The 141,528-nt window shown below is 51.6% G+C and overlaps 2 protein-coding genes and 3 pseudogenes across 5 annotated transcripts; all 5 read left to right on the forward strand.

Annotated features, from left to right (window-relative positions):
- Positions 1–7,283: 7,283 nt before the first annotated feature.
- Positions 7,284–35,981, forward strand: LOC307053764 (death-inducer obliterator 1-like; the record flags this gene model as incomplete). Its single annotated transcript, XM_079705246.1, is given in 21 exon segments — positions 7,284–8,119; positions 8,783–9,104; positions 11,040–11,252; positions 12,041–12,254; positions 22,497–22,974; positions 23,222–23,381; positions 23,918–24,034; positions 24,194–24,298; positions 24,562–24,697; positions 24,922–25,450; positions 25,895–26,048; positions 26,774–26,863; positions 27,671–27,866; positions 32,971–34,146; positions 34,149–34,777; positions 34,779–35,041; positions 35,043–35,148; positions 35,150–35,404; positions 35,406–35,416; positions 35,418–35,464; positions 35,467–35,981. Coding segments are annotated over 21 exon segments (6,552 nt in total).
- Positions 35,982–47,296: 11,315 nt separating this feature from the next.
- On the forward strand, positions 47,297–51,656 carry LOC307053669 (transcription factor-like 5 protein; annotated as a pseudogene). Its single transcript has 4 exons — positions 47,297–47,944; positions 49,048–49,234; positions 49,519–49,681; positions 51,406–51,656. The product of its transcript is annotated as a transcription factor-like 5 protein (transcript).
- A 12,449-nt stretch (positions 51,657–64,105) lies between these two features.
- On the forward strand, positions 64,106–68,467 carry LOC307053341 (transcription factor-like 5 protein; annotated as a pseudogene). The gene is made up of 4 exons: positions 64,106–64,753; positions 65,857–66,043; positions 66,328–66,491; positions 68,217–68,467. The product of its transcript is annotated as a transcription factor-like 5 protein (transcript).
- A 19,436-nt stretch (positions 68,468–87,903) lies between these two features.
- LOC307053766 (death-inducer obliterator 1-like) lies at positions 87,904–116,601 on the forward strand (the record flags this gene model as incomplete). Its single annotated transcript, XM_079705249.1, is given in 21 exon segments — positions 87,904–88,739; positions 89,403–89,724; positions 91,660–91,872; positions 92,661–92,874; positions 103,117–103,594; positions 103,842–104,001; positions 104,538–104,654; positions 104,814–104,918; positions 105,182–105,317; positions 105,542–106,070; positions 106,515–106,668; positions 107,394–107,483; positions 108,291–108,486; positions 113,591–114,766; positions 114,769–115,397; positions 115,399–115,661; positions 115,663–115,768; positions 115,770–116,024; positions 116,026–116,036; positions 116,038–116,084; positions 116,087–116,601. Coding segments are annotated over 21 exon segments (6,552 nt in total).
- Positions 116,602–127,916: 11,315 nt separating this feature from the next.
- LOC307053988 (transcription factor-like 5 protein) lies at positions 127,917–132,276 on the forward strand (annotated as a pseudogene). The gene is made up of 4 exons: positions 127,917–128,564; positions 129,668–129,854; positions 130,139–130,301; positions 132,026–132,276. The product of its transcript is annotated as a transcription factor-like 5 protein (transcript).
- The last annotated feature ends 9,252 nt before the right edge of the window (positions 132,277–141,528 follow it).

Consider the following 141,528-nt stretch of genomic DNA (forward strand, 5'->3'; position numbering starts at 1 on the left):
CCATACTCAGACTGACCCCTTTACACCTAAAATTAACAAGGACCCCGAAGGGCTTTTGTTTATGTTGTGTCTATTGATATTTTCCATATTTGGCATTAAAAATGAGACATTTAAATATACTTAAAAATAATAACGTAAATAACACTTTATGGAAACTATGTTCCAAAAGAAAAACAATTTAATGAGAAAGGTAGTGTTGTCCTAGGGTTTTGCAGGTCTCCTGAACGTCTGGCTTAAGCGACAGTAGCCGGATTCTCTTGTCTCCTTCGTCCTATCTCTGTCATTTGGCTTCTGAGAAACCACCACGTCTGTGCCCTTAGTGTTGTGCAAATAGTTTGACCTTGGGGGGGCCCCTCCTGAAAGGCCCGGGGGCCACACTTTGAGAACCTCTGCTGTAGGTCATGGTTAGAAATGCTCTTGTTGTTGAGAAATGGGAATTTCAAAAGGCAGTTGACTCTGAACTTTAACACCTGGGGAAATGGGTTACTTTTAAGAAGATAGGCAATGTTTTCAGGGGGCCCTCAACCACGTTCTTGCTTTTTGGGAACAGCGTGGACTATCTGGCTAGTTTGTGGTCCCCAGTGAAGAGGGTTCAGTGCACACGTCCCCCTCAAAGTGGACCGCCGGGAACCAGAGCCCCAGAGTACAGCCGGGGTGCGCTGTGGGTGAGGAGGCCCCAGGGGTCTTTGGGCCTGAGGGAACGGTGGCATTTTGTCTTTATCGTAGGCTGTCCTCACCCACAGCCTCTCACCGGATCCTTACCAACAGCTCTTGCCGCAGCGAGACACGGTGCACCGGGCCTGCACTGGGTGCTACGGGTGACACGGGGATCTGGCAGCAGTGCCCCCGTGGGTGCTGGAAGGGAGTAGCCAGCCCGGGTGCACTCGGGGCCCAGACAGACCACTGCGGATGTGAAAGCGATAGGGTGGGTGGTTAGGGGGGTGGAGCTGGAGGATCAGGGTCCCTAGGAAGCAACCCCTGAGGTGCCCAGCAGGGCTGACTGTCCTGGGGAGCGACTTACTGTGCCCAGGTCCCTTCTGTGACCCTCCCTCCCCCCCACCTCACAGTCACACCCTCTGTCTTGGTTGGGGAAGGATGGGGGAGGCTCCCGTTTGGGGGCCCATCCCAGTGTTGTCCTGGGCATTTAGCCAGACCTGCCCCATCTTGCAGACTCGGTGAGGACAGGAGCCTGTGCAGTTCAGAGGGTCCCTAAGACCCTGGCGGGGGCCTTGTCTTATAAGCACCAACCCCCAGGGTGTAGGATTCAGAGAGTCCCTTGGCAGTGTTTGAAGCCATGTCTTCTTGTTCCTTGAGAGACAAGAGGGAGCTGCCTCAGTGCACTCGGGCTGCCGTGGCAAGGACCACAGACTAGGAGCTTTGACACAGTGGACTTGATTTCTTGCAGCTCTGAAGGCGGGAGGCCCGAGGTCAGGATGCCGGGGCAGTTGGGTCCCGGTGGCAGGGCCAGGTGGGGTCTGGGGCCTCTTTTCCAGGGCAGATATCCCATTCAGGAGGGCTCCGGGGGCACAAACGTGCAGACCCCAGGAGTAGTCCATCCAAGGTAGCAAGCGGTTCCGTAGAGGACAGGGAAAGCCTCGTTTCCTCCATCTTACCCTAGACGCATTCAGGTGGCTCTGCTGGTTGTTCCTGAAGCGCTTTTGGAGAGCTGCCCACCGACGTCACAAGCCTGTGTTTTCACTAGGAAGTGGATAGAGAGAAAGCAGAGTGCCCGCTGCCCGCCCGCCAAGGGGGAGCTGGGGTCCCGGCCTCACCAGAGCTTTGCCGAGGCACCAGTCGTGGCGAGCTTTTAAGCAACAAGTTTTACTTTTTGTCTGCACAGACCTGTGAAGCAAAAACACCTAAGAAATTTTGAACAGCAGGTGGTTCCTAGATTTCTCTCTGTAGTTACCGCTTGAGAAGCGTATCGTGCTGTGGGTCCTTTTGCTTCAGTGGAATTTGAATGACAGTGTTATTTGGCAAGCAGCAGACTTTGGATTGGCCATCTAAAGGACTGCAGTGCCACTAGGGCAGTCGAGTCAGGATGAGCATGGGGTCGCTGAGAGGGACCGCTGCCAGGTCGGCAGGATGTCGCATGTCCTCTCAAATTCCTGGGCGTGGCCTCGTTAGTGACTGTCCCATTAATAAAAACGGAATTGTGCAAGAGGCTTGTGAAATTGTGAAAGCTTGCTGTTTTCAGTACTTCATGGAACTTTCAGCACCTTCTCAATCCCTCCTCATCCCCAGCAAAGGATTCGTCATGAGACGGAAGACTCTTAACGTGAAATATCAGTAACTGTGAACTTTGGCCCAGCCTGTTAGAACCATAAGTTGAGTTAGCAGAGTCCGAAATAATGAGGTTACGTTGTAGCATTGGATATAATTTGTGAGCGAAATAATGAGGTTATGTTGTAGCACTGGATATAATTTGTGACCCGCAGGTTAGAATTGTTTCAAAATTAAAATTGTTAGCTTTGAATATTGTTTCGGGGTGTGAGATTCGGAGGACCACCTTGTTTTGCCGCTAGGTGGGCAGGGCAGGTGCACGCTTGTGTGTTATGTTTTTGAGAAGCCGCAACGGTTTTCTCGTGTTTGTTGTGCTGTGAAAATAGGAGCTTCATTGTGGTTATATACTACATTTTAAAGTATCTCAGAGAAATTAGTCTCCAGTGCATAGAACTAAGCATCTTCAGATGGGTAAGATGCGGTTACTTACCTGTGGCGAGCTTTGTAGTAGTGGAGCCTTCAGATTTACGTGCTTGTAGAGTCGGGCAGCACCCACGTTGTTTGTTTGGGGAGCGTATTTTGGGTTTTGCTTGAAAGAAAATCACTTCTGGCAGCTTAACGTTTTCCAAGGGTTGTATAGTCTGAAGGGAAAACGAAGTGGGGCTTTAGAACAGTTTTGTGGAAGCAAATGTTTCCTCTCCTCTGACACTGGAGTGCGGATTCGTGTGAGCGCTTGGCGTGTATCCAGAATGTTCTTGAGCTACCGGAAATGGTGTGTTTTGAAACCCTTTGGAGGCTAAGAGCTCAGAAGCCCTGTCCAGGGTCACAGTCGGCCTCGTGAGCCAGCCCTGCCGGGTCGGCGTTTGCACTGCTGGCACAGAGGTTCCTGGTAGTGCCCCTGAGGGGCCAGAGGCGCCCGCAGCCAGGGGCCGCAGAGCAGTGCCGATGGACTGCATTTTTCAGGTGGTGTGTGTCAGGCGTTTTCTCGAAGATGCACAGCGTGAGACTCGAGGAAATCAACTGCCTATATTTGTTACTGATGACAAAATTCCGGTGTTAAAGGAAAATTAGCATTTGGAAAAGCTTTTATCTGCCACCCTGAGCTTGATGGCTTCCCAGTAAAGAAAGACATTTCAGGAGATGGGCGCTCACATTAAGAGATGCGTTTCATGTCGTCTAATGAAATGTGCCAGCGTGTGGACTCTGCACGTGTCCAACTGGCCACCGTGCACATAGGCAAAAGCTGTTTTCAGAGTGCGTTACGACGCAGGAAGGTGTGGAGCATTCATGGCTGTGGTTGCAGATTCGTGTCCCAAGTAGTTTTCATGGAACTGCGGCCTGTCGAGGTTTGATGTGGTATCAGGGAACATCCACAATTCTGAAAGCCTTTCTCAGGTTTAATTTTGGAAATACTTATCCCACATGAGCAGCCGCTCTTTGGGGCCCTCAGTTTGTAAGGGTATAAAGGGACCTTGACAGCAAAACGTTGGAGAGCTGCCTGGGAGGTGGTGGGCTGCTTCCTGCCCTTGGGTGGCCTGGGGGAACCTAAGGTTTCGTGTTGGTATTCCTAGGTCTGCTTAGGAAGTGGAGCCGTTTTCAGCTGAGAGGACATTTGCACTTAGAAATGTAAAGATCTAAAAGTATCTCAGTGCATCATGTTCGCCTCCAGGTTTTCTTTTTCCCAGTTTCAGGGATGACCGCCCACCGTTCTTTTCCTCTGGGGAAAAGTTGTTACTAGTACGGTGTGACCACCGTTTGGTGACCTGCTGTTGTGTGTGGACCCACATTTTAAGTTGTGTTAGGAACAGAACACAATTTTTCTCTTAACTTTTGCCTTGATCATAGGGGTTTGTTTTTGTTTTGTGACCTGAAATTTTACCTTAGAATTTCTGGGAAGAAATTATGAAAGCGATCTTGCAAATGTAAAATGAAAAAAAAGAACCAAAATGAACCAGATGATCTAAAATGATATGATGTATTCTGAATAAAGTACTTCATTCCACTTAACAGAAATAGCTGGATTTTCCTTTTCTGATGATTCAGAAGTCAAATCCAGAGGCATGGGTTTTTTCTTGGGTGGGTGGTTGAGATTAACACAAACCTTAAAAACGTTTTAATTCCTGAGACCATCGTAATTTCTTTGCTTTTATACATGTTCACTGTTCTGAACAGTTTCTCCTGAGAAGTTTCTCATTTTGAGATGGGTTGACCATATGTGAGAGAGGTGGTGGCCATGGGGGGCCGGGGGTGACCAGAGTGAGATGGTCGCTATCTCTTTAAAAGGAGGTGGGACGGAATGTTTGCTCTGAGGTCACCCAAGGAGACCACAGTTAGAGGGGAGGCAGTTGGTGTGAGGTGAGGAAGAGGTGAGTTGCGGGCAGGGAGTCCTGGGTCTAGAAAGCAAAATGTGTTAAAATGTTAACACTGCGGACTTACCTAGAAACAGAGACACATTTGTGGAGCAAACTAGGTATCGTGATTGAATGAGGGCACAGGAGGAGAAACGTTCTTTCAATATGTAAATACACATAGATGAGCTGTACCCCGGTGATGTTCAATCATCATCACATTAGTCCTCTGAAATCTTCCTTAGATTTTTAACTAAAAGGATGACATAGGTATAGTGTTGTAGGGCTTCCCTGGTGGCACAGTGGTTAAGAATCCGCCTGCCGAGGCAGGGGACACGAGTTTGATCCCTGGTCAGGGAACTGAAGATCCCACATGCAGCAGAGCAACTAAGCCCGTGTGCGACAACTACTGAGCCTGTGCTCTAGAGCCCACGAGCCACAACTGCTGAGCCCGCGTGCCACAACTACTGAAGCCATGCGCCTAGAGCCCGTGCTCCACAACAAGAGCAGCCACCGCAATGAGAAGCCCACGCACCACAACGAAGAGTAGCCCCCGCTCACTGCAACTAGAGAAAACCCACGCACAGCAACAGAGACCAACACGGCCAAAACTTAAATAAATAGATTTAAAAAGAAAAGAATTTCTAAATAATGACTTTCATGTGTAATTTTTGTGTTCATCTTTTCATGTTTTGTTCCTTTCTCTCTGTCTCTGGGTTTTTACTGACCTGGGTCCATCTTAAAAGTACGATTGTAATTGGAAAGCAGCTGGTACCAATGATCAGTTTTGAAACCCTCCTTCCCACTGAGGCCTCTGCCCTCTGCCCACCAGCTTCCTCCCCACCAGTGCGCAAGCGGAGGCCTTTCCAGCCCCCTGCTTTGAGGTGTAGTCAAAGTATCTTCCCTTCTTTAAAAGTCCTTAAGGAAGCAGGGGACTTTGTTTTGTGGATATTGTTTGTCGACTCGCCCAGTGTCTTTGTGGGTCATGTAATGTACATTCAAATAAGAGATTGTTTGGAAAGCTTCATGCCTTTTTTTTCTTAAACATGATTTTAGTTATAGTTGCTTTAAATCTTTAAACTGTTTTGTTGTCTTCTTTTAGGAGCTTACTCCGTGGTGACAGTCTCGAGATAATCTGCATTGTAATCTGTGAATAGTGACCGGCAGCAGCAGGGTTTCGGGGCTTGGCGCTTCCCTTGGACCCCGCAGTTGCATCGGCCAGGTTTTCATTGTTCCTAGGAAGTCGGAAGAAGCGCCCAAGCTTCCGTGTGGGGCAGGTAACGTGGCAATAGTGTTAAACGCCAGCAACACAATTTTCAGTTTAGATGTCATGTTTTCTATTTCAAAAGCAGCATTATATGTAAAGAAACTGATGTGACATTAGTATTTGTTTGCAGTGGTTTAAGCTTTAGCCCAAGATTTCTTGAAGAGTGTCTAACTGTGTGTTAAGAATCTGATTCAGAGCACTACTTTATTTTTACATGGGTGATTTCTTTAGTGCATTTACGATGACGTTGTATGTTGTCTCTGGTGAGAACTGTGTTTTGTAGAGGAGAGTCCTTCCTGCAGAAAGACTTGGGTGACCAGGACAGTGGCGTGGTCCTTGGTGGCACAGGTGCTGATGCCACAGCTACTCCTGCAAGCTTCCAAGTGTCCTGGGAGAGTGTGGGCCCAGGCCCAGGGTGGGGGAGTTGCAGAGCTGGACATGGAAATGGGAGGTGACCATACTTAGTGGGAACGAAAAAGAGAGTTCAGTTACGTGTGATTTTTAATTTTGTGTGTTTTCTGTTTGAAGGTTTCCATTCTGTACTAGTCCTTCCCCTGGGATGGATCATGGCGTAAAACCTGAGTCATCGTTAGCATTTAAATGTAATTGAAGCCCGCGCAGCTTGGGAAAAAATTCTCAAGGTATATACTATCTTTTTCAGGCTTTTTCATTTTAAACAGGAGTGAAGTTTTCACAAACACGACCGTTTAAACAGTCTGTTAGAAAGAGGAGAGAAGAAATAAATACCACAGGTGCTGCGTGGGTCAGAATTTTCTCAGTGTCCTGATGGTCTGCTGCTGCAGACCCTGCGTGCAGAGCTGGATGGGCCCATCTTGTGTCAACACAGTCGTGGCTCGGGAATCTGGGCAGGGCTCAGCGGGGGCTGGGTGTGGGTGTTCAGGGTCCGAATCCCCCATCTCCACGTGATCCCTCCAGCAGCGTGGTCAGACGTCTCACACGCAGCTCGGGGCTTCCAAGCACTAGGCCCGGAGCCAGCATGGCATTCTGTCCACCGAGCTCTGCGGGCAGAGCCAGGTGGGCCCCGCGTCTCTGTGCGGGAGAGCCCGAGGCACCCGCCACCCTGTCCTGTCCTGGCAGCACTGCTGCTCGCTTCCTCTTTCCCCGCTACATCTTGTACAAATCCTGGTCCTCAGCAGTCGACAGATGCACAGATTTGGTTTGCTAGCTGTGTTTTTCTACTGAACATTAGCTCCGTAAGTGTTACACTTTTCTTCAGAGATCACCTTGAATCCTCTCAGCGCACTTTAGGAAAAGCCTTCGGTTTTTGTAGGTGGAGAATTGTTGCGATTCACTGTGTCTGGGTTTCCTCCGTGCGGGTGGTGCCCCTTCTGGTGCGCTGTCGTGGCTGGTGGGTGCCGGTCCTGGGCCTGGACCGCGGCCCTGGCTGACGCCTGGCGTGGTTTGGTTGCATTTCCCTGTTAGGTATGGACGAGGAGGATGACCCGAGTGGTGAGGACGCGCCCAAGGCCATCAAGCCCACCAGCAAAGTGTTCAGGAAGACGTGGAGGTTCCGGAGGACCACCATCGGCAAGCGCGAGGGCGCCAGGGATGCGGAGGTGGATTCCCTGGAGCCGCTGCCCGGGCAGCAGCAGAGCCCGTCGCTGCGTCGCAGCGGAAGGCAGCCGAAGCGTACGGAGCGGGTGGAGGAGTTCCTGACCACGGTTCGGCGCCGGGGCCGGAGGGGCACCTCCGTGTCCCTAGAGGCCTCAGTGGAGCCGGCATCCTGTCCAGTGACAGAAGCGGAGAGCGCCTCCGAGGGGAGCATGGAGAGCACCTCGGACGGGAATAGCGGTCCCAGGTCTGGCTGCACGGGTGCTAAGGAACGAACGGCCTCCTCGGCAAAGGCCAGAGGGCGTGGCGACGAGATTGACACCTCCAATAGCCACAGTGACGGTTTGACTTTGAAAGAACTCCAGAATGGCCTGCGGAGAAAGCGCGAGCAGGAGCCCACCGACAGGCCCCCAAAGGGCATCCAGAACCGCCTGAGGAAGAAGCATCGGGAGGAGGACCCGGTGGAGACCGTGGATGCTGAGGCAGGCGATGCGATGGAGGGTTCGCGGCCCGTCCCGCAGGAGCCGGAGGCCGACCTGGGGGCTGCGTCCCAGGCGGCGAAAATGGACAGAGAGAGCCAGCTGGAAGGGAGGGCGGCCCCAGGGGGGAATGCAGAGGAACCCGGAGACGCAGTCCGACACAAGCCCGCATGTGAAGTGTACGACCCCAATGCCCTGTACTGCCTGTGCCGCCAGCCTCACAACAACAGGTGGGTCGTGGGGGGATGAAGTGGCTGCCCAGGCTTCCGGGAGGGAATCCGAGGTGTGGAAATTGCCAGAGAGGGTTTTCCATTCGTCTTAGTTTAGAGAGTCCCAGGGTGGCCTGAATGAGGGACTTGTTCTCTTGGGAAAGACGAGCAAGTCATTGTCAAAAAACAAAAACAAATACGGCATGGGTGGGCACTGCCAAGAGCCACACCCTCCACCAAGGTGGGGGCTGGCGTGGGACATTGGCTGCCTCGGTCCCAACAGCCACAGACAGGGCGGCCTGGACCAGAGAGGATCTGCTGTCCCAGAGAGCTCGCTGGGTGACGCTGCTCCAGAGCGGCTGCGACTGGGCTGTGGTGTGGACGTTGGGGCAGCTCAGGGAGGGGGCGGGTAAAGGCATGGCTGCCCTCCTGTGGACAAGAACTGTGGTGTCCAGGGCAGAGTGCTCCCCTGAAAGAAAAGATGAAGCAAATTTGATTGAATGTTAGTAAAATTGAGAGGGGCACGTGGATGCTCTTTATTCTGTTCTGTCCACGTGTCTGTAATATTTTTGTTTTTTTCATAATAGAATGTTGAAATTTGATTTGTGTTTAAAATTGAGTTGGTCTCTCACTTTCCATTCGTAATACTAATAATAATCTCCATTCCTTATTTTATCATTCCAGGTTTATGATTCGCTGTGACCGATGTGAAGAATGGTTTCATGGCGACTGTGTGGGCATTTCTGAGGCTCGAGGGAGGCTCTTGGAAAGGAACGGGCAGGATTACATCTGCCCAAACTGCACCATCCTGCAAGTGCAGGACGAGCCCAGCTCCGAGACCACAGGCACGCAGGACTCGAGGTCGAGACCTGCAGATGCCGACGGCATGGACTGTACAAGTCTAGGAATCGTGGAGCAGAAATCGAATGAAGACCAAGGAATTAAGGTTAGAATTGAGAAAGCTGCAAACCCAAGTTGCAAGAAAAAACTCAAGATATTCCAGCCCGTAAGTACCTGTCTCCCAAGGTCAGCGGTAGAGGTGACTGTGGAGCCCTCAGCTGCCGTTGGCAGAAACATCAAGACAGAAGCGTTTGTTTCCTGAGATAAGTTAGCTTTTCCCAGGAGTGGCATTGGGCGCGGGGCTGGGCTCTGCGAGCTCCCAGGTCCATGCACCTGCTTAAGGCTGGCACGCCTGTCTATTCTTTCTCTATGTTTGTTAATCATATCTATCTCCTATGCTGTTATTACTGACTTAACATTTTCCATAAGTGGACTCACTTTTGTAAGTCTTCCCTTAAGTTTTCTCATGAATGGATCCGGAGTTTGACGTACATATGTGAACAAACAAAATTATTTTTGAGTCACGGGGGCACGTGTGCACCTATATTACCCGTCAGCGCCTTGAGAGAACCAGTGGTCTAGTCCCTGCCTCGCAGCAAGATGCCAAGGCCAGCAGTGGTGACCGCACAGGTCCCCAGGCTGACAAGACAGCTGCGGCTGGCACGCCCTCTGTTATGGTGTTCTCCCACTCACCAGTGCTTGTGCAGCTGTGTTTTCTCCTTTCCCAAGTCTGTTCACTCGTGTCTCCTGCCCAAGGGCCGTGATGCTTTGTCATGGATTCCGTGCATCTTGAGAGCTGTCTGAGGCTCTCATGATCGTCCTACTCAGAGCATGTTTTCACCCCAGGCCTTCCTTGAATTGGGGGCCCATGCCGCCCCCACAGCCCGTGCTCTAGCCAGTGTTGGGCATGCAGACGACCTTGCGGTGGCCGTGTCCTAGCTTCCCGCCGTCTCCCCCTTGCACTGAGGTAGCCTCGAGGGCTGGACCGTTTAAATTTTACCTGTCACGGGCGTATGAGGAGGCATCGAGTGGAAGTATGATGATAACTGGTAAGGAAGAGAATGAATGGAAATGGAAGTCAGTAGGAAACGTCCTGTGATTGCTGATGTGTTTGAGACTACCCAGAAACTTAAGTATTTCTCTGAGCAAAACTTGGATTCTGTGGAGGAAAAACAATTAAGTGCATAATTTGAGATTTAAGATTTTGCTCCAGTACATTGGAGGGGTATGTTCATGTATGTTATTAGTCTCGACCATCAGAACATGCTCTAGTGATGATGGACAGCTGTGTTCAGCCCTTGTAGTGAACCAGGTTCCTACTGCACGGCAGGCAACCACAGACTTGTTCAGCAGCTTAAACAACACACATTTATTAGCTCCGAAATCCAGGCCTGGCTTAGCTGGGCCCCCTCTGCTCTGGGTCTTACAAGACTGCCCTCCAGGTGTCTGTGGGGCCTGAGGTATCAGAGGCTCGGCTGGGGAAAGATCCACTTCCAAAAGCTCCGACTTGGTTTAGCATGAAAAATATATCCCGGGCAATTTTTGTGGCCTGATAATAGCAAAAAGTGATCTGTTGTTTCTGAGAGCCACGTTTAACTGGGTGTCCTGGGTGTCGTCTCCCAAGCTTGCCCGCCGAGCCTAGGCATGGGCGCCCTCTCAGCAGAGGCAGCAGTGGAATCCTCTATCTTCTGGAGGCTCAGTTCCTCTTTGAAGGGTTTTCAGTTGATGAAGTTGGACCCTTTGGACTAACTCAGAATCCTCTCACTTGGGATCTTAATGCGTTGGTAAAATCCCTGCCCATTTGCCCGATAAGGGAACCTACTTGTGGTGTGAAACCCCATTGTGTTCAGAAGTGCGCAGCGTGAGCGCCGGGTCCGCTTAGGGTTCCGCCCTTCTTGCGTGGCTGAAGGGCAGGTAAGAAGCCGAGGGCCTTCCTCAGGGGAGGTAGATGTGTGTGTTTTGAATAAACAAAGGTACATGTTTATTCACAGTTTTTCATACATGATTAAAAGCAGTCATCTCGGTACCATAAATAGTTCTGTTACAAAGTGCCGTACCCACCTGGTGGGTGAGTACACTGAAGCCACGTCTGATCCTGCAGGTCCTAGAGGCGCCTGGTGCCGCCAGATGCATTGGCCCCGGGTGCTCGAGCGTGGCGCAGCCCGACTCTGTCTACTGCAGCAGCGAGTGTATCCGGAAACACGCCGCGGCCACCATGCGCTTCCTGAGCGCAGGGAAAGAGCAGAAACCAAAACCTAAAAAGAAACCCAAGACAAGGCCGGAAAAAATCATTCTTCAGAAATGGAGCGTTCAGGTAAGTTGACTGAAACCAACCATTTGTGTAGTGCAAACCATGGGCGTCTGGAGGTTACAGGCTCGGTGGGTTGATTTGGGGAGTGTAGGGCACACAGGCCCGGACGGGATGCAGGCACCTTCACACTGCCCTCCGTCTTGCCCACCAGTGTTCTTGTCGAAATGACAAATAGGCACGTGTTCTCATGTTTTCCTTCTCCGCCTCCTGCCGAGGGATTAACTGATAGAAACGTGGGAACCGGCTGCTGCGTGGAATAGCTGTCCACCCACACGCCAGCCCCGCTGGGAGGAGAGTGGTCCCTGCTGGAGTCTGTGCGGGGAGTTGACACACAGCGGGGTGGCCAGTGGGTTCTGGGGGCACCGCACTGAGTGCCCAGTAGGGTACAGGGATGTCGTTTGTATGCCTGTCCTTTCTCCACGTGCTGTTGTGTCTGCAGCTCCTGCCTGTCAGTGCTGCTTGGGCGCGTTCTCACACGGGGCCCCGGTCTGCCGTGCTCTCCGCCTTGCTTCACTGCCTCACTCCACGGCCCCTCGGTTATCCTGGCGGCCTAGCGCCTCATGAGGATGCTAGGTTGACGGGTTGTTGTGTCAGGGACCTTGTCATCGTTCGGATGTTGATGCGGGCCTGCTGGATGTGGGGGAGTAGCCAAGCCCTCTGCTGAGCAGATGCAGTGTATTGGGCTTAGGATGGTCCAGGAGCTGATTGAGTCGTGACCCTCACTGCAGAGTGAAATGCGCAAAGGTTAATTTCTGACCTCATTCATGATTGGGGCTTTACTGATTATCCAGGCAGGCATTAAAATCTCTTCTGTGCACAAGAGACCGGCTCCAGACAAGAAGGAGAACACAGCGAGGAAGGTGGCGGTGGTGCCTCCAAGGAGTGAGGTCCTCGCTAAGGAGCCGCCCTGTGAGAGCAGCACGCCGTCGTGGGCCAGCGACCACAAGTACAATGCAGTAAAGCCAGAAAAGACTGCCGCCCCCTGGCCGCCACTGTTGTATAAATGTATGTATCACCCGGGGGGGAGCTCTGGACCCTTCCCGGTCTTTCTGGACGGCCGTGCACTCGGGCCTGTCCAGAGCTAGGAGTTCTAGCCGTGTTTTCTGCTGCACCTGCAGAGATCAAAGCCCTTGCCCAAGTCCAGGAGGCCACCTGAGCCCCGCGTGCCCATCCTTAGTCTGTCGGGACTTCCTGTCCGTGTTTCCAAAAAGCTATACCAGCCCCGTTGCTGAATGTCTCACCTCCGACGACTGATGTCTTTAATTGCTTTTCTTTATTATCAGGCTCTGGTAAGTATGTGTAGTATCTTCAGCAGAATCTGACAAGGGGGCGCGCTGCCCGGCACTCAGGGTCCGCTGTCATCCAGGTGTTCACCACTGCGCCGTCACCGCCGTGGGCTCTCCACGCGGGGGCCTTTCCACACGGTCTGCTCCCAGCACACGTGACCCTCACTTCTTTGTATATTGTGGGAACCTATTACTATTAGCACAGTAGTGTTGTAGCTGATTTTCAACTGAAGCATGATTTGCAGGAGTTATATTATTCTTGACCGAACCGGAATTTTTTTTATGTCCAATTCACATACTACACACAACATAAACACACATGCCAGTCTTGAAGGCTGTTTACCCTGCTTCCCGTGCTTGAAAGTAAGTGAGCACAATGTCTGTCCACTCTGAGCAGCACCCAGGCCAGGAGTCTTGGCGTGCACTGCTGGGTCATGCCACCCAGGCTTCAAGTTCAGACAGACCTTTGCAATCCCAGATGAGATCATGCAACTTGAATCTTTTCTCCTTCTTCTTTTTCTCAGCTCATTCTCCAAAATTAAATTTTAGAAATTTAAATTGCTCTGGGGCACATCTTATTCTTATTTTTCTATGATTAAGGTCATTTTGTGTTTTTATTTATGCTCTCTTTTATACTCTTGCAACTTTTTTTAAAAGCACAAGAGGTTAAATGGCCCTAAATTCCAGGATTATAGCCACGTGCTGCTTCCTCCTCTCAGCGGGCTGTTTAGGCCAGTGGCCTGAGGGAAGGCCTCGTGGATGTAGTGTGGTTAGAAGACTGCATAACTAGATGCATTTTGAGAATGTAAATGACCCAAGACCTAAGAAATGGAGTTGCAAGTAAACCGCCAAGCAATACTGTGTGTGTATATGTTTCTATACATATTTATTTGTGTATTTATTTTTGGATTTTTGGAGTGAGTGGTTAAATATAGAATTAACCAGTTGCTGTATTAAAATGAGTCTCAACACACCTCAGGTTGTTTGAAGCAAGAACTTCATGCTAACAACGTGTCGCAAACATCCATCAAGTTGTAGCACCTCTACACCGTAGTGCCTCTACAGGGGTTACGAGTGGACCTAAATATAAGCATCGCCCAGCTGTGAATGGGTGGGGAGCCGTCATGTTGGAATCCTGGGCTGAATGTTCTCATTTGGTTATAGGCACGTGACAGAATGAAAGGGAAACCGAGGTGTAGCCACAAAACCCTGGGTGATTGATTTCAATTCAGTTGATTTCCATGTCTGTGGACGAGAATCGGGAGACTGCCCCCAGGCTCGGAGTGTGGAGTCAGATGTAGGGCGCACAGTGAGAAAGGAAAGCTGGCGGGGTTTGGGGGAGGGGTGGGTGCTTACTTATCCCCAGTTCTGACTTCCCGGTTTTTGAGGGAAGATTGGGGTGGAGGGGCGGGGAGCCCGGCCTCAAGGAGGTGGTGGCTCTGCTCACAGGCCGGGTTTCTCTTCCCTCTGCCCCACCCCCCTCCTCTGCACATCACCTCCTCACTGACCACCTTCCCAGCGCATTTTTTTAAATTAGTTTCTGCTTTATAACAAAGCGAATCAGTTATACATATACGTCTGTTCCCATATCCCTTCCCTCTTGCGTCTCCCTCCCTCCCACCCTCCCTATCCCTCCCCTCTAGATGGTCACAGAGCACCGAGCTGATCTCCCTTTGCTATGTGGCTGCTTCCCAGTAGCTATCTACCTTACGTTTGGTAGTGTATATGTGTCCATGCCTCTCTCTCGCCTTGTCACAGCTTACCCTTCCCCCTCCCCATATCCTCAAGTCCATTCTCAAGTAGATCTGTGTCTTTATTCCTGTTTTACCCCTAGGTTCTTCATGACGTTTTGTTTTCTTAAATTCCATATATATGTGTTAGCAGACGGTATTTGTCTTTCTCTTTCTGACTGACTTCAGTCTGTATGACAGACTCTAGGTCCATCCACCTCCTGACAAATAGCTCAATTTCGTTTCTTTTTATGGCCGAGTAGTATTCCATTGTATATATGTGCCGCATCTTCTTTATCCATTCATTGGATGATGGACACTTAGGTTGTTTCCATCTCCGGGCTATTGTAAATAGAGCTGCAATGAACATTTTGGTACGTGACTCCTTTTGAATTATGGTTTTCTCAGGGTATATGCCCAGTAGTGGGATTGCTGGGTCATCTGGTAGTTCTATTTGTAGTTTTTTAAGGAACCTCCATACTGTTCTCCATAGTGGCTCTACCAGTTCACATTCCCACCAGCAGTGCAAGAGTGTTCCCTTTTCTCCACACCCTCTCCAGCATTTATTGTTTCTAGGTTTTTTGATGATGGCCATTCTGACTGGTGGGAGATGATATCTCATTGTAGTTTTGATGTGCATGTCTCTAATGATTAATGATGTTGAGCGTTCTTTCATGTGTTTGTTGGCAGTCTGTATATCTGCTTTGGAGAAATGTCTATTTAGGTCTTCTGCCCATTTTTGGATTGGGTTGTTTGTTTGTTTTTTGCTCTTGAGCTGCATAAGCTGCTTATAAATTTCGGAGATGAATCTTTTGTCAGTTGCTTCATTTGCAAATATTTTCTCCCATTCTGAGGGTTGTCTTTTGGTCTTGTTTATGGTTTCCTTTGCTGTGCAAAAGCTTTGAAGTTTCATTAGGTCCCATTTGTTTATTTTTGTTTTTATTTCCATTTCTGTAGGAGGTGGGTCCAAAAGGATCTTGCTGTGATTTATGTCATAGAGTGTTCTGCCTATGTTTTCCTCTAAGAGTTTGATAGTTTCTGGCCTTACATTTCTGTCTTTAGGCCATTTTGAGCTTATTTTTGTGTATGGTGTTAGGGAGTGATCTAATGTCATACTTTTACATGGACCTGTCCAGTTTTCCCAGCACCACTTACTGAAGAGGCTGTCCTTTCTCCACTGTACATTCCTGCCTCCTTTATCAAAGATAAGGTGACCATATGTGCGTGGGTTTATCTCTGGGCTTTCTATCGTGTTCCATTGATGTATCTTTCTGTTTTTGTGCCAGCACCACACTGTCTTGATGACTGTAGCACATTTACGTCTCAGAAGTACGTGGATGGATAGCCACAGCTTGTAGCCTGCATAAGGGACATGCTGTTGAGCTAGTTGCTTCTGATCATTTTCTGTTATCCCAGAAATGTCCTCTTCCCAAAAGATGATTGGGAGGAGTGTAAAAGGTCGAAGGTCAACACCCGACTTGAGCCTCGGTGAGTAGCAGCTGTGCCTCTGCCTCTTCCCCAAACCATTACTTGACAGTGGCAGTGGCTGTGGACCTTCCGCGGGTCCCCACACACAGGCACAATGGGAGGGGGCCCCCCGCACACACTCAGCAGAGCCCTGCACCCCCACCACGCCCCCAGCCGCCTCCCTGGCTGCAGAGCGTGATATGTTTCTGGGTGCAGGTGATGCCGGGACAGCTCTTCGGAGGGGGCGTTTTCCCTGTTGCCCTGGACTCGGGTCAGGTCTTGGGTGGATCCTTAGGCAGCCAGTGTGCGGCCCCTGGAGGTGCTCTGCCCCCACCCCACTTCTCCCAGGCCATTGGCACTGGCCTTGGGTTGTGGGTTCAGGGCAGCCTTTCCTGAGCATCGTGGGCAAGACCTTGCTACACAGAGGCTCTGACCTGCTTCTCTCGTGGGGCAGTCAGTAGATCTTAAGGTCCTCACAGTGATGGGATTAACACCCACTTGTTCTCTGATGAGTTTTTTAAATTGTTTTCCAGAGTTTCTGAAAACAAAAACAGTGTAACTTAGGGAAACAGTTGCCATTGTATTTCCCCCCAGGTCCCTGTGTCTCGTAGTCCTCCTCATGGTTTCTCTTCGTTTCCTCTTCATCGCCTCTCGTTACTGTCCAGGCACAGGCACGAAGAGGGCTGAAGATGTTCTTCTAAAGTGGCCCTGGTTGGTTAGGGTTTGGAAGTGGAATTGTGTTAGGCATAGGTACATGGTCCCATGTTGGGGGCTCCCTAAATGGCTCCGAGATGACTTGAAACTCTGGGGACCTGAATAAATTTTGACTGGGAAATCAGATTTCTGCAGTTCCATGTAGGTTTGAGAATTGAAATGGGGACCCCTGGCAGAACCTGTGCACCCAGGTCCAGTGATGTGTTAGCATCCTGCCCTGACGTAAGCGTTGCCCCGTGGTCTCCGTGTGCCACATGTCCGGTTCCTGTGCTGTGGCGAAGTGGATCTGGGGGCGCGGGTTTCACAGGGATCGGTGGTGTGAGTTCCGGGAGCACGCTTCACAGGTAGTAAGAGAAGACAGGTCCCCATGGTGACATAGATGGGGGGCGCTGCCTGGACCAAGGGGTGTTTGGTAGGAATGGAACGGTGGGAGAGGCATGTTTTATCAGCTACACGAGCTGTTTGTCTCTGTCTCTTCCAGATCTGCAGTGGCAAAAAAATGTGGGTGGGGACAAAGCAGCCTTGTACATCTCACCAATTTGCTCCCCCCATTTGGAGAGAGAACCAAAACTTGTCCTGATAAGGATTTACCTTGACAGCTGTTTTTAATGTTATCCAAATACCTGGAATTTTCTTGGTCATTGGCATTCTCTTGTATACAAGTGTTTCACTTTTTACAGGTTTTTTTTTTTTTTAATAGCCAACTGTTCAGAAAATTAGTGCAGGGAAGGTTTTGCATGTACATGTACTTTTTCTGACAGAGACCCTCAGATGTATCCTGGCTGCCCCCCTTAGTTCTTGTGCTTTAGCGGGGGGTCGGGGTAGAAGTTTCTAGCAGGATTGGTCCTGCTCACCTCACCTGCCCTTTGGCCTTCATGTGGCCTCTGGGGCTCTGCATCTCCTGTGGCACTGTTCACAGACGGTCCCGCGGCAGAGTCCCTTAGGTGGCATCGAGTCCCAAGGGATCTTTCTGAAGATGCAGCTGTAAACCCTCCCACACGGTGTAGGAGTCTCAGGTACACTTGAAGCTGTAAAGTAATGTTTTTGATTTTTTGCGTGTTGCACCTCACCGTGCACGTAGTCATAGTCTTACCTTCTGAAAGTTAAAGAAGTAAACCTGGAAGATCGAGAAGAAGGGTTTCCACTTTGATTTCTGTCAGCGAAGGTCGGGGCGTTGCCGTGCACCTGGAGGCGTCAGCAAGACGAGCACAAAGGTAACGGCCGCTAAACCCGCCGGGGTCAGCAGGTGCCGCGGGCTCTGTGCCCCAGAGTCTTATCACGCCCTCGACCCCATCATGTTGCTTGAAGTAGCAGATGGTGCAGGCACAGATAACAGTTAAAGTTGAACCTTGTCAAAGTGGTGAAGTGCCTGTTGGCGGGTTTTGGAGATGAGGGAAAGCAGCAGCTCTACTTGCAGCTGAGTGTCAGGTCTGGCGGCCAGTCCCCGCCAGTCCAGTTGGCGTAGACAGGAGAGTGGAACGCCTGCCTCACACACAGCCTCGGCCCCGTTTCCTTCTCGTGGTTCGTGCTGAAGGATGATGTGACCATTTTTTTCATATATTACCAGTCCAACGTGAATTGGCTTTTGGTTTTCAAAATCTGTGAAACTCTGAAAAGAAGGAAGGGTCCATTTGCCTCCGGAGGCGTACTTGGTTTTTTGCAAGCTTGTTACGGCCGGTTCTGTGCACCTCTCTTGAGGTGTAAGTCGCTCAAATACTGCACATCAGTAAGAAAAAGTCAATCTGGACAAGCTTTGTGTAGCCCCAGATCGTGGCAGTTTGGCTGTGGACCCACATACAGACCCCTAGCGATGGAGGGCAGCTGGCGTGAGGGCCCCAGAGATGGAGATCAGGCCTCCCAAGTCTTGGGTGGGGATTGTCTCTGTTTCTGTGTAAGCATAACTTCTACAGGAATAATTCACTGCAAACTATTTAAGCAAAGGCACAAAAGTAAAATGGTTCTCTCTTGCTACTTGAATTTTCACACTAAAGTCTTGACAGCCAAGAAACAAAGTTGTAATGAGAAGCGTCTTCGTACACGTGTCAGGCTGAGCTGAAATTAGAACCGATGTCACAGTGAGCAGAGTCCACTCCCCCCAACCCCTGCCGCTGGTCCACTGTGTCCTCTGAGCCCTGGCTGGTCCCGTTACGTTACCCGGGCCTTGTGGCGGTAGCTGCCTCGGCCTCACCACTGAGCCTGGGTGGATCTGGGGCCCTGTGGGAATGGCGGGGGGGAGGGGACGCTCCGACCTGCACCACGAGGGCTTGCTTGGCGCCTGGTCACATCAGAAGCTCTTCGCTTCCTTTGGCGTTTACAGCCAATCATTCTGAGTAGTGTCTCCCCCACTACCCCCCACCGTGTCAGTGTGACTGAAAGCCTCATATCTGGGGATTTTTAGGGTAACTTGGCACCTCTTTGGGGCAGGACAAAAGGTATAAAGCAGTGACCGTCCCTCAGGGTTTCTCAGTGGTCCCTGTGAGGGCCCACCCCGGCAACGGCTGTCACTGAGCTGTGAGTGGGCGCGGGCCGCGCGATGCTGTGCTGTGCGGTGCGACTCGGCTCTTGCCAGGCGCCGGTTCCTTGTGGTGCTGCACAGCACTGGCTGCTCCCAGTAACACAGCTTCCACTCCCTTTTCCTCCTGTCCCCTCGAAGGCCCACCAGTGCCACCCAGTGGCCAGCAATGCCATAGCAGCATGGCCCACCTTGCCGTGTGGCAAGGCCCCCAGTTTCATGCTTACTGGGAAGTTAGCCAGTTAGATTGTTGCTGGTCCCTGAGCGCACCGGCCTGCCTGGTTCCTGCCGGGCTTCACCACAAACAAGTCGTTTCCAGTAGAAACCAATGGCCAGACCCAGCAGAAACGACGTCATGTGGGGCGGTGGCCTGGCCACCGGCCAGCCTTTCCTCCTGTATCTGCTCCCCGAGACAGCACCTGGCCTGGAACTCGGGCCACTCTTTTCCCCATCGGCAGCCCCCGGGATGGCCCAGACTGGGTGTACGTTCCGAGGAGGCCGTCTCTGTCCGGCACGTGGGCAGGTGATCACCCTGCCTCGAGCTGGCAGCACTGGGGGCCCTGCCACTGCTGGAGCCACTCTGCCGGGGGTTGGTGGGCTGCTGTCCTGTTCTAGAACTGGCGCTTCGAGGTCGGTTGTTTACGCCTTGCTCTTCTGTGAATGTATACACATAATACAGTTAAAAGGGAATTTGGATGAAGAATTTGCAAATGTGATTTTAGCTCTACTCAGAAGTAATGCTTCTGTCGCTGTCAGACGCTTTGGCACTACATGGTGTCACTGCCATTCCAGCAGCAGCTAACCCGCATCCAGCTGACGGTGGGACCACATGCAACTGTTTTCTGTTTTGAGCATTTTTCCTCCAAGTAGAAGAGGGATAGAGCTGACTTGTTGGGGTCCACCAGTTTCCACATTTGACCAACTTTTTATTTCTGTAATCATACTTACATACGCTCTGAGACGCAGGTGAGGGATAATGAAAGTTGACTTTTAAAAGCCAGAAGCAGCTAATCTTCTAGAAGAGCCGCACAATGGTTAAGGAAAGCCATCCCCTGCTTTTTAAATAGAGTACGTTCATTTACCGTTACCACTCTTGGATAGCAGGTCACTTTAATCACCTGTACTGTGAATGTCCTAAAATTAAGCTCCTGGCTTCTGTTTTCCCTGAATGAGACAAAACACCGGTTAGACCAGTAGGAGCGTTGATCTTAGGGAGTGAATGTGTTCGGAGTTGACAGGAATTCTCACTTGAAACAATGTAAATGTCACATGATAAGATTTGTTTGAGGCCCCATCATGGGTGCCTCATTGAGAATTCTGGAAGCCCCTTAGGCCAGCTTTTTAGAGTTGCTTAAAAGTGTGCTACTAAAATAATCTCAGCAAAGTTCGTATAAAGTCAGTGAGTGAGCTGGTTTTAGGACTCGATTTTAATCCGGACGGGTTTGTTCCTTCTTCCCCTGCTGGCAGTCACAGCTGGCGCCGCGTCCTGCTCCACTCCACTCTCGTTCCTTCCCCCAAGAAGAGGGGCCTCTGTCCATTTCATTTAACTTAAGCTCTAGCAGTCTCTCCCCCCACCCCCCGCCTGGATTCGGTGCTGTGGACCCCGTTAGCCAAGGCTGAGCTGGTAAAGGTAAGTTTCCATGTACTGAGGTATGGTAGCGCCTTAGGAATATGGATTTGAGCTGATGAATAATATACGTAGAAACATAGTTCTTAGTTCCTATGACGTGGCCAGTTCGTCCTTTGTCAGACAGCTGTGACTTGCTGACGGGACGTGGGTGACAGCCAGCAGGGTGGATGTAGAGCACAAGCGTGCTGCTCAGCGGGGAGCAGGTGGTCTTGGGAAAGCCTGGACAGCATAGCCCGGGGGTGCCGGCACACGTGGGGCCAGTGATTGGGACACCGTGGACAAGGGGACATAAGGTTGGGGGGTTGCTCTGTGAGATGAAAATAGGAGATTTGCAGTCAGGATGGTTGCTTGATGACAATGAAGTACTTCTGACACGGTTCTAAGTTTTGGATGTGTGTAGCGCTGTTGCAACGTTTCTAAACATAGGTAATTTCACCTGTACTATGAAATGGAAAACTCTTGCGGTCCCTGGGCTTTTAACACCTGTGGCTGAACTGGCCTGACCAGTGCTGGAGGAAGGCAGTCCTGAGGGCAGCGCTCGGCCCTTGGCCAGGATGGTCACGCAGGGTGTAGGCTGTGAACGCCTTGGGGGCTCTTGTGGGGTCAGGCCTTATTTGTAGACAGGGTCTCACCTCTGTCCCCGGACTTCAGATTTTCTCCCTGCTTCACTAGGAGAGTTGCAAGAGGCACCGGCAGCCGACTGGCATTGGTGGGTGTTCAACCCCTGCGTAAAATCGGAAGGCTGCTAGAGCACCTCGAAGTCTCCTGTTTAGCATGTGGGGGCTCATTGCGCTGTGGGTAGTTTGAGAAAAGCCTGCGCCTGGGGAGGCGGCTTCTCCGTCGGTCCTGTGTGACGTGGCCCTAGGTGGTGTCCCTGTGCTCTCCTGGCTTGCTCCCTGGACCTGCCTGCCCCCCCCACCCCGTTCTGCCCTGGGTCCCAGACGTTCTGGGCGGTGGGCCTGAGCGGGGCCATCTGGGAACACGCCCCAGCTCTCCGTCACGGCTCCCCATGGACGTCTGCTGGGCCGCCCGCCCCTGAGACCGAGGGACTGGTCTTAGGATGAACCTCCTTGCTTGCCTCTGACTGTAATTCTGATGGTCTGATACAGGATTAAGTGGAATCAGTCCATGCGAAGTACTGGCATAAAGATTCTCATTTTGGCTTTGGGCTGTAATCCTTGTTTGCATTAAAAGTGCTAACCTACTGTCTTACCCAATAGCGAGCTGCTACTAGAGGGGTGTGAATGGGAACGTGAATGACAGCAGGTGGCGTTCCTGCCACCGAGCTCCTAGTGTAAAAGTAACTGGTCTCCCCCCATGTTGCAGTTCTCTGCCAACATTCTCTATATTTATTAACCGTGTCCAGTTGACTCTTGTCCAAGAGGACGATGAGCACCTGTGAGCCCCTAACCCCAGGGTGGACTCTCGCTAGTCCTTCCAGTGCCCCAAGGGCCCCCGAGGTGGGGCTTGGATATGCATTCAAAGAGAATGTGTCTGATCCACCCTGGAAAGAGTTTCTAAGCTCCTGTTCACCAAAAACTGCACTGGGACTCTCCATGCGAGTGGTCTTTGAAATCTATGCCTTCTCTTGATACAGCGAAATTTGGCCTTGGAGTTCCAAGCTAAGCTAACGGTTCAAATCAAGCCTTTGATAGCTTACTGGTTTATCGGTTGGAGTAAAAGTTTTAATACTAAAGCATTTCTCTCTGAAACAAAGTATATTCAGTATCGTAAATGTTGCTGGTAGCCCTGTTTACACTCCTTTTGTGAATTTAACAGTTACTTTAAAAATCCTCTTTAAATCTGTCTCACAGTGATGCCTGGTTATTAGCTTTGCTGGTTTCGGGTGCACATGCTGTGTGGGGTCCCCTGCACCCCTGCCTCACTAAGCAGCCCCTCTCCTTTCAGCCGTGAAGGAGGACAGACGCGCAGAGGCCAAGGCGGCGGTGGCGGCGGTGCCGAAGAAGGTGGCTCCTCCAGGCTCCTCGGGGGGCCTCAAGCAACCCTCGCCCAGAAGTCTCCTTCCAAAGAAGTCCCCTCCTTTTGTAAATGCGGCGGCAGCCAAACCGGCCATCAAAAAGTTGCCACCGGGGTTCAAGGGCACCATCCCCAAGAGGCCGTGGCTCTCGGCTGCCCCCTCCCCCTCGGGCAGCGCTCCCTCGGCCAAGCAGGCAAGGCTGGCACCTGTTGCTGCCACGTCTGCTTCCAGAAAGTTCCCCAGCTCCACTGCTTCGGTGGGCGCCATCAGGAAGCCTGGGACCACCTCGGTTCCCCTGGCCTCTCCAGCCCCGGGATGCCTGGGCCCCGCGCGCCCCGCCTCGTCACAGCCAAATTCTCAAATTTGGCAAAACATACGACGCTCCTTGAAGGAGATCTTGTGGAAAAGGTGGGCTGTTCCACTTTGTTTCTTATCTGTTAAAGTGGAAAGTTTTCCACGTAAAGGGTGGTTGTTTCACGATGGCCCTGCTGTTTATGAAAAATGTCCCATGTGGGACTTCCCTGGCGTCCAGTGGTTAAGACTCCACGCTTCCACTGCAGGGGGCACCGGGGTTCCATCCCTGGTTGGGGAGCTGAGATCCCATGTGGCATGGTAAGTGCAGCAGTTACCGTGGGGCTTTCTTCATTCCATCTAGAGTCACTGACGGCGATGACTTAATCATAACAGAAAATGAAGTAGGAAAAATTGCACTGCACCTCGAGAAGGAGATGTTTAACTTGTTCCGAGTCACAGACAGTCGGTACAAGAGCAAGTACCGCAGCCTCATGTTCAACCTCAAGGACCCCAACAACCAGGTGCGTGTCCGACCGTCAGGAGCGGGGGCAGTCCTGGCCAGGGGCTGCCCAGGCCTGGGTTAGGGCACTGGGTCCCCCTGCGGCTGCGGGTGAGTGGCATGCTGTTCCCGTGGGGCCAGGCGCTCGCCAGCTGAGGTTCTTGCCACCTGCGCGCCTGTGTGCCTGCCGGGGCCCACGCTGTCTGGATCGGCCTCTTGACCTCTTGCCTGTGTTTAGAAGCAGGGCACATACTCTTGACTTTCCATTTCGCCTTGTTAACCCCCTGGCAGAAGGGATTTCTTCTACCTTTGTCCCTAACACTGTACCTTCTTCAGTCAATTGTGTTTTCTGTGAAGTGGTCTTTGTAGCAGGGTTAGTGCGGTGGGATACTGGAGATGAGCTGCCCGAATTCAGGGCCCTTGTTCTCCAAGCATCGATGGGAGGCTCCGGGCCCTCGTCCTGCCGCGGGGCAGGGGCTTGCCTTGCTGCCCACCTCCACATCCTCTCTAGTATCTTAGAGGGTTTTGAACGAGTGAACAAGAGATGTTTGTTTACAGGGGCTCTTGCATCGTGTTCTGCGTGAAGAAATCTCTTTGGCAAAACTTGTGAGAATGAAGCCAGAAGAACTTGTCTCCAAAGGGCTTTCCATGTGGAAAGAGAGATCGTCCAATCCTGTGTGTGCCGACGGGAGAGGCGGCTGCGGATGCCAGAAGCCTGACACCAACGCCGCCCCCAACCCCACCCCAGAGTGAATTAATAGCCTGTTGGCGTGAGAGAGTCCCCTTGGGAAAGAAGGGCTAAGGGTTCACGTTTGTCTGTCTTTTTCATCTTAGGTGATGGAGTCCGGAACTAACTTGCATAATGAGAGTAAGAAGCCGACCGTTAAACCGGAAACTATTCCCGATATGGAAGATTCTCCGCCAGTATCAGATTGTGATGTAAGCGTTTAGGATTTCCAGTGCTCACGAGAATTGACAAAGATGATCCCGTTCCAGGCGTTGTTAGGTGCCTGAATTACTGGGCAAGACACTGAGCTGACACAAGTGTGTGTAGTTGTATTGCTTCTCGAGGACTTGTATTCAGTAGTCCTTTTCCTCTTTTTTCAGTGGTTCTTAATCACGTGAGATGTTTTTTCCATGGGTGCTGCTAATTTGGAGAGGGGCTGGAAAAGAAATGACCTCCTCTGCTTCTTGTGCTTTAGGGACAGCAAGAATCGGTGCGGGCGGCCCCCGAGAGGAGCGCGGTACCGCTGCTGGGCCTTGGCGGCGGCACGCTGCAGAACACGACCGGGCAGCACCGCACGCACCTCTTTGACCGGAACTGTAAGATCTGCACAGGTGAGCAGATCTGGGGGGAGACTGTGGAGACCCTTCTCAGGATGGCTGCATTCAAACCAAGTCACATAGTGGAAAGGCTAGAATCGTTTCTTCAAGCCTAGGAAGTGAGCCCCTACCTTTATAGTGTTGTTGTTTTAAAGCAGTGATCGTCTGTCTACCCATGGGAAGCCTTTGCTCTCGAATGTGTGGGACTTCATGATGAAGGCCTGCCTTCTGTTCTCCAGGTCAGGTTCCATCGTCGGAAGATGAGCCAGCTCCGCAAAGACAAAAGTGGTCAACTTGTGCCAAGAAGGAGGACTCAAAGTCCAAGCGTGACAGCTCTGCCTCTGAGCCTGCTCTCAGCTCAGCCGATGATGCGGCCCCAGAAACTCTGCCTGAAAACACCTTGGAGCCAGACCTGGAAAGCCCTGCTCGCGCCCATTTGGAGGGAAAGTCCCTCCCGGTGCCTCCAGGGGATGGCCACCCCGAGCCCTCCGCCCTGGAAGGCGCCCCCTGTCCGGCCCCTGGTGGCGGCGCAGTGCTCACCACAGTCACGGTGTCCGGCCGAGACCCCAGGACTGCACCAGGCAGGCCGAGCACGGGCACGGCTCCCTCGGCAGCCCGCCCAGGCAGCGCCCACCCAGCAGAGCCCCGACAGGATGTCCCAAAGCCTCTGCCGACTTCCGTGACGGTGCCCAAGTCCATCTTGGTCAAGCCGTCCACGTTGCCCGAGCCCAGATACCTGCTGTCGGTCCCGCCGTCGCCAAGCATCAGGTGCTGCCCCCGTGTGTGGTCTGAGCAGCTGAGCTGTGGCCTTTCTTTCAGATGAAGAGAAGGAGCAGTAATGAGTGATTCAGTCGTTCGGCTCAGAAATCCACCCAGATATACAACTCTCCTCAATTTTCTATTTTAGAAAGGCGTTTTTTTAAAGCTTCAGTTTTAGGATGACTAATTATCACCTTAGACATATAGTTGTTGAAAACTGGAATTTGAATTTACAGCCATCCAGTTTATTGCCTATATAGTTTATATTTCTTTGACCAGAATGTGTTCATATCATTATGATGAAGGTAATTAATTTGAAAAAGTAAGCTATCAAAACTTGCAGGAATTCACTTTGCTTTTATAAACACGTGAAATAAATAAATAAATAAATAAATCTTGGGGATTCTTTGGGCAGAGAAAGATTCACGTATTTTCTGTGGTTCTGTTTTACAGCATCTCGGAGTCCCAGTCCCCTCCAGAAGGAGATACCACCCTCTTTCTGTCTCAACTCAGCACCATATGGAAAGGATTCATTAACATGCAGAGTGTAGCGAAGTTTGTCACTAAGGCGTTTCCTGTCTCTGGATATTTTGATTATCTCAGTGAGGTTAGAACCAGGAGGGAGAGAAGTGTGTGTGTGTGCATGTGCGTGCACGCGCGCGTTTTCCAAAGGCACTCTGATCCGGCGCTGGAGTCAGGCGTGTGACCACCTTCCTGCTGAGTGTCTGGACGCACAAGCACCTCTGAAGGCAAAATAAGGGTTGCCGGGCCGAGTCAGCAGGTTACGCAGTTTGGACAGTGGCGAAAATTGAAATGAGAAATCAGACCCTCCCTCTTTTCTGAAAAAGCTGAAGCTTGTCTTCCTTCTCCCTCTGTTCCGCTAGAGCTTGTGCAAAAGCTGGGTGTGCATGTGCCCACTGCAGGTGTGGCCAGACACGCGTGACCTGCCCTGGTGTGGAGGGGCACACGTGACAGGTCTTTTATTTTTCAAAATTAACGAAACAGCACTAGCACTTCAGACTTAAGAAAGAGTGCTCAGTCTCTTCTGAGACATACCTGGATCTTTCCTGTATGTGTATGTTCCTAAAAGACAACAGTAACACACTTTGCTAAATGTCATCCTATTTAGCAGAAGCTTATCCTCCTACCACCCTTGGGTTTGGTCACTCATAATTCCGGATGTTAGTCAACTAAGCAACATTTGACACAGTTATTGCCGCTGTGTTTGGGATAGTTGCAGTTGTCTTAGTTGTGAATCTCGGGTAGTTTGGGGTCTGTCTCTGTGACGGCCACGGTTCCACCGGCCATTGAATCAGAGCTCATTTCACTTAGGACCTGCCCGACACAATTCACATCGGCGGACGGATTGCCCCGAAGACAGTCTGGGATTACGTCGGCAAACTCAGGTCTTCGGTGTCTAAGGTACCTGCCCACAGTCTGACCTCTGCACCCAAGGAAGAAGGGGTTTGTTTACCCACGGCTCTTTTTTGACGTCTCATCTTGCGCGTTAATACTTGAAATGTCTCTAGTTGGTGAGATGTTTGCAGGTGGACGTTGAAGTTGATAGCTGGCTAACCTGTGAAGGGGGGTCTGAGTAGCATGACGGTGGAAGCTTTGTGAAAGCGCATGTGTGGTTCAGAGTTAGAAATACAGATGCTGTGTCCCTTCTTGTCTGAGCTGATGGAGGAGAGGTCGGGGGAGGTGGCTGGGCTGGAGTCTGTGAACCGCTGAGATGCGGACGCAGCTGTGTGTCTGCGTGTGCAGTGCTCTTTGGGGGAGGGGCTCTGGTTTTCACTGGGGTCACAGAAGGGTTACGACCCTGGTCTAGTTCAGCCCTCCCGTTTCGGAGCTGCGGGCAGCTCATCGCACGCTTAGTGGTCACTTAGCTCTGTGTCAGACGCTGCCCCAGACTGGCCCTGCACACAGAGTACCCCATCAGTACGAGAGCCCCAGGAGGTGGGCTCTGTATTGAGGACGGTGGGGCTAAGTAGTTTTAAAGCAAGTCCTCCGAAACCAAGATCAAACCCAGCAGTCTTGAGACTCGGGCCTGTGTCCTCTTCAGCAGCTCATTGTTCTGATGTGTTGGGCAGCAGGGCTGTGACAGTCAGAATCAGGGCTGGTCGCTTCTCTCCTCGCTTCCCTCCTGCTTTTGGGGCTTAGGTGCAAGGAGAAGGGGCTGCCTTTCCGAGTGGCCGCAGGTCAATGCTCCCCGCCCTCTGTTTGTTGCAGGAGCTGTGTCTGATCCGCTTCCACCCCGCGACGGAGGAGGAGGAGGTGGCCTACATGTCTCTGTACTCCTATTTCAGTAGCCGCGGCCGCTTCGGCGTCGTGGTAAACAACAGCAGGCACGTCAAGGACTTCTACCTGATCCCGCTGAGCGCCGCCGACCCCGTCCCCTCCAAACTCCTGCCCTTTGAGGGACCAGGTAGGCCCCAGGCTTCCGCCCACACGTCCCCCCGACGCCCTGCGGAGTCCGTCCCAGCGAGCTGCGTGCCTCACCTAGACCCGGCCTTTGGCAGCGGAACTTGGGAACAGGGGTGAAGCAGCGGATAGTGGAGGGTGGCACGGGAGGTCCCCTGAGGAAGGTGTGCATTGTCTTAGAAAAGTCCTGTGAAGAGGGACAACCCCGTCCGGAGCCCGCCCGCCTGGCATGAGCAGGGTGTTGCTGGCAGGGGCTGGGCAGTGCCGGGAGGGCGGGGCCTGGGCCTGGCCTGCGGGCTTGGCTCCTTGCAGGCGTCAGGCAGAGCCTCTTGGCTGCAGGCATTCGTTTTGAGGAGAAACGAAAAATAGCGTTGAGAGACAGGAACTAGTTCTAGAAATAGTCACTTTGAAATCTGCTGCTCGAATGCGTGTCTTTGGCAGACCACGTTTTGGTCACTCATTCCTTAGAAAGTGCTGCTTCTAAAGAATTATTTCCAGGCTGACCAGGAAGAAAGTTCAGGCTTCTCAAGGGAGCTAAGGGTGATTCCAAGGGGGGCGTGGTCTCTGGGGACCCAACTCCCCTTCACCCTGAGAAGTTGACGGGACTTAAGTCTCGCCTAAATGGGAGTGTCTCCTTGTCCATGGCGCCCCCAAAACGGCTAAGCCTAAAAGATGCTGAGTGTAACCCGCGGTGAGGGCTCTTGAAGCACCTGCTTCTACAGGCAGTAGCTACGCCCGCGCCCGGCGCCTCCGTGTCCATGGCCAGCGCCCCTGCCGCGGCCAGGCACTTACGCGCCCCGGCAGGTCTGCGGCTTGGCCCAGCGTCCTGGTCGGTCCCCGTGACCGCAGGGCTCGTGTCCCCTGACACAACACACAGAACTGTCTCAGTGCCAAACACGTTAGAAGCCAAGCTCTCCGGGGGGCTGTCCCACTCCTCGCGCTAAAGCGGTGCCGCCTGACGGGCAGCAGGGAGGGCTGTGGCCGAGGTTCTTGGCGGGCAGCTCCCGGGGCGCCGGCCAGCTCCCTGGACGCCGTGTTCCCGAGGCAGCGGTGACGGTGGTGAAGCCGACTTCCCGATACCGTGAAGAGCCTCCGGTCAGTCACAAGGGCGGAAGCCCGTGCGGGGCCTAGTGTGAGCGTAGATCCTGTGACACGCACACTCTGCGCGTCTGTAGCAGCGGGACCTGGGAGGTGACGAAGCCCTGTTTCACCCGTGTTGGAGCCCCTCTCACGGCTCCACCTGCAGAGCCCGCGATGGGGTCTTGCCTGACACCGTCCCGGTGCACCTTGTCACACGAGCAGGGTGCTGCCAGGTTCGGGGCCACACACAGACCCTGAGGGGGGCAGAGGTGGACGAGGTCAGGCGTGGTGAGGAGGCAGGGGTGCGGGGGCCACCGAGGAAACCCCCGGTTGGAGCCGCGGCGGGAGCTGGTGCAGTGCTGGGTTGGGGCCCGGCTGGCAGAGGGAGGGGGCCGCGCTGGGTGTTCCGGGGTGACACGGGGACAAGGAAGGCTGGGCAGGGCGCCCACCTCATCTGCTAAGTGACCACACTTGATGACCAGCGGAGTGGACATCACTCCTCCACCTGCATTGCCAAGGCTGTCACTTCCTGAAGGGGATGCTCAAAAGCCTGCAGGTGTTCCTCCACAATAGAGAACGAATGTTTCATTAAAATAAAGTAGTAGGAGGGGTTTTGGAAACGTGATTGTACGGGAAATTTTACCATAAACTTTTAAAGACTTTGTTTTTCAATCGAAGGGCTTCTAAATCTCAGCTTGTTTAATTTAGTATATATGTTTTTAATTCTAAGGGCTTTATTCACGGAAGGAAGAGCAGTCAGATGGGACGCTGGGCCTAGGCCAGGGTGCCCGGCCCTCCCGAGGGGGTGGGGGGCGCCTGTCGAGGGCCCTCGGGCATCTAAGGTGTGGACCACCCTGAGCAGAGGACAGGGACCTGCCTTCCGAGGCACTGCCGGGAGAGGTCCATTCTCTTAGGCTGGCTCCATCCGTGGTGTCTGCCTTCTGTCCTCACTCTTAACTGCTTCCTGAACAGCAGACCGTTTCCGTGACTTGCAGTATTGTCAGATAAAAGCACGTCTTCAGTTTTTGCGTGTCTTCCTGCGTAGCTGTGTACAGATGTTGTAATCAAAGGCAAAATGGTGCTGAATGGAAAGTGCTTCTCTCTCCTTTGAAATCAATGAATATTTCATGGAAACTGGCCATTGTTTGTCTGAATTTGAACCATTTGGTAGCTCTTGGTGCCCATCCAGGTGCACTGTGAGGGAGGACTGTCTCCACCTTGCTTTGCCTCAGCCGACGCCAGTGTGCTTCTGGCTGTGCAGGCGGCGGTGCTGCGCTGGGGGCGCCTGGACACGGGCGGGCGGACGGACGGATGGACGACGCTCTCCTCACTGGGACGCGGAGCCCTGGCTTTGCTCAGGTCTTAGGGACCCAAGAGTGGGAGCGGGCGAAGTCTGCATGGGAGCCGAGTGTGGCGGGCGGGCAGCTGCTTCTCCCTGTATTTGCTGGGTCTCTGCCCAAGTCCTCTTTGAGGATGTTTGTTGCTAACTCTAGCACAGTTTCTGTTCCCGCAGGTGTGGACGTTTTGTCTTGTCGGACTCAGACCATAAAAAGGTGTTCACTGTAAATACTGAATAGTGGAGCATGCCAGGTTGATTTAGGGGTAAAAGCCTCATTTGATAGTTGGGCAGCTTTCAGCTGGTTTATTAATTAAAACTAAACCTCGTCTCCCACTGTGCCACGTCCAAGGTGCATGGGGGCTGCTTCCCCCGCGGCCCTGTTGCTGACACACCCGGACACAGATCCTGGTTTGGGTCTTGGCTCAGGAAATCCACACACACCTTTTCAGCTGTCCCTCGTCCCTGGGTTTGTCCACTTCTCTCTTTGTACGGGTGGTCTGGGGCTGACCCGTTCTTTCACCGTGAAGACTCGGGGACCTACATGCAGCTAGGAAGGCTCGTTTCAACCAGACGGTTCATTGTGGACACGTTTGCTCCCGCACTTCGGAGGGGGTCGGGCAGGGGTGCCGACACCCCGGTGCTCAGTCTGACCAGTACCCCTTGTCTGGAAATGATAGTTCAGTGGCCTCCCACCTAGTTCTCATCTACTTGATGAGTCATAAGCCTCACCACTACCCTCAAAGGGAGGTCGGTAAGTAAGCACCCCCCTTGTAACCATGGGACAGAGGCCCTGTGCGGAGCCGACGGGCGCCCCGGGCCCCCAGAGGGAGCCCTGTCTCTGCACGCAGCCAGCGTGCTCACTGCTGCTGCGCCGTCTCGGGGCGCCCTTTCCTCTCCAGGGGTCACACTCAACAGTGGGCGCGCCCACAGGGGCCCCAGGCAGAAAATGGGGCCTTCGGGGGAAAGCTGCCCCTGCCACCGCCCCAGTGGTAGTAGCCCTTTGACTGTGTCCAGCGTGCCCTTGCCAGGCGCCTGTCGTGAGGGTGCGGAGCGGGGTGGAGCCAGACGTGCCCTCACCTCCCTGAAGGTCACTGCCGAGACCCCGGTAGCACTGTGAATCATATTCTTCCACGAGTCAGTCATCTCCACGGTGCTAGTTACATTTCAAGTCTCCATGCAGCCATAACGTGCACAGGGGAAGTAGAGAAGGTTTGACTGCTTCAAAAACAGCCCAATTCAAATGTCAAATCCTGGGGAAGATTAGTGGGGAAATGCATAACTAACACTCCTCCAACTCTGGAGCTTTGTTAGCTCGCTTACGGGTGTGTGTAGATGAAGTAGTTGAGAGCTGAAAGCATTTAAAAATACTAGCTGCTTAGTTAGATGCTGGTCTCCAGGGAGTTTACTGTTTTCGAAACAAATGTAAATGTTAAGTAATTGAATCCTACCCTCAGCTGTGATGCCTGTGGCCCCAAAGGGTAGAGTCTAGAGAATTTTGCCAAGTCTGGGGTGTATCCTTTTTGTTAGGAGGCATATAAAGCTGTTGCCAGTTGTAGGGCTGGCACACCTCCCGAGGACAGGACCCCATCTCCCTGGATTTAACGCAGTGCCTTAGCCTCCTAAAATATGCTGTTGAAACAAAATTTTGGTGCCGTGTTTATCGTTTCTCCCTAACTTACTGATCTGTGACGTGGGCTTCTCTGTTCCCCTGTTGGTATTCCAGGTTTGTTATTACTGTGAGGGTGGCGGAGCCGTACAGAAACAGTAGCATTCCTGGTCCAGTGCACCACAATCCAGAATGTGTGGACCAAGAATTTGTTAAGAAATCATTATGTTTTAAGAACTGTGCAATGTTCTGAAATTCCCAGCGTGTTCTCCACGTGGTGTGTCCTCTGTTGCCCCTGTCCTGAACACCTTTGGGCTTTAAGCCGCACGTCCTGTGTTGACAGAGACCTGAGCGTTCGGTAGCTTTTGAGAAGTTACTGGTCATTGAATGTCTTTCTAAACCTGCAAGAACATTTGTTTTAGGCATTTTGGTCAGCATCACTTTTCCCATCAATTGTCATTTTGACACCAGTGACTCATGAACTTACCGAAGGGCGTGTGCTATATCGATCCGTATAATTTTGTTGATCATTATAATTGAGTTGTAGAATTGGTCCTTAATTGAACCTTTAATTTTAGTATGAATAGCTTAATTTACATATTGCAGCTCATAAGTTAAAGTCGAAAGGGGGTGCTGCCTTCCTGATTTGTAGCAAGAGGCAAATGAAGGTACACGGCTAAGAGTTTGTTTAGAAAACATCCTGGTACATACAGGCTTCACTCCCAGTAGGTGAACGGCCTGGAGTGTGTGCGTGCTGGCCTTCCCCACCTCCCCCAGCGCGCCTCTACCCTAGCGTTGTGTATAATTGAAAACCTGTAATAATTTTAGCACTGGGCGAATGCGCGTGTGCATTGGGCCCTTGGTTTTGTGGTCTGTGGGCCCGTCAGGCTGGGCAGGTGCGCGGTGCAGTCTGCGTCTTTTGCGGCCGGTCTTCGAACACTTGGTTCTATTTTGCCACAGAATTTCCCCCTCCTCCTCCCTCTGGAAACCATCCCCCCGCTGCCCTTCACACCCAGAGTTGACCCCTGAAGGACAAAAGCTACAATTCGATTCTAAAATTTGCACAACTGTTTTGCTTTTTAGGTCTTGAGTCACCGCGTCCAAACATAATACTGGGGTTAGTAATCTGCCAAAAAATACAGCGGCCTTCAAATGCTGGCGAATCAGACAAGACAGAGGAGAAGCGGCCCCGTATTCAGACACAAGAAGAAATGGATGCCGTCCACCCCAGAATGCCAGCAGCCCTGCTCCCTGAGAAGAAGCCCCGCAAGTACCCGCTGCGCCCAGGGAACGCGGCTGTCAGCACCACACCCCCGGGGTCTCCCCCACCCCCAGCCCCTCCTCCAGAAGCACCAGGTGCGCCGGCCTCATCTTCCAGGTTACAGATACCGTCGTCGCTCAAACCAGGAGCCACGAACACTGTCACAGCATCACCCGCGTCAGTGACGGTTGCGGTGGCCGCTTCCTCTGTCACTTCCTCTTCTTCACCCCTAGAATATATCCTGCAGACTCTCTTCGGGAAGAAGAAGGCGTTTGACACCCCCACCGAAGAGCCTGCCGAGTCGGCCCCAGCCCCCCACCAAGACTCGAGAGCCAAAGCCGGCGGCGGGGTGCCGTCGGCGCTTCTGCTGGACCCAATTGTCCAGCAGTTTGGTCAGCTCTCCAAAGACAGAGCTCTGGAGGAGGAGGAAGACGACAGGCCGTATGACCCCGAGGAAGAGTGCGGTCCTGAGAGAGCCTTGGACACTCAGCTCGGAGACCGCGGGAGACGCCAGGACGCGGACAAGGCCGCGGAGGCAGCTGAGCGGGAGGAGGTGGCCTATGACCCGGAGGACGAGACGATCCTAGAAGAAGCCAAAGTGACCGTGGACGACCTGCCCACCAGAATGTGTGTGGACGCGCACGGCGGGCCTGGCCTGCAGGCGCCCTCCCTGGCCGAGCGGCAGCAGATGATAGAGGAGCTCACCAAGCAGATCGAGGAGCAGCAGAAGCAGGTGGAGGAGCAGGAGGAGGCGCTCAGGCAGCAGAGGGCGGCCGTCGGGGCCTCCATGGCCCACTTCTCCGTGTCGGATGCGCTCATGTCGCCGCCGCCGCCCAAGCCCGCGCTGCTGCCTCAGGAGCCGCAGGCCGCGGCCAAGGCGGCCGCGCCCCCCGCTGGCAGCCAGGCCCCGGGCCCGAGCGCCGAGGCGCGGCTGAGCCGGGACCCGCGGCAGGCCCGGCGGCTGGCCACGGAGAGCAACGAGAGCGAGGCCGCGCCCCGAGGCCCCCGCCGGCCAGAGTAGCGCCCGGAGGGGCCGCTGCTCCCCCGGGGCCACTTCCAGCCCAGGAGGAGCCAGAGTCAGCCCCTCCACCGTGGGCTCCGGGCGAAGAGGCCCCACTGCCGGCCAAGCAGGACGGCCCCCTGCGCGAGCCCACAGAAAGCCCGGGGCCTGCGGGCGCGGAGGGCGCGGCCAGGCCTGCCCGGAAGGTGCTGCTGCCCACGCTGCAGGGCACCTCCTTCCAGCCCCTCTTCCCTTGGCAGCACGACGGCCAGACCTTCCACCCTCCCGGAAGAAGGGATTCTTTCTCGGGTCCAGTGTACGCCTGTCAGGAAAAACCTCTGGGCTCTTGCCAGTACGAGGATCAGAGAAATGCTCAGTTTCCCGAAAAACGTGACTCCCTGGCAGCTGAAACCGAAAGAGACAGAGAGCCACAGCCCAGGCCGGCTGAGGGGGCCGGCACGTTCCCCACCGCAGCAGAGAAAGGGGGGCCTCGGCCCCAGTTCCAAGGCCAGCGGGAGCCTGCACCGCGCGTTCTCGGGATGTCGGGCCTTCACGGCCCCAATTTCACAGGCCCACGGGGGCCAGTCCCTCCGATCTCGGAAGAGAATTCTAATAACGATGGGCCGAGGGGGGCCTCCACCAGGCAGATTCGGGCCCCCAAACGGGCCCATCCCTTCTTTGTTCTCAGGGCCACACGGGCCACCTCCCTACAGGGATGGGAGGGGCCCACCCGTCTCCCATGTGGGCGGGCCCAGGGGAGCAGGGCCGCCTCCATTTGGAGACCGCAAGGACCCCCACGGGGAGAAGAGGGAGTTCCCGGAGGCCCCGTACGGTGAGGCCTCGGGCCCCCCTGGCCAGAGCGAGGGGCCCGAGCAGGCCCCGTTCCTGGGAAACGGGCACCGCGCCTTTCCAGTTCGGGGGCCAGAGGAGGCCTGTGCTGTCACAGTTCAAAGGACCCCGAGGTGGCCCTCCTCCCCCTCAGTTCAGAGGTCAGAGAGGCCCCCACCGCGGGCCACTTTGTGGGCCCGAGGGGGCCACACCCTGGGCAGTTTGAAGGCCCAATGGGCCAAGCTCCTGGATTCGTGCCGGGACCCAGGGGGATGCAGCCTCAGCGGTTCGAAGAGCAGAGGGTCCACTCGCCGCCCAGGTTCACCGGCCAGAGGGCACCGGCGCCCTTGCCCTTTGGGGGGCCCCGGGGGGCCACTCCCTTCCCGGAGAAGAGCGAATCGGTGCTTCCACACTTCCACTGCCAGGGCCCGGCCACCCCAGAGCCAAACCGGCACCCCGGGCGCTGCTGGAGCTGCCCAGCCACCCACCGCGCCGGCCCCAGGCCCCGAGGCCGAATTCCGCGAGGGCAGGGGCCACGAGTACAGAGGCCCAGGCTGCAAGGGGCGGCCCCGGGACAAGGCCCCGGAGGAGCCCGAGGCCCCGCCGCCCGACAGCCGCCCGGGCCAGGCCTTCGAGGACCGGCGGCGCGAGCGGGAGCGTGGGAAGCCCTGGGAGCGGGAACGCGGCCGGACCTGGAGCCGCGAGCAGGACTGGGACCGAGGCCGAGAGTGGGACCAACCCCGCGACAAGGACACTGGCCGCGAGTGGGACCGCGGCCGCGAGCGCAACGCGGGCAGGGCCGAGCGGCGCGAGTGGCACTGGGCCCGAGGACGGAGCTGCCACCGCAACCGCAGACGTGAGCGGGAGAGGTCCTGCAGCAGGGACCACGAAGGCGACAAGGCCCGCAAGGAGGAGCACCGCAGGGACCGCAGTCGGAGCCCGGAGCGACCCCGGGACCCCAAGGCCGTGGCCCCGCGGGGCGCCGCCCTTGCCACCGAGACCTAGGGCCGTGAAGCCGCGCTCACGTGCTAAGCAGGTGGTCTTGGAAAGAGCTGGGAGCTGACGCACAGGACAGAACCTTCTGGACTTGAGAAATTACTGTAATTTTGTGTGTGATTATTTCTTACAAAATTTCACACCTTTACAATTCTGACGCTTTTTAAATAAAAACAAAAAACTAAGAAGTCTTTAACATGTCCATTTGAATGTACTGAAATGGGAAAGTATCTACAAGAGCATATTGCTTTTCAGAGTATAAAGTTATCTTTTCTCATAACTTGACTGTTGTAAATTTTAAGGGAGTTTAGTGGACCTCAGAGCCATACCTTTCCTGACATCTTCTCATCTGTGATACCTGTTTCCAGAAGCTAACTTCACAGGGTTCGGGGCAGGCGGCCGCGTGTTTCTGTGCATGGCTGTGTCAGCTCGTCTCTGGAATGTTGAGAAACACCAGACTTACAGGTGCATCTTTCTCTTGTCATGAAGAAATTTGAAATACAAATTTCAACCCGGAAACAAAAACACATTTCTTGGTTTTGCTCAGTGTTTAGGTATCGCCTTACATGTTCCCCCCAGCCCCAAACAGGATTAAAAGCAACATCTGAATAGAAATTGTGGAATTTTAAAGAACAATTTATTTTGAAAGGTGTAAATTTTACCAGCCTAAAGAAAGTGAGAAAAGAAAGCAATGAAGTGTACTTTAAAAGGCAGGGTGGGTGGAGGGAGTAGGTTTCTTTGATTTGGATAATCAGGAACGTTTTGTTTGTTGAACTTTACCATCTGAGCGGTTCGTTCTCTGTCCCTGGAAAGGTGCACGAGCTCTGCACTGTGGTACTTGTCAGGTGACAAATCTCAACGTTTGTCGTTGAAACGGAACAATATTTGTGTAAAGCCTGAGATGAAAATAGTGACACTAGCTTAAGAACTGCCAACTAGAAAGCTTTTCACTGTGAGACACAGTATACCGCTTCTCGTCATGTGTATTTTCCAAGTACTTCTGAAGTGCGAAAGAGAGAAAAAACGTGCTCATTTATTTGACTGTACAAAGAAACTTTGATAATTTTTTTATATTTTCATAAACTTACTTTTGCAAACATAAAATGAGAGAATTTCATTTTTTCTTTGGAGTCTGTTCCATTGAACATCACTACAGATTTTTCAGTTTCTAGCACAAACGTTTAAGTTATGAGAACATCGAGAACTTAGCAATTTGGAGTGATTGGTGTTAGAGACCCTGTCATTAGGTTACGTTAAAGTGGCGACGAGTTCCAACATCTAATGACATGTGAAGGCTTTTTTACGTGTAAAACAAAATTTTTCTAATTTACGTACAACAAATGTAAAAAATCAAGTGTGTTTGTTTAGGTTTACTTGATAGAAATTTCTGTAAATTGTATTTTATATTGCAAAGAATTATATCACTGTACATTAAAACATGGAGCTTCATAGCTTTGTTACTTGAAGTAGAATAAGCATCTACAGAAAGTTTTCTGTCTCGTGGGGCATGGCGTTGGAAAGTCGGGTCTGGAGAGGGATGCGTCAGCTCCCGCTTCTTGGCAGTCGGCGTGGTGTGGGCATCGGTGCCCTTTGGCCTGAAGACGCCTGCCGGATGCACCCCGTTCCCGGGATGGTTCCAGCACAGGACCCCATGTCGAGCAGGAAGCCCGAGGCCACCAAGGGAAGGACGGAGAAGCGCACGGTCAGGGGATGACAGAGACGTGGGCCCGGGTGGGGGTGGGGCTGGCGGTCGACAAAGGTACCGACGGGGTCGGCAGGCACCCAAAAGTCCCGGCCGCTGACTCGGGCCTTAAAAGAGCACTGGGCTGGTCACGAGCGTGTGGTGAGGCAGAGCTGGTGGCCCAGGCACCTTGCTGGGTGGAATAAGGGGCAGGGGCTGCACCAGCAGATGCGGTGCCTTCAGGTCAGGGAAGCGGCTGCCGCTGGGAGGAGAAGAGAAAGGTGTGGGCCTTGCCCTTGAACTTCAGGGCCACCGGTGACTGGCCCCAACGTGGTGGCCCTTGTGCCAGCATTTAGCTTCTCAACAAGTTTGTGCACCCAATGCCCACCGTGAGCCCAGACAGCCAGAAAACATCCCTCGGGCAGGACAGGCTCTACCCCTGTGGGCTGGAGAGTCAGGAACTTACGGTCTGATTTATTCGGCTGAGCGCACGACAAACCAGGGGAAAGTGCCGCAAAGCAGGGGTCCCGCGAGGGGACGCCGCCATCACTGCCGTCTCAGAAAGGCGTCGGGCCAGGCGAGGCCTGGAGGGTGGCCGCTCATCTACGGAGAACCCACCGCACTAGCCTGACCTTGGGGAAGACCGCCCTACGGCGACGTCCCGCCAAAGAGGAAATCCCGAATCCTGCAGGAGAGACGCCGAGCAGGGCTGGGCACGGTGCCTGGCTCCAAAACGCGTGAGTCCCTCCGGCCTGCAGGCTGATGTCCAAGCAGTTTTCCCAAAACGTCGGGGAAAATATGCCCAAGTTTTAAAATCCTCCGTCCCTGGAGTACAGCTGGGACATTTGCATCCTCCCCAATCCCTGCTTTATCTGCTGCAGAGAATATACTCCCACGGCGCCCGCAGCTCTGTCCTCACGCTGCCAGCTTCCCCTGCTCTCCTCCAGGACCAGCCCTGACGGCTCCAACTCGTGACCCTGTTTAGCCAAAGTCACTCACAAGCAATCAGGTGCGCCGTGCAGAGCTTGGCTCTCCGGAAACCTGGCATGAGGACTCCCTCCCGCTGGAGGCCTCGAGGGCCGCGGTGCCTGGCAGGGCCCCGTATCCCATCCAGCTCCGCAGAGGCAACCGTCGGGGAGGATGAAAGCAGCCTCCAAGGGAGGATCACACCCCAGGGGCCGGAACCTCCCCACCGCCGCACCAGCAGGGCCAGGGCCAGGGAGACAGCAGGGCGAGGGCACGGCGACGGGGACCAACTGGCTGTGCCCTTGAAGGGGCCTGAGCAAGGGTTGGGGGGGCCCCTCAGGGTGGGGATGGGAGCTCCTGGCTTGGGATGGCTCTGACGCCTGCTTCCCATCAGACATTTAGGACAGGGGAGGCCCTCCAACACCACCCACACTTTCCACCCAGCGGTCACCAAGGGCAGTCATCTGTCTCTTTTCCCTTAATCTTTTTTCCCCTCTCGTTTTCTTTTACAAAATTGGGATTCTATACATTCTTGTATCTTTTCTTCACTTCTTATAACCAGGGCAATTCCCAAAGTGATCAAGTATTCATCAAGAGCATCATTTAGGACTTCCTTCGTGTTTCAGTGGTTAAGAATCCCCCTGCCGGGCTTCCCTGGTGGCACAGTGGTTGAGAGTCCGCCTGCCGATGCAGGGGACATAGGTTCGTGCCCCGGTCTGGGATGATCCCATATGCCGTGGAGCGGCTGGGCCCGTGAGCTATGGCCGCTGAGCCTGCGCGTCCGGAGCCTGTGCTTCTCAGCGGGAGAGGCCACAACAGTGAGAGGCCCGCGTACCGCCAAAAAAAAAAAAAAAAAAAGTAAAAAGAAAAGAATCCACCTGCCAATGTAGGGAATACGGGTTCGAGCCCTGGTCCAGGAAGATCCCATGTGCCGCAGAGCAACGAAGCCCGCGAGCCACAACTACTGAGGCTGCGCTCTAGAGCCCTAGAGCCCGTGCTCCGCAACAAGAGGAGCCACCGCAATGAGAAGCCCGTGCACCGCGACGAAGAGTAGCCCCCACTCTCCGCAACTAGATAAAGCCCGCGCGCAGCAACGAAGACCCAACGCGGCCAAAAATAAAAATATGTAAATATATTTGTATATTAAAAAGGGCATCATTTACATTTCTCACATCGTTCAAAAGTTTCTAACTTCTACTTTCCAGAGAATGTGGGCTCCCTGGAGATTTGTGGGGTCCTGTGTGTTCCCAGAATGGGAAATGAAAGAGGTGTACCAAGAAAATCAAGATCTCCCAAATGCCGCCATCTGGAGACAACTGTTCTTAATGGTGTTTCTGGCCCACTTTTCCTGTACCCATGTTGCTGGTGTTCAGGTGAGGGGGTCACCAAGGAAGCACAGAGACTTTTTCCATCTTCGAGCTTCCCACGAGGGTGGGGCAGGCAGCCCTGGTGGCTGGAGCGGCTTGCAATGCCACTGAGGGTCCCCCGTGCTCTGCCAACCTCAGCTCATGACTCTTGTCCTCGTGTTTGCAAGGAGGCTGCCCCTGCAGCCATCACGTCATCACCTCACTGTTATAGGAGGAAGCCAGCAGGAGCGACAGAGCCTCTGTTCCCCTTTGAAATGTCTGGTTTGACCTCATTGGCCAGGTTGGCACACGGCCACCTCTGGCTACAAGGCAGCAAATCAGGGTATCGGGGTCTGCCAGAGAAAAAGAAGAGGAATACAGCCACTGTGGACCCCACCCCAGGGTGTCCCTTTACGTAAAGGGTCAGAAAACTGACTGTAGCAAGTGCTGGCGAGGATGCGGGGTGGCGTGGAGGGAAGGTGGCACCGCCCTGGGGAAGAGCTGCGGGTTTCCAATCAGTGACTTGTCATTAAATTCCACACAAGCCGGCCACCCCCCGCTAGACATTCACCCCAAAGCATGCATCATCAGTGAGGGCAATGTCACCCCAAGGGGCTGAGAACCCAAGTACTTAGAGTGATTTATTCACAGTTGCCTACACCAGGAAACCACCCAGGTGCCCTTCAGTCAACACGGGGGTGGATCGTGGCCCAGCCACGGGGAGGAGGGAAGTGCATCCAGTGAGAGAGGCCCCAGACCAAGGCCACTGGCCGCAGGACCCCCTGAGGGACATGCTGGAGGGGGCAGGTTGCAGAGAGGGTGGGGTGGCGGGGCCTCTAAGGGGCAGCACGAGGGAGGCATCTGGGGGACGGGGGCGTCCTGTCCGATGGCAGCGCTGCAGGCACAGCTGTTTGCACTTGTGACTTTGACCGTGAGCAACACCCAGACGCACAGGGAGACCAAGTGCTGGGCTGGCAGCTCGCAGGGATAAGCCCCAGCCCCCGCGCACACACATGCACACGGATACGCACACACGTGTGCACACACTGGCACACACACACACACACGTGTCAGGAACGGAAAGAAAGCAGCTCAAGTGTGGAAGGCGAACCGGCCGCGGTCACGCTTCTCTCCCTGGACGATGTGCACCTTTCATCTGTAGTGGCGCACTCTTGGTTTTCAGAAAAGATCCCCACCCGTGTAATCAAGTGGTAAAGGAAAGCTTTCCTTTTGTTTGGAAAACAAGGAGTGGGGAGGGAGGAGGAGGGCAGAGGGAAGGAGAGGAGCCCCGTGCAGCGGCCTCGGGTCCGTCTGCCGCTGCTTTTCTCAGTCACGCTATCACCCCCGTCAGGACGGCCCTGTGCATCCCTGGCTCTGGCGTCCTGCTGCATCGTGCCTTATTCTAGGCCAGTCCTGGAATCCCTCCACCCTGCTGGGCATTCGGACCCGATTCTCTCCAGCACTGGCTCCACCACTTGCTGCTCTTACTGTGTTGTGATTTTGCAGTTTTAACTGAAGACTCGACCCTTCCCTGCCTCTGCTGGCCTCTGACTCCTGCTGCCCTGCCCCTCGTCACTGGAGTGTTCATCTCTTGACCCCGCGAGCTCAAACTCACGTTAATTTCCTTTGAAGTTCAAAAGCAGTTGCTCAAACTTTCCTTTAGTTTGTCTTTCCTTCTGTGCGTTGCGTGTGCATGTGCGTGTGTGTTTGTGTGTGTGTGATTAATCAATACTTTATTAGCTGAGGAACTTTCGAGCAATCAGAAGGAAACTCGTATTTTGTTCAATGTCCTATTTCTCAGTCCTATAAATCTATTAAACAATACTTTTAGAGATATTTAAACACAATATCGAACACTTAAACACCAAATTAAATACTGAACAATTTTTCCAAATATTTAGAAATAGGTCACAAAGGTATTTAATCGAATTCTCCTAAGCCGCTGATTGAAATCACATCTCTAACAAAGGTTTCTCCGATTCTTTTACTCCTTAAGGAGCGAACAAAACTCACAAATCACAGCAATAACACGATGCGCAGCAAATGGTTTACAGACGCCGGTGCCGTGGGTTTCACCGTCTCTTCGTTATCTGGATCAGAGAGAGACAGAGAGAAGAGAGGGAGGGAGAGAAGAGGAAGACAGGGATGGGGGGACGCATCAGGGCTTGGTCTGCAGGCTTAGCCCCAGCTGTGGGAGCTGCTGCGGCCAGAGCTGGACGGGAAGGACGGGCAGAGGGGAGGGCGTGGAGGGCGAGGTGAGGCCAGGCCGGGCCCCACGAGGATGGACTAGCCCCTCTCACGTGTTTCTCTCTACCTCCAGCCTGGACGGTGCGGACAGCCGGCCTGAGAAGCTGGCACACTTTGTCATAGAGGTTACAGGCACACCTGGCCCGAGGGAGGCTGAGCGGGCCCGGGAGGTGGCGTGGCCAGTGGGGACACTGCCCCCAACAAGGCGAATGCTACGCGTGTGACCCCAGGTCGACCGTCCGAGTTGAAATATCGGTGTGGCTGTTGCTTCCCTTCTGGTCTCCAGATCTCGTGCAAAACTGTCTCTGCTGATCCCCTCAACCGCGAACACGCAGCAGAGGGGCTTCTAAGAAAAGGGGCCCGGTTAGCCGCCCCGCGCACATCATCTCAGCCCCCGCACGCCTGCATGCCTTGCTTACAGCCGCCCTTTGAGCCGAATTCCCAAAGGAAGACAGGCACAAAGTCACCTCCCACCCAACGCGACGCCCCCATCGCCACTGTCCCCGCCCCCAGAAGAGGGGACCGGACCTCCCGTCACTTCTGGGTGGGCTGCCCGGTCCTGCAGACCATGGGAATAAGGCCGGCCATTCTCGTCGCATCCTACGCGACCAGGGACAAGCAAGGAGGAGAAAACAAAAGCGTGCGGAGGATAAACACGCAGGCATGTTTCCATCAGAAGGAGGACGAGGGGCGGCTGTCACAGCCGTCACTCCTGGTGGCAGCCGCGGCGCTGGTACCGACACCGACCCTCCTCCATGAACCCGTCCACGCTCCCTGGGGCCCCGAGCAGCTGCTGGGGGTTCGTGGCCTGGTGGGTGACCCAAACCTTTGCTTCTAACGGGTCTGAGCCTCAGCCGTCGGGCCCGAGTGCATCGCTGTGGCTGTCCACCGGCCTGGAGGATGAAGAGGACCTGGGTTCTCCGGCTCCTCACCCTGCTGAGTCAGGCCCTGCTACCCCTGCTTTGGGCCTGAAGAGTCCCAAGTGTCCAGGCCACAGCCTCCACCCACGGCCCCAGGAAGCCTCACTGCGTCCCCGCAAGGAAGCTCTCTTCCCCTTGGGACTGAGCCCTCTAGAACCGAGAGTCACAGGACAGGAAGCACAGATTCTTCGGGGCATCAGGAGAGGTAATAGGGAAAGGGGCCACCCCATTCGCACCCCTTGATTCCAGATCCAGCAATCCTGGAGCAAGAGCACCACTGGTCGCGGAGCCCAGACCGTGTCCTGGGAGACATCGCCCCCGCCCTGCCCCGCACGGGGTTGCCACCTAGCCGGCACAGTAACCGAGTCTTCAAAAGGCCGTCAAGCACACCTCGTAGACTGCCCAAAGCATGCAACGCTGACAACACCAAATGGGGCTGGGGATGTGGAATGACAGGAGCTCTCGTTCACGCCAGTGGGAATTCAGAATGGTGCAGTCTCTTTGGAAGATGGTTTGATTACTTCTTACAAAACTAAGCATCCGCTAATCATACGCTCCAGGAGCACACTCCCTGGTACCTACCCAAAGGAGCTGAAACCCATGTCCACACAAAAGCCTGCACACGGATGTTTACAGCAGCTGTATTCATAGTTGCCAAAACTTGGAAGCAACCAAGATGTCCTTCAGCAGGTGACGGATAAATAAACGGTGTCCCACACAGACAATGGCATATGATTCAGCACTAAGTGAAATCAGCTATCAAACCACGAAAAGACACAGAGGAACCTGAAATGCATTTAACTAAGTGAAAGAAGCCAATCAGAAAAGGCCTCATGATGCCACCTCTATGACACTCTGGAAAAGGCATAACTATGGAGACAGTAAGAGGATCGGTAGCTGCCAGGGGGCAAAGGGGCAGAGGGATGGGTAGGCAGAGCACAGGGGATATTTAGGGCAGTGAAAGCACCCCGTATGCTATTCAACATGCGTGTCCTATACGTATTCTGTTACACTCACACCTCGGTGTGCGCTTGAGTGATGGTAGGTGCTACTGTACTTTAATTGCAGGGTCTGCATGTCCACCGCTATTGTATAGGAACATGACTGGTATTAGGATGTTGTTATGTTCTCCGACCTCGCTGAACTCACTGGCTTTTCTGTAGGTTCTGTAGGAGTTTCTCCCTAGGTCATCGTGCTGCCTAGGGAGACAGTTGACAGTTCCACTTCTGGTCCTCCCACCTGCATGCTCTTCTTTCTCTTGCCCTGTCACGCCGAGTAGACCCTCCAGCACAATGCTGAATAGAAGTGGCGACAGTGGGTATCTTTCCTCTTTCCTCATCGAGAGGGAAAACATTCCGTCTTTTGCCATTTAAGTATGATGTGAAGTGTGGTAATTTCATGTACGCCCTTTATCAGGTTGAGGAACTTGCCCTCCATGCTTGGTTTGCCGAATTTTTATTGGGAATGGATGTTAGATTTGCCAGCCACTTTTTTGTTTTGCATTTTTGAGGTAATCATATGGTTTTCTACTTTGCTCTATGAATATAGTAATTTACATTGGTTGATTTTCAAATGTAAACAAAACTTGCATCCCTGGAATAAACACCACTTGGTTACGATGAGTTATTCCTTTTAAGAAATCTTGTTGGATTCAATTTGCTATGCTTTTGTTAAGAATGTGTGCCTATCTGTTCATGTCCAATATTGCCTGTAGTTTTAATTTCCTGTAATGTCTCTATTCTCTATCTGGTTTTGCTATCCAGCCCTGCTGGTTCCACCGAATCCATATATTTGTACAGCGGTGTCATGTCCGACGCTTGCCCGCATTCCTTGAGGCTCACATGGATGCTGTGCTTGGGTCTCTGGCCGTTAGTCCGGAGCCACTAAACTGCCTTTGCCACCCACTGGGGGTCTCCCCCTGCACGATGGCCTGTCCACAGAGCAGCTCCTCCTGTTCTCGAAAGCCAGCCCTTCGCATCGGTCCATGATGCTGTTTACTTATTCATTTATTGATTTTTTTGCATGTTTAGTTCTTAGCTCAGGGGAGCCCAGGTGGGGCCTTTCTCCCGCCCTGACCTGCTCCGCCGGGCTCTGCCTGACCCTACAGCCAGGGTCCTCAGCTAAGGAGGGCTACCCCTGGAGGGCTACACCAGAACCACTTGGAGCCACGTTTAGAGTTTGAAAAAGACATGTTTTATATTTTCTTCACATTTTATTTATCAAATAAGTCCCACTAAAGCCAGATCATTCTCATGTTTCATGTCTAAATAAAAGAGGGCTCAAAAACTGTTATCTGCAAGGAATCCGCCCAAATCAAGAAACACAGAAGACAATGTAGGTGCCAAAGGTCTTTATTTCCAATAAGCGAAAAACCAAGTCGCATATAATCTTGATTTTATTTTCTTTTTTAAACATTGTAAATTTCACCATACTGCGTGATTTTGCCGCTCAAAGTGGGGTCAACTGATCAGCTGCACACACGTCAGCTGGGGCCTCCTTAGAAAGGTGGCATTCCGGGTCCCACCTAGGCCTGCTGAATTAGAATCTGCTTTTAAACAAGATCCCCAGGGCGAGCCTGTGCACATTACGGTCTGTGTTGATGTCACGCTGAGAATCTTCTCAAAGATTTTATCGATATCATCCTATACATATAGGAGTTGTATAATTTTCTTTTTAAATGTAGGTATTTCGATGATCTGAAACTAATTTTTATGTTAGGTGTGAGAAAAAGTGCTCTTTTTTTCCCCCCCACACCTGATACCTTTTCTTGAGTAAGTGGTCCATCATTATCCTACTGGGGACATATTAAGTCGACAAAAAGAAAAGCAAATTTATATATATTTTGTCTTTTTACTTTTTTTTTTTTGAAAGTTTTTTGGTTGTGCCACGTGGCATGTGAGATCTTCGTTCCCCTACCAGGGATTGAACCTGCACCCCCTGCAGTGGAAGCACGGAGCCTTAACCACTGGTCCTCCAGGGAAGTGCAGGATGATCTTACCTTGTTCAAAGAAAAGAGACTGCAGAAGAAATGAATAGCACTCCATAGGTGTCTGAGCTCTGACAGAATGAGCGATTCAGAGCCTAATGGAAGAAAACTGTGCCTAAATGACAGGCCTTTCTTTAAACCACGTGGTTCCCATACAGAAAACAGCCACTGGTTGAGATGGGGGTAAGGGTGAGAGGTGGGTACAGTCATCATTTTGAGCCTGCAAAACTAATTCTTCTAAAGACCACGTATTCTATGATACCATTTATAGGACGTACCCAGGGTCGGCAAACCCATAGGGACAAAAAGAAGGTTAGTGTTTAGGGAGTGCTAATGGGTATGGGATTCTTTGGGGTGATGAAAATGTTCGAAAACTGGTTGTGGTGATGGCATGTGAACACACTACCACTGAAGAGCGCACTTTAAAAGCATGAACCCACATGGCACGTGCATTCCAGCTCATCAGTGGCCAGTGTTTGTCCAGTGCATTGATTACACGAGCCCTGCCGGTTGTAGGAGGAACCGTGCACCACGTGTATTGATTTACCTGCCTGAGTTTTCACCTACGTACAGCCTGCCTTGTCACACCTGTATTTGGGGCCGCTGTCTCACCTGTCTACTGTTCGGGCTTACTGCAGGCCTCGTGTCCCGAGAAGGGGGGGACCGCAGGGCACCCCGTGGATACGTGGACTGGTGGTGAAGCGTTACCTAGAGAGGTATCTCTTGCATGCGCCCTGATACCCGGCCAGGCCCCTGGCGGCCCCGCGGACACTCGACCCAGGTGTGTCTGACCCTCGGACACTGGACTCGGGCGTTTGGCCCCTTGGACATTGGGATCCGGGCGGCCCGGCCCTGCGGACACTCGAGCCGGGTGGTCTGGCCCCTCAGGCACTGGACTTGGACGGCCTGGACCCGCGCGCCACGCCCCCGCCACCAGAACCCCGCGCCCCCAACATGGGCGCGCAGTTCGGGACGGGGCGCCGCGGCGGGGGCGGGGCGGGCGGTGGGTGTTGCTCGCCTTCGGGGTGGGGCCTCCGGGCGGGGCGGGGTGGGGCCGGGGAGGGTCCGCCATTGCGGACGGGCGGCGCAGGCCCGCCGCGGCCGTCGGTTTGTGCGTACCCGACCGCCCGGCCTGGCCCAGCCGGCCCGCCCGCGCGCCACACGCCTTTGGCGCAGGCATGTCGGGCCCCGGGCAGCAGGAGCCGCCGCAGGCGGGCGGGCCGGCGGGCCCCGAGGGCGCGGACGCGGCGCTCGGCGAGGCGGGGCTGAATTTCAGGACCAGCGAGCTGAGCCTTGTGGAGATGACGGAGATCGAGTACATGCAGCTGCAGCACATCCTCTACTCGCACATGGAGGCGGCGGCGGCCGACGGCGAGCTCGAGACGCGCCTCAACTCTTGCTTCCTGGCGGCGGCGGCGTCGGGCGCAGTGGCGGGGGGCTTCGCTGCGGCCGTGGGCGCGGCGGCGGTGTCGCGCCGCCCGTGTACCCGGTGCTGTGCCGCCTGCGCTGGCCGATGGTGGCTTCGCGGGCGCCAACCAGTGCCTGGGCCACATCGACTTCCAGGAGCTGCGCATGATGCTGCTGAGCGAGGCGGGCGCGCCCCGCGCCGCCGAGAAGACGCCGGGCGCCGACGTGCCGGGCGCCGGCGCACCCCGGCCCAAGGCGCCCGACGGCGCCGGCAAGGAGAACGTGGAGGGCGCGACCGAGGTGCGGGCCAAGTGGGCGGTGCGCGTCCGCCTGGAGGACGGCTTCAACAGCATAGCAGCCGAGCCCCCGCCAGCCCCGCGCGGTGCGGATCCCCCCGAGCCTGGCATGGCGCTCAACAAGTGGGTGCATCCCCCAGGGAGCGGGCCCGGCTGGATCAGGGTGTAGACCAGGGTCCTGTGCAGAGAAGCAGCAGGCTGTGTGCGGGTATAGACCAGGGTCCTTGCAGAGAAGCAGCATCGTGGGTCTGGGTGTAGACCAGGGTCCTCAGCAGAGGCCACCGGCCTGTATCCGGGTGGAACCAGGGGCCTCTGCAGGGAGGTACTAGCCTGGGTCCGGGTGTAGACCAGGGTCCTGTGCAGAGAAGCACCAGCCTCGGTCTGGATGTAGACCCGGGTTTTCTGCAGAGGCCAGCGGCCTCACTGCAGCTTGCATCTTAACAGGGAGCAGACCTCAGTGGGTGTGGAGGCTGAGCTGCAAGTTTGTGTGCTCTGTGCAGGCACAGCAAGCAGATATTAAGTACACAGCCTGCAGCATTACCTTTGCGGTGTGCGCTCTGCGTCTGCATGTGGAAGAGAGATGAGTTGAGGTAAGTGCACACGTGTTCCTGAGGAACAAAGGTTTTGTCCCCAAATCACCCACCTAAATGTCAGGAGAGACCTCTGCTTCCCCCTCTGTTGACTCAGGTTGAGGCTGACCTGATCTTGCACAGATGCATCCCCTGGGAGGACAGGCGTCATGTTGTGAGGCTTTGAGTGTAAAATGCAGCTTCATCCTTCAGCCAGACTGCCAGCCCATAAGTGATCTCGCAGCAACAACTATCGGAGAGGAGTAGCCTGTCTGCTAGGGTGTCTCCTCAGCTTTCTGTCTGTCCCCACCCTGTAGTTTTCCCCGTTTTGCCCATAGTCGTCAGATTTTGGAGGATGGCCAAAAAAAAACAGAGATTGGTGTCAGAAGTGTAATGGGAAGGGAGGTGTAACTAAAAGATGACACACAGCCACACCTTCCAATGTGAGGAAGAAAGTTTGAACTTGTCCCCTCCAACACTAGCTGATAATTGTTTTGTAGAGATTTCCATGATGGGGGGCATTCATGGTAACAGATTCGAGTTCCTATCCAGAAAATCAAATGTTAGCCATTAGAGTGTGATCGTGATTGTGGTGTTTCAGGAAACTTACCTGCCACATACTCTTCATGTGTTTCTGGGTTTCTTTTGTCTTGGCAGTTTGGTAACTCTTATTCGCCATCCATCCGGATTAATGAGTGTTCCACTTCATCAGCAACAAAACAAATGTAGAACATGAGTGAAAAATAAAACAGCTGCTGCAACTACTGCTCTTCAATTTACATACCCTCTGTTAACTGCAAATAGTTGCCCTACTAGTGGAAATTCTAATCTTTCACAAACACAGGTAGGGAAAATGATTTGCGAAGCTTTGCTCTTTTGTGTTAAGCGGATAACTTGTATTTTAGTTAGGTCCCAAGGATGTTTTTGTCTTTCATTGAGCTCGATAACTTGTTAAAATCGAGAGTATTTATGTGGTTCGGGGATATTTAAAAATCCTTAGTGCACCTAAAGTTCTTCAAGTTCATGTGACTAACTTTGACATTACTTCTATTAAAATGCATTTTATTTGTGCGTAGAGAGGAGATTGTCACCTGTTGATAACGTCCCTGTTGCTTCATTGTTTTCCAGAGTTCTAGTAACTCACGTTCTGTACTTGAAGCTACCAAGCATCAGGATATTGGATTGCCGAGAGCGTTTTCTTTCTGTTATCAAAAGTAAATTGAATCCACTAAACAGACTTTGGGTAGTAGAAACAAAGCTTTGCCTGAGCAGGTTCGGATTAAAGTAGGAGGTAAGCGATAAAACAGAAGCTGGCAGCTGCTTTCTCCTCCTGCCTGATGTCTCTGCCCCCCTTTTTTTTTGGCCACGGGTGGGGGAGGGGAGAGAGGTGGTTTATAAAGAAATGAAAGGATCTCGGAAGCCTGCTTGCATCTTAGGAATCCTTCTGTCCCTCTGCCCAGTCACCTCACTTGGAACATCCTTGCGAATTTTGAACATCACGTTTATCCTTGTCCTGGAAACGTTGAGTTTAGGGGCTGCTTTTTCTTAACAGTAACCTCCTTAAACAGAAACATGATAGACTTAGGTACATTTTCGTTACTGACAGCAAATTTAGGGTTTTTTTTTTTTTTCTCTTATTTCATACTTCATGAGTGAGGCAGGAGTCTGAAATCCGCTCAGAGCTTTAGGGGACCATCTGCAGATGGGCAAAGGATTGAGTTGGGAGCAAGAGGCCATAAGGTGATACAGACAGTCTTAGAAAGAAAGAAACTTCTGAAGGCAAACTTTGCTTACCCCTGACGTTAACCCTCAATCCGTTTTTCCTGGAAAACATTCTTTTTCGAGTTATCCAACAATAACACAGCTTACACTCAGCTTTTCAAGAGCTGATAAAGACAGGGTAGGGATGGAGCTCTCCTTCTTTCTCCCACGCCAGTGATTAATTTTCCATTGTTCTTATGACATTGCTCGTGAAAGTATATGTTAGCATTTGTAAGGTATAAAGGTTAAAATTAAAATAGTCCCTGTACTGACTACTCAGCTGAAGAACCAAAATATTACCAATACTTGTGAATTCCTCTCTATGTCTTTTGCAAAGTTATCACCATTCTGAAATGTGTGTTAAGTGATTCTTTCACCGTAGAGGGTTTGGCTTTGTACGGTACCTCGGGAATGCACATCACCACAGGTACTTCTTAGACGCCTGCTGTACTGTGATAGAAATTTGACATATTTCTGTAGCACAGGTCAAAGCTATGACGTGATGACTCCTTTTGTGGGGGGAATCTCACTTGTAAGGTGAGGGCGTGTTTAATCCTAAACCACTTAGGTTCTGTCCTCTTCTGAGCATTGCAGTTAGAATATCAGTTGTCATCTTAGAATAATTGCATATCAAGAAAATCTTTTGGAGAAAATATTTCTAGGTTTGTTTTTTTTTTCCCCTTCTGAGTATCAGAAAAATCAAACAACTTCTTGGTTGTTTTATTCCTAGATGACAGTTAAAATGGCTCTTGATTTAAAAGGGGGACTTTTGATTGTATTGCTGTATAAGCTGTATTGATTACATAATACCTGGGGTGTTTTTTTTTTTTTGCGGTACGTGGGCCTCTCACTGTTGTGGCCTCTCCCGTTGCGGAACACAGGCTCCGGACGCGCAGGCTCAGTGGCCATGGCTCACGGGCCCAGCCGCTCGGCGGCATGTGGGATCTTCCCGGACCGCGGCATGAACCCGTGTCCCCTGCATCAGCAGGCGGACTCTCAGCCACTGCGCCACCAGGAAAGCCCTCTGGGGTGTTTTAATTTAGTTTATGTTCCGTTGTATAGTTTGAAACCTAGAGCCTTGTGCCGGATGTTTGTATGGAATTTTGGAGTGCTTCTTGTTTGGTTCTGTGTGCTCCTTACCCATTGATGTTTATATCTTGGATCGAAAATACCAAAAAATATATTCAGCATTCACGAGGGTAAGTTTAGAAGAATCAAAAAATTAAAATACCACTTTTTCCTTCTTTTGCAAAGAAGAAGCGCTATGTAAACAAGCAATAAATAAGAGGAGTCGGAGTAGGATACGTCAGTTGGACACAAACATAGAAGGAAGAACCCTTGGAGAGCTCCGGAATGTGGGTGAAGGCTCCACAGCAGCGCAGGGTGCTTGGCCGTCGGTGGAGTCGCCCCAGGCCGCCCTCGGGGAGCAGAGGCAGAGCGGGCCCCCACGGGGCAGGTCCCAGCGGAGGGAGAGGCACAACCGCATGGAAAGAGACAGAAGGTAATGCGTGCTGTCGGTGGTATACAGTTGTCCTAGACGCCAAGCTGGTGAGAGTCAGTGCTGGTAACAGGCACCTTTTTGTAGAAAACAATGGTGTAGGCACTTCTGTGTTCAAGGGAGGGAAAGCTGGCAAGAGTCAATGGTCACCTTGCTTTGCTAGGTGGATGGGGGTAGCCAAGACCACCCCCAGGTTTGATGATTCATTAGGAGGACTCATGGCTTTGATTTATTTTGGGCAAAGAACCCAGCAAAGTCAGCAGAGGCGCATGGGGAGAGGTCTAGGGGCCCCAGGCGCCAGCTCCCCAGAACACCTCTCAGTGGAGCCACTCAGGATGCCTGTCACCCCCCAGCACTGGTGACATGTTCCCGGACAGCAAAGCTCCTTAGAGACTCAGGGCCATGGATCCTACTGGGGGCTGGTTGTGGGGGGTATTCCCTAGGTGGCACGCGGCCAAATCCCAGACGCCCAGAAGGAAAGCTGGTGTTTAGCATAAGCCAGTGACCAATGGTGGTGGGAACCCCCCCGAAATCTAAGTTCCCAGGTGCTGGCCGGGGCCGCCTTCCTGGGAGGGAGTCCGCCTGCACACTGGGTTACTCAGTTTTGCTTGGTTCTTTTAAGGATATTGAAGAAGGAGGAAGTTACAGCTTATGTAAGTTGTTTTATCTGTGGATTTTATTTGTGCTGTTCTGTGTAGATAGAGCTGGGTACGGGATGATTCCCTAACATAGAGTTAATTAACTTAGTCATTTATTGAGTACTTTGTACCAGTTTCTGTTTTAGGCTCAGGAAATAGAGCATTGAGCAAGACAAATATTCATCTCTGAACCTACAGTGTGGAGCGGTGGAAATTTATTTCTTTAAAGGGATATATTAAAGCTAGGCATCTAGATCCCTTTCCTAAGGGTGTGTCCGCACATACACGCCAAGTGATGGGCATCACTGAACTCACCGTGACTCATAATGGGCATGGTTTATATTTATTTAATAAACATTTGCTGAGCACCTACCGTCTGAAAAAAAGCCTCATATGTACTACGTGTTGACGGTAAAAGTTTAAATTCTTGCTCTGCCATTCCCTAGTTTAACAACTTCCTACACATTCTTTACCTCTCCACCTGAGTCTCTCGTCTATACAATAGGTATATTACCTACTGCGTAGATGGGACACAGGAAGTAAAGAAGCTGAAGTGTAGTGTCTGGCCCAGTGCCTGCAGTTACAGAGCATCTAGTGAATTCCTGCTGTTGTTGTTGCCTTAGAAAGTTGCTCTAAAGTTCTGAGCGTACAGGTGGGGAAATAGAAACAAGGGCCGTATTATCTGAACGTGATACGTAAAAGTTAAAGATGGTCTAAGACTCCAGTTGTGATGTAAATCATCCCTAAAAAGAGCAGGTTTGGGGATATTAACCGGCTGGTAGTCTGTGGTCCTTTATGAACCGGGACCCCTGGAGGATGAAAGCTGTGAATCCTAGCTTCTGTGACTTTCTTGGCACCTGGAGGGCAGGTGAGTGAAAGAATGTCCTGCCCAGAAGAAACACACACACAATTTTGCTTCCAGTTTCAGGGGGTTTGGGTCCATCCTTGGTCTAGAGACTTGGACCTGGTCCTTGCTCCTGGCCCAGGAGAAGTAAACAGGAAACTTTCCAGGGAGTGCAACTGGGCTTAGTGGGCCACTGAAGGGGGGCTGGCCGCTGTAGATGAGGCCTTAGTGAAGAGCGTCCGGGTTTGGCTGCTGGTCCCGGCTGTCGTGTAGTCGCTGCCGTTGACGGCAGCACGGGCCTGGTTAGAGAACCGAGCTGAGGCTGGCACTGTAAACGTGGAACCTTTTGCAAAAGAGCCTTCCGTATCGAGATCCTGGGGCAGCGGCCGGCCGAGCGCCCCAGGTCGCCTGGAGTGAGGCCCCTGGGGCTGAGTGCTAAGAGTGTGTCTTCTCCGTTTCCCTTTTCTGTGCCTATGGGCATTTCCATCTTGTGTATTTCGTAATTTGGTCAAGTTCCTTATTTTCCTTGTATATTTAGTTGCCTTTGAAAGCGATCCCTGTGTGCAGTTTGTGCTGATTGGATCATTTCTGGTTATTTATAGTGTGGTTTCTCTTTAACATTATTTTTTAGCGATAGACTTGGTTTATTGTAAAAAAATAAAGCTTTTCTATTTAAAACAATGATTTAATGGTTGGCTGTGTGTACGTAATAATGGTAAACTATTATTTCTCTGATTCATTCAAATATGATGAAGGTGTTTACAGCAATAAAAAAACGTAACTGTCACTATCTCTACTCACAGATTAAATAGGTTAAAAACTTCCGGACATTAATTTTTATGTGTCTTAGGCTTCCTGAATCTTTGTGAAATTTAGTTACATTGAAGTTGTAGATTGTTTCTGGGTCGGATTACAAGACCCATCAGGAAACAGGCTGAAGTGACGTCAGTAGCAACTTGGGGGGGAATTAGAATGTAGGTAGCTTAAACCCTTGTGTCCTTCCTGTTTCCTTAGTGACTTTCCCCCTCTTCCTTGCATGAACATTTTGAAAGATGTGATACCCAAAAGTCTTCCGTGATTTTCCTAAATTATTTCAGTACACATGTCATGCCACAGGTCTGTTCCGACTCTAACCAGGCTTGTGTCCCAGACACTGGGGGCACCTTGAATAAGACAGAGACCCCGTGGGCTGGAGGGAAGCGGCTGAGAGGTCGAGGGTGAATGGACCACCTCCATCCCGGTGTGGGGTCTGGTTGACATGCTGCAAAGATGGCTCTCCCTGCTGTGCAGCAGGGAGACTGGACTCCAGGAGGAGAGGTTGGGGGTGGGCAGGAGTGGAGACACAGACCCTGGTCAGAGGCCGCAGCCGCTCTGCTGTGACTGGCCAGGGCCCGCGGTGGTGGATGTAGGGCTGCTGGGCAGAGGAAGTGGGGATCACGGTGGGGCGTCTGGCTGGAGCAGGTGGGCGGGTGGCGCCGTTTCCTGAGATGGGAAGACGTGTGGACGAGCAGGATGGGGTGGGGCGGAAGCCACGTTCTGTGTCCGACGGGCTAGGTTTTCAGTGCCCAGGAGGCGTCAGGTGGAGAAGTTGAGAATGAGTAAACGAGTCTGCAAGCAGGTGGTTCTCTTTGTTTTATTTTTCTAATGAGCACAGAGTTCACTGAACACCTGCCCTCCCCTCACCTAGTGTGAGCCGTCAACATTTCCCATGTTTAACACACACGTGCACGCGCACAGCACAATTTCAAAGACAATGACAGATGTCATGACCCGTCACCTCTGAATATTTACGCCTGCGTCGCCCACGTAACGCCAGTGCCGTTTTCACACCTCACAAGGTCGATAGTCATTGTCTTATACCATCTACTACCCAGTCCGTATTCCCATGTCCCCCAGATGTTCTAAAGGTGACTTTTATGGCTGCGTGTTTTTCCAAACCAGCACCCAGCCATGCTCCTGTGTTGCCTTCAGTGACGTTTTTCTGTCTCTAAGCTATAGCAGTCCTTCCTACCCCACAGTTTCTATTACGGCACTGAGATTTTGAAGAGATCGGGCCAGACAGGTGCCTGTAGAACCCTGGATTTAGATGATTCGTTGTATTTATTTATGGTAATTAAAAATTTTTATATAATTTTAAACTTGCAGGAAAATTGCAAGATGAGTGCTAAGAGCTCCTTGTGTGCCCACCCAGCTTTACCCAGTTGTTCACATTTTGCCCCATTTGTTCTGTCTCTCGCAGTCTCAACCATTTGATGGTAAACTGTGGGCACCATGCCCCCTGATACCCAAACACTTCAGTCTGTGATTTTAAAGACTATTACATTATCTTACATAACCAGAATACAATGGCCCAAATCAGGACACTTAACATTGCTGTAATACTCTTATCTAATTCAAATTTTGCCTCTTGTCCCAATAACACCCTCTACACCATTTTCCCCCGTCCAGCCCCAATCCAGGATCACTGGTGACACAGTTGTTGTGAGGTGACATTTTGGGGTCATGACCCTGAACCCTAGCCAGGCTCTGGGGCTGTGGGGCAGTCTCTCACTCTGTGCTCCCCTCTCCTCTGTCGTGTCACCATCACAGTCTTTGGGCAGGACGGTGGCGCTGCCCCCCTGCTTTGTCTTCCCTCCTCCACCTGAAGACGGGCTGGGGGCCGCCCCGCACCCACTTGTCCTTGCGCACCATCCCCAGTTATCAGGTGCAGCTGTACTATTACTTCTCCCTTTCCTGTGCAGTAGGAATTCTGTCCTTTTTATTTTAAATTTATTTTATTGAAGTATAGTTGATTCACAATGTTGTGTTAATTTCTGCTGTAGAGCCAAGTGACTCAGGTGTATATATATGTATATACATATACATATACACACATGTATATATATATATACATACATACATTCTTTTTCATATTCTTTTCCATTATGGTTTATCACAGGATACTGAATATAGTTCCCTGTGCTATACAGGGAACTGTAACCCTATATAGGGTTAGGACCTTGTTTATCCATCCTATATGTAATAGTTTGCATCTGCTAACCCCAAGCTCCCACTCCATCAATCCCCCACCCCCACCCCCTTGACAACCACCAGTCTGTTCTCTATGTCTGTGAGTCTGTTTCTGTTTTGCAGATAAGACTGTTCTTTTGTAAGAACAGCATTTTGTCTATTTCTCCCATTTATCACATTCTGATCAGTGAAGATGGTAGTTTTTAAAAGCTTGTTGAGACTTCCATTGTGACCTCTTATGTGGTCAATTTTTTTAGATCCTGTGTTTATTTGGAAAGGATGTGCATTCTCTGTTTGGCGAATTCTGTATGTTTATTAGGTTGAGGTTACGAATTGTGGTTCAGGCCTTTCCTGTCCTCTCTTGTCTGTCAGACCTGTGGTTCTGAGAGCCCCCGTGGCATCTCCCGCCGTGACTGGCCTTGTCCCATCTCTGTGGGGCTCTCGGCGTGGCTGAGTGTCGGGGGCACACCCTCCCACCTGGGCCCCGAAGTTTGTCACCCCTCTTGGTTTCATTAACCCTTTTCCTTTAAGTCTCTCGTCTCTCTGTACAGATGACACCAGTTTTCTTCCTCTTCCTGACTTCCTGGTATAATTTCTTGACATGTAATTGGAACAGTCTTTCTTTTTCCTACTAAAAATAGTTTTTATTATTGACCTTCTCCTATTTACAAATTTAATGTGAATATCCAACTTTGACCAGAGGTCATCTCAGGGTGTCTGATGAGTTGTAAAAATCCCTTCAAACTCAGCTCTTTCACTTAAGTTTCATTGAAATAGACGCTAATTGAGAGAGCAGAGTAACAATTACTAGCTTCCCTTTGAGGCAGTCAAGGGCGGGAGGTGTCCACTTGTCTCCCTCTTTCACGGTCACCCCAAGTTCCCATGAACTGAGTCCCAGGGACCTCGTGAGAGTCTAGATTGAGCTACACCTTAACCCCACTGCTGGCAGAAGTATTCAAAATAAAGACGGGTGCCCAGGGCTATCCACCTCATTTTATGACGATTGTTTAGAAAATCTCTTGAAGTACTTTCTGACATCTGAGAGATGATTCTTGTCTTCCTTCTGACTTCTATTTAGGTATTCTCAAAGGTAAATTCTACCTTCTGAAATATAGGCAAATATTTTATAGTTGGGCTTTGGGTGTCAGAATATAGAAACCAATATATCAAACCATGGTTCATCTTACATTGCATTAAGACCCGTTGAAAATCTTTTAAATTTTGGGAAGGAAATTAGAATGTATTTATGTGCAGATACAGCTTCTGAGCATAGACAGTTGTTGCAAATGGCAGATGGCCTTGGCTGGGATGCCACTTAGCGTGTGGACAGGTGGAGTGCTCCAGCCGTTCCAGATGACTCAGAAGTCAGCGCAGTGGCAGCAGAGAGAGCGCTTATACTTCCCTTCCTGGACACAAAGTAAATATCAACCTATTGTAGTCCAGCAACAAAGAGACAGCACAATTCAAAAATGGGCAAAGGACTTGAATAGACATTTCTCCACAGAAGATAAGCACGTGGCCAATAAGCACATGAAAAGATGCTCAACATCACTAATGATCAGGGAAATGCAAATCAAAAGCACTTTAATGGATGTGAGATAGCAGTTCACACCCATTGGCTGTGGCTCTTATAAAAGAAAATAACAAGTGTCGGTGAGGATGTGGAGAAATTGCAGCCCTCGGGATTGCTGGTGGGAATGTAAAATGGTGCAGCTGGTGGTTCCTCAAAAAGTGAAACACAGAGTTACCATATGATCCAAAAGAATAGGAATTACCCAGAAGAATAGAAAGCAGGGACTGAAACAGATATTTGTATACCAGTGTTCATAGCCGGTTTATTCATAGTAAACAAAAGGTGGAAACAATCCAAGTGGTGGAAACAATCCAATCAACAGACGAATGGATAAGCAGAATGTCTGTACAGCCAATGGATTACTATTCAGCCATGAAAAGGAATGAAGTTCTGACACATGCCTCACAATATGGATGGACCTCCAAAACAGGATGCTGACTGGGAAGAGGCAGACACAAAAAGACAAATACTGTATGATTCCACTTACATGAAGTACCTAGAGTCATCAGATTCATAACGTCAAAAAGTGGAATGACGGGTTCCAGAGACTGGTGGTGGCGGATGGATGGAGGGTACATGTTTCACAGGGACAGAGTTTCAGTTTGGGGAGATGAGAAAGTGCTGCAAATAGATAACGGTGATGTTTACACAACATTGTGAATGTACATAAGCCACTGAATTGTACTTAAGCCACTGAATTGTACACTTCCAAATGGTAAAAAATGGCAAATTTTATGTTATATATATTTTACCGCAATAAAAACATATAAACTTAGACTTAATTGTGTAGGAATGCTGTGCTTAAAAACAAAAACTTACAGAAATGTATACATGCACAAAAACGGAGAGACTAGAATAATGAACTCCCGTGTGCAATAACTCAGCTTCAGGCATAACTTTGTGTCACCTATACATCGCCATCCTCCCACTGTCACTGAGTTATTTTAAAGCATTTCCAGATGTCATATCATTTTCCTTCACAAACGTATCTCTAAAAAGAAAAGGGCTGTTTAAAAGCACAATCACGTCATCATCATCTTCCTTAATCTCCATCCGTGTCCAGATTTCTCTGATTGGCTCACAAGTGTCTTTTTACTGTTGACTTACTTAAGTCAGTATCCAAACACTGCATGTGGTTCATGGCTCTTAAATACCTTTTAATCTGTTATGGCTCCCCTTTCCTATTTTCCTTGCTGTTTGTTTATTGATGAGGCTGAATGGTACTGAACGATATTTGGGTCCACTTGCCTGCGCACAGTAAAGCCAATTTGCTGCCACCAGTTGCGGTGAAAAAAAGTTCAGCGTCTCTTGCAGGTGCCAAAGAAGCAGTGTGGGCAGCTAATGCTCAAAAGACCTGAAGTTCTTGTTTGGCACCCGCAATAAAAGCTGCACTTTCTTTCACTGCAAGCCAGTGTCAGTAGATTGGCCTTACTGTGCGTGGGTGAGTGGACCCAAATTTGGGTGAGTGGACCCATCATCTCGGCCCCCCGCGTGCCTGCATGCCTTGCTTACAGGCGCCCTTTGAGCCAAATTCCCAAAGGAAGACAGGCACAAACTCACCTCCCACCCAACACGACGCCCTCCTCGCCACTGTCCCCGCCCCCAGGAGAGGGGACCGGACCTCCCGTCACTTCTGGGCGGGCTTCCCGGTCCTGCAGACCATGGGAATAAGGCCGGCCATTCCCGTCGCATCCTACGCGACCAGGGACGAGCAAGGAGGAGAAAACAAAAGCGTGCGGTGGATAAACACGCAGGCACGTTTCCATCAGAGGCAGGACGAGGCGCGGCTGTCACAGCCGTCACTCCACGACCCTCCTCCATGAACCCGTCCACGCTCCCTGGGCCCCCGAGCAGCTGCTGGGAGTTCGTGGCCTGGTGGGTGACCTAAACCTTTGCTTCTGCCGGGTCTGAGCCTCAGCCGTCGGGCCCGAGGGCATCGCTGTGGCAGTCCACCGGCCTGGAGGACGAAGAGGACCTGGGTTCTCCAGCTCCTTACCCTGGACAGTCGGGCCCTGCCACCCCGGCTTTGGGCCTGAAGAGTCCCAAGTGACCAGGCCACAGCCTCCAGCGACGGCCCCAGGAAGCCTCACTGCGTCCCCGCGAGGAAGCTCTCTTCCCCTCGGGACTGAGCCCTCTAGAACCGAGAGTCAGAGGACAGGAAGCACAGATTCTGCGGGGCATCAGGAGAGGTAATAGGGAGAGGGGCCACCCCATTCGCACCCCTTGATTCCAGATCCAGCAATCCTGGAGCAAGAGCACCACTGGTTGCGGAGCCCAGATCGTGTCCCGGGAGACATCACCCCCGCCCTGGCCCGCACGGGGTTGCCACCAGGCCGGCACAGTAACTGAGTCTTCAAAAGGCCGTCAAGCACACCTCGTAGACTGCCCAAAGCATGCAACGCTGACAACACCAGATGGGGCTGGGGATGTGGAATGACAGGAGCTCTCGTTCACGCCAGTGGGAATTCAGAATGGTGCAGCCTCTTTGGAAGATGGTTTGATTATTTCTTACAAAACTAAGCATCCGCTTACCATACGCTCCAGGAGCACACTCCCTGGTACCTACCCAAAGGAGCTAAAACCCATGTCCACACAAAAGCCTGCACACGGATGTTTACAGCAGCTGTATTCATAGTTGCCAAAACTTGGAAGCAACCAAGATGTCCTTCAGCAGGTGACGGATAAATAAACGGTGTCCCACACAGACAATGGCATATGATTCAGCACTAAGTGAAATCAGCTATCAAACCACAAAAAGACACAGAGGAACCTGAAATGCATTTAACTAAGTGAAAGAAGCCAATCAGAAAAGACCTCATGATGCCACCTCTATGACACTCTGGAAAACGCAGAGCTATGGAGACAGTAAGAGGATCGGTAGCTGCCAGGGGGCAAAGGGGCAGAGGGTTGGGTAGGCAGAGCACGGGATTTCTAGGGCAGTGAAAGCACCCCGTATGCTATTCAACATGCATGTCCTATACGTATTCTGTTAAACTCACACCTCGGTGTGCACTTGAGTGATGGTAGGTGCTACTGTACTTTAATTGCAGGGTCTGCATGTCCACCGCTATTGTATAGGAACATGATTGGTATTAGGATGTTGTTATGTTCTCCGACCTCGCTGAAGTCACTGGCTTTTGTGTAGGTTCTGTAGGAGTTTCTTCCTAGGTCCTCGTGCTGCCTAGGGAGAAAGTAGACAGTTCCACTTCTGGTCTTCCCACCTGCATGCTCTTCTTTCTCTTGCCCTGTCACGCCGAGTTAGACCCTCCAGCACAATGCTGAATAGAAGTGGCGACAGTGGGTATCTTTCCTCTTTCCTCATCGAGAGGGAAAACATTCCGTCTTTTGCCATTTAAGTATGATGTGAAGTGTGGTAATTTCATGTACGCCCTTTATCAGGTTGAGGAACTTGCCCTCCATGCTTGGTTTGCCGAATTTTTATTGGGAATGGATGTTAGATTTGCCAGCCACTGTTTTTTTTTTTTTGCATTTTTGAGGTAATCATATGGTTTTTCACTTTGCTCTATGAATATAGCAATTTACATTGGTTGATTTTCAAATGTAAACAAAACTTGCATCCCTGGAATAAACACCACTTGGTTACGATGAGTTATTCCTTTTAAGAAATCTTGTTGGATTCAATTTGCTAAGCTTTTGTTCAGAATGTCTGCCTATCTGTTCATGTCCAATATTGCCTGTAGTTTTAATTTCCTGTAATGTCTCTATTCTCTATCTGGTTTTGCTATCCAGCCCTGCTGGTTCCACCGAATCCATATATTTGTGCAGCGGTGTCATGTCCGACGCTTGCCCACATTCCTTGAGGCTCACATGGATGCTGTGCTTGGGTCTCTGGCCGTTAGTCCGGAGCCACTAAACTGCCTTTGCCACCCACTGGGGGTCTCCCCCTGCACGATGGCCTGTCCACAGAGCAGCTCCTCCTGTTCTCGAAAGCCAGCCCTTCGCATCGGTCCATGATGCTGTTTACTTATTCATTTATTGATTTTTTTGCATGTTTAGTTCTTAGCTCAGGGGAGCCCAGGTGGGGCCTTTCTCCCGCCCTGACCTGCTCCGCCGGGCTCTGCCTGACCCTACAGCCAGGGTCCTCAGCTAAGGAGGGCTACCCCTGGAGGGCTACACCAGAACCACTTGGAGCCACGTTTAGAGTTTGAAAAAAACATGTTTTATATTTTCTTCACATTTTATTTATGAAATAAGTCCCACTAAAGCCAGATCATTCTCACGTTTCATGTCTAAATAAAAGAGGGCTCAAAAACTGTTATCTGCAAGGAATCCGCCCAAATCAAGAAACACAGAAGACAATGTAGGTGCCAAAGGTCTTTATTTCCAATAAGCGAAAAACCAAGTCGCATATAATCTTTTTTTTTTTTTTTTTGTTTTTGTTTTTGTTTTTGTGGAATGCGGGCCTCTCACTGCTGTGGCCTCTCCCGTTGCGAAGCACAGGCTCCAGATGCGCAGGCACAGTGGCCATGGCTCACGGGCCCAGCCGCTCCGTGGCATGTGGGATCTTCCCGGACCGGGGCACGAACCCGCGTCCCCTGCATCGGCAGGCGGACTCTCAACCACTGCGCCACCAGGGAAGCCCCAAGTCGCATATAATCTTGATTTTATTTTCTTTTTTAAACATTGTAAATGTCACCATACTGCGTGATTTTGCTGCTCAAAGTGGGGTCAACTGATCAGCTGCACACACGTCAGCTGGGGCCTCCTTAGAAAGGTGGCATTCCGGGTCCCACCTAGGCCTGCTGAATTAGAATCTGCTTTTAAACAAGATCCCCAGGGCGAGCCTGTGCACATTACGGTCTGTGTTGATGTCAGGCTGAGAATCTTCTCAAAGATTTTATCGATATCATCCTATACATATAGGAGTTGTATAATTTTCTTTTTAAATGTAGGTATTTCGATGATCTGAAACTAATTTTTATGTTAGGTGTGAGAAAAAGTGCTCTTTTTTTCCCCCCCACACCTGATACCTTTTCTTGAGTAAGTGGTCCATCATTATCCTACTGGGGACATATTAAGTCGACAAAAAGAAAAGCAAATTTATATATATTTTGTCTTTTTCCTTTTTTTTTTGAAAGTTTTTTGGTTGTGCCACGTGGCATGTGAGATCTTCGTTCCCCTACCAAGGATTGAACCTGCACCCCCTGCAGTGGAAGCACGGAGTCTTAACCACTGGTCCTCCAGGGAAGTGCAGGATGATCTTACATTGTTCAAAGAAAAGAGACTGCAGAAGAAATGAATAGCACTCCATAGGTGTCTGAGCTCTGACAGAATGAGCGATTCAGAGCCTGATGGAAGAAAACTGTGCCTAAATCACAGGCCTTTCTTTAAAGCACGTGGTTCCCATACAGAAAACAGCCACTGGTTGAGATGGGGGTAAGGGTGAGAGGTGGGTACAGTCATCATTTTGAGCCTGCAAAACTAATTCTTCTAAAGACCACGTATTCTATGATACCATTTATAGGACGTACCCAGGGTCGGCAAACCCATAGGGACAAAAAGAAGGTTAGTGTTTAGGGAGTGCTAATGGGTATGGGATTCTTTGGGGTGATGAAAATGTTCGAAAACTGGTTGTGGTGATGGCATGTGAACACACTACCACTGAAGAGCGCACTTTAAAAGCATGAACCCACATGGCACGTGCATTCCAGCTCATCAGTGGCCAGTGTTTGTCCAGTGCATTGATTACACGAGCCCTGCCGGTTGTAGGAGGAACCGTGCACCACGTGTATTGATTTACCTGCCTGAGTTTTCACCTACGTACAGCCTGCCTTGTCACACCTGTATTTGGGGCCGCTGTCTCACCTGTCTACTGTTCGGGCTTACTGCAGGCCTCGTGTCCCGAGAAGGGGGGGACCGCAGGGCACCCCGTGGATACGTGGACTGGTGGTGAAGCGTTACCTAGAGAGGTGTCTCTTGCATGCGCCCTGATACCCGGCCAGGCCCCGGGCGGCCCCGCGGACACTCGACCCAGGTGTGTCTGACCCTCGGACACTGGACTCGGGCGTTTGGCCCCTTGGACATTGGGATCCGGGCGGCCCGGCCCTGCGGACACTCGACCCGGGTGGTCTGGGCCCTCAGGCACTGGACTTGGACGGCCTGGACCCGCGCGCCACGCCCCCGCCACCAGAACCCCGCGCCCCCAACATGGGCGCGCAGTTCGGGACGGGGCGCCGCGGCGGGGGCGGGGCGGGCGGTGGGTGTTGCCCGCCTTCGGGGTGGGGCCTCCGGGCGGGGCGGGGTGGGGCCGGGGAGGGTCCGCCATTGCGGACGGGCGGCGCAGACCCGCCGCGGCCGTCGTTTTGTGCGTACCCGACCGCCCGGCCTGGCCCAGCCGGCCCGCCCGCGCGCCACACGCCTTTGGCGCAGGCATGTCGGGCCCCGGGCAGCAGGAGCCGCCGCAGGCGGGCGGGCCGGCGGGCCCCGAGGGCGCGGACGCGGCGCTCGGCGAGGCGGGGCTGAGTTTCAGGACCAGCGAGCTGAGCCTTGTGGAGATGACGGAGATCGAGTACATGCAGCTGCAGCACATCCTCTACTCGCACATGGAGGCGGCGGCGGCCGACGGCGAGCTCGAGACGCGCGTCAACTCTTGCTTCCTGGCGGCGGCGGCGTCGGGCGCAGTGGCGGGGGGCTTCGCTGCGGCCGTGGGCGCGGCGGCGGGGTCGCGCCGCCCGTGTACCCGGTGCTGTGCCGCCTGCGCTGGCCGATGGTGGCTTCGCGGGCGCCAACCAGTGCCTGGGCCACATCGACTTCCAGGAGCTGCGCATGATGCTGCTGAGCGAGGCGGGCGCGCCCCGCGCCGCCGAGAAGACGCCGGGCGCCGACGGGCCGGGCGCCGGCGCACCCCGGCCCAAGGCGCCCGACGGCGCCGGCAAGGAGAACGTGGAGGGCGCGACCGAGGTGCGGGCCAAGTGGGCGGTGCGCGTCCGCCTGGAGGACGGCTTCAACAGCATAGCAGCCGAGCCCCCGCCAGCCCCGCGCGGTGCGGATCCCCCCGAGCCTGGCATGGCGCTCAACAAGTGGGTGCATCCCCCAGGGAGCGGGCCCGGCTGGATCAGGGTGTAGACCAGGGTCCTGTGCAGAGAAGCAGCAGGCTGTGTGCGGGTATAGACCAGCGTCCTTGCAGAGAAGCACCATCGTGGGTCTGGGTGTAGACCAGGGTCCTCAGCAGAGGCCACCGGCCTGTATCCGGGTGGAACCAGGGGCCTCTGCAGGGAGGTACTAGCCTGGGTCCGGGTGTAGACCAGGGTCCTGTGCAGAGAAGCACCAGCCTCGGTCTGGATGTAGACCCGGGTTTTCTGCAGAGGCCAGCGGCCTCACTGCAGCTTGCATCTTAACAGGGAGCAGACCTCAGTGGGTGTGGAGGCTGAGCTGAAAGTTTGTGTGCTCTGTGCAGGCACAGCAAGCAGATATTAAGCACACAGCCTGCAGCATTACCTTTGCGGTGTGCGCTCTGCGTCTGCATGTGGAAGAGAGATGAGTTGAGGTAAGTGCACACGTGTTCCTGAGGAACAAAGGTTTTGTCCCCAAATCACCCACCTAAATGTCAGGAGAGACCTCTGCTTCCCCCTCTGTTGACTCAGGTTGAGGCTGACCTGATCTTGCACAGATGCATCCCCTGGGAGGACAGGCGTCATGTTGTGAGGCTTTGAGTGTAAAATGCAGCTTCATCCTTCAGCCAGACTGCCAGCCCATAAGTGATCTCGCAGCAACAACTATCGGAGAGGAGTAGCCTGTCTGCTAGGGTGTCTCCTCAGCTTTCTGTCTGTCCCCACCCTGTAGTTTTCCCCGTTTTGCCCATAGTCGTCAGATTTTGGAGGGTGGCCAAAAAAAAACAGAGATTGGTGTCAGAAGTGTAATGGGAAGGGAGGTGTAACTAAAAGATGACACACAGCCACACCTTCCAATGTGAGGAAGAAAGTTTGAACTTGTTCCCTCCAACACTAGCTGATAATTGTTTTGTAGAGATTTCCATGATGGGGGGCATTCATGGTAACAGATTCGCGTTCCTATCCAGAAAATCAAATGTTAGCCATTAGAGTGTGATCGTGATTGTGGTGTTTCAGGAAACTTACCTGCCACATACTCTTCATGTGTTTCTGGGTTTCTTTTGTTTTGGCAGTTTGGTAACTCTTATTCGCCATCCATCCGGATTAATGAGTGTTCCACTTCATCAGCAACAAAACAAATGTAGAACATGAGTGAAAAATAAAACAGCTGCTGCAACTACTGCTCTTCAATTTACATACCCTGTGTTAACTGCAAATAGTTGCCCTACTAGTGGAAATTCTAATCTTTCACAAACACAGGTAGGGAAAATGATTTGCAAAGCTTTGCTCTTTTGTGTTAAGTGGATAACTTGTATTTTAGTTAGGTCCCAAGGATGTTTTTGTCTTTCATTGAGCTCGATAACTTGTTAAAATCGAGAGTATTTATGTGGTTCGGGGATATTTAAAAATCCTTAGTGCACCTAAAGTTCTTCAAGTTCATGTGAATAACTTTGACATTACTTCTATTAAAATGCATTTTATTTGTGCGTAGAGAGGAGATTGTCACCTGTTGATAACGTTCCTCTTGCTTCATTGTTTTCCAGAGTTGTAGTAACTCAACGTTCTGTACTTGAAGCTACCAAGCATCAGGATATTGGATTGCCGAGAGCACTTTCTTTCTGTCATCAGAAGTAAATTGAATCCACTAAACAGACTTTGGGTAGTAGAAACAAAGCTTTGCCTGAGCAGGTTCGGATTAAAGTAGGAGGTAAGCGATAAAACAGAAGCTGGCAGGTGCTTTCTCCTCCTGCCTGATGTCTCTGCCCCCCCTTTTTTTTTGTCCACGGGTGGGGGAGGGGGGAGAGGTGGTTTATAAACAAATGAAAGGATCTCGGAAGCCTGCTTGCATCTTAGGAATCCTTCTGTCCCTCTGCCCAGTCACCTCACTTGGAACATCCTTGCGAATTTTGAACATCACGTTTATACTTGGCCTGGAAACGTTGAGTTTAGGGGCTGCTTTTTCTTAACAGTAACCTCCTTAAACAGAAACATGATAGACTTAGGTACATTTTCGTTACTGACAGCAAATTTAGGTTTTGTTTTTTTTTTCTCTTATTTCATACCTCATGAGTGAGGCAGGAGTCTGAAATCCGCTCAGAGCTTTAGGGGACCATCTGCAGATGGGCAAAGGATTGAGTTGGGAGCAAGAGGCCATAAGGTGATACAGACAGTCTTAGAAAGAAAGAAACTTCTGAAGGCAAACTTTGCTTACCCCTGACGTTAACCCTCAATCCGTTTTTCCTGGAAAACATTCTTTTTCGAGTTATCCAACAATAACACAGCTTACACTCAGCTTTTCAAGAGCTGATAAAGACAGGGTAGGGATGGAGCTCTCCTTCTTTCTCCCACGCCAGTGATTAATTTTCCATTGTTCTTATGACATTGCTCGTGAAAGTATATGTTAGCATTTGTAAGGTATAAAGGTTAAAATTAAAATAGTCCCTGTACTGACTACTCAGCTGAAGAACCAAAATATTACCAATACTTGTGAATTCCTCTCTATGTCTTTTGCAAAGTTATCACCATTCTGAAATGTGTGTTAAGTGATTCTTTCACCGTAGAGGGTTTGGCTTTGTACGGTACCTCGGGAATGCACATCACCACAGGTACTTCTTAGACGCCTGCTGTACTGTGATAGAAATTTGACATATTTCTGTAGCACAGGTCAAAGCTATGACGTGATGACTCCTTTTGTGGGGGGAATCTCACTTGTAAGGTGAGGGCGTGTTTAATCCTAAACCACTTAGGTTCTGTCCTCTTCTGAGCATTGCAGTTAGAATATCAGTTGTCATCTTAGAATAATTGCATATCAAGAAAATCTTTTGGAGAAAATATTTCTAGGTTTGTTTTTTTTTTCCCCTTCTGAGTATCAGAAAAATCAAACAACTTCTTGGTTGTTTTATTCCTAGATGACAGTTAAAATGGCTCTTGATTTAAAAGGGGGACTTTTGATTGTATTGCTGTATAAGCTGTATTGATTACATAATACCTGGGGTGTTTTTTTTTTTTTGCGGTACGTGGGCCTCTCACTGTTGTGGCCTCTCCCGTTGCGGAACACAGGCTCCGGACGCGCAGGCTCAGTGGCCATGGCTCACGGGCCCAGCCGCTCGGCGGCATGTGGGATCTTCCCGGACCGCGGCATGAACCCGTGTCCCCTGCATCAGCAGGCGGACTCTCAGCCACTGCGCCACCAGGAAAGCCCTCTGGGGTGTTTTAATTTAGTTTATGTTCCGTTGTATAGTTTGAAACCTAGAGCCTTGTGCCGGATGTTTGTATGGAATTTTGGAGTGCTTCTTGTTTGGTTCTGTGTGCTCCTTACCCATTGATGTTTATATCTTGGATCGAAAATACCAAAAAATATATTCAGCATTCACGAGGGTAAGTTTAGAAGAATCAAAAAATTAAAATACCACTTTTTCCTTCTTTTGCAAAGAAGAAGCGCTATGTAAACAAGCAATAAATAAGAGGAGTCGGAGTAGGATACGTCAGTTGGACACAAACATAGAAGGAAGAACCCTTGGAGAGCTCCGGAATGTGGGTGAAGGCTCCACAGCAGCGCAGGGTGCTTGGCCGTCGGTGGAGTCGCCCCAGGCCGCCCTCGGGGAGCAGAGGCAGAGCGGGCCCCCACGGGGCAGGTCCCAGCGGAGGGAGAGGCACAACCGCATGGAAAGAGACAGAAGGTAATGCGTGCTGTCGGTGGTATACAGTTGTCCTAGACGCCAAGCTGGTGAGAGTCAGTGCTGGTAACAGGCACCTTTTTGTAGAAAACAATGGTGTAGGCACTTCTGTGTTCAAGGGAGGGAAAGCTGGCAAGAGTCAATGGTCACCTTGCTTTGCTAGGTGGATGGGGGTAGCCAAGACCACCCCCAGGTTTGATGATTCATTAGGAGGACTCATGGCTTTGATTTATTTTGGGCAAAGAACCCAGCAAAGTCAGCAGAGGCGCATGGGGAGAGGTCTAGGGGCCCCAGGCGCCAGCTCCCCAGAACACCTCTCAGTGGAGCCACTCAGGATGCCTGTCACCCCCCAGCACTGGTGACATGTTCCCGGACAGCAAAGCTCCTTAGAGACTCAGGGCCATGGATCCTACTGGGGGCTGGTTGTGGGGGGTATTCCCTAGGTGGCACGCGGCCAAATCCCAGACGCCCAGAAGGAAAGCTGGTGTTTAGCATAAGCCAGTGACCAATGGTGGTGGGAACCCCCCCGAAATCTAAGTTCCCAGGTGCTGGCCGGGGCCGCCTTCCTGGGAGGGAGTCCGCCTGCACACTGGGTTACTCAGTTTTGCTTGGTTCTTTTAAGGATATTGAAGAAGGAGGAAGTTACAGCTTATGTAAGTTGTTTTATCTGTGGATTTTATTTGTGCTGTTCTGTGTAGATAGAGCTGGGTACGGGATGATTCCCTAACATAGAGTTAATTAACTTAGTCATTTATTGAGTACTTTGTACCAGTTTCTGTTTTAGGCTCAGGAAATAGAGCATTGAGCAAGAGAAATATTCATCTCTGAACCTACAGTGTGGAGCGGTGGAAATTTATTTCTTTAAAGGGATATATTAAAGCTAGGCATCTAGATCCCTTTCCTAAGGGTGTGTCCGCACATACACGCCAAGTGATGGGCATCACTGAACTCACCGTGACTCATAATGGGCATGGTTTATATTTATTTAATAAACATTTGCTGAGCACCTACCGTCTGAAAAAAAGCCTCATATGTACTACGTGTTGACGGTAAAAGTTTAAATTCTTGCTCTGCCATTCCCTAGTTTAACAACTTCCTACACATTCTTTACCTCTCCACCTGAGTCTCTCGTCTATACAATAGGTATATTACCTACTGCGTAGATGGGACACAGGAAGTAAAGAAGCTGAAGTGTAGTGTCTGGCCCAGTGCCTGCAGTTACAGAGCATCTAGTGAATTCCTGCTGTTGTTGTTGCCTTAGAAAGTTGCTCTAAAGTTCTGAGCGTACAGGTGGGGAAATAGAAACAAGGGCCGTATTATCTGAACGTGATACGTAAAAGTTAAAGATGGTCTAAGACTCCAGTTGTGATGTAAATCATCCCTAAAAAGAGCAGGTTTGGGGATATTAACCGGCTGGTAGTCTGTGGTCCTTTATGAACCGGGACCCCTGGAGGATGAAAGCTGTGAATCCTAGCTTCTGTGACTTTCTTGGCACCTGGAGGGCAGGTGAGTGAAAGAATGTCCTGCCCAGAAGAAACACACACACAATTTTGCTTCCAGTTTCAGGGGGTTTGGGTCCATCCTTGGTCTAGAGACTTGGACCTGGTCCTTGCTCCTGGCCCAGGAGAAGTAAACAGGAAACTTTCCAGGGAGCGCAACTGGGCTTAGTGGGCCACTGAAGGGGGGCTGGCCGCTGTAGATGAGGCCTTAGTGAAGAGCGTCCGGGTTTGGCTGCTGGTCCCGGCTGTCGTGTAGTCGCTGCCGTTGACGGCAGCACGGGCCTGGTTAGAGAACCGAGCTGAGGCTGGCACTGTAAACGTGGAACCTTTTGCAAAAGAGCCTTCCGTATCGAGATCCTGGGGCAGCGGCCGGCCGAGCGCCCCAGGTCGCCTGGAGTGAGGCCCCTGGGGCTGAGTGCTAAGAGTGTGTCTTCTCCGTTTCCCTTTTCTGTGCCTATGGGCATTTCCATCTTGTGTATTTCGTAATTTGGTCAAGTTCCTTATTTTCCTTGTATATTTAGTTGCCTTTGAAAGCGATCCCTGTGTGCAGTTTGTGCTGATTGGATCATTTCTGGTTATTTATAGTGTGGTTTCTCTTTAACATTATTTTTTAGCGATAGACTTGGTTTATTGTAAAAAAATAAAGCTTTTCTATTTAAAACAATGATTTAATGGTTGGCTGTGTGTACGTAATAATGGTAAACTATTATTTCTCTGATTCATTCAAATATGATGAAGGTGTTTACAGCAATAAAAAAACGTAACTGTCACTATCTCTACTCACAGATTAAATAGGTTAAAAACTTCCGGACATTAATTTTTATGTGTCTTAGGCTTCCTGAATCTTTGTGAAATTTAGTTACATTGAAGTTGTAGATTGTTTCTGGGTCGGATTACAAGACCCATCAGGAAACAGGCTGAAGTGACGTCAGTAGCAACTTGGGGGGGAATTAGAATGTAGGTAGCTTAAACCCTTGTGTCCTTCCTGTTTCCTTAGTGACTTTCCCCCTCTTCCTTGCATGAACATTTTGAAAGATGTGATACCCAAAAGTCTTCCGTGATTTTCCTAAATTATTTCAGTACACATGTCATGCCACAGGTCTGTTCCGACTCTAACCAGGCTTGTGTCCCAGACACTGGGGGCACCTTGAATAAGACAGAGACCCCGTGGGCTGGAGGGAAGCGGCTGAGAGGTCGAGGGTGAATGGACCACCTCCATCCCGGTGTGGGGTCTGGTTGACATGCTGCAAAGATGGCTCTCCCTGCTGTGCAGCAGGGAGACTGGACTCCAGGAGGAGAGGTTGGGGGTGGGCAGGAGTGGAGACACAGACCCTGGTCAGAGGCCGCAGCCGCTCTGCTGTGACTGGCCAGGGCCCGCGGTGGTGGATGTAGGGCTGCTGGGCAGAGGAAGTGGGGATCACGGTGGGGCGTCTGGCTGGAGCAGGTGGGCGGGTGGCGCCGTTTCCTGAAATGGGAAGACGTGTGGACGAGCAGGATGGGGTGGGGCGGAAGCCACGTTCTGTGTCCGACGGGCTAGGTTTTCAGTGCCCAGGAGGCGTCAGGTGGAGAAGTTGAGAATGAGTAAACGAGTCTGCAAGCAGGTGGTTCTCTTTGTTTTATTTTTCTAATGAGCACAGAGTTCACTGAACACCTGCCCTCCCCTCACCTAGTGTGAGCCGTCAACATTTCCCATGTTTAACACACACGTGCACGCGCACAGCACAATTTCAAAGACAATGACAGATGTCATGACCCGTCACCTCTGAATATTTACGCCTGCGTCGCCCACGTAACGCCAGTGCCGTTTTCACACCTCACAAGGTCGATAGTCATTGTCTTATACCATCTACTACCCAGTCCGTATTCCCATGTCCCCCAGATGTTCTAAAGGTGACTTTTATGGCTGCGTGTTTTTCCAAACCAGCACCCAGCCATGCTCCTGTGTTGCCTTCAGTGACGTTTTTCTGTCTCTAAGCTATAGCAGTCCTTCCTACCCCACAGTTTCTATTACGGCACTGAGATTTTGAAGAGATCGGGCCAGACAGGTGCCTGTAGAACCCTGGATTTAGATGATTCGTTGTATTTATTTATGGTAATTAAAAATTTTTATATAATTTTAAACTTGCAGGAAAATTGCAAGATGAGTGCTAAGAGCTCCTTGTGTGCCCACCCAGCTTTACCCAGTTGTTCACATTTTGCCCCATTTGTTCTGTCTCTCGCAGTCTCAACCATTTGATGGTAAACTGTGGGCACCATGCCCCTTGATACCCAAACACTTCAGTCTGTGATTTTAAAGACTATTACATTATCTTACATAACCAGAATACAATGGCCCAAATCAGGACACTTAACATTGCTGTAATACTCTTATCTAATTCAAATTTTGCCTCTTGTCCCAATAACACCCTCTACACCATTTTCCCCCGTCCAGCCCCACTGCAGGATCACTGGTGACACAGTGGTTGTGAGGTGACATTTTGGGGTCATGACCTTGAACCCTAGCCAGGCTCTGGGGCTGTGGGGCAGTCTCTCACTCTGTGCTGCCCTCTCCTGTGTCGTGTCACCATCACAGTCTTTGGGCAGGACGGTGGCGCTGCCCCCCTGCTTTGTCTTCCCTCCTCCACCTGAAGACGGGCTGGGGGCCGCCCCGCACCCACTTGTCCTTGCGCACCAGCCCCAGTTATCAGGTGCAGCTGTACTATTACTTCTCCCTTTCCTGTGCAGTAGGAATTCTGTCCTTTTTATTTTAAATTTATTTTATTGAAGTATAGTTGATTCACAATGTTGTGTTAATTTCTGCTGTAGAGCCAAGTGACTCAGGTGTATATATATGTATATACACATATATATACACACACGTATATATATATATATACATACATACATTCTTTTTCATATTCTTTTCCATTATGGTTTATCACAGGTTACTGAATATAGTTCCCTGTGCTATACAGGGAACTGTAACCCTATATAGGGTTAGGACCTTGTTTATCCATCCTATATGTAATAGTTTGCATCTGCTAACCCCAAGCTCCCACTCCATCAATCCCCCACCCCCACCCCCTTGACAACCACCAGTCTGTTCTCTATGTCTGTGAGTCTGTTTCTGTTTTGCAGATAAGACTGTTCTTTGTAAGAACAGCATTTTATCTATTTCTCCCATTTATTTATCACATTGTGATCAGTGAAGATGGTAGTTTTTAAAAGCTTGTTGAGACTTCCATTGTGACCTCTTATGTGGTCAATTTTTTTAAATCGTGTGTTTATTTGGAAAGGATGTGCATTCTCTGTTTGGCGAATTCTGTATGTTTATTAGGTTGAAGTTACGAATTGTGGTTCAGGCCTTTCCTGTCCTCTCTTGTCTGTCAGACCTGTGGTTCTGAGAGCCCCCGTGGCATCTCCCGCCGTGACTGGCCTTGTCCCATCTCTGTGGGGCTCTCGGCGTGGCTGAGTGTCGGGGGCACACCCTCCCACCTGGGCCCCGAAGTTTGTCACCCCGCTTGGTTTCATTAACCCTTTTCCTTTAAGTCTCTCGTCTCTCTGTACAGATGACACCAGTTTTCTTCCTCTTCCTGACTTCCTGGTATAATTTCTTGACATGTAATTGGAACAGTCTTTCTTTTTCCTACTAAAAATAGTTTTTATTATTGACCTTCTCCTATTTACAAATTTAATGTGAATATCCAACTTTGACCAGAGGTCATCTCAGGGTGTCTGATGAGTTGTAAAAATCCCTTCAAACTCAGCTATTTCGCTTACGTTTCGTTGAAATAGACGCTACTTGAGAGAGCAGAGTAACAATTACTAGCTTCCCTTTGAGGCAGTCAAGGGCGGGAGGTGTCCACTTGTCTCCCTCTTTCACGGTCACCCCAAGTTCCCATGAACTGAGTCCCAGGGACCTCGTGAGAGTCTAGATTGAGCTACACCTTAACCCCACTGCTGGCAGAAGTATTCAAAATAAAGACGGGTGCCCAGGGCTATCCACCTCATTTTATGACGATTGTTTAGAAAATCTCTTGAAGTACTTTCTGACATCTGAGATATGATTCTTGTCTTCCTTCTGACTTCTATTTAGGTATTCTCAAAGGTAAATTCTACCTTCTGAAATATAGGCAAATATTTTATAGTTGGGCTTTGGGTGTCAGAATATAGAAACCAATATATCAAACCATGGTTCATCTTACATTGCATTAAGACCCGTTGAAAATCTTTTAAATTTTGGGAAGGAAATTAGAATGTATTTATGTGCAGATATAGCTTCTGAGCATAGACAGTTGTTGCAAATGGCAGATGGCCTTGGTTGGGATGCCACTTAGCGTGTGGACAGGTGGAGTGCTCCAGCCGTTCCAGATGACTCAGAAGTCAGCGCAGTGGCAGCAGAGAGAGCGCTTATACTTCCCTTCCTGGACACAAAGTAAATATCAACCTATTGTAGTCCAGCAACAAAGAGACAGCACAATTCAAAAATGGGCAAAGGACTTGAATAGACATTTCTCCACAGAAGATAAGCAAATGGCCAATAAGCACATGAAAAGATGCTCAACATCACTAATGATCAGGGAAATGCAAATCAAAAGCACTTTAATGGATGTGAGATAGCAGTTCACACCCATTGGCTGTGGCTCTTATAAAAGAAAATAAGAAGTGTTGGTGAGGATGTGGAGACATTGCAGCCCTCGGGATTGCTGGTGGGAATGTAAAATGGTGCAGCTGGTGGTTCCTCAAAAAGTGAAACACAGAGTTACCATATGATCCAAAAGAATAGGAATTACCCAGAAGAATAGAAAGCAGGGACTGAAACAGATATTTGTATACCAGTGTTCATAGCCGGTTTATTCATAGTAAACAAAAGGTGGAAACAATCCAAGTGGTGGAAACAATCCAATCAACAGACGAATGGATAAGCAGAATGTCTGTACAGCCAATGGATTACTATTCAGCCATGAAAAGGAATGAAGTTCTGACACATGCCTCACAATATAGATGGACCTCCAAAACAGGATGCTGAGTGGGAAGAGGCAGACACAAAAAGACAAATACTGTATGATTCCACTTACATGTAGTACCTAGAGTCATCAGATTCATAACGTCAAAAAGTGGAATGAGGGGGGCCAGAGACTGGGGGAGGCGGATGGATGGAGGGAACATGTTTCACAGGGACAGAGTTTCAGTTTGGGGAGATGAGAAAGTGCTGCAAATAGATAACGGTGATGTTTACACAACGTTGTGAATGTACTTAAGCCACTGAATTGTACACTTCCAAATGGTAAAAAACGGCAAATTTTATGTTATATATATTTTACCGCAATAAAAACATATAAACTTAGACTTAATTGTGTAGGAATGCTGTGCTTAAAAACAAAAGCTTACAGAAATGTATACATGCACAAAAACGGAGAGACTAGAATAATGAACTCCCGTGTGCAATAACTCAGCTTCAGGCATAACTTTGTTTCACCTATACATCGCCATCCTCCCACCGTCACTGAGTTATTTTAAAGCATTTCCAGATGTCATATCATTTTCCTTCACAAACGTATCTCTAAAAAGAAAAGGGCTGTTTAAAAGCACAATCACGTCATCATCATCTTCCTTAATCTCCATCCGTGTCCAGATTTCTGTGATTGGCTCACAAGTGTCTTTTTACTGTTGACTTACTTAAGTCAGTATCCAAACACTGCATTTGGTTCACGGCTCTTCAATACCTTTTAATCTGTTACGGCTCCCCTTGCCTATTTTCCTTGCTGTTTGTTTATTGATGAGGCTGAATGGTACTGAACCAGATGTAGGTCCACTTGCCTGCGCACAGTAAAGCCAATTTGCTGCCACCAGTTGCAGTGAAAAAAAGTTCAGCGTCTCTTGCAGGTGCCAAAGAAGCAGTGTGGGCAGCTATTGCTCAAAAGACCTGAAGTTCTTGTTTGGCACCCGCAATAAAAGCTGCACTTTCTTTCACTGCAAGCCAGTGTCAGTAGATTGGCCTTACTGTGCGTGGGTGAGTGGACCCAAATTTGGGTGAGTGGACCCATCATCTCGGCCCCCCGCGTGCCTGCATGCCTTGCTTACAGGCGCCCTTTGAGCCAAATTCCCAAAGGAAGACAGGCACAAACTCACCTCCCACCCAACACGACGCCCTCCTCGCCACTGTCCCCGCCCCCAGGAGAGGGGACCGGAACTCCCGTCACTTCTGGGCGGGCTTCCTGGTCCTGCAGACCATGGGAATAAGGCCGGCCATTCCCGTCGCATCCAACGCGACCAGGGACGAGCAAGGAGGAGAAAACAAAAGCGTGCGGTGGATAGACGCGCAGACACGTTTCCATCAGAAGCAGGATGAGGCGCGGCTGTCAGAGCCGTCACTCCTGGTGGCAGCCGCGGCGCTGGTACCGACAACGACCCTCCTCCATGAACCCGTCCACGCTCCCTGGGCCCCCGAGCAGCTGCTGGGAGTTCGTGGCCTGGTGGGTGACCCAAACCTTTGCTTCTGCCGGGTCTGAGCCTCAGCCGTCGGGCCCGAGGGCATCGCTGTGTCTGTCCACCGGCCTGGAGGACGAAGAGGACCTGGGTTCTCCGGCTCCTCACCCTGGACAGTCGGGCCCTGCCACCCCAGCTTTGGGCCTGAAGAGTCCCAAGTGGCCAGGCCACAGCCTCCAGCGACAGCCCCAGGAAGCCTCACTGCGTCCCTGCAAGGAAGTTCTCTTCCCCTCGGGACTGAGCCCTCTAGAACCGAGAGTCACAGGACAGGAAGCACAGATTCTGCGGGGCATCAGGAGAGGTAATAGGGAAAGGGGCCACCCCATTGGCACCCCTTGATTCCAGATCCAGCAATCCAGATCGCAGAGCTGGGTTCTAACTGGGCCGTTGGGCCAACCCCAAACAAATGTTCCATGATTTCCCCAGAGCTACGTAGTCCCTGCCTTCATGTTTCCAAGAAAGGTGCTTTAGCCCTGGTTCTTTTTTTCCAACATCTTTATTGGAGTATAGTTGCTTAAAATGGTTTGTTAGTTTCTGCTTTATAACAAAGTGACTCAGTTATCCACGTGCACATATCCCCATATCTTAGTCATGGATTTTAAGGAAATAAGATCTGTGACCTTTAGAACGATTTCTCGTTGTATTCAACAAACATTTATTGCATCCTGTGTGCCAAGCACCCTGGTTGTAGCAGGGAGCAGAAGGGTGGCCTTCCCAGCCCTGGAGACGTGTGTGATGGGGTCCTGTGAGGGTCGGCAGCCATGTCCCTGGAGCCTGGGGCCCCTTGTTGGCACTTGAGGGTGGCGTGTATTGAACATCCACGTCTCCACGTCTAGTCCTCTGCTCTCCCATCTTAACACGGCAGAGACGTCTCAGGGGTCGCCTGGGGAGGCCCAGCCCCAACCCTGTTGTGAAGCGTTCTGCCTAATGCATTTCCTGAGCACCTTCTGTTTCCTAGCTGCCCGTGTTCTTGCAGACTTAGGTTAGCAGTGAGTTTAGGAATAAGGCGTATCTTTAATTTCCTTCTGATTTTCCACCGAGAACTGTCTTCTATTAGTATTCGATTAAATTCAGGCTGTTCCAGGCGAAGCGAGTTATGTTCTGATAAGAAAGGGCAGAATTCAAAGTTGGGCAGTTGGCCCCTCCCCTGATTGTCTGCTGTTACCGGGGGTCACCATTTCTTTCTGGCGAGCAGTGCCCCTCCCAGCATGTATGCGTGTGTGAGCATCACCATGGCTTGTTGAGGAAATGTGTCACTGGAACCTGGACACGGGGCGACGCCCAGTGCTTCAGGTGGCCCTTCGTGTGAGTGGGGTTTATCTTCTTGGTGAGGCGGGGAGGGTTTGGAGTGGGGACTCGGCTCCCGTTTTCTTCTTGGCGGTGGAGTTGTGGGTCCTGCTGTTGACACTGGAAGTCTCTCCGTGACTGAGCACAGGGTGCCTTATTGGCGCGGAGCCCCTTCCCTGGCAGCCCGCGGACTGGGTCTTTTGTGTGTGTGTTTTCCAGATGTTCCAGGTACTGATTGTTTTTTATTTCTGTTAACATGACGTGTTTTACCTTTTTTATCCACGTGTTGCAGGCTACCAAGTGACTTCCATTTGGCTCTTACAGAGCGAAGATTGAATGTTTACAGGTCAGTTCACTGTTGTCCTTGGGTCCCTGCAGTTGGCACTGTGTCCAGTAGAGGCCTGATTTCTCATACAACTGGTGGCTTCGGGAAGTCCTTTAAGAAAAACTTCCCTTAAAGAGTCCCTTTTGCATTTCTTCTTACTGAAATGGTGGCGTCAGGTACAGTGGAAACCTAATGTTACTCTCTTTAAGGCCAGCATCAAATGATGTGTGTTAATTCCACTGCAAAGGCTCTGTGACTAAAAGCTAATGGACATGTACTATTTGGGAAGGAGGAGGCGTAACGGTCTACATTGAGCTCCGTTGATCTTAAGCACCCACACTTCCTGGAGTCTCTCGCTTAGGCCTTTTTTTTAAAAATTCCAAACTCTTAATTTATCCCCCTGCCCGAGCATGCGGGCCGTGGGATACACTTTGTTTTCTACGTCTGAGTCTATTTCTGTTTTGTAATAAGTAAGTTTATTTATGTCAAGTTTTTTGGATTCCACATATAAGTGATATATATTCGTCTTTGTCTGATTTCATTTAGTATAATAATCTCTGGGTCCATGTATGTTGCTGCAAATGGCATTTCATTATAGCTGAGTAATGTTTTGATGTATACATTAACCACATCTTCTTTATCCATTGCATCCATCAGTGGACATTTAGGTTGATACATGCCCAGGACTGGGATTGCTGGATCATACAGCAACTCTAGTTTTTAAAGGAACCTCCATACTGTTCTCTTCATTTTATTTGTTTGAGTAGTGTAGTTGACCCTTGAACAACATGGGTTTGAACGGTCCGGGTGCACTTACACAGGGACTTTTTCCAGTAGTAAATAGTACGGTACTGCACAGTCTGCTGTATACGGAGGCCAAGTATAAGTTATCCACGGGAAATGGATGGGAGTCCAGTTCCTGCATTGTTGAAAGGTCACCTCTAATTTTGAGGGTAAGTTGTTGCGTGAAGTTGAATAGGTAATTGTACGCATTTTAATAAGAATTGTTGTAGCCGTGATTGTACAACCTACTTAGTCGGTGTGATTATCTTGTTTGTAATTTGTAAAGCAGAAGTTTCTCTCTTGAGTGTCAAACTTAGGTGCTATGGTTTTGTTTTTCATACGCTGATAGAGACACTCAAGAGGTATTTAATACACCTTTACTACAGGAAGGGAAATGAGGTTCTCCCCCAATGTAAAGAGAGCTGTACTGTGTATGGGTTGCAAAGATAAGTTTATATAGAGAGAAAATTAGGATATAAAGAAAGGATATAAAATATGAAAGGATATAAAGAGAGCAGAAACCCCAGAAATGGCACCATTTGGAAGCCCAGTTACAGCTGTGGATGTGTTTGTGAACTTGGTTGGGGCGGGGTGGGGGTGGGGGTCAAGATGTGCTGGGAACTGTTACCTGCTGGCTTCGCTCAAGGGTGTGGGGCTCTTTCCATGGCAGGGGCTGTGGAGTTCATCATCCTTTAATTACAGTCTTAAAGAATTGCATCATATGGCTGTTTCTGGGTTTTTCTCAAACTGGTCGCCTGGTGATGGACATTGGTTTGTGTCCCTTAATTTAAAAAAAAAAAAAGGCATGCTGGGAGCCCCCTTACAAATGACACAGGCTATTTATCATACTCTGACTGGCACTTGACACGATGGAGTTTCACAGTTGTCCCCATTTCCCTGGGCAGCACACCTAGCTGTTAGGTTTGTAGTTGGGATTGAAGGCAGGGACACCCTGGTGTGAAGCCTGCCTTCTTCCGTGGTGCTGCCCCTTGAGCCTCCCAGCCCCCTATCTGCTTATCAGAGGACTTACCCTACTTGTTAGTGTGTGGGTGTGGTCATGCTGTGGTCAGCAGAGGAGGACACTGGGGGCTGCCTTGGTCAGGACTTGGCATGCTGAGCCGGCACAAGGAGTGGTCCCCCTGAAATGCCCCCAGTGCCCCATGGAGACAGGGCTAGGTCAGTGCTAGCCATTGGCTCTTTAGGTTTGTTAGATTGTAATTTAAACAGTATTTGTGTTTTTAGTAGTAAGGTGGCTTTCTTCTGCACTTTTGCGACCCGGGCAGTGGTGGCAGGAGTCGGAGAAGTTGCCTCAAGTTGAGCTCTGCGTGGATCTGTAAAATCCTGTTTTTATTTAATAACTGCTTTATTTAAGCTTGGACCTTCCCCACTGCCCCCCAAAGGTAGACATTGGCCTCTTCTAATCTCAGAGAAAGAAAGGAAGATTCCAGCTCAAGTATACAGTTGAATTCTTGACTTTTGCATTTCCAAGGTCTCCAAGCATTATTTTTGCCCCTTGGCCTGTGGCATGAGATGCAGCTCCACTCATGAAGCACGTACTTGTGAGACAGCAGCAGGCCTTTGGTTTTTTCCTCCAGCCATTTTCTCTTTGGACTTGGGTGGCCGTCCCTCTGAATGCTGCCGTTTCATAACTGGTGCCTTCTCAGTCATCCGAGGAGAGGTGGGGAGGGTCTGGGAGAGCAGCCTCCTGGAGCGTCACTGTCACGGCCCTTCAGTCTCACTGGCCCATCAAGAGCAGCCCTTTGAAGTAGCCAGTAGTGTCAAGTCTGTGCCGTTGGCCATACTCAGACTGACCCCTTTACACCTAAAATTAACAAGGACCCCAAAGGGCTTTTGTTTATGTTGTGTCTGTTGATATTTTCCATATTTGGCATTAAAAATGAGACATTTAAATATACTTAAAAATACTAACGTAAATAACACTTTATGGAAACTATGTTCCAAAAGAAAAACAATTTAATGAGAAAGGTAGTGTTGTCCTAGGGCTTTGCAGGTCTCCTGAACGTCTGGCTTAAGCGACAGTAGCCGGATTCTCTTGTCTCCTTCGTCCTATCTCTGTCATTTGGCTTCTGAGAAACCACCACGTCTGTGCCCTTAGTGTTGTGCAAATAGTTTGACCTTGGGAGGGCCCTCCTGAAAGGCCCGGGGGCCACACTTTGAGAACCTCTGCTGTAGGTCATGGTTAGAAATGCTCTTGTTGTTGAGAAATGGGAATTTCAAAAGGCAGTTGACTCTGAACTTTAACACCTGGGGAAATGGGTTACTTTTAAGAAGATAGGCAATGTTTTCAGGGGGCCCTCAACCACGTTCTTGCTTTTTGGGAACAGCGTGGACTATCTGGCTAGTTTGTGGTCCCCAGTGAAGAGGGTTCAGTGCACACATCCCCCTCAAAGTGGACCGCCGGGAACCAGAGCCCCAGAGTACAGCCGGGGTGCGCTGTGGGTGAGGAGGCCCCAGGGGTCTTTGGGCCTGAGGGAACGGTGGCATTTTGCCTTTATCGTAGGCTGTCCTCACCCACAGCCTCTCACCGGATCCTTACCAACAGCTCTTGCCGCAGCGAGACACGGTGCACCGGGCCTGCACTGGGTGCTACGGGTGACACGGGGATCTGGCAGCAGTGCCCCCGTGGGTGCTGGAAGGGAGTAGCCAGCCCGGGTGCACTCGGGGCCCAGACAGACCACTGCGGATGTGAAAGCGATAGGGTGGGTGGTTAGGGGGGCGGAGCTGGAGGATCAGGGTCCCTAGGAAGCAACCCCTGAGGTGCCCAGCAGGGCTGACTGTCCTGGGGAGCGACTTACTGTGCCCAGGTCCCTTCTGTGACCCTCCCTCCCACCCACCTCAGAGTCACACCCTCTGTCTTGGTTGGGGAAGGATGGGGGAGGCTCCCGTTTGGGGGCCCATCCCAGTGTTGTCCTGGGCATTTAGCCAGACCTGCCCCATCTTGCAGACTCGGTGAGGACAGGAGCCTGTGCAGTTCAGAGGGTCCCTAAGACCCTGGCGGGGGCCTTGTCTTACAATCACCAACCCCCAGGGTGTAGGATTCAGAGAGTCCCTTGCCAGTGTTTGAAGCCATGTCTTCTTATTCCTTGAGAGACAAGAGGGAGCTGCCTCAGTGCACTCGGGCTGCCGTGGCAAGGACCACAGACTAGGAGCTTTGACACAGTGGACTTGATTTCTTGCAGCTCTGAAGGCGGGAGGCCCGAGGTCAGGATGCCGGGGCAGTTGGGTCCCGGTGGCAGGGCCAGGTGGGGTCTGGGGCCTCTTTTCCAGGGCAGATATCCCATTCAGGAGGGCTCTGGGGGCACAAACGTGCAGACCCCAGGAGTAGTCCATCCAAGGTAGCAAGCGGTTCCGTAGAGGACAGGGAAAGCCTCGTTTCCTCCACCTTACCCTGGACGCATTCAGGTGGCTCTGCTGGTTGTTCCTGAAGCGCTTTTGGAGAGCTGCCCACCGAGGTCACAAGCCTGTGTTTTCACTAGGAAGTGGATAGAGAGAAAGCAGAGTGCCCGCTGCCCGCCCGCCAAGGGGGAGCTGGGGTCCCGGCCTCACCAGAGCTTTGCCGAGGCACCAGTCGTGGCGAGCTTTTAAGCAACAAGTTTTACTTTTTGTCTGCACAGACCTGTGAAGCAAAAACACCTAAGAAATTTTGAACAGCAGGTGGTTCCTAGATTTCTCTCTGTAGTTACCGCTTGAGAAGCGTATCGTGCTGTGGGTCCTTTTGCTTCAGTGGAATTTGAATGACAGTGTTATTTGGCAAGCAGCAGACTTTGGATTGGCCATCTAAAGGACTGCAGTGCCACTAGGGCAGTCGAGTCAGGATGAGCGTGGGGTCGCTGAGAGGGACCGCTGCCAGGTCGGCAGGATGTCGCATGTCCTCTCAAATTCCTGGGCGTGGCCTCGTTAGTGACTGTCCCATTAATAAAAACGGAATTGTGCAAGAAGCTTGTGAAATTGTGAAAGCTTGCTGTTTTCAGTACTTCATAAAACTCTCAGCACCTTCTCGATCCCTCCTCATCCCCAGCAAAGGATTCGTCATGAGACGGAAGACTCTTAACGTGAAATATCCGTAACTGAGAACTTTGGCCCAGCCTATTAGAACCATAAGTTGAGTTAGCAGAGTCCGAAATAATGAGGTTACGTTGTAGCATTGGATATAATTTGTGAGCGAAATAATGAGGTTATGTTGTAGCACTGGATATAATTTGTGACCCGCAGGTTAGAATTGATTCAAAATTAAAATTGTTAGCTTTGAATATTGTTTCGGGGTGTGAGATTCGGAGGACCACCTTGTTTTGCCGCTAGGTGGGCAGGGCAGGTGCACGCTTGTGTGTTATGTTTTTGAGAAGCCGCAACGGTTTTCTCGTGTTTGTTGTGCTGTGAAAATAGGAGCTTCATTGTGGTTATATACTACATTTTAAAGTATCTCAGAGAAATTAGTCTCCAGTGCATAGAACTAAGCATCTTCAGATGGGTAAGATGCGGTTACTTACCTGTGGCGAGCTTTGTAGTAGTGGAGCCTTCAGATTTACGTGCTTGTAGAGTCGGGCAGCACCCACGTTGTTTGTTTGGGGAGCGTATTTTGGGTTTTGCTTGAAAGAAAATCACTTCTGGCAGCTTAACGTTTTCCAAGGGTTGTATAGTCTGAAGGGAAAACGAAGTGGGGCTTTAGAACAGTTTTGTGGAAGCAAATGTTTCCTCTCCTCTGACACTGGAGTGCGGATTCGTGTGAGGGCTTGGCGTGTATCCAGAATGTTCTTGAGCTACCGGAAATGGTGTGTTTTGAAACCCTTTGGAGGCTAAGAGCTCAGAAGCCCTGTCCAGGGTCACAGTCGGCCTCGTGAGCCAGCCCTGCCGGGTCGGCGTTTGCACTGCTGGCACAGAGGTTCCTGGTAGTGCCCCTGAAGGGCCAGAGGCGCCCGCAGCCAGGGGCCGCAGAGCAGTGCCGATGGACTGCATTTTTCAGGTGGTGTGTGTCAGGCGTTTTCTCGAAGATGCACAGCGTGAGACTCGAGGAATTCAACTGACTATATTTGTTACTGATGACAAAATTCCGGTGTTAAAGGAAAATTAGCATTTGGAAAAGCTTTTATCTGCCACCCTGAGCTTGATGGCTTCCCAGTAATGAAAGACATTTCAGGAGATGGGCGCTCACATTAAGAGATGCGTCTCATGTCGTCTAATGAAATGTGCCAGCGTGTGGACTCTGCACGTGTCCAACTGGCCACCGTGCACATAGGCAAAAGCTGTTTTCAGAGTGCGTTACGACGCAGGAAGGTGTGGAGCATTCATGGCTGTGGTTGCAGATTCGTGTCCCAAGTAGTTTTCATGGAACTGCGGCCTGTCGAGGTTTGATGTGGTATCAGGGAACATCCACAATTCTGAAAGCCTTTCTCAGGTTTAATTTTGGAAATACATATCCCACATGAGCAGCCGCTCTTTGGGGTCCTCAGTTTGTAAGGGTATAAAGGGACCTTGACAGCAAAACGTTGGAGAGCTGCCTGGGAGGTGGTGGGCTGCTTCCTGCCCTTGGGTGGCCTGGGGGAACCTAAGGTTTCGTGTTGGTATTCCTAGGTCTGCTTAGGAAGTGGAGCCGTTTTCAGCTGAGAGGACATTTGCACTTAGAAATGTAAAGATCTAAAAGTATCTCAGTGCATCATGTTTGCCTCCAGGTTTTCTTTTTCCCAGTTTCAGGGATGACCGCCCACCGTTCTTTTCCTCTGGGGAAAAGTTGTTACTAGTACGGTGTGAGCACCGTTTGGTGACCTGCTGTTGTGTGTGGACCCACATTTTAAGTTGTGTTAGGAACAGAACACAATTTTTCTCTTTTAACTTTTGCCTTGATCATAGGAGTTTGTTTTTGTTTCGTGACCTGAAATTTTACCTTAGAATTTCTGGGAAGAAATTATGAAAGCGATCTTGCAAATGTAAAATCAAAAAAAAGAACCAAAATGAACCAGATGATCTAAAATGATATGATGTATTCTGAATAAAGTACTTCATTCCACTTAACAGAAATAGCTGGATTTTCCTTTTCTGATGATTCAGAAGTCAAATCCAGAGGCATGGGTTTTTTCTTGGGTGGGTGGTTGAGATTAACACAAACCTTAAAAACGTTTTAATTCCTGAGACCATCGTAATTTCTTTGCTTTTATACATGTTCACTGTTCTGAACAGTTTCTCCTGAGAAGTTTCTCATTTTGAGATGGGTTGACCATATGTGAGAGAGGTGGTGGCCATGGGGGGCCGGGGGTGACCAGAGTGAGATGGTCGCTATCTCTTTAAAAGGAGGTGGGACGGAATGTTTGCTCTGAGGTCACCCAAGGAGACCACAGTTAGAGGGGAGGCAGTTGGTGTGAGGTGAGGAAGAGGTGAGTTGCGGGCAGGGAGTCCTGGGTCTAGAAAGCAAAATGTGTTAAAATGTTAACACTGCGGACTTACCTAGAAACAGAGACACATTTGTGGAGCAAACTAGGTATCGTGATTGAATGAGGGCACAGGAGGAGAAACGTTCTTTCAATATGTAAATACACATAGATGAGCTGTACCCCGGTGATGTTCAATCATCATCACATTAGTCCTCTGAAATCTTCCTTAGATTTTTAACTAAAAGGATGACATAGGTATAGTGTTTTAGGGCTTCCCTGGTGGCACAGTGGTTAAGAATCCGCCTGCCGAGGCAGGGGACACGAGTTTGATCCCTGGTCAGGGAACTGAAGATCCCACATGCAGCAGAGCAACTAAGCCCGTGTGCGACAACTACTGAGCCTGTGCTCTAGAGCCCACGAGCCACAACTGCTGAGCCCGCGTGCCACAACTACTGAAGCCATGCGCCTAGAGCCCGTGCTCCACAACAAGAGCAGCCACCGCAATGAGAAGCCCACGCACCACAACGAAGAGTAGCCCCCGCTCACTGCAACTAGAGAAAACCCACGCACAGCAACAGAGACCAACACGGCCAAAACTTAAATAAATAAATTTAAAAAGAAAAGAATTTCTAAATAATGACTTTCATGTGTAATTTTTGTGTTCATCTTTTCATGTTTTGTTCCTTTCTCTCTGTCTCTGGGTTTTTACTGACCTGGGTCCATCTTAAAAGTACGATTGTAATTGGAAAGCAGCTGGTACCAATGATCAGTTTTGAAACCCTCCTTCCCACTGAGGCCTCTGCCCTCTGCCCACCAGCTTCCTCCCCACCAGTGCGCAAGCGGAGGCCTTTCCAGCCCCCTGCTTTGAGAGTGTAGTCAAAGTATCTTCCCTTCTTTAAAAGTCCTTAAGGAAGCAGGGGACTTTGTTTTGTGGATATTGTTTGTCGACTCGCCCAGTGTCTTTGTGGGTCATGTAATGTACATTCAAATAAGAGATTGTTTGGAAAGCTTCATGCCTTTTTTTTCTTAAACATGATTTTAGTTATAGTTGCTTTAAATCTTTAAACTGTTTTGTTGTCTTCTTTTAGGAGCTTACTCCGTGGTGACAGTCTCGAGATAATCTGCATTGTAATCTGTGAATAGTGACCGGCAGCAGCAGGGTTTCGGGGCTTGGCGCTTCCCTTGGACCCCGCAGTTGCATCGGCCAGGTTTTCATTGTTCCTAGGAAGTCGGAAGAAGCGCCCAAGCTTCCGTGTGGGGCAGGTAACGTGGCAATAGTGTTAAACGCCAGCAACACAATTTTCAGTTTAGATGTCATGTTTTCTATTTCAAAAGCAGCATTATATGTAAAGAAACTGATGTGACATTAGTATTTGTTTGCAGTGGTTTAAGCTTTAGCCCAAGATTTCTTGAAGAGTGTCTAACTGTGTGTTAAGAATCTGATTCAGAGCACTACTTTATTTTTACATGGGTGATTTCTTTAGTGCATTTACGATGACGTTGTATGTTGTCTCTGGTGAGAACTGTGTTTTGTAGAGGAGAGTCCTTCCTGCAGAAAGACTTGGGTGACCAGGACAGTGGCGTGGTCCTTGGTGGCACAGGTGCTGATGCCACAGCTACTCCTGCAAGCTTCCAAGTGTCCTGGGAGAGTGTGGGCCCAGGCCCAGGGTGGGGGAGTTGCAGAGCTGGACATGGAAATGGGAGGTGACCATACTTAGTGGGAACGAAAAAGAGAGTTCAGTTACGTGTGATTTTTAATTTTGTGTGTTTTCTGTTTGAAGGTTTCCATTCTGTACTAGTCCTTCCCCTGGGATGGATCATGGCGTAAAACCTGAGTCATCGTTAGCATTTAAATGTAATTGAAGCCCGCGCAGCTTGGGAAAAAATTCTCAAGGTATATACTATCTTTTTCAGGCTTTTTCATTGTAAACAGGAGTGAAGTTTTCACAAACACGACCGTTTAAACAGTCTGTTAGAAAGAGGAGAGAAGAAATAAATACCACAGGTGCTGCGTGGGTCAGTATTTTCTCAGTGTCCTGATGGTCTGCTGCTGCAGACCCTGCGTGCAGAGCTGGATGGGCCCATCTTGTGTCAACACAGTCGTGGCTCGGGAATCTGGGCAGGGCTCAGCGGGGGCTGGGTGTGGGTGTTCAGGGTCCGAATCCCCCATCTCCACGTGATCCCTCCAGCAGCGTGGTCAGACGTCTCACACGCAGCTCGGGGCTTCCAAGCACTAGGCCCGGAGCCAGCACGGCATTCTGTCCACCGAGCTCTGCGGGCAGAGCCAGGTGGGCCCCGCGTCTCTGTGCGGGAGAGCCCGAGGCACCCGCCACCCTGTCCTGTCCTGGCAGCACTGCTGCTCGCTTCCTCTTTCCCCGCTACATCTTGTACAAATCCTGGTCCTCAGCAGTCGACAGATGCACAGATTTGGTTTGCTAGCTGTGTTTTTCTACTGAACATTAGCTCCGTAAGTGTTACACTTTTCTTCAGAGATCACCTTGAATCCTCTCAGCGCACTTTAGGAAAAGCCTTCGGTTTTTGTAGGTGGAGAATTGTTGCGATTCACTGTGTCTGGGTTTCCTCCGTGCGGGTGGTGCCCCTTCTGGTGCGCTGTCGTGGCTGGTGGGTGCCGGTCCTGGGCCTGGACCGCGGCCCTGGCTGACGCCTGGCGTGGTTTGGTTGCATTTCCCTGTTAGGTATGGACGAGGAGGATGACCCGAGTGGTGAGGACGCGCCCAAGGCCATCAAGCCCACCAGCAAAGTGTTCAGGAAGACGTGGAGGTTCCGGAGGACCACCATCGGCAAGCGCGAGGGCGCCAGGGATGCGGAGGTGGATTCCCTGGAGCCGCTGCCCGGGCAGCAGCAGAGCCCGTCGCTGCGTCGCAGCGGAAGGCAGCCGAAGCGTACGGAGCGGGTGGAGGAGTTCCTGACCACGGTTCGGCGCCGGGGCCGGAGGGGCACCTCCGTGTCCCTAGAGGCCTCAGTGGAGCCGGCATCCTGTCCAGTGACAGAAGCGGAGAGCGCCTCCGAGGGGAGCATGGAGAGCACCTCGGACGGGAATAGCGGTCCCAGGTCTGGCTGCACGGGTGCTAAGGAACGAACGGCCTCCTCGGCAAAGGCCAGAGGGCGTGGCGACGAGATTGACACCTCCAATAGCCACAGTGACGGTTTGACTTTGAAAGAACTCCAGAATGGCCTGCGGAGAAAGCGCGAGCAGGAGCCCACCGACAGGCCCCCAAAGGGCATCCAGAACCGCCTGAGGAAGAAGCATCGGGAGGAGGACCCGGTGGAGACCGTGGATGCTGAGGCAGGCGATGCGATGGAGGGTTCGCGGCCCGTCCCGCAGGAGCCGGAGGCCGACCTGGGGGCTGCGTCCCAGGCGGCGAAAATGGACAGAGAGAGCCAGCTGGAAGGGAGGGCGGCCCCAGGGGGGAATGCAGAGGAACCCGGAGACGCAGTCCGACACAAGCCCGCATGTGAAGTGTACGACCCCAATGCCCTGTACTGCCTGTGCCGCCAGCCTCACAACAACAGGTGGGTCGTGGGGGGATGAAGTGGCTGCCCAGGCTTCCGGGAGGGAATCCGAGGTGTGGAAATTGCCAGAGAGGGTTTTCCATTCGTCTTAGTTTAGAGAGTCCCAGGGTGGCCTGAATGAGGGACTTGTTCTCTTGGGAAAGACGAGCAAGTCATTGTCAAAAAACAAAAACAAATACGGCATGGGTGGGCACTGCCAAGAGCCACACCCTCCACCAAGGTGGGGGCTGGCGTGGGACATTGGCTGCCTCGGTCCCAACAGCCACAGACAGGGCGGCCTGGACCAGAGAGGATCTGCTGTCCCAGAGAGCTCGCTGGGTGACGCTGCTCCAGAGCGGCTGCGACTGGGCTGTGGTGTGGACGTTGGGGCAGCTCAGGGAGGGGGCGGGTAAAGGCATGGCTGCCCTCCTGTGGACAAGAACTGTGGTGTCCAGGGCAGAGTGCTCCCCTGAAAGAAAAGATGAAGCAAATTTGATTGAATGTTAGTAAAATTGAGAGGGGCACGTGGATGCTCTTTATTCTGTTCTGTCCACGTGTCTGTAATATTTTTGTTTTTTTCATAATAGAATGTTGAAATTTGACTTGTGTTTAAAATTGAGTTGGTCTCTCACTTTCCATTCGTAATACTAATAATAATCTCCATTCCTTATTTTATCATTCCAGGTTTATGATTCGCTGTGACCGATGTGAAGAATGGTTTCATGGCGACTGTGTGGGCATTTCTGAGGCTCGAGGGAGGCTCTTGGAAAGGAACGGGCAGGATTACATCTGCCCAAACTGCACCATCCTGCAAGTGCAGGACGAGCCCAGCTCCGAGACCACAGGCACGCAGGACTCGAGGTCGAGACCTGCAGATGCCGACGGCATGGACTGTACAAGTCTAGGAATCGTGGAGCAGAAATCGAATGAAGACCAAGGAATTAAGGTTAGAATTGAGAAAGCTGCAAACCCAAGTTGCAAGAAAAAACTCAAGATATTCCAGCCCGTAAGTACCTGTCTCCCAAGGTCAGCGGTAGAGGTGACTGTGGAGCCCTCAGCTGCCGTTGGCAGAAACATCAAGACAGAAGCGTTTGTTTCCTGAGATAAGTTAGCTTTTCCCAGGAGTGGCATTGGGCGCGGGGCTGGGCTCTGCGAGCTCCCAGGTCCATGCACCTGCTTAAGGCTGGCACGCCTGTCTATTCTTTCTCTATGTTTGTTAATCATATCTATCTCCTATGCTGTTATTACTGACTTAACATTTTCCATAAGTGGACTCACTTTTGTAAGTCTTCCCTTAAGTTTTCTCATGAATGGATCCGGAGTTTGACGTACATATGTGAACAAACAAAATTATTTTTGAGTCACGGGGGCACGTGTGCACCTATATTACCCGTCAGCGCCTTGAGAGAACCAGTGGTCTAGTCCCTGCCTCGCAGCAAGATGCCAAGGCCAGCAGTGGTGACCGCACAGGTCCCCAGGCTGACAAGACAGCTGCGGCTGGCACGCCCTCTGTTATGGTGTTCTCCCACTCACCAGTGCTTGTGCAGCTGTGTTTTCTCCTTTCCCAAGTCTGTTCACTCGTGTCTCCTGCCCAAGGGCCGTGATGCTTTGTCATGGATTCCGTGCATCTTGAGAGCTGTCTGAGGCTCTCATGATCGTCCTACTCAGAGCATGTTTTCACCCCAGGCCTTCCTTGAATTGGGGGCCCATGCCGCCCCCACAGCCCGTGCTCTAGCCAGTGTTGGGCATGCAGACGACCTTGCGGTGGCCGTGTCCTAGCTTCCCGCCGTCTCCCCCTTGCACTGAGGTAGCCTCGAGGGCTGGACCGTTTAAATTTTACCTGTCACGGGCGTATGAGGAGGCATCGAGTGGAAGTATGATGATAACTGGTAAGGAAGAGAATGAATGGAAATGGAAGTCAGTAGGAAACGTCCTGTGATTGCTGATGTGTTTGAGACTACCCAGAAACTTAAGTATTTCTCTGAGCAAAACTTGGATTCTGTGGAGGAAAAACAATTAAGTGCATAATTTGAGATTTAAGATTTTGCTCCAGTACATTGGAGGGGTATGTTCATGTATGTTATTAGTCTCGACCATCAGAACATGCTCTAGTGATGATGGACAGCTGTGTTCAGCCCTTGTAGTGAACCAGGTTCCTACTGCACGGCAGGCAACCACAGACTTGTTCAGCAGCTTAAACAACACACATTTATTAGCTCCGAAATCCAGGCCTGGCTTAGCTGGGCCCCCTCTGCTCTGGGTCTTACAAGACTGCCCTCCAGGTGTCTGTGGGGCCTGAGGTATCAGAGGCTCGGCTGGGGAAAGATCCACTTCCAAAAGCTCCGACTTGGTTTAGCATGAAAAATATATCCCGGGCAATTTTTGTGGCCTGATAATAGCAAAAAGTGATCTGTTGTTTCTGAGAGCCACGTTTAACTGGGTGTCCTGGGTGTCGTCTCCCAAGCTTGCCCGCCGAGCCTAGGCATGGGCGCCCTCTCAGCAGAGGCAGCAGTGGAATCCTCTATCTTCTGGAGGCTCAGTTCCTCTTTGAAGGGTTTTCAGTTGATGAAGTTGGACCCTTTGGACTAACTCAGAATCCTCTCACTTGGGATCTTAATGCGTTGGTAAAATCCCTGCCCATTTGCCCGATAAGGGAACCTACTTGTGGTGTGAAACCCCATTGTGTTCAGAAGTGCGCAGCGTGAGCGCCGGGTCCGCTTAGGGTTCCGCCCTTCTTGCGTGGCTGAAGGGCAGGTAAGAAGCCGAGGGCCTTCCTCAGGGGAGGTAGATGTGTGTGTTTTGAATAAACAAAGGTACATGTTTATTCACAGTTTTTCATACATGATTAAAAGCAGTCATCTCGGTACCATAAATAGTTCTGTTACAAAGTGCCGTACCCACCTGGTGGGTGAGTACACTGAAGCCACGTCTGATCCTGCAGGTCCTAGAGGCGCCTGGTGCCGCCAGATGCATTGGCCCCGGGTGCTCGAGCGTGGCGCAGCCCGACTCTGTCTACTGCAGCAGCGAGTGTATCCGGAAACACGCCGCGGCCACCATGCGCTTCCTGAGCGCAGGGAAAGAGCAGAAACCAAAACCTAAAAAGAAACCCAAGACAAGGCCGGAAAAAATCATTCTTCAGAAATGGAGCGTTCAGGTAAGTTGACTGAAACCAACCATTTGTGTAGTGCAAACCATGGGCGTCTGGAGGTTACAGGCTCGGTGGGTTGATTTGGGGAGTGTAGGGCACACAGGCCCGGACGGGATGCAGGCACCTTCACACTGCCCTCCGTCTTGCCCACCAGTGTTCTTGTCGAAATGACAAATAGGCACGTGTTCTCATGTTTTCCTTCTCCGCCTCCTGCCGAGGGATTAACTGATAGAAACGTGGGAACCGGCTGCTGCGTGGAATAGCTGTCCACCCACACGCCAGCCCCGCTGGGAGGAGAGTGGTCCCTGCTGGAGTCTGTGCGGGGAGTTGACACACAGCGGGGTGGCCAGTGGGTTCTGGGGGCACCGCACTGAGTGCCCAGTAGGGTACAGGGATGTCGTTTGTACGCCTGTCCTTTCTCCACGTGCTGTTGTGTCTGCAGCTCCTGCCTGTCAGTGCTGCTTGGGCGCGTTCTCACACGGGGCCCCGGTCTGCCGTGCTCTCCGCCTTGCTTCACTGCCTCACTCCACGGCCCCTCGGTTATCCTGGCGGCCTAGCGCCTCATGAGGATGCTAGGTTGACGGGTTGTTGTGTCAGGGACCTTGTCATCGTTCGGATGTTGATGCGGGCCTGCTGGATGTGGGGGAGTAGCCAAGCCCTCTGCTGAGCAGATGCAGTGTATTGGGCTTAGGATGGTCCAGGAGCTGATTGAGTCGTGACCCTCACTGCAGAGTGAAATGCGCAAAGGTTAATTTCTGACCTCATTCATGATTGGGGCTTTACTGATTATCCAGGCAGGCATTAAAATCTCTTCTGTGCACAAGAGACCGGCTCCAGACAAGAAGGAGAACACAGCGAGGAAGGTGGCGGTGGTGCCTCCAAGGAGTGAGGTCCTCGCTAAGGAGCCGCCCTGTGAGAGCAGCACGCCGTCGTGGGCCAGCGACCACAAGTACAATGCAGTAAAGCCAGAAAAGACTGCCGCCCCCTGGCCGCCACTGTTGTATAAATGTATGTATCACCCGGGGGGGAGCTCTGGACCCTTCCCGGTCTTTCTGGACGGCCGTGCACTCGGGCCTGTCCAGAGCTAGGAGTTCTAGCCGTGTTTTCTGCTGCACCTGCAGAGATCAAAGCCCTTGCCCAAGTCCAGGAGGCCACCTGAGCCCCGCGTGCCCATCCTTAGTCTGTCGGGACTTCCTGTCCGTGTTTCCAAAAAGCTATACCAGCCCCGTTGCTGAATGTCTCACCTCCGACGACTGATGTCTTTAATTGCTTTTCTTTATTATCAGGCTCTGGTAAGTATGTGTAGTATCTTCAGCAGAATCTGACAAGGGGGCGCGCTGCCCGGCACTCAGGGTCCGCTGTCATCCAGGTGTTCACCACTGCGCCGTCACCGCCGTGGGCTCTCCACGCGGGGGCCTTTCCACACGGTCTGCTCCCAGCACACGTGACCCTCACTTCTTTGTATATTGTGGGAACCTATTACTATTAGCACAGTAGTGTTGTAGCTGATTTTCAACTGAAGCATGATTTGCAGGAGTTATATTATTCTTGACCGAACCGGAATTTTTTTTATGTCCAATTCACATACTACACACAACATAAACACACATGCCAGTCTTGAAGGCTGTTTACCCTGCTTCCCGTGCTTGAAAGTAAGTGAGCACAATGTCTGTCCACTCTGAGCAGCACCCAGGCCAGGAGTCTTGGCGTGCACTGCTGGGTCATGCCACCCAGGCTTCAAGTTCAGACAGACCTTTGCAATCCCAGATGAGATCATGCAACTTGAATCTTTTCTCCTTCTTCTTTTTCTCAGCTCATTCTCCAAAATTAAATTTTAGAAATTTAAATTGCTCTGGGGCACATCTTATTCTTATTTTTCTATGATTAAGGTCATTTTGTGTTTTTATTTATGCTCTCTTTTATACTCTTGCAACTTTTTTTAAAAGCACAAGAGGTTAAATGGCCCTAAATTCCAGGATTATAGCCACGTGCTGCTTCCTCCTCTCAGCGGGCTGTTTAGGCCAGTGGCCTGAGGGAAGGCCTCGTGGATGTAGTGTGGTTAGAAGACTGCATAACTAGATGCATTTTGAGAATGTAAATGACCCAAGACCTAAGAAATGGAGTTGCAAGTAAACCGCCAAGCAATACTGTGTGTGTATATGTTTCTATACATATTTATTTGTGTATTTATTTTTGGATTTTTGGAGTGAGTGGTTAAATATAGAATTAACCAGTTGCTGTATTAAAATGAGTCTCAACACACCTCAGGTTGTTTGAAGCAAGAACTTCATGCTAACAACGTGTCGCAAACATCCATCAAGTTGTAGCACCTCTACACCGTAGTGCCTCTACAGGGGTTACGAGTGGACCTAAATATAAGCATCGCCCAGCTGTGAATGGGTGGGGAGCCGTCATGTTGGAATCCTGGGCTGAATGTTCTCATTTGGTTATAGGCACGTGACAGAATGAAAGGGAAACCGAGGTGTAGCCACAAAACCCTGGGTGATTGATTTCAATTCAGTTGATTTCCATGTCTGTGGACCAGAATCGGGAGACTGCCCCCAGGCTCGGAGTGTGGAGTCAGATGTAGGGCGCACAGTGAGAAAGGAAAGCTGGCGGGGTTTGGGGGAGGGGTGGGTGCTTACTTATCCCCAGTTCTGACTTCCCGGTTTTTGAGGGAAGATTGGGGTGGAGGGGCGGGGAGCCCGGCCTCAAGGAGGTGGTGGCTCTGCTCACAGGCCGGGTTTCTCTTCCCTCTGCCCCACCCCCCTCCTCTGCACATCACCTCCTCACTGACCACCTTCCCAGCGCATTTTTTTAAATTAGTTTCTGCTTTATAACAAAGCGAATCAGTTATACATATACGTCTGTTCCCATATCCCTTCCCTCTTGCGTCTCCCTCCCTCCCACCCTCCCTATCCCTCCCCTCTAGATGGTCACAGAGCACCGAGCTGATCTCCCTTTGCTATGTGGCTGCTTCCCAGTAGCTATCTACCTTACGTTTGGTAGTGTATATGTGTCCATGCCTCTCTCTCGCCTTGTCACAGCTTACCCTTCCCCCTCCCCATATCCTCAAGTCCATTCTCAAGTAGATCTGTGTCTTTATTCCTGTTTTACCCCTAGGTTCTTCATGACGTTTTGTTTTCTTAAATTCCATATATATGTGTTAGCAGACGGTATTTGTCTTTCTCTTTCTGACTGACTTCAGTCTGTATGACAGACTCTAGGTCCATCCACCTCCTGACAAATAGCTCAATTTCGTTTCTTTTTATGGCCGAGTAGTATTCCATTGTATATATGTGCCGCATCTTCTTTATCCATTCATTGGATGATGGACACTTAGGTTGTTTCCATCTCCGGGCTATTGTAAATAGAGCTGCAATGAACATTTTGGTACGTGACTCCTTTTGAATTATGGTTTTCTCAGGGTATATGCCCAGTAGTGGGATTGCTGGGTCATCTGGTAGTTCTATTTGTAGTTTTTTAAGGAACCTCCATACTGTTCTCCATAGTGGCTCTACCAGTTCACATTCCCACCAGCAGTGCAAGAGTGTTCCCTTTTCTCCACACCCTCTCCAGCATTTATTGTTTCTAGGTTTTTTGATGATGGCCATTCTGACTGGTGGGAGATGATATCTCATTGTAGTTTTGATGTGCATGTCTCTAATGATTAATGATGTTGAGCGTTCTTTCATGTGTTTGTTGGCAGTCTGTATATCTGCTTTGGAGAAATGTCTATTTAGGTCTTCTGCCCATTTTTGGATTGGGTTGTTTGTTTGTTTTTTGCTCTTGAGCTGCATAAGCTGCTTATAAATTTCGGAGATGAATCTTTTGTCAGTTGCTTCATTTGCAAATATTTTCTCCCATTCTGAGGGTTGTCTTTTGGTCTTGTTTATGGTTTCCTTTGCTGTGCAAAAGCTTTGAAGTTTCATTAGGTCCCATTTGTTTATTTTTGTTTTTATTTCCATTTCTGTAGGAGGTGGGTCCAAAAGGATCTTGCTGTGATTTATGTCATAGAGTGTTCTGCCTATGTTTTCCTCTAAGAGTTTGATAGTTTCTGGCCTTACATTTCTGTCTTTAGGCCATTTTGAGCTTATTTTTGTGTATGGTGTTAGGGAGTGATCTAATGTCATACTTTTACATGGACCTGTCCAGTTTTCCCAGCACCACTTACTGAAGAGGCTGTCCTTTCTCCACTGTACATTCCTGCCTCCTTTATCAAAGATAAGGTGACCATATGTGCGTGGGTTTATCTCTGGGCTTTCTATCGTGTTCCATTGATGTATCTTTCTGTTTTTGTGCCAGCACCACACTGTCTTGATGACTGTAGCACATTTACGTCTCAGAAGTACGTGGATGGATAGCCACAGCTTGTAGCCTGCATAAGGGACATGCTGTTGAGCTAGTTGCTTCTGATCATTTTCTGTTATCCCAGAAATGTCCTCTTCCCAAAAGATGATTGGGAGGAGTGTAAAAGGTCGAAGGTCAACACCCGACTTGAGCCTCGGTGAGTAGCAGCTGTGCCTCTGCCTCTTCCCCAAACCATTACTTGACAGTGGCAGTGGCTGTGGACCTTCCGCGGGTCCCCACACACAGGCACAATGGGAGGGGGCCCCCCGCACACACTCAGCAGAGCCCTGCACCCCCACCACGCCCCCAGCCGCCTCCCTGGCTGCAGAGCGTGATATGTTTCTGGGTGCAGGTGATGCCGGGACAGCTCTTCGGAGGGGGCGTTTTCCCTGTTGCCCTGGACTCGGGTCAGGTCTTGGGTGGATCCTTAGGCAGCCAGTGTGCGGCCCCTGGAGGTGCTCTGCCCCCACCCCACTTCTCCCAGGCCATTGGCACTGGCCTTGGGTTGTGGGTTCAGGGCAGCCTTTCCTGAGCATCGTGGGCAAGACCTTGCTACACAGAGGCTCTGACCTGCTTCTCTCGTGGGGCAGTCAGTAGATCTTAAGGTCCTCACAGTGATGGGATTAACACCCACTTGTTCTCTGATGAGTTTTTTAAATTGTTTTCCAGAGTTTCTGAAAACAAAAACAGTGTAACTTAGGGAAACAGTTGCCATTGTATTTCCCCCCAGGTCCCTGTGTCTCGTAGTCCTCCTCATGGTTTCTCTTCGTTTCCTCTTCATCGCCTCTCGTTACTGTCCAGGCACAGGCACGAAGAGGGCTGAAGATGTTCTTCTAAAGTGGCCCTGGTTGGTTAGGGTTTGGAAGTGGAATTGTGTTAGGCATAGGTACATGGTCCCATGTTGGGGGCTCCCTAAATGGCTCCGAGATGACTTGAAACTCTGGGGACCTGAATAAATTTTGACTGGGAAATCAGATTTCTGCAGTTCCATGTAGGTTTGAGAATTGAAATGGGGACCCCTGGCAGAACCTGTGCACCCAGGTCCAGTGATGTGTTAGCATCCTGCCCTGACGTAAGCGTTGCCCCGTGGTCTCCGTGTGCCACATGTCCGGTTCCTGTGCTGTGGCGAAGTGGATCTGGGGGCGCGGGTTTCACAGGGATCGGTGGTGTGAGTTCCGGGAGCACGCTTCACAGGTAGTAAGAGAAGACAGGTCCCCATGGTGACATAGATGGGGGGCGCTGCCTGGACCAAGGGGTGTTTGGTAGGAATGGAACGGTGGGAGAGGCATGTTTTATCAGCTACACGAGCTGTTTGTCTCTGTCTCTTCCAGATCTGCAGTGGCAAAAAAATGTGGGTGGGGACAAAGCAGCCTTGTACATCTCACCAATTTGCTCCCCCCATTTGGAGAGAGAACCAAAACTTGTCCTGATAAGGATTTACCTTGACAGCTGTTTTTAATGTTATCCAAATACCTGGAATTTTCTTGGTCATTGGCATTCTCTTGTATACAAGTGTTTCACTTTTTACAGGTTTTTTTTTTTTTTAATAGCCAACTGTTCAGAAAATTAGTGCAGGGAAGGTTTTGCATGTACATGTACTTTTTCTGACAGAGACCCTCAGATGTATCCTGGCTGCCCCCCTTAGTTCTTGTGCTTTAGCGGGGGGTCGGGGTAGAAGTTTCTAGCAGGATTGGTCCTGCTCACCTCACCTGCCCTTTGGCCTTCATGTGGCCTCTGGGGCTCTGCATCTCCTGTGGCACTGTTCACAGACGGTCCCGCGGCAGAGTCCCTTAGGTGGCATCGAGTCCCAAGGGATCTTTCTGAAGATGCAGCTGTAAACCCTCCCACACGGTGTAGGAGTCTCAGGTACACTTGAAGCTGTAAAGTAATGTTTTTGATTTTTTGCGTGTTGCACCTCACCGTGCACGTAGTCATAGTCTTACCTTCTGAAAGTTAAAGAAGTAAACCTGGAAGATCGAGAAGAAGGGTTTCCACTTTGATTTCTGTCAGCGAAGGTCGGGGCGTTGCCGTGCACCTGGAGGCGTCAGCAAGACGAGCACAAAGGTAACGGCCGCTAAACCCGCCGGGGTCAGCAGGTGCCGCGGGCTCTGTGCCCCAGAGTCTTATCACGCCCTCGACCCCATCATGTTGCTTGAAGTAGCAGATGGTGCAGGCACAGATAACAGTTAAAGTTGAACCTTGTCAAAGTGGTGAAGTGCCTGTTGGCGGGTTTTGGAGATGAGGGAAAGCAGCAGCTCTACTTGCAGCTGAGTGTCAGGTCTGGCGGCCAGTCCCCGCCAGTCCAGTTGGCGTAGACAGGAGAGTGGAACGCCTGCCTCACACACAGCCTCGGCCCCGTTTCCTTCTCGTGGTTCGTGCTGAAGGATGATGTGACCATTTTTTTCATATATTACCAGTCCAACGTGAATTGGCTTTTGGTTTTCAAAATCTGTGAAACTCTGAAAAGAAGGAAGGGTCCATTTGCCTCCGGAGGCGTACTTGGTTTTTTGCAAGCTTGTTACGGCCGGTTCTGTGCACCTCTCTTGAGGTGTAAGTCGCTCAAATACTGCACATCAGTAAGAAAAAGTCAATCTGGACAAGCTTTGTGTAGCCCCAGATCGTGGCAGTTTGGCTGTGGACCCACATACAGACCCCTAGCGATGGAGGGCAGCTGGCGTGAGGGCCCCAGAGATGGAGATCAGGCCTCCCAAGTCTTGGGTGGGGATTGTCTCTGTTTCTGTGTAAGCATAACTTCTACAGGAATAATTCACTGCAAACTATTTAAGCAAAGGCACAAAAGTAAAATGGTTCTCTCTTGCTACTTGAATTTTCACACTAAAGTCTTGACAGCCAAGAAACAAAGTTGTAATGAGAAGCGTCTTCGTACACGTGTCAGGCTGAGCTGAAATTAGAACCGATGTCACAGTGAGCAGAGTCCACTCCCCCCAACCCCTGCCGCTGGTCCACTGTGTCCTCTGAGCCCTGGCTGGTCCCGTTACGTTACCCGGGCCTTGTGGCGGTAGCTGCCTCGGCCTCACCACTGAGCCTGGGTGGATCTGGGGCCCTGTGGGAATGGCGGGGGGGAGGGGACGCTCCGACCTGCACCACGAGGGCTTGCTTGGCGCCTGGTCACATCAGAAGCTCTTCGCTTCCTTTGGCGTTTACAGCCAATCATTCTGAGTAGTGTCTCCCCCACTACCCCCCACCGTGTCAGTGTGACTGAAAGCCTCATATCTGGGGATTTGTAGGGTAACTTGGCACCTCTTTGGGGCAGGACAAAAGGTATAAAGCAGTGACCGTCCCTCAGGGTTTCTCAGTGGTCCCTGTGAGGGCCCACCCCGGCAACGGCTGTCACTGAGCTGTGAGTGGGCGCGGGCCGCGCGATGCTGTGCTGTGCGGTGCGACTCGGCTCTTGCCAGGCGCCGGTTCCTTGTGGTGCTGCACAGCACTGGCTGCTCCCAGTAACACAGCTTCCACTCCCTTTTCCTCCTGTCCCCTCGAAGGCCCACCAGTGCCACCCAGTGGCCAGCAATGCCATAGCAGCATGGCCCACCTTGCCGTGTGGCAAGGCCCCCAGTTTCATGCTTACTGGGAAGTTAGCCAGTTAGATTGTTGCTGGTCCCTGAGCGCACCGGCCTGCCTGGTTCCTGCCGGGCTTCACCACAAACAAGTCGTTTCCAGTAGAAACCAATGGCCAGACCCAGCAGAAACGACGTCATGTGGGGCGGTGGCCTGGCCACCGGCCAGCCTTTCCTCCTGTATCTGCTCCCCGAGACAGCACCTGGCCTGGAACTCGGGCCACTCTTTTCCCCATCGGCAGCCCCCGGGATGGCCCAGACTGGGTGTACGTTCCGAGGAGGCCGTCTCTGTCCGGCACGTGGGCAGGTGATCACCCTGCCTCGAGCTGGCAGCACTGGGGGCCCTGCCACTGCTGGAGCCACTCTGCCGGGGGTTGGTGGGCTGCTGTCCTGTTCTAGAACTGGCGCTTCGAGGTCGGTTGTTTACGCCTTGCTCTTCTGTGAATGTATACACATAATACAGTTAAAAGGGAATTTGGATGAAGAATTTGCAAATGTGATTTTAGCTCTACTCAGAAGTAATGCTTCTGTCGCTGTCAGACGCTTTGGCACTACATGGTGTCACTGCCATTCCAGCAGCAGCTAACCCGCATCCAGCTGACGGTGGGACCACATGCAACTGTTTTCTGTTTTGAGCATTTTTCCTCCAAGTAGAAGAGGGATAGAGCTGACTTGTTGGGGTCCACCAGTTTCCACATTTGACCAACTTTTTATTTCTGTAATCATACTTACATACGCTCTGAGACGCAGGTGAGGGATAATGAAAGTTGACTTTTAAAAGCCAGAAGCAGCTAATCTTCTAGAAGAGCCGCACAATGGTTAAGGAAAGCCATCCCCTGCTTTTTAAATAGAGTACGTTCATTTACCGTTACCACTCTTGGATAGCAGGTCACTTTAATCACCTGTACTGTGAATGTCCTAAAATTAAGCTCCTGGCTTCTGTTTTCCCTGAATGAGACAAAACACCGGTTAGACCAGTAGGAGCGTTGATCTTAGGGAGTGAATGTGTTCGGAGTTGACAGGAATTCTCACTTGAAACAATGTAAATGTCACATGATAAGATTTGTTTGAGGCCCCATCATGGGTGCCTCATTGAGAATTCTGGAAGCCCCTTAGGCCAGCTTTTTAGAGTTGCTTAAAAGTGTGCTACTAAAATAATCTCAGCAAAGTTCGTATAAAGTCAGTGAGTGAGCTGGTTTTAGGACTCGATTTTAATCCGGACGGGTTTGTTCCTTCTTCCCCTGCTGGCAGTCACAGCTGGCGCCGCGTCCTGCTCCACTCCACTCTCGTTCCTTCCCCCAAGAAGAGGGGCCTCTGTCCATTTCATTTAACTTAAGCTCTAGCAGTCTCTCCCCCCACCCCCCGCCTGGATTCGGTGCTGTGGACCCCGTTAGCCAAGGCTGAGCTGGTAAAGGTAAGTTTCCATGTACTGAGGTATGGTAGCGCCTTAGGAATATGGATTTGAGCTGATGAATAATATACGTAGAAACATAGTTCTTAGTTCCTATGACGTGGCCAGTTCGTCCTTTGTCAGACAGCTGTGACTTGCTGACGGGACGTGGGTGACAGCCAGCAGGGTGGATGTAGAGCACAAGCGTGCTGCTCAGCGGGGAGCAGGTGGTCTTGGGAAAGCCTGGACAGCATAGCCCGGGGGTGCCGGCACACGTGGGGCCAGTGATTGGGACACCGTGGACAAGGGGACATAAGGTTGGGGGGTTGCTCTGTGAGATGAAAATAGGAGATTTGCAGTCAGGATGGTTGCTTGATGACAATGAAGTACTTCTGACACGGTTCTAAGTTTTGGATGTGTGTAGCGCTGTTGCAACGTTTCTAAACATAGGTAATTTCACCTGTACTATGAAATGGAAAACTCTTGCGGTCCCTGGGCTTTTAACACCTGTGGCTGAACTGGCCTGACCAGTGCTGGAGGAAGGCAGTCCTGAGGGCAGCGCTCGGCCCTTGGCCAGGATGGTCACGCAGGGTGTAGGCTGTGAACGCCTTGGGGGCTCTTGTGGGGTCAGGCCTTATTTGTAGACAGGGTCTCACCTCTGTCCCCGGACTTCAGATTTTCTCCCTGCTTCACTAGGAGAGTTGCAAGAGGCACCGGCAGCCGACTGGCATTGGTGGGTGTTCAACCCCTGCGTAAAATCGGAAGGCTGCTAGAGCACCTCAAAGTCTCCTGTTTAGCATGTGGGGGCTCATTGCGCTGTGGGTAGTTTGAGAAAAGCCTGCGCCTGGGGAGGCGGCTTCTCCGTCGGTCCTGTGTGACGTGGCCCTAGGTGGTGTCCCTGTGCTCTCCTGGCTTGCTCCCTGGACCTGCCTGCCCCCCCCACCCCGTTCTGCCCTGGGTCCCAGACGTTCTGGGCGGTGGGCCTGAGCGGGGCCATCTGGGAACACGCCCCAGCTCTCCGTCACGGCTCCCCATGGACGTCTGCTGGGCCGCCCGCCCCTGAGACCGAGGGACTGGTCTTAGGATGAACCTCCTTGCTTGCCTCTGACTGTAATTCTGATGGTCTGATACAGGATTAAGTGGAATCAGTCCATGCGAAGTACTGGCATAAAGATTCTCATTTTGGCTTTGGGCTGTAATCCTTGTTTGCATTAAAAGTGCTAACCTACTGTCTTACCCAATAGCGAGCTGCTACTAGAGGGGTGTGAATGGGAACGTGAATGACAGCAGGTGGCGTTCCTGCCACCGAGCTCCTAGTGTAAAAGTAACTGGTCTCCCCCCATGTTGCAGTTCTCTGCCAACATTCTCTATATTTATTAACCGTGTCCAGTTGACTCTTGTCCAAGAGGACGATGAGCACCTGTGAGCCCCTAACCCCAGGGTGGACTCTCGCTAGTCCTTCCAGTGCCCCAAGGGCCCCCGAGGTGGGGCTTGGATATGCATTCAAAGAGAATGTGTCTGATCCACCCTGGAAAGAGTTTCTAAGCTCCTGTTCACCAAAAACTGCACTGGGACTCTCCATGCGAGTGGTCTTTGAAATCTATGCCTTCTCTTGATACAGCGAAATTTGGCCTTGGAGTTCCAAGCTAAGCTAACGGTTCAAATCAAGCCTTTGATAGCTTACTGGTTTATCGGTTGGAGTAAAAGTTTTAATACTAAAGCATTTCTCTCTGAAACAAAGTATATTCAGTATCGTAAATGTTGCTGGTAGCCCTGTTTACACTCCTTTTGTGAATTTAACAGTTACTTTAAAAATCCTCTTTAAATCTGTCTCACAGTGATGCCTGGTTATTAGCTTTGCTGGTTTCGGGTGCACATGCTGTGTGGGGTCCCCTGCACCCCTGCCTCACTAAGCAGCCCCTCTCCTTTCAGCCGTGAAGGAGGACAGACGCGCAGAGGCCAAGGCGGCGGTGGCGGCGGTGCCGAAGAAGGTGGCTCCTCCAGGCTCCTCGGGGGGCCTCAAGCAACCCTCGCCCAGAAGTCTCCTTCCAAAGAAGTCCCCTCCTTTTGTAAATGCGGCGGCAGCCAAACCGGCCATCAAAAAGTTGCCACCGGGGTTCAAGGGCACCATCCCCAAGAGGCCGTGGCTCTCGGCTGCCCCCTCCCCCTCGGGCAGCGCTCCCTCGGCCAAGCAGGCAAGGCTGGCACCTGTTGCTGCCACGTCTGCTTCCAGAAAGTTCCCCAGCTCCACTGCTTCGGTGGGCGCCATCAGGAAGCCTGGGACCACCTCGGTTCCCCTGGCCTCTCCAGCCCCGGGATGCCTGGGCCCCGCGCGCCCCGCCTCGTCACAGCCAAATTCTCAAATTTGGCAAAACATACGACGCTCCTTGAAGGAGATCTTGTGGAAAAGGTGGGCTGTTCCACTTTGTTTCTTATCTGTTAAAGTGGAAAGTTTTCCACGTAAAGGGTGGTTGTTTCACGATGGCCCTGCTGTTTATGAAAAATGTCCCATGTGGGACTTCCCTGGCGTCCAGTGGTTAAGACTCCACGCTTCCACTGCAGGGGGCACCGGGGTTCCATCCCTGGTTGGGGAGCTGAGATCCCATGTGGCATGGTAAGTGCAGCAGTTACCGTGGGGCTTTCTTCATTCCATCTAGAGTCACTGACGGCGATGACTTAATCATAACAGAAAATGAAGTAGGAAAAATTGCACTGCACCTCGAGAAGGAGATGTTTAACTTGTTCCGAGTCACAGACAGTCGGTACAAGAGCAAGTACCGCAGCCTCATGTTCAACCTCAAGGACCCCAACAACCAGGTGCGTGTCCGACCGTCAGGAGCGGGGGCAGTCCTGGCCAGGGGCTGCCCAGGCCTGGGTTAGGGCACTGGGTCCCCCTGCGGCTGCGGGTGAGTGGCATGCTGTTCCCGTGGGGCCAGGCGCTCGCCAGCTGAGGTTCTTGCCACCTGCGCGCCTGTGTGCCTGCCGGGGCCCACGCTGTCTGGATCGGCCTCTTGACCTCTTGCCTGTGTTTAGAAGCAGGGCACATACTCTTGACTTTCCATTTCGCCTTGTTAACCCCCTGGCAGAAGGGATTTCTTCTACCTTTGTCCCTAACACTGTACCTTCTTCAGTCAATTGTGTTTTCTGTGAAGTGGTCTTTGTAGCAGGGTTAGTGCGGTGGGATACTGGAGATGAGCTGCCCGAATTCAGGGCCCTTGTTCTCCAAGCATCGATGGGAGGCTCCGGGCCCTCGTCCTGCCGCGGGGCAGGGGCTTGCCTTGCTGCCCACCTCCACATCCTCTCTAGTATCTTAGAGGGTTTTGAACGAGTGAACAAGAGATGTTTGTTTACAGGGGCTCTTGCATCGTGTTCTGCGTGAAGAAATCTCTTTGGCAAAACTTGTGAGAATGAAGCCAGAAGAACTTGTCTCCAAAGGGCTTTCCATGTGGAAAGAGAGATCGTCCAATCCTGTGTGTGCCGACGGGAGAGGCGGCTGCGGATGCCAGAAGCCTGACACCAACGCCGCCCCCAACCCCACCCCAGAGTGAATTAATAGCCTGTTGGCGTGAGAGAGTCCCCTTGGGAAAGAAGGGCTAAGGGTTCACGTTTGTCTGTCTTTTTCATCTTAGGTGATGGAGTCCGGAACTAACTTGCATAATGAGAGTAAGAAGCCGACCGTTAAACCGGAAACTATTCCCGATATGGAAGATTCTCCGCCAGTATCAGATTGTGATGTAAGCGTTTAGGATTTCCAGTGCTCACGAGAATTGACAAAGATGATCCCGTTCCAGGCGTTGTTAGGTGCCTGAATTACTGGGCAAGACACTGAGCTGACACAAGTGTGTGTAGTTGTATTGCTTCTCGAGGACTTGTATTCAGTAGTCCTTTTCCTCTTTTTTCAGTGGTTCTTAATCACGTGAGATGTTTTTTCCATGGGTGCTGCTAATTTGGAGAGGGGCTGGAAAAGAAATGACCTCCTCTGCTTCTTGTGCTTTAGGGACAGCAAGAATCGGTGCGGGCGGCCCCCGAGAGGAGCGCGGTACCGCTGCTGGGCCTTGGCGGCGGCACGCTGCAGAACACGACCGGGCAGCACCGCACGCACCTCTTTGACCGGAACTGTAAGATCTGCACAGGTGAGCAGATCTGGGGGGAGACTGTGGAGACCCTTCTCAGGATGGCTGCATTCAAACCAAGTCACATAGTGGAAAGGCTAGAATCGTTTCTTCAAGCCTAGGAAGTGAGCCCCTACCTTTATAGTGTTGTTGTTTTAAAGCAGTGATCGTCTGTCTACCCATGGGAAGCCTTTGCTCTCGAATGTGTGGGACTTCATGATGAAGGCCTGCCTTCTGTTCTCCAGGTCAGGTTCCATCGTCGGAAGATGAGCCAGCTCCGCAAAGACAAAAGTGGTCAACTTGTGCCAAGAAGGAGGACTCAAAGTCCAAGCGTGACAGCTCTGCCTCTGAGCCTGCTCTCAGCTCAGCCGATGATGCGGCCCCAGAAACTCTGCCTGAAAACACCTTGGAGCCAGACCTGGAAAGCCCTGCTCGCGCCCATTTGGAGGGAAAGTCCCTCCCGGTGCCTCCAGGGGATGGCCACCCCGAGCCCTCCGCCCTGGAAGGCGCCCCCTGTCCGGCCCCTGGTGGCGGCGCAGTGCTCACCACAGTCACGGTGTCCGGCCGAGACCCCAGGACTGCACCAGGCAGGCCGAGCACGGGCACGGCTCCCTCGGCAGCCCGCCCAGGCAGCGCCCACCCAGCAGAGCCCCGACAGGATGTCCCAAAGCCTCTGCCGACTTCCGTGACGGTGCCCAAGTCCATCTTGGTCAAGCCGTCCACGTTGCCCGAGCCCAGATACCTGCTGTCGGTCCCGCCGTCGCCAAGCATCAGGTGCTGCCCCCGTGTGTGGTCTGAGCAGCTGAGCTGTGGCCTTTCTTTCAGATGAAGAGAAGGAGCAGTAATGAGTGATTCAGTCGTTCGGCTCAGAAATCCACCCAGATATACAACTCTCCTCAATTTTCTATTTTAGAAAGGCGTTTTTTTAAAGCTTCAGTTTTAGGATGACTAATTATCACCTTAGACATATAGTTGTTGAAAACTGGAATTTGAATTTACAGCCATCCAGTTTATTGCCTATATAGTTTATATTTCTTTGACCAGAATGTGTTCATATCATTATGATGAAGGTAATTAATTTGAAAAAGTAAGCTATCAAAACTTGCAGGAATTCACTTTGCTTTTATAAACACGTGAAATAAATAAATAAATAAATAAATCTTGGGGATTCTTTGGGCAGAGAAAGATTCACGTATTTTCTGTGGTTCTGTTTTACAGCATCTCGGAGTCCCAGTCCCCTCCAGAAGGAGATACCACCCTCTTTCTGTCTCAACTCAGCACCATATGGAAAGGATTCATTAACATGCAGAGTGTAGCGAAGTTTGTCACTAAGGCGTTTCCTGTCTCTGGATATTTTGATTATCTCAGTGAGGTTAGAACCAGGAGGGAGAGAAGTGTGTGTGTGTGCATGTGCGTGCACGCGCGCGTTTTCCAAAGGCACTCTGATCCGGCGCTGGAGTCAGGCGTGTGACCACCTTCCTGCTGAGTGTCTGGACGCACAAGCACCTCTGAAGGCAAAATAAGGGTTGCCGGGCCGAGTCAGCAGGTTACGCAGTTTGGACAGTGGCGAAAATTGAAATGAGAAATCAGACCCTCCCTCTTTTCTGAAAAAGCTGAAGCTTGTCTTCCTTCTCCCTCTGTTCCGCTAGAGCTTGTGCAAAAGCTGGGTGTGCATGTGCCCACTGCAGGTGTGGCCAGACACGCGTGACCTGCCCTGGTGTGGAGGGGCACACGTGACAGGTCTTTTATTTTTCAAAATTAACGAAACAGCACTAGCACTTCAGACTTAAGAAAGAGTGCTCAGTCTCTTCTGAGACATACCTGGATCTTTCCTGTATGTGTATGTTCCTAAAAGACAACAGTAACACACTTTGCTAAATGTCATCCTATTTAGCAGAAGCTTATCCTCCTACCACCCTTGGGTTTGGTCACTCATAATTCCGGATGTTAGTCAACTAAGCAACATTTGACACAGTTATTGCCGCTGTGTTTGGGATAGTTGCAGTTGTCTTAGTTGTGAATCTCGGGTAGTTTGGGGTCTGTCTCTGTGACGGCCACGGTTCCACCGGCCATTGAATCAGAGCTCATTTCACTTAGGACCTGCCCGACACAATTCACATCGGCGGACGGATTGCCCCGAAGACAGTCTGGGATTACGTCGGCAAACTCAGGTCTTCGGTGTCTAAGGTACCTGCCCACAGTCTGACCTCTGCACCCAAGGAAGAAGGGGTTTGTTTACCCACGGCTCTTTTTTGACGTCTCATCTTGCGCGTTAATACTTGAAATGTCTCTAGTTGGTGAGATGTTTGCAGGTGGACGTTGAAGTTGATAGCTGGCTAACCTGTGAAGGGGGGTCTGAGTAGCATGACGGTGGAAGCTTTGTGAAAGCGCATGTGTGGTTCAGAGTTAGAAATACAGATGCTGTGTCCCTTCTTGTCTGAGCTGATGGAGGAGAGGTCGGGGGAGGTGGCTGGGCTGGAGTCTGTGAACCGCTGAGATGCGGACGCAGCTGTGTGTCTGCGTGTGCAGTGCTCTTTGGGGGAGGGGCTCTGGTTTTCACTGGGGTCACAGAAGGGTTACGACCCTGGTCTAGTTCAGCCCTCCCGTTTCGGAGCTGCGGGCAGCTCATCGCACGCTTAGTGGTCACTTAGCTCTGTGTCAGACGCTGCCCCAGACTGGCCCTGCACACAGAGTACCCCATCAGTACGAGAGCCCCAGGAGGTGGGCTCTGTATTGAGGACGGTGGGGCTAAGTAGTTTTAAAGCAAGTCCTCCGAAACCAAGATCAAACCCAGCAGTCTTGAGACTCGGGCCTGTGTCCTCTTCAGCAGCTCATTGTTCTGATGTGTTGGGCAGCAGGGCTGTGACAGTCAGAATCAGGGCTGGTCGCTTCTCTCCTCGCTTCCCTCCTGCTTTTGGGGCTTAGGTGCAAGGAGAAGGGGCTGCCTTTCCGAGTGGCCGCAGGTCAATGCTCCCCGCCCTCTGTTTGTTGCAGGAGCTGTGTCTGATCCGCTTCCACCCCGCGACGGAGGAGGAGGAGGTGGCCTACATGTCTCTGTACTCCTATTTCAGTAGCCGCGGCCGCTTCGGCGTCGTGGTAAACAACAGCAGGCACGTCAAGGACTTCTACCTGATCCCGCTGAGCGCCGCGGACCCCGTCCCCTCCAAACTCCTGCCCTTTGAGGGACCAGGTAGGCCCCAGGCTTCCGCCCACACGTCCCCCCGACGCCCTGCGGAGTCCGTCCCAGCGAGCTGCGTGCCTCACCTAGACCCGGCCTTTGGCAGCGGAACTTGGGAACAGGGGTGAAGCAGCGGATAGTGGAGGGTGGCACGGGAGGTCCCCTGAGGAAGGTGTGCATTGTCTTAGAAAAGTCCTGTGAAGAGGGACAACCCCGTCCGGAGCCCGCCCGCCTGGCATGAGCAGGGTGTTGCTGGCAGGGGCTGGGCAGTGCCGGGAGGGCGGGGCCTGGGCCTGGCCTGCGGGCTTGGCTCCTTGCAGGCGTCAGGCAGAGCCTCTTGGCTGCAGGCATTCGTTTTGAGGAGAAACGAAAAATAGCGTTGAGAGACAGGAACTAGTTCTAGAAATAGTCACTTTGAAATCTGCTGCTCGAATGCGTGTCTTTGGCAGACCACGTTTTGGTCACTCATTCCTTAGAAAGTGCTGCTTCTAAAGAATTATTTCCAGGCTGACCAGGAAGAAAGTTCAGGCTTCTCAAGGGAGCTAAGGGTGATTCCAAGGGGGGCGTGGTCTCTGGGGACCCAACTCCCCTTCACCCTGAGAAGTTGACGGGACTTAAGTCTCGCCTAAATGGGAGTGTCTCCTTGTCCATGGCGCCCCCAAAACGGCTAAGCCTAAAAGATGCTGAGTGTAACCCGCGGTGAGGGCTCTTGAAGCACCTGCTTCTACAGGCAGTAGCTACGCCCGCGCCCGGCGCCTCCGTGTCCATGGCCAGCGCCCCTGCCGCGGCCAGGCACTTACGCGCCCCGGCAGGTCTGCGGCTTGGCCCAGCGTCCTGGTCGGTCCCCGTGACCGCAGGGCTCGTGTCCCCTGACACAACACACAGAACTGTCTCAGTGCCAAACACGTTAGAAGCCAAGCTCTCCGGGGGGCTGTCCCACTCCTCGCGCTAAAGCGGTGCCGCCTGACGGGCAGCAGGGAGGGCTGTGGCCGAGGTTCTTGGCGGGCAGCTCCCGGGGCGCCGGCCAGCTCCCTGGACGCCGTGTTCCCGAGGCAGCGGTGACGGTGGTGAAGCCGACTTCCCGATACCGTGAAGAGCCTCCGGTCAGTCACAAGGGCGGAAGCCCGTGCGGGGCCTAGTGTGAGCGTAGATCCTGTGACACGCACACTCTGCGCGTCTGTAGCAGCGGGACCTGGGAGGTGACGAAGCCCTGTTTCACCCGTGTTGGAGCCCCTCTCACGGCTCCACCTGCAGAGCCCGCGATGGGGTCTTGCCTGACACCGTCCCGGTGCACCTTGTCACACGAGCAGGGTGCTGCCAGGTTCGGGGCCACACACAGACCCTGAGGGGGGCAGAGGTGGACGAGGTCAGGCGTGGTGAGGAGGCAGGGGTGCGGGGGCCACCGAGGAAACCCCCGGTTGGAGCCGCGGCGGGAGCTGGTGCAGTGCTGGGTTGGGGCCCGGCTGGCAGAGGGAGGGGGCCGCGCTGGGTGTTCCGGGGTGACACGGGGACAAGGAAGGCTGGGCAGGGCGCCCACCTCATCTGCTAAGTGACCACACTTGATGACCAGCGGAGTGGACATCACTCCTCCACCTGCATTGCCAAGGCTGTCACTTCCTGAAGGGGATGCTCAAAAGCCTGCAGGTGTTCCTCCACAATAGAGAACGAATGTTTCATTAAAATAAAGTAGTAGGAGGGGTTTTGGAAACGTGATTGTACGGGAAATTTTACCATAAACTTTTAAAGACTTTGTTTTTCAATCGAAGGGCTTCTAAATCTCAGCTTGTTTAATTTAGTATATATGTTTTTAATTCTAAGGGCTTTATTCACGGAAGGAAGAGCAGTCAGATGGGACGCTGGGCCTAGGCCAGGGTGCCCGGCCCTCCCGAGGGGGTGGGGGGCGCCTGTCGAGGGCCCTCGGGCATCTAAGGTGTGGACCACCCTGAGCAGAGGACAGGGACCTGCCTTCCGAGGCACTGCCGGGAGAGGTCCATTCTCTTAGGCTGGCTCCATCCGTGGTGTCTGCCTTCTGTCCTCACTCTTAACTGCTTCCTGAACAGCAGACCGTTTCCGTGACTTGCAGTATTGTCAGATAAAAGCACGTCTTCAGTTTTTGCGTGTCTTCCTGCGTAGCTGTGTACAGATGTTGTAATCAAAGGCAAAATGGTGCTGAATGGAAAGTGCTTCTCTCTCCTTTGAAATCAATGAATATTTCATGGAAACTGGCCATTGTTTGTCTGAATTTGAACCATTTGGTAGCTCTTGGTGCCCATCCAGGTGCACTGTGAGGGAGGACTGTCTCCACCTTGCTTTGCCTCAGCCGACGCCAGTGTGCTTCTGGCTGTGCAGGCGGCGGTGCTGCGCTGGGGGCGCCTGGACACGGGCGGGCGGACGGACGGATGGACGACGCTCTCCTCACTGGGACGCGGAGCCCTGGCTTTGCTCAGGTCTTAGGGACCCAAGAGTGGGAGCGGGCGAAGTCTGCATGGGAGCCGAGTGTGGCGGGCGGGCAGCTGCTTCTCCCTGTATTTGCTGGGTCTCTGCCCAAGTCCTCTTTGAGGATGTTTGTTGCTAACTCTAGCACAGTTTCTGTTCCCGCAGGTGTGGACGTTTTGTCTTGTCGGACTCAGACCATAAAAAGGTGTTCACTGTAAATACTGAATAGTGGAGCATGCCAGGTTGATTTAGGGGTAAAAGCCTCATTTGATAGTTGGGCAGCTTTCAGCTGGTTTATTAATTAAAACTAAACCTCGTCTCCCACTGTGCCACGTCCAAGGTGCATGGGGGCTGCTTCCCCCGCGGCCCTGTTGCTGACACACCCGGACACAGATCCTGGTTTGGGTCTTGGCTCAGGAAATCCACACACACCTTTTCAGCTGTCCCTCGTCCCTGGGTTTGTCCACTTCTCTCTTTGTACGGGTGGTCTGGGGCTGACCCGTTCTTTCACCGTGAAGACTCGGGGACCTACATGCAGCTAGGAAGGCTCGTTTCAACCAGACGGTTCATTGTGGACACGTTTGCTCCCGCACTTCGGAGGGGGTCGGGCAGGGGTGCCGACACCCCGGTGCTCAGTCTGACCAGTACCCCTTGTCTGGAAATGATAGTTCAGTGGCCTCCCACCTAGTTCTCATCTACTTGATGAGTCATAAGCCTCACCACTACCCTCAAAGGGAGGTCGGTAAGTAAGCACCCCCCTTGTAACCATGGGACAGAGGCCCTGTGCGGAGCCGACGGGCGCCCCGGGCCCCCAGAGGGAGCCCTGTCTCTGCACGCAGCCAGCGTGCTCACTGCTGCTGCGCCGTCTCGGGGCGCCCTTTCCTCTCCAGGGGTCACACTCAACAGTGGGCGCGCCCACAGGGGCCCCAGGCAGAAAATGGGGCCTTCGGGGGAAAGCTGCCCCTGCCACCGCCCCAGTGGTAGTAGCCCTTTGACTGTGTCCAGCGTGCCCTTGCCAGGCGCCTGTCGTGAGGGTGCGGAGCGGGGTGGAGCCAGACGTGCCCTCACCTCCCTGAAGGTCACTGCCGAGACCCCGGTAGCACTGTGAATCATATTCTTCCACGAGTCAGTCATCTCCACGGTGCTAGTTACATTTCAAGTCTCCATGCAGCCATAACGTGCACAGGGGAAGTAGAGAAGGTTTGACTGCTTCAAAAACAGCCCAATTCAAATGTCAAATCCTGGGGAAGATTAGTGGGGAAATGCATAACTAACACTCCTCCAACTCTGGAGCTTTGTTAGCTCGCTTACGGGTGTGTGTAGATGAAGTAGTTGAGAGCTGAAAGCATTTAAAAATACTAGCTGCTTAGTTAGATGCTGGTCTCCAGGGAGTTTACTGTTTTCGAAACAAATGTAAATGTTAAGTAATTGAATCCTACCCTCAGCTGTGATGCCTGTGGCCCCAAAGGGTAGAGTCTAGAGAATTTTGCCAAGTCTGGGGTGTATCCTTTTTGTTAGGAGGCATATAAAGCTGTTGCCAGTTGTAGGGCTGGCACACCTCCCGAGGACAGGACCCCATCTCCCTGGATTTAACGCAGTGCCTTAGCCTCCTAAAATATGCTGTTGAAACAAAATTTTGGTGCCGTGTTTATCGTTTCTCCCTAACTTACTGATCTGTGACGTGGGCTTCTCTGTTCCCCTGTTGGTATTCCAGGTTTGTTATTACTGTGAGGGTGGCGGAGCCGTACAGAAACAGTAGCATTCCTGGTCCAGTGCACCACAATCCAGAATGTGTGGACCAAGAATTTGTTAAGAAATCATTATGTTTTAAGAACTGTGCAATGTTCTGAAATTCCCAGCGTGTTCTCCACGTGGTGTGTCCTCTGTTGCCCCTGTCCTGAACACCTTTGGGCTTTAAGCCGCACGTCCTGTGTTGACAGAGACCTGAGCGTTCGGTAGCTTTTGAGAAGTTACTGGTCATTGAATGTCTTTCTAAACCTGCAAGAACATTTGTTTTAGGCATTTTGGTCAGCATCACTTTTCCCATCAATTGTCATTTTGACACCAGTGACTCATGAACTTACCGAAGGGCGTGTGCTATATCGATCCGTATAATTTTGTTGATCATTATAATTGAGTTGTAGAATTGGTCCTTAATTGAACCTTTAATTTTAGTATGAATAGCTTAATTTACATATTGCAGCTCATAAGTTAAAGTCGAAAGGGGGTGCTGCCTTCCTGATTTGTAGCAAGAGGCAAATGAAGGTACACGGCTAAGAGTTTGTTTAGAAAACATCCTGGTACATACAGGCTTCACTCCCAGTAGGTGAACGGCCTGGAGTGTGTGCGTGCTGGCCTTCCCCACCTCCCCCAGCGCGCCTCTACCCTAGCGTTGTGTATAATTGAAAACCTGTAATAATTTTAGCACTGGGCGAATGCGCGTGTGCATTGGGCCCTTGGTTTTGTGGTCTGTGGGCCCGTCAGGCTGGGCAGGTGCGCGGTGCAGTCTGCGTCTTTTGCGGCCGGTCTTCGAACACTTGGTTCTATTTTGCCACAGAATTTCCCCCTCCTCCTCCCTCTGGAAACCATCCCCCCGCTGCCCTTCACACCCAGAGTTGACCCCTGAAGGACAAAAGCTACAATTCGATTCTAAAATTTGCACAACTGTTTTGCTTTTTAGGTCTTGAGTCACCGCGTCCAAACATAATACTGGGGTTAGTAATCTGCCAAAAAATACAGCGGCCTTCAAATGCTGGCGAATCAGACAAGACAGAGGAGAAGCGGCCCCGTATTCAGACACAAGAAGAAATGGATGCCGTCCACCCCAGAATGCCAGCAGCCCTGCTCCCTGAGAAGAAGCCCCGCAAGTACCCGCTGCGCCCAGGGAACGCGGCTGTCAGCACCACACCCCCGGGGTCTCCCCCACCCCCAGCCCCTCCTCCAGAAGCACCAGGTGCGCCGGCCTCATCTTCCAGGTTACAGATACCGTCGTCGCTCAAACCAGGAGCCACGAACACTGTCACAGCATCACCCGCGTCAGTGACGGTTGCGGTGGCCGCTTCCTCTGTCACTTCCTCTTCTTCACCCCTAGAATATATCCTGCAGACTCTCTTCGGGAAGAAGAAGGCGTTTGACACCCCCACCGAAGAGCCTGCCGAGTCGGCCCCAGCCCCCCACCAAGACTCGAGAGCCAAAGCCGGCGGCGGGGTGCCGTCGGCGCTTCTGCTGGACCCAATTGTCCAGCAGTTTGGTCAGCTCTCCAAAGACAGAGCTCTGGAGGAGGAGGAAGACGACAGGCCGTATGACCCCGAGGAAGAGTGCGGTCCTGAGAGAGCCTTGGACACTCAGCTCGGAGACCGCGGGAGACGCCAGGACGCGGACAAGGCCGCGGAGGCAGCTGAGCGGGAGGAGGTGGCCTATGACCCGGAGGACGAGACGATCCTAGAAGAAGCCAAAGTGACCGTGGACGACCTGCCCACCAGAATGTGTGTGGACGCGCACGGCGGGCCTGGCCTGCAGGCGCCCTCCCTGGCCGAGCGGCAGCAGATGATAGAGGAGCTCACCAAGCAGATCGAGGAGCAGCAGAAGCAGGTGGAGGAGCAGGAGGAGGCGCTCAGGCAGCAGAGGGCGGCCGTCGGGGCCTCCATGGCCCACTTCTCCGTGTCGGATGCGCTCATGTCGCCGCCGCCGCCCAAGCCCGCGCTGCTGCCTCAGGAGCCGCAGGCCGCGGCCAAGGCGGCCGCGCCCCCCGCTGGCAGCCAGGCCCCGGGCCCGAGCGCCGAGGCGCGGCTGAGCCGGGACCCGCGGCAGGCCCGGCGGCTGGCCACGGAGAGCAACGAGAGCGAGGCCGCGCCCCGAGGCCCCCGCCGGCCAGAGTAGCGCCCGGAGGGGCCGCTGCTCCCCCGGGGCCACTTCCAGCCCAGGAGGAGCCAGAGTCAGCCCCTCCACCGTGGGCTCCGGGCGAAGAGGCCCCACTGCCGGCCAAGCAGGACGGCCCCCTGCGCGAGCCCACAGAAAGCCCGGGGCCTGCGGGCGCGGAGGGCGCGGCCAGGCCTGCCCGGAAGGTGCTGCTGCCCACGCTGCAGGGCACCTCCTTCCAGCCCCTCTTCCCTTGGCAGCACGACGGCCAGACCTTCCACCCTCCCGGAAGAAGGGATTCTTTCTCGGGTCCAGTGTACGCCTGTCAGGAAAAACCTCTGGGCTCTTGCCAGTACGAGGATCAGAGAAATGCTCAGTTTCCCGAAAAACGTGACTCCCTGGCAGCTGAAACCGAAAGAGACAGAGAGCCACAGCCCAGGCCGGCTGAGGGGGCCGGCACGTTCCCCACCGCAGCAGAGAAAGGGGGGCCTCGGCCCCAGTTCCAAGGCCAGCGGGAGCCTGCACCGCGCGTTCTCGGGATGTCGGGCCTTCACGGCCCCAATTTCACAGGCCCACGGGGGCCAGTCCCTCCGATCTCGGAAGAGAATTCTAATAACGATGGGCCGAGGGGGGCCTCCACCAGGCAGATTCGGGCCCCCAAACGGGCCCATCCCTTCTTTGTTCTCAGGGCCACACGGGCCACCTCCCTACAGGGATGGGAGGGGCCCACCCGTCTCCCATGTGGGCGGGCCCAGGGGAGCAGGGCCGCCTCCATTTGGAGACCGCAAGGACCCCCACGGGGAGAAGAGGGAGTTCCCGGAGGCCCCGTACGGTGAGGCCTCGGGCCCCCCTGGCCAGAGCGAGGGGCCCGAGCAGGCCCCGTTCCTGGGAAACGGGCACCGCGCCTTTCCAGTTCGGGGGCCAGAGGAGGCCTGTGCTGTCACAGTTCAAAGGACCCCGAGGTGGCCCTCCTCCCCCTCAGTTCAGAGGTCAGAGAGGCCCCCACCGCGGGCCACTTTGTGGGCCCGAGGGGGCCACACCCTGGGCAGTTTGAAGGCCCAATGGGCCAAGCTCCTGGATTCGTGCCGGGACCCAGGGGGATGCAGCCTCAGCGGTTCGAAGAGCAGAGGGTCCACTCGCCGCCCAGGTTCACCGGCCAGAGGGCACCGGCGCCCTTGCCCTTTGGGGGGCCCCGGGGGGCCACTCCCTTCCCGGAGAAGAGCGAATCGGTGCTTCCACACTTCCACTGCCAGGGCCCGGCCACCCCAGAGCCAAACCGGCACCCCGGGCGCTGCTGGAGCTGCCCAGCCACCCACCGCGCCGGCCCCAGGCCCCGAGGCCGAATTCCGCGAGGGCAGGGGCCACGAGTACAGAGGCCCAGGCTGCAAGGGGCGGCCCCGGGACAAGGCCCCGGAGGAGCCCGAGGCCCCGCCGCCCGACAGCCGCCCGGGCCAGGCCTTCGAGGACCGGCGGCGCGAGCGGGAGCGTGGGAAGCCCTGGGAGCGGGAACGCGGCCGGACCTGGAGCCGCGAGCAGGACTGGGACCGAGGCCGAGAGTGGGACCAACCCCGCGACAAGGACACTGGCCGCGAGTGGGACCGCGGCCGCGAGCGCAACGCGGGCAGGGCCGAGCGGCGCGAGTGGCACTGGGCCCGAGGACGGAGCTGCCACCGCAACCGCAGACGTGAGCGGGAGAGGTCCTGCAGCAGGGACCACGAAGGCGACAAGGCCCGCAAGGAGGAGCACCGCAGGGACCGCAGTCGGAGCCCGGAGCGACCCCGGGACCCCAAGGCCGTGGCCCCGCGGGGCGCCGCCCTTGCCACCGAGACCTAGGGCCGTGAAGCCGCGCTCACGTGCTAAGCAGGTGGTCTTGGAAAGAGCTGGGAGCTGACGCACAGGACAGAACCTTCTGGACTTGAGAAATTACTGTAATTTTGTGTGTGATTATTTCTTACAAAATTTCACACCTTTACAATTCTGACGCTTTTTAAATAAAAACAAAAAACTAAGAAGTCTTTAACATGTCCATTTGAATGTACTGAAATGGGAAAGTATCTACAAGAGCATATTGCTTTTCAGAGTATAAAGTTATCTTTTCTCATAACTTGACTGTTGTAAATTTTAAGGGAGTTTAGTGGACCTCAGAGCCATACCTTTCCTGACATCTTCTCATCTGTGATACCTGTTTCCAGAAGCTAACTTCACAGGGTTCGGGGCAGGCGGCCGCGTGTTTCTGTGCATGGCTGTGTCAGCTCGTCTCTGGAATGTTGAGAAACACCAGACTTACAGGTGCATCTTTCTCTTGTCATGAAGAAATTTGAAATACAAATTTCAACCCGGAAACAAAAACACATTTCTTGGTTTTGCTCAGTGTTTAGGTATCGCCTTACATGTTCCCCCCAGCCCCAAACAGGATTAAAAGCAACATCTGAATAGAAATTGTGGAATTTTAAAGAACAATTTATTTTGAAAGGTGTAAATTTTACCAGCCTAAAGAAAGTGAGAAAAGAAAGCAATGAAGTGTACTTTAAAAGGCAGGGTGGGTGGAGGGAGTAGGTTTCTTTGATTTGGATAATCAGGAACGTTTTGTTTGTTGAACTTTACCATCTGAGCGGTTCGTTCTCTGTCCCTGGAAAGGTGCACGAGCTCTGCACTGTGGTACTTGTCAGGTGACAAATCTCAACGTTTGTCGTTGAAACGGAACAATATTTGTGTAAAGCCTGAGATGAAAATAGTGACACTAGCTTAAGAACTGCCAACTAGAAAGCTTTTCACTGTGAGACACAGTATACCGCTTCTCGTCATGTGTATTTTCCAAGTACTTCTGAAGTGCGAAAGAGAGAAAAAACGTGCTCATTTATTTGACTGTACAAAGAAACTTTGATAATTTTTTTATATTTTCATAAACTTACTTTTGCAAACATAAAATGAGAGAATTTCATTTTTTCTTTGGAGTCTGTTCCATTGAACATCACTACAGATTTTTCAGTTTCTAGCACAAACGTTTAAGTTATGAGAACATCGAGAACTTAGCAATTTGGAGTGATTGGTGTTAGAGACCCTGTCATTAGGTTACGTTAAAGTGGCGACGAGTTCCAACATCTAATGACATGTGAAGGCTTTTTTACGTGTAAAACAAAATTTTTCTAATTTACGTACAACAAATGTAAAAAATCAAGTGTGTTTGTTTAGGTTTACTTGATAGAAATTTCTGTAAATTGTATTTTATATTGCAAAGAATTATATCACTGTACATTAAAACATGGAGCTTCATAGCTTTGTTACTTGAAGTAGAATAAGCATCTACAGAAAGTTTTCTGTCTCGTGGGGCATGGCGTTGGAAAGTCGGGTCTGGAGAGGGATGCGTCAGCTCCCGCTTCTTGGCAGTCGGCGTGGTGTGGGCATCGGTGCCCTTTGGCCTGAAGACGCCTGCCGGATGCACCCCGTTCCCGGGATGGTTCCAGCACAGGACCCCATGTCGAGCAGGAAGCCCGAGGCCACCAAGGGAAGGACGGAGAAGCGCACGGTCAGGGGATGACAGAGACGTGGGCCCGGGTGGGGGTGGGGCTGGCGGTCGACAAAGGTACCGACGGGGTCGGCAGGCACCCAAAAGTCCCGGCCGCTGACTCGGGCCTTAAAAGAGCACTGGGCTGGTCACGAGCGTGTGGTGAGGCAGAGCTGGTGGCCCAGGCACCTTGCTGGGTGGAATAAGGGGCAGGGGCTGCACCAGCAGATGCGGTGCCTTCAGGTCAGGGAAGCGGCTGCCGCTGGGAGGAGAAGAGAAAGGTGTGGGCCTTGCCCTTGAACTTCAGGGCCACCGGTGACTGGCCCCAACGTGGTGGCCCTTGTGCCAGCATTTAGCTTCTCAACAAGTTTGTGCACCCAATGCCCACCGTGAGCCCAGACAGCCAGAAAACATCCCTCGGGCAGGACAGGCTCTACCCCTGTGGGCTGGAGAGTCAGGAACTTACGGTCTGATTTATTCGGCTGAGCGCACGACAAACCAGGGGAAAGTGCCGCAAAGCAGGGGTCCCGCGAGGGGACGCCGCCATCACTGCCGTCTCAGAAAGGCGTCGGGCCAGGCGAGGCCTGGAGGGTGGCCGCTCATCTACGGAGAACCCACCGCACTAGCCTGACCTTGGGGAAGACCGCCCTACGGCGACGTCCCGCCAAAGAGGAAATCCCGAATCCTGCAGGAGAGACGCCGAGCAGGGCTGGGCACGGTGCCTGGCTCCAAAACGCGTGAGTCCCTCCGGCCTGCAGGCTGATGTCCAAGCAGTTTTCCCAAAACGTCGGGGAAAATATGCCCAAGTTTTAAAATCCTCCGTCCCTGGAGTACAGCTGGGACATTTGCATCCTCCCCAATCCCTGCTTTATCTGCTGCAGAGAATATACTCCCACGGCGCCCGCAGCTCTGTCCTCACGCTGCCAGCTTCCCCTGCTCTCCTCCAGGACCAGCCCTGACGGCTCCAACTCGTGACCCTGTTTAGCCAAAGTCACTCACAAGCAATCAGGTGCGCCGTGCAGAGCTTGGCTCTCCGGAAACCTGGCATGAGGACTCCCTCCCGCTGGAGGCCTCGAGGGCCGCGGTGCCTGGCAGGGCCCCGTATCCCATCCAGCTCCGCAGAGGCAACCGTCGGGGAGGATGAAAGCAGCCTCCAAGGGAGGATCACACCCCAGGGGCCGGAACCTCCCCACCGCCGCACCAGCAGGGCCAGGGCCAGGGAGACAGCAGGGCGAGGGCACGGCGACGGGGACCAACTGGCTGTGCCCTTGAAGGGGCCTGAGCAAGGGTTGGGGGGGCCCCTCAGGGTGGGGATGGGAGCTCCTGGCTTGGGATGGCTCTGACGCCTGCTTCCCATCAGACATTTAGGACAGGGGAGGCCCTCCAACACCACCCACACTTTCCACCCAGCGGTCACCAAGGGCAGTCATCTGTCTCTTTTCCCTTAATCTTTTTTCCCCTCTCGTTTTCTTTTACAAAATTGGGATTCTATACATTCTTGTATCTTTTCTTCACTTCTTATAACCAGGGCAATTCCCAAAGTGATCAAGTATTCATCAAGAGCATCATTTAGGACTTCCTTCGTGTTTCAGTGGTTAAGAATCCCCCTGCCGGGCTTCCCTGGTGGCACAGTGGTTGAGAGTCCGCCTGCCGATGCAGGGGACATAGGTTCGTGCCCCGGTCTGGGATGATCCCATATGCCGTGGAGCGGCTGGGCCCGTGAGCTATGGCCGCTGAGCCTGCGCGTCCGGAGCCTGTGCTTCTCAGCGGGAGAGGCCACAACAGTGAGAGGCCCGCGTACCGCCAAAAAAAAAAAAAAAAAAAGTAAAAAGAAAAGAATCCACCTGCCAATGTAGGGAATACGGGTTCGAGCCCTGGTCCAGGAAGATCCCATGTGCCGCAGAGCAACGAAGCCCGCGAGCCACAACTACTGAGGCTGCGCTCTAGAGCCCTAGAGCCCGTGCTCCGCAACAAGAGGAGCCACCGCAATGAGAAGCCCGTGCACCGCGACGAAGAGTAGCCCCCACTCTCCGCAACTAGATAAAGCCCGCGCGCAGCAACGAAGACCCAACGCGGCCAAAAATAAAAATATGTAAATATATTTGTATATTAAAAAGGGCATCATTTACATTTCTCACATCGTTCAAAAGTTTCTAACTTCTACTTTCCAGAGAATGTGGGCTCCCTGGAGATTTGTGGGGTCCTGTGTGTTCCCAGAATGGGAAATGAAAGAGGTGTACCAAGAAAATCAAGATCTCCCAAATGCCGCCATCTGGAGACAACTGTTCTTAATGGTGTTTCTGGCCCACTTTTCCTGTACCCATGTTGCTGGTGTTCAGGTGAGGGGGTCACCAAGGAAGCACAGAGACTTTTTCCATCTTCGAGCTTCCCACGAGGGTGGGGCAGGCAGCCCTGGTGGCTGGAGCGGCTTGCAATGCCACTGAGGGTCCCCCGTGCTCTGCCAACCTCAGCTCATGACTCTTGTCCTCGTGTTTGCAAGGAGGCTGCCCCTGCAGCCATCACGTCATCACCTCACTGTTATAGGAGGAAGCCAGCAGGAGCGACAGAGCCTCTGTTCCCCTTTGAAATGTCTGGTTTGACCTCATTGGCCAGGTTGGCACACGGCCACCTCTGGCTACAAGGCAGCAAATCAGGGTATCGGGGTCTGCCAGAGAAAAAGAAGAGGAATACAGCCACTGTGGACCCCACCCCAGGGTGTCCCTTTACGTAAAGGGTCAGAAAACTGACTGTAGCAAGTGCTGGCGAGGATGCGGGGTGGCGTGGAGGGAAGGTGGCACCGCCCTGGGGAAGAGCTGCGGGTTTCCAATCAGTGACTTGTCATTAAATTCCACACAAGCCGGCCACCCCCCGCTAGACATTCACCCCAAAGCATGCATCATCAGTGAGGGCAATGTCACCCCAAGGGGCTGAGAACCCAAGTACTTAGAGTGATTTATTCACAGTTGCCTACACCAGGAAACCACCCAGGTGCCCTTCAGTCAACACGGGGGTGGATCGTGGCCCAGCCACGGGGAGGAGGGAAGTGCATCCAGTGAGAGAGGCCCCAGACCAAGGCCACTGGCCGCAGGACCCCCTGAGGGACATGCTGGAGGGGGCAGGTTGCAGAGAGGGTGGGGTGGCGGGGCCTCTAAGGGGCAGCACGAGGGAGGCATCTGGGGGACGGGGGCGTCCTGTCCGATGGCAGCGCTGCAGGCACAGCTGTTTGCACTTGTGACTTTGACCGTGAGCAACACCCAGACGCACAGGGAGACCAAGTGCTGGGCTGGCAGCTCGCAGGGATAAGCCCCAGCCCCCGCGCACACACATGCACACGGATACGCACACACGTGTGCACACACTGGCACACACACACACACACGTGTCAGGAACGGAAAGAAAGCAGCTCAAGTGTGGAAGGCGAACCGGCCGCGGTCACGCTTCTCTCCCTGGACGATGTGCACCTTTCATCTGTAGTGGCGCACTCTTGGTTTTCAGAAAAGATCCCCACCCGTGTAATCAAGTGGTAAAGGAAAGCTTTCCTTTTGTTTGGAAAACAAGGAGTGGGGAGGGAGGAGGAGGGCAGAGGGAAGGAGAGGAGCCCCGTGCAGCGGCCTCGGGTCCGTCTGCCGCTGCTTTTCTCAGTCACGCTATCACCCCCGTCAGGACGGCCCTGTGCATCCCTGGCTCTGGCGTCCTGCTGCATCGTGCCTTATTCTAGGCCAGTCCTGGAATCCCTCCACCCTGCTGGGCATTCGGACCCGATTCTCTCCAGCACTGGCTCCACCACTTGCTGCTCTTACTGTGTTGTGATTTTGCAGTTTTAACTGAAGACTCGACCCTTCCCTGCCTCTGCTGGCCTCTGACTCCTGCTGCCCTGCCCCTCGTCACTGGAGTGTTCATCTCTTGACCCCGCGAGCTCAAACTCACGTTAATTTCCTTTGAAGTTCAAAAGCAGTTGCTCAAACTTTCCTTTAGTTTGTCTTTCCTTCTGTGCGTTGCGTGTGCATGTGCGTGTGTGTTTGTGTGTGTGTGATTAATCAATACTTTATTAGCTGAGGAACTTTCGAGCAATCAGAAGGAAACTCGTATTTTGTTCAATGTCCTATTTCTCAGTCCTATAAATCTATTAAACAATACTTTTAGAGATATTTAAACACAATATCGAACACTTAAACACCAAATTAAATACTGAACAATTTTTCCAAATATTTAGAAATAGGTCACAAAGGTATTTAATCGAATTCTCCTAAGCCGCTGATTGAAATCACATCTCTAACAAAGGTTTCTCCGATTCTTTTACTCCTTAAGGAGCGAACAAAACTCACAAATCACAGCAATAACACGATGCGCAGCAAATGGTTTACAGACGCCGGTGCCGTGGGTTTCACCGTCTCTTCGTTATCTGGATCAGAGAGAGACAGAGAGAAGAGAGGGAGGGAGAGAAGAGGAAGACAGGGATGGGGGGACGCATCAGGGCTTGGTCTGCAGGCTTAGCCCCAGCTGTGGGAGCTGCTGCGGCCAGAGCTGGACGGGAAGGACGGGCAGAGGGGAGGGCGTGGAGGGCGAGGTGAGGCCAGGCCGGGCCCCACGAGGATGGACTAGCCCCTCTCACGTGTTTCTCTCTACCTCCAGCCTGGACGGTGCGGACAGCCGGCCTGAGAAGCTGGCACACTTTGTCATAGAGGTTACAGGCACACCTGGCCCGAGGGAGGCTGAGCGGGCCCGGGAGGTGGCGTGGCCAGTGGGGACACTGCCCCCAACAAGGCGAATGCTACGCGTGTGACCCCAGGTCGACCGTCCGAGTTGAAATATCGGTGTGGCTGTTGCTTCCCTTCTGGTCTCCAGATCTCGTGCAAAACTGTCTCTGCTGATCCCCTCAACCGCGAACACGCAGCAGAGGGGCTTCTAAGAAAAGGGGCCCGGTTAGCCGCCCCGCGCACATCATCTCAGCCCCCGCACGCCTGCATGCCTTGCTTACAGGCGCCCTTTGAGCCGAATTCCCAAAGGAAGACAGGCACAAAGTCACCTCCCACCCAACGCGACGCCCCCATCGCCACTGTCCCCGCCCCCAGAAGAGGGGACCGGACCTCCCGTCACTTCTGGGTGGGCTGCCCGGTCCTGCAGACCATGGGAATAAGGCCGGCCATTCTCGTCGCATCCTACGCGACCAGGGACGAGCAAGGAGGAGAAAACAAAAGCGTGCGGAGGATAAACACGCAGGCATGTTTCCATCAGAAGGAGGACGAGGGGCGGCTGTCACAGCCGTCACTCCTGGTGGCAGCCGCGGCGCTGGTACCGACACCGACCCTCCTCCATGAACCCGTCCACGCTCCCTGGGGCCCCGAGCAGCTGCTGGGGGTTCGTGGCCTGGTGGGTGACCCAAACCTTTGCTTCTAACGGGTCTGAGCCTCAGCCGTCGGGCCCGAGTGCATCGCTGTGGCTGTCCACCGGCCTGGAGGATGAAGAGGACCTGGGTTCTCCGGCTCCTCACCCTGCTGAGTCAGGCCCTGCTACCCCTGCTTTGGGCCTGAAGAGTCCCAAGTGTCCAGGCCACAGCCTCCACCCACGGCCCCAGGAAGCCTCACTGCGTCCCCGCAAGGAAGCTCTCTTCCCCTTGGGACTGAGCCCTCTAGAACCGAGAGTCACAGGACAGGAAGCACAGATTCTTCGGGGCATCAGGAGAGGTAATAGGGAAAGGGGCCACCCCATTCGCACCCCTTGATTCCAGATCCAGCAATCCTGGAGCAAGAGCACCACTGGTCGCGGAGCCCAGACCGTGTCCTGGGAGACATCGCCCCCGCCCTGCCCCGCACGGGGTTGCCACCTAGCCGGCACAGTAACCGAGTCTTCAAAAGGCCGTCAAGCACACCTCGTAGACTGCCCAAAGCATGCAACGCTGACAACACCAAATGGGGCTGGGGATGTGGAATGACAGGAGCTCTCGTTCACGCCAGTGGGAATTCAGAATGGTGCAGTCTCTTTGGAAGATGGTTTGATTACTTCTTACAAAACTAAGCATCCGCTAATCATACGCTCCAGGAGCACACTCCCTGGTACCTACCCAAAGGAGCTGAAACCCATGTCCACACAAAAGCCTGCACACGGATGTTTACAGCAGCTGTATTCATAGTTGCCAAAACTTGGAAGCAACCAAGATGTCCTTCAGCAGGTGACGGATAAATAAACGGTGTCCCACACAGACAATGGCATATGATTCAGCACTAAGTGAAATCAGCTATCAAACCACGAAAAGACACAGAGGAACCTGAAATGCATTTAACTAAGTGAAAGAAGCCAATCAGAAAAGGCCTCATGATGCCACCTCTATGACACTCTGGAAAAGGCATAACTATGGAGACAGTAAGAGGATCGGTAGCTGCCAGGGGGCAAAGGGGCAGAGGGATGGGTAGGCAGAGCACAGGGGATATTTAGGGCAGTGAAAGCACCCCGTATGCTATTCAACATGCGTGTCCTATACGTATTCTGTTACACTCACACCTCGGTGTGCGCTTGAGTGATGGTAGGTGCTACTGTACTTTAATTGCAGGGTCTGCATGTCCACCGCTATTGTATAGGAACATGACTGGTATTAGGATGTTGTTATGTTCTCCGACCTCGCTGAACTCACTGGCTTTTCTGTAGGTTCTGTAGGAGTTTCTCCCTAGGTCATCGTGCTGCCTAGGGAGACAGTTGACAGTTCCACTTCTGGTCCTCCCACCTGCATGCTCTTCTTTCTCTTGCCCTGTCACGCCGAGTAGACCCTCCAGCACAATGCTGAATAGAAGTGGCGACAGTGGGTATCTTTCCTCTTTCCTCATCGAGAGGGAAAACATTCCGTCTTTTGCCATTTAAGTATGATGTGAAGTGTGGTAATTTCATGTACGCCCTTTATCAGGTTGAGGAACTTGCCCTCCATGCTTGGTTTGCCGAATTTTTATTGGGAATGGATGTTAGATTTGCCAGCCACTTTTTTGTTTTGCATTTTTGAGGTAATCATATGGTTTTCTACTTTGCTCTATGAATATAGTAATTTACATTGGTTGATTTTCAAATGTAAACAAAACTTGCATCCCTGGAATAAACACCACTTGGTTACGATGAGTTATTCCTTTTAAGAAATCTTGTTGGATTCAATTTGCTATGCTTTTGTTAAGAATGTGTGCCTATCTGTTCATGTCCAATATTGCCTGTAGTTTTAATTTCCTGTAATGTCTCTATTCTCTATCTGGTTTTGCTATCCAGCCCTGCTGGTTCCACCGAATCCATATATTTGTACAGCGGTGTCATGTCCGACGCTTGCCCGCATTCCTTGAGGCTCACATGGATGCTGTGCTTGGGTCTCTGGCCGTTAGTCCGGAGCCACTAAACTGCCTTTGCCACCCACTGGGGGTCTCCCCCTGCACGATGGCCTGTCCACAGAGCAGCTCCTCCTGTTCTCGAAAGCCAGCCCTTCGCATCGGTCCATGATGCTGTTTACTTATTCATTTATTGATTTTTTTGCATGTTTAGTTCTTAGCTCAGGGGAGCCCAGGTGGGGCCTTTCTCCCGCCCTGACCTGCTCCGCCGGGCTCTGCCTGACCCTACAGCCAGGGTCCTCAGCTAAGGAGGGCTACCCCTGGAGGGCTACACCAGAACCACTTGGAGCCACGTTTAGAGTTTGAAAAAGACATGTTTTATATTTTCTTCACATTTTATTTATCAAATAAGTCCCACTAAAGCCAGATCATTCTCATGTTTCATGTCTAAATAAAAGAGGGCTCAAAAACTGTTATCTGCAAGGAATCCGCCCAAATCAAGAAACACAGAAGACAATGTAGGTGCCAAAGGTCTTTATTTCCAATAAGCGAAAAACCAAGTCGCATATAATCTTGATTTTATTTTCTTTTTTAAACATTGTAAATTTCACCATACTGCGTGATTTTGCCGCTCAAAGTGGGGTCAACTGATCAGCTGCACACACGTCAGCTGGGGCCTCCTTAGAAAGGTGGCATTCCGGGTCCCACCTAGGCCTGCTGAATTAGAATCTGCTTTTAAACAAGATCCCCAGGGCGAGCCTGTGCACATTACGGTCTGTGTTGATGTCACGCTGAGAATCTTCTCAAAGATTTTATCGATATCATCCTATACATATAGGAGTTGTATAATTTTCTTTTTAAATGTAGGTATTTCGATGATCTGAAACTAATTTTTATGTTAGGTGTGAGAAAAAGTGCTCTTTTTTTCCCCCCCACACCTGATACCTTTTCTTGAGTAAGTGGTCCATCATTATCCTACTGGGGACATATTAAGTCGACAAAAAGAAAAGCAAATTTATATATATTTTGTCTTTTTACTTTTTTTTTTTTGAAAGTTTTTTGGTTGTGCCACGTGGCATGTGAGATCTTCGTTCCCCTACCAGGGATTGAACCTGCACCCCCTGCAGTGGAAGCACGGAGCCTTAACCACTGGTCCTCCAGGGAAGTGCAGGATGATCTTACCTTGTTCAAAGAAAAGAGACTGCAGAAGAAATGAATAGCACTCCATAGGTGTCTGAGCTCTGACAGAATGAGCGATTCAGAGCCTAATGGAAGAAAACTGTGCCTAAATGACAGGCCTTTCTTTAAACCACGTGGTTCCCATACAGAAAACAGCCACTGGTTGAGATGGGGGTAAGGGTGAGAGGTGGGTACAGTCATCATTTTGAGCCTGCAAAACTAATTCTTCTAAAGACCACGTATTCTATGATACCATTTATAGGACGTACCCAGGGTCGGCAAACCCATAGGGACAAAAAGAAGGTTAGTGTTTAGGGAGTGCTAATGGGTATGGGATTCTTTGGGGTGATGAAAATGTTCGAAAACTGGTTGTGGTGATGGCATGTGAACACACTACCACTGAAGAGCGCACTTTAAAAGCATGAACCCACATGGCACGTGCATTCCAGCTCATCAGTGGCCAGTGTTTGTCCAGTGCATTGATTACACGAGCCCTGCCGGTTGTAGGAGGAACCGTGCACCACGTGTATTGATTTACCTGCCTGAGTTTTCACCTACGTACAGCCTGCCTTGTCACACCTGTATTTGGGGCCGCTGTCTCACCTGTCTACTGTTCGGGCTTACTGCAGGCCTCGTGTCCCGAGAAGGGGGGGACCGCAGGGCACCCCGTGGATACGTGGACTGGTGGTGAAGCGTTACCTAGAGAGGTATCTCTTGCATGCGCCCTGATACCCGGCCAGGCCCCTGGCGGCCCCGCGGACACTCGACCCAGGTGTGTCTGACCCTCGGACACTGGACTCGGGCGTTTGGCCCCTTGGACATTGGGATCCGGGCGGCCCGGCCCTGCGGACACTCGAGCCGGGTGGTCTGGCCCCTCAGGCACTGGACTTGGACGGCCTGGACCCGCGCGCCACGCCCCCGCCACCAGAACCCCGCGCCCCCAACATGGGCGCGCAGTTCGGGACGGGGCGCCGCGGCGGGGGCGGGGCGGGCGGTGGGTGTTGCTCGCCTTCGGGGTGGGGCCTCCGGGCGGGGCGGGGTGGGGCCGGGGAGGGTCCGCCATTGCGGACGGGCGGCGCAGGCCCGCCGCGGCCGTCGGTTTGTGCGTACCCGACCGCCCGGCCTGGCCCAGCCGGCCCGCCCGCGCGCCACACGCCTTTGGCGCAGGCATGTCGGGCCCCGGGCAGCAGGAGCCGCCGCAGGCGGGCGGGCCGGCGGGCCCCGAGGGCGCGGACGCGGCGCTCGGCGAGGCGGGGCTGAATTTCAGGACCAGCGAGCTGAGCCTTGTGGAGATGACGGAGATCGAGTACATGCAGCTGCAGCACATCCTCTACTCGCACATGGAGGCGGCGGCGGCCGACGGCGAGCTCGAGACGCGCCTCAACTCTTGCTTCCTGGCGGCGGCGGCGTCGGGCGCAGTGGCGGGGGGCTTCGCTGCGGCCGTGGGCGCGGCGGCGGTGTCGCGCCGCCCGTGTACCCGGTGCTGTGCCGCCTGCGCTGGCCGATGGTGGCTTCGCGGGCGCCAACCAGTGCCTGGGCCACATCGACTTCCAGGAGCTGCGCATGATGCTGCTGAGCGAGGCGGGCGCGCCCCGCGCCGCCGAGAAGACGCCGGGCGCCGACGTGCCGGGCGCCGGCGCACCCCGGCCCAAGGCGCCCGACGGCGCCGGCAAGGAGAACGTGGAGGGCGCGACCGAGGTGCGGGCCAAGTGGGCGGTGCGCGTCCGCCTGGAGGACGGCTTCAACAGCATAGCAGCCGAGCCCCCGCCAGCCCCGCGCGGTGCGGATCCCCCCGAGCCTGGCATGGCGCTCAACAAGTGGGTGCATCCCCCAGGGAGCGGGCCCGGCTGGATCAGGGTGTAGACCAGGGTCCTGTGCAGAGAAGCAGCAGGCTGTGTGCGGGTATAGACCAGGGTCCTTGCAGAGAAGCAGCATCGTGGGTCTGGGTGTAGACCAGGGTCCTCAGCAGAGGCCACCGGCCTGTATCCGGGTGGAACCAGGGGCCTCTGCAGGGAGGTACTAGCCTGGGTCCGGGTGTAGACCAGGGTCCTGTGCAGAGAAGCACCAGCCTCGGTCTGGATGTAGACCCGGGTTTTCTGCAGAGGCCAGCGGCCTCACTGCAGCTTGCATCTTAACAGGGAGCAGACCTCAGTGGGTGTGGAGGCTGAGCTGCAAGTTTGTGTGCTCTGTGCAGGCACAGCAAGCAGATATTAAGTACACAGCCTGCAGCATTACCTTTGCGGTGTGCGCTCTGCGTCTGCATGTGGAAGAGAGATGAGTTGAGGTAAGTGCACACGTGTTCCTGAGGAACAAAGGTTTTGTCCCCAAATCACCCACCTAAATGTCAGGAGAGACCTCTGCTTCCCCCTCTGTTGACTCAGGTTGAGGCTGACCTGATCTTGCACAGATGCATCCCCTGGGAGGACAGGCGTCATGTTGTGAGGCTTTGAGTGTAAAATGCAGCTTCATCCTTCAGCCAGACTGCCAGCCCATAAGTGATCTCGCAGCAACAACTATCGGAGAGGAGTAGCCTGTCTGCTAGGGTGTCTCCTCAGCTTTCTGTCTGTCCCCACCCTGTAGTTTTCCCCGTTTTGCCCATAGTCGTCAGATTTTGGAGGATGGCCAAAAAAAAACAGAGATTGGTGTCAGAAGTGTAATGGGAAGGGAGGTGTAACTAAAAGATGACACACAGCCACACCTTCCAATGTGAGGAAGAAAGTTTGAACTTGTCCCCTCCAACACTAGCTGATAATTGTTTTGTAGAGATTTCCATGATGGGGGGCATTCATGGTAACAGATTCGAGTTCCTATCCAGAAAATCAAATGTTAGCCATTAGAGTGTGATCGTGATTGTGGTGTTTCAGGAAACTTACCTGCCACATACTCTTCATGTGTTTCTGGGTTTCTTTTGTCTTGGCAGTTTGGTAACTCTTATTCGCCATCCATCCGGATTAATGAGTGTTCCACTTCATCAGCAACAAAACAAATGTAGAACATGAGTGAAAAATAAAACAGCTGCTGCAACTACTGCTCTTCAATTTACATACCCTCTGTTAACTGCAAATAGTTGCCCTACTAGTGGAAATTCTAATCTTTCACAAACACAGGTAGGGAAAATGATTTGCGAAGCTTTGCTCTTTTGTGTTAAGCGGATAACTTGTATTTTAGTTAGGTCCCAAGGATGTTTTTGTCTTTCATTGAGCTCGATAACTTGTTAAAATCGAGAGTATTTATGTGGTTCGGGGATATTTAAAAATCCTTAGTGCACCTAAAGTTCTTCAAGTTCATGTGACTAACTTTGACATTACTTCTATTAAAATGCATTTTATTTGTGCGTAGAGAGGAGATTGTCACCTGTTGATAACGTCCCTGTTGCTTCATTGTTTTCCAGAGTTCTAGTAACTCACGTTCTGTACTTGAAGCTACCAAGCATCAGGATATTGGATTGCCGAGAGCGTTTTCTTTCTGTTATCAAAAGTAAATTGAATCCACTAAACAGACTTTGGGTAGTAGAAACAAAGCTTTGCCTGAGCAGGTTCGGATTAAAGTAGGAGGTAAGCGATAAAACAGAAGCTGGCAGCTGCTTTCTCCTCCTGCCTGATGTCTCTGCCCCCCTTTTTTTTTGGCCACGGGTGGGGGAGGGGAGAGAGGTGGTTTATAAAGAAATGAAAGGATCTCGGAAGCCTGCTTGCATCTTAGGAATCCTTCTGTCCCTCTGCCCAGTCACCTCACTTGGAACATCCTTGCGAATTTTGAACATCACGTTTATCCTTGTCCTGGAAACGTTGAGTTTAGGGGCTGCTTTTTCTTAACAGTAACCTCCTTAAACAGAAACATGATAGACTTAGGTACATTTTCGTTACTGACAGCAAATTTAGGGTTTTTTTTTTTTTTCTCTTATTTCATACTTCATGAGTGAGGCAGGAGTCTGAAATCCGCTCAGAGCTTTAGGGGACCATCTGCAGATGGGCAAAGGATTGAGTTGGGAGCAAGAGGCCATAAGGTGATACAGACAGTCTTAGAAAGAAAGAAACTTCTGAAGGCAAACTTTGCTTACCCCTGACGTTAACCCTCAATCCGTTTTTCCTGGAAAACATTCTTTTTCGAGTTATCCAACAATAACACAGCTTACACTCAGCTTTTCAAGAGCTGATAAAGACAGGGTAGGGATGGAGCTCTCCTTCTTTCTCCCACGCCAGTGATTAATTTTCCATTGTTCTTATAACATTGCTCGTGAAAGTATATGTTAGCATTTGTAAGGTATAAAGGTTAAAATTAAAATAGTCCCTGTACTGACTACTCAGCTGAAGAACCAAAATATTACCAATACTTGTGAATTCCTCTCTATGTCTTTTGCAAAGTTATCACCATTCTGAAATGTGTGTTAAGTGATTCTTTCACCGTAGAGGGTTTGGCTTTGTACGGTACCTCGGGAATGCACATCACCACAGGTACTTCTTAGACGCCTGCTGTACTGTGATAGAAATTTGACATATTTCTGTAGCACAGGTCAAAGCTATGACGTGATGACTCCTTTTGTGGGGGGAATCTCACTTGTAAGGTGAGGGCGTGTTTAATCCTAAACCACTTAGGTTCTGTCCTCTTCTGAGCATTGCAGTTAGAATATCAGTTGTCATCTTAGAATAATTGCATATCAAGAAAATCTTTTGGAGAAAATATTTCTAGGTTTGTTTTTTTTTTCCCCTTCTGAGTATCAGAAAAATCAAACAACTTCTTGGTTGTTTTATTCCTAGATGACAGTTAAAATGGCTCTTGATTTAAAAGGGGGACTTTTGATTGTATTGCTGTATAAGCTGTATTGATTACATAATACCTGGGGTGTTTTTTTTTTTTTGCGGTACGTGGGCCTCTCACTGTTGTGGCCTCTCCCGTTGCGGAACACAGGCTCCGGACGCGCAGGCTCAGTGGCCATGGCTCACGGGCCCAGCCGCTCGGCGGCATGTGGGATCTTCCCGGACCGCGGCATGAACCCGTGTCCCCTGCATCAGCAGGCGGACTCTCAGCCACTGCGCCACCAGGAAAGCCCTCTGGGGTGTTTTAATTTAGTTTATGTTCCGTTGTATAGTTTGAAACCTAGAGCCTTGTGCCGGATGTTTGTATGGAATTTTGGAGTGCTTCTTGTTTGGTTCTGTGTGCTCCTTACCCATTGATGTTTATATCTTGGATCGAAAATACCAAAAAATATATTCAGCATTCACGAGGGTAAGTTTAGAAGAATCAAAAAATTAAAATACCACTTTTTCCTTCTTTTGCAAAGAAGAAGCGCTATGTAAACAAGCAATAAATAAGAGGAGTCGGAGTAGGATACGTCAGTTGGACACAAACATAGAACGAAGAACCCTTGGAGAGCTCCGGAATGTGGGTGAAGGCTCCACAGCAGCGCAGGGTGCTTGGCCGTCGGTGGAGTCGCCCCAGGCCGCCCTCGGGGAGCAGAGGCAGAGCGGGCCCCCACGGGGCAGGTCCCAGCGGAGGGAGAGGCACAACCGCATGGAAAGAGACAGAAGGTAATGCGTGCTGTCGGTGGTATACAGTTGTCCTAGACGCCAAGCTGGTGAGAGTCAGTGCTGGTAACAGGCACCTTTTTGTAGAAAACAATGGTGTAGGCACTTCTGTGTTCAAGGGAGGGAAAGCTGGCAAGAGTCAATGGTCACCTTGCTTTGCTAGGTGGATGGGGGTAGCCAAGACCACCCCCAGGTTTGATGATTCATTAGGAGGACTCATGGCTTTGATTTATTTTGGGCAAAGAACCCAGCAAAGTCAGCAGAGGCGCATGGGGAGAGGTCTAGGGGCCCCAGGCGCCAGCTCCCCAGAACACCTCTCAGTGGAGCCACTCAGGATGCCTGTCACCCCCCAGCACTGGTGACATGTTCCCGGACAGCAAAGCTCCTTAGAGACTCAGGGCCATGGATCCTACTGGGGGCTGGTTGTGGGGGGTATTCCCTAGGTGGCACGCGGCCAAATCCCAGACGCCCAGAAGGAAAGCTGGTGTTTAGCATAAGCCAGTGACCAATGGTGGTGGGAACCCCCCCGAAATCTAAGTTCCCAGGTGCTGGCCGGGGCCGCCTTCCTGGGAGGGAGTCCGCCTGCACACTGGGTTACTCAGTTTTGCTTGGTTCTTTTAAGGATATTGAAGAAGGAGGAAGTTACAGCTTATGTAAGTTGTTTTATCTGTGGATTTTATTTGTGCTGTTCTGTGTAGATAGAGCTGGGTACGGGATGATTCCCTAACATAGAGTTAATTAACTTAGTCATTTATTGAGTACTTTGTACCAGTTTCTGTTTTAGGCTCAGGAAATAGAGCATTGAGCAAGACAAATATTCATCTCTGAACCTACAGTGTGGAGCGGTGGAAATTTATTTCTTTAAAGGGATATATTAAAGCTAGGCATCTAGATCCCTTTCCTAAGGGTGTGTCCGCACATACACGCCAAGTGATGGGCATCACTGAACTCACCGTGACTCATAATGGGCATGGTTTATATTTATTTAATAAACATTTGCTGAGCACCTACCGTCTGAAAAAAAGCCTCATATGTACTACGTGTTGACGGTAAAAGTTTAAATTCTTGCTCTGCCATTCCCTAGTTTAACAACTTCCTACACATTCTTTACCTCTCCACCTGAGTCTCTCGTCTATACAATAGGTATATTACCTACTGCGTAGATGGGACACAGGAAGTAAAGAAGCTGAAGTGTAGTGTCTGGCCCAGTGCCTGCAGTTACAGAGCATCTAGTGAATTCCTGCTGTTGTTGTTGCCTTAGAAAGTTGCTCTAAAGTTCTGAGCGTACAGGTGGGGAAATAGAAACAAGGGCCGTATTATCTGAACGTGATACGTAAAAGTTAAAGATGGTCTAAGACTCCAGTTGTGATGTAAATCATCCCTAAAAAGAGCAGGTTTGGGGATATTAACCGGCTGGTAGTCTGTGGTCCTTTATGAACCGGGACCCCTGGAGGATGAAAGCTGTGAATCCTAGCTTCTGTGACTTTCTTGGCACCTGGAGGGCAGGTGAGTGAAAGAATGTCCTGCCCAGAAGAAACACACACACAATTTTGCTTCCAGTTTCAGGGGGTTTGGGTCCATCCTTGGTCTAGAGACTTGGACCTGGTCCTTGCTCCTGGCCCAGGAGAAGTAAACAGGAAACTTTCCAGGGAGCGCAACTGGGCTTAGTGGGCCACTGAAGGGGGGCTGGCCGCTGTAGATGAGGCCTTAGTGAAGAGCGTCCGGGTTTGGCTGCTGGTCCCGGCTGTCGTGTAGTCGCTGCCGTTGACGGCAGCACGGGCCTGGTTAGAGAACCGAGCTGAGGCTGGCACTGTAAACGTGGAACCTTTTGCAAAAGAGCCTTCCGTATCGAGATCCTGGGGCAGCGGCCGGCCGAGCGCCCCAGGTCGCCTGGAGTGAGGCCCCTGGGGCTGAGTGCTAAGAGTGTGTCTTCTCCGTTTCCCTTTTCTGTGCCTATGGGCATTTCCATCTTGTGTATTTCGTAATTTGGTCAAGTTCCTTATTTTCCTTGTATATTTAGTTGCCTTTGAAAGCGATCCCTGTGTGCAGTTTGTGCTGATTGGATCATTTCTGGTTATTTATAGTGTGGTTTCTCTTTAACATTATTTTTTAGCGATAGACTTGGTTTATTGTAAAAAAATAAAGCTTTTCTATTTAAAACAATGATTTAATGGTTGGCTGTGTGTACGTAATAATGGTAAACTATTATTTCTCTGATTCATTCAAATATGATGAAGGTGTTTACAGCAATAAAAAAACGTAACTGTCACTATCTCTACTCACAGATTAAATAGGTTAAAAACTTCCGGACATTAATTTTTATGTGTCTTAGGCTTCCTGAATCTTTGTGAAATTTAGTTACATTGAAGTTGTAGATTGTTTCTGGGTCGGATTACAAGACCCATCAGGAAACAGGCTGAAGTGACGTCAGTAGCAACTTGGGGGGGAATTAGAATGTAGGTAGCTTAAACCCTTGTGTCCTTCCTGTTTCCTTAGTGACTTTCCCCCTCTTCCTTGCATGAACATTTTGAAAGATGTGATACCCAAAAGTCTTCCGTGATTTTCCTAAATTATTTCAGTACACATGTCATGCCACAGGTCTGTTCCGACTCTAACCAGGCTTGTGTCCCAGACACTGGGGGCACCTTGAATAAGACAGAGACCCCGTGGGCTGGAGGGAAGCGGCTGAGAGGTCGAGGGTGAATGGACCACCTCCATCCCGGTGTGGGGTCTGGTTGACATGCTGCAAAGATGGCTCTCCCTGCTGTGCAGCAGGGAGACTGGACTCCAGGAGGAGAGGTTGGGGGTGGGCAGGAGTGGAGACACAGACCCTGGTCAGAGGCCGCAGCCGCTCTGCTGTGACTGGCCAGGGCCCGCGGTGGTGGATGTAGGGCTGCTGGGCAGAGGAAGTGGGGATCACGGTGGGGCGTCTGGCTGGAGCAGGTGGGCGGGTGGCGCCGTTTCCTGAAATGGGAAGACGTGTGGACGAGCAGGATGGGGTGGGGCGGAAGCCACGTTCTGTGTCCGACGGGCTAGGTTTTCAGTGCCCAGGAGGCGTCAGGTGGAGAAGTTGAGAATGAGTAAACGAGTCTGCAAGCAGGTGGTTCTCTTTGTTTTATTTTTCTAATGAGCACAGAGTTCACTGAACACCTGCCCTCCCCTCACCTAGTGTGAGCCGTCAACATTTCCCATGTTTAACACACACGTGCACGCGCACAGCACAATTTCAAAGACAATGACAGATGTCATGACCCGTCACCTCTGAATATTTACGCCTGCGTCGCCCACGTAACGCCAGTGCCGTTTTCACACCTCACAAGGTCGATAGTCATTGTCTTATACCATCTACTACCCAGTCCGTATTCCCATGTCCCCCAGATGTTCTAAAGGTGACTTTTATGGCTGCGTGTTTTTCCAAACCAGCACCCAGCCATGCTCCTGTGTTGCCTTCAGTGACGTTTTTCTGTCTCTAAGCTATAGCAGTCCTTCCTACCCCACAGTTTCTATTACGGCACTGAGATTTTGAAGAGATCGGGCCAGACAGGTGCCTGTAGAACCCTGGATTTAGATGATTCGTTGTATTTATTTATGGTAATTAAAAATTTTTATATAATTTTAAACTTGCAGGAAAATTGCAAGATGAGTGCTAAGAGCTCCTTGTGTGCCCACCCAGCTTTACCCAGTTGTTCACATTTTGCCCCATTTGTTCTGTCTCTCGCAGTCTCAACCATTTGATGGTAAACTGTGGGCACCATGCCCCCTGATACCCAAACACTTCAGTCTGTGATTTTAAAGACTATTACATTATCTTACATAACCAGAATACAATGGCCCAAATCAGGACACTTAACATTGCTGTAATACTCTTATCTAATTCAAATTTTGCCTCTTGTCCCAATAACACCCTCTACACCATTTTCCCCCGTCCAGCCCCAATCCAGGATCACTGGTGACACAGTTGTTGTGAGGTGACATTTTGGGGTCATGACCCTGAACCCTAGCCAGGCTCTGGGGCTGTGGGGCAGTCTCTCACTCTGTGCTCCCCTCTCCTCTGTCGTGTCACCATCACAGTCTTTGGGCAGGACGGTGGCGCTGCCCCCCTGCTTTGTCTTCCCTCCTCCACCTGAAGACGGGCTGGGGGCCGCCCCGCACCCACTTGTCCTTGCGCACCATCCCCAGTTATCAGGTGCAGCTGTACTATTACTTCTCCCTTTCCTGTGCAGTAGGAATTCTGTCCTTTTTATTTTAAATTTATTTTATTGAAGTATAGTTGATTCACAATGTTGTGTTAATTTCTGCTGTAGAGCCAAGTGACTCAGGTGTATATATATGTATATACATATACATATACACACATGTATATATATATATACATACATACATTCTTTTTCATATTCTTTTCCATTATGGTTTATCACAGGATACTGAATATAGTTCCCTGTGCTATACAGGGAACTGTAACCCTATATAGGGTTAGGACCTTGTTTATCCATCCTATATGTAATAGTTTGCATCTGCTAACCCCAAGCTCCCACTCCATCAATCCCCCACCCCCACCCCCTTGACAACCACCAGTCTGTTCTCTATGTCTGTGAGTCTGTTTCTGTTTTGCAGATAAGACTGTTCTTTTGTAAGAACAGCATTTTGTCTATTTCTCCCATTTATCACATTCTGATCAGTGAAGATGGTAGTTTTTAAAAGCTTGTTGAGACTTCCATTGTGACCTCTTATGTGGTCAATTTTTTTAGATCCTGTGTTTATTTGGAAAGGATGTGCATTCTCTGTTTGGCGAATTCTGTATGTTTATTAGGTTGAGGTTACGAATTGTGGTTCAGGCCTTTCCTGTCCTCTCTTGTCTGTCAGACCTGTGGTTCTGAGAGCCCCCGTGGCATCTCCCGCCGTGACTGGCCTTGTCCCATCTCTGTGGGGCTCTCGGCGTGGCTGAGTGTCGGGGGCACACCCTCCCACCTGGGCCCCGAAGTTTGTCACCCCTCTTGGTTTCATTAACCCTTTTCCTTTAAGTCTCTCGTCTCTCTGTACAGATGACACCAGTTTTCTTCCTCTTCCTGACTTCCTGGTATAATTTCTTGACATGTAATTGGAACAGTCTTTCTTTTTCCTACTAAAAATAGTTTTTATTATTGACCTTCTCCTATTTACAAATTTAATGTGAATATCCAACTTTGACCAGAGGTCATCTCAGGGTGTCTGATGAGTTGTAAAAATCCCTTCAAACTCAGCTCTTTCACTTAAGTTTCATTGAAATAGACGCTAATTGAGAGAGCAGAGTAACAATTACTAGCTTCCCTTTGAGGCAGTCAAGGGCGGGAGGTGTCCACTTGTCTCCCTCTTTCACGGTCACCCCAAGTTCCCATGAACTGAGTCCCAGGGACCTCGTGAGAGTCTAGATTGAGCTACACCTTAACCCCACTGCTGGCAGAAGTATTCAAAATAAAGACGGGTGCCCAGGGCTATCCACCTCATTTTATGACGATTGTTTAGAAAATCTCTTGAAGTACTTTCTGACATCTGAGAGATGATTCTTGTCTTCCTTCTGACTTCTATTTAGGTATTCTCAAAGGTAAATTCTACCTTCTGAAATATAGGCAAATATTTTATAGTTGGGCTTTGGGTGTCAGAATATAGAAACCAATATATCAAACCATGGTTCATCTTACATTGCATTAAGACCCGTTGAAAATCTTTTAAATTTTGGGAAGGAAATTAGAATGTATTTATGTGCAGATACAGCTTCTGAGCATAGACAGTTGTTGCAAATGGCAGATGGCCTTGGCTGGGATGCCACTTAGCGTGTGGACAGGTGGAGTGCTCCAGCCGTTCCAGATGACTCAGAAGTCAGCGCAGTGGCAGCAGAGAGAGCGCTTATACTTCCCTTCCTGGACACAAAGTAAATATCAACCTATTGTAGTCCAGCAACAAAGAGACAGCACAATTCAAAAATGGGCAAAGGACTTGAATAGACATTTCTCCACAGAAGATAAGCACGTGGCCAATAAGCACATGAAAAGATGCTCAACATCACTAATGATCAGGGAAATGCAAATCAAAAGCACTTTAATGGATGTGAGATAGCAGTTCACACCCATTGGCTGTGGCTCTTATAAAAGAAAATAACAAGTGTCGGTGAGGATGTGGAGAAATTGCAGCCCTCGGGATTGCTGGTGGGAATGTAAAATGGTGCAGCTGGTGGTTCCTCAAAAAGTGAAACACAGAGTTACCATATGATCCAAAAGAATAGGAATTACCCAGAAGAATAGAAAGCAGGGACTGAAACAGATATTTGTATACCAGTGTTCATAGCCGGTTTATTCATAGTAAACAAAAGGTGGAAACAATCCAAGTGGTGGAAACAATCCAATCAACAGACGAATGGATAAGCAGAATGTCTGTACAGCCAATGGATTACTATTCAGCCATGAAAAGGAATGAAGTTCTGACACATGCCTCACAATATGGATGGACCTCCAAAACAGGATGCTGACTGGGAAGAGGCAGACACAAAAAGACAAATACTGTATGATTCCACTTACATGAAGTACCTAGAGTCATCAGATTCATAACGTCAAAAAGTGGAATGACGGGTTCCAGAGACTGGTGGTGGCGGATGGATGGAGGGTACATGTTTCACAGGGACAGAGTTTCAGTTTGGGGAGATGAGAAAGTGCTGCAAATAGATAACGGTGATGTTTACACAACATTGTGAATGTACATAAGCCACTGAATTGTACTTAAGCCACTGAATTGTACACTTCCAAATGGTAAAAAATGGCAAATTTTATGTTATATATATTTTACCGCAATAAAAACATATAAACTTAGACTTAATTGTGTAGGAATGCTGTGCTTAAAAACAAAAACTTACAGAAATGTATACATGCACAAAAACGGAGAGACTAGAATAATGAACTCCCGTGTGCAATAACTCAGCTTCAGGCATAACTTTGTGTCACCTATACATCGCCATCCTCCCACTGTCACTGAGTTATTTTAAAGCATTTCCAGATGTCATATCATTTTCCTTCACAAACGTATCTCTAAAAAGAAAAGGGCTGTTTAAAAGCACAATCACGTCATCATCATCTTCCTTAATCTCCATCCGTGTCCAGATTTCTCTGATTGGCTCACAAGTGTCTTTTTACTGTTGACTTACTTAAGTCAGTATCCAAACACTGCATGTGGTTCATGGCTCTTAAATACCTTTTAATCTGTTATGGCTCCCCTTTCCTATTTTCCTTGCTGTTTGTTTATTGATGAGGCTGAATGGTACTGAACGATATTTGGGTCCACTTGCCTGCGCACAGTAAAGCCAATTTGCTGCCACCAGTTGCGGTGAAAAAAAGTTCAGCGTCTCTTGCAGGTGCCAAAGAAGCAGTGTGGGCAGCTAATGCTCAAAAGACCTGAAGTTCTTGTTTGGCACCCGCAATAAAAGCTGCACTTTCTTTCACTGCAAGCCAGTGTCAGTAGATTGGCCTTACTGTGCGTGGGTGAGTGGACCCAAATTTGGGTGAGTGGACCCATCATCTCGGCCCCCCGCGTGCCTGCATGCCTTGCTTACAGGCGCCCTTTGAGCCAAATTCCCAAAGGAAGACAGGCACAAACTCACCTCCCACCCAACACGACGCCCTCCTCGCCACTGTCCCCGCCCCCAGGAGAGGGGACCGGACCTCCCGTCACTTCTGGGCGGGCTTCCCGGTCCTGCAGACCATGGGAATAAGGCCGGCCATTCCCGTCGCATCCTACGCGACCAGGGACGAGCAAGGAGGAGAAAACAAAAGCGTGCGGTGGATAAACACGCAGGCACGTTTCCATCAGAGGCAGGACGAGGCGCGGCTGTCACAGCCGTCACTCCACGACCCTCCTCCATGAACCCGTCCACGCTCCCTGGGCCCCCGAGCAGCTGCTGGGAGTTCGTGGCCTGGTGGGTGACCTAAACCTTTGCTTCTGCCGGGTCTGAGCCTCAGCCGTCGGGCCCGAGGGCATCGCTGTGGCAGTCCACCGGCCTGGAGGACGAAGAGGACCTGGGTTCTCCAGCTCCTTACCCTGGACAGTCGGGCCCTGCCACCCCGGCTTTGGGCCTGAAGAGTCCCAAGTGACCAGGCCACAGCCTCCAGCGACGGCCCCAGGAAGCCTCACTGCGTCCCCGCGAGGAAGCTCTCTTCCCCTCGGGACTGAGCCCTCTAGAACCGAGAGTCAGAGGACAGGAAGCACAGATTCTGCGGGGCATCAGGAGAGGTAATAGGGAGAGGGGCCACCCCATTCGCACCCCTTGATTCCAGATCCAGCAATCCTGGAGCAAGAGCACCACTGGTTGCGGAGCCCAGATCGTGTCCCGGGAGACATCACCCCCGCCCTGGCCCGCACGGGGTTGCCACCAGGCCGGCACAGTAACTGAGTCTTCAAAAGGCCGTCAAGCACACCTCGTAGACTGCCCAAAGCATGCAACGCTGACAACACCAGATGGGGCTGGGGATGTGGAATGACAGGAGCTCTCGTTCACGCCAGTGGGAATTCAGAATGGTGCAGCCTCTTTGGAAGATGGTTTGATTATTTCTTACAAAACTAAGCATCCGCTTACCATACGCTCCAGGAGCACACTCCCTGGTACCTACCCAAAGGAGCTAAAACCCATGTCCACACAAAAGCCTGCACACGGATGTTTACAGCAGCTGTATTCATAGTTGCCAAAACTTGGAAGCAACCAAGATGTCCTTCAGCAGGTGACGGATAAATAAACGGTGTCCCACACAGACAATGGCATATGATTCAGCACTAAGTGAAATCAGCTATCAAACCACAAAAAGACACAGAGGAACCTGAAATGCATTTAACTAAGTGAAAGAAGCCAATCAGAAAAGACCTCATGATGCCACCTCTATGACACTCTGGAAAACGCAGAGCTATGGAGACAGTAAGAGGATCGGTAGCTGCCAGGGGGCAAAGGGGCAGAGGGTTGGGTAGGCAGAGCACGGGATTTCTAGGGCAGTGAAAGCACCCCGTATGCTATTCAACATGCATGTCCTATACGTATTCTGTTAAACTCACACCTCGGTGTGCACTTGAGTGATGGTAGGTGCTACTGTACTTTAATTGCAGGGTCTGCATGTCCACCGCTATTGTATAGGAACATGATTGGTATTAGGATGTTGTTATGTTCTCCGACCTCGCTGAAGTCACTGGCTTTTGTGTAGGTTCTGTAGGAGTTTCTTCCTAGGTCCTCGTGCTGCCTAGGGAGAAAGTA

The sequence above is a fragment of the Hyperoodon ampullatus genome (genome assembly GCF_949752795.1).
Source record: "Hyperoodon ampullatus genome assembly, chromosome: 5".
In the NCBI taxonomy this organism is placed as follows: domain Eukaryota; kingdom Metazoa; phylum Chordata; class Mammalia; order Artiodactyla; family Ziphiidae; genus Hyperoodon; species Hyperoodon ampullatus.